The 144,179-nt window shown below is 42.6% G+C and overlaps 1 protein-coding gene across 3 annotated transcripts; it reads left to right on the forward strand.

The window, feature by feature from the left end:
- Positions 1 to 5,887: 5,887 nt before the first annotated feature.
- On the forward strand, positions 5,888 to 108,860 carry tie1 (tyrosine kinase with immunoglobulin-like and EGF-like domains 1). 3 transcript variants are annotated; one of them, XM_072273531.1, is made up of 24 exons: positions 5,888 to 6,214; positions 31,913 to 32,206; positions 36,713 to 36,823; positions 37,568 to 37,723; positions 41,341 to 41,472; positions 45,284 to 45,424; positions 58,058 to 58,186; positions 59,756 to 59,901; positions 65,237 to 65,381; positions 67,679 to 67,840; positions 69,719 to 69,856; positions 73,481 to 73,768; positions 77,249 to 77,527; positions 78,981 to 79,283; positions 82,178 to 82,368; positions 85,346 to 85,556; positions 87,456 to 87,566; positions 89,806 to 89,996; positions 94,600 to 94,713; positions 100,667 to 100,737; positions 103,719 to 103,759; positions 104,370 to 104,466; positions 105,994 to 106,093; positions 107,841 to 108,860. In XM_072273531.1, the coding sequence occupies exons 1-24, from the start codon at positions 6,151 to 6,153 to the stop codon at positions 107,910 to 107,912; spliced, it is 3,687 nt and encodes a 1,228-aa protein (XP_072129632.1). In that variant the 5' UTR covers positions 5,888 to 6,150; the 3' UTR covers positions 107,913 to 108,860. The 3 variants fall into 3 exon arrangements, with proteins under 3 accessions (XP_072129632.1, XP_072129634.1, XP_072129635.1); XM_072273533.1 differs by lacking the exon at positions 78,981 to 79,283; XM_072273534.1 differs by lacking the exons at positions 77,249 to 77,527; positions 78,981 to 79,283.
- The last annotated feature ends 35,319 nt before the right edge of the window (positions 108,861 to 144,179 follow it).

A 144,179-nucleotide genomic window follows, 5' to 3' on the forward strand; every position in this document is an offset into this window, starting at 1 on the left:
TATGTTTGATATATTTCTTTTCATAACTTATTGTAAGTTTTTTGATCCTGTGCATTGGAGCCTCCATACCAAATGGTGATGTAATCAGCCAGAATGCTCTCCATGATACATCAGCAGAAATTCGCTACAGTCTTCGGTGACATACCAAATCTCCTCAAACTCATGATGAAGTATAGCTGCTGGTGTGCCTCCCTTATGGTTGCATCAGTATGGTTGGCCCAAGATAGATCCTCTGAGATGTTGGCGCCCAGGAAATTGCAACTGCTCACTCTTTCCATTATTGGCCCCTTGATGAGGACTGACGTGTTCACCTGACTTGCACTTTCATGAAGTCCATCATCAGTTTATTGGTCTTACTGACATTGATTGTAAGGTTGATATTGCAACACTACTCAACTAGCTGATCGATCTCACTCCTGTACATCACCTTGTCACCATCTACATAATTTGTATTATACATTTATGCCAATTGATTGGATTGTTGTCAAATCGGTCTGTATGTGCTTACTATTGTCATACGTACTGAGATACAGTGGAAAGCTTTGGGTTTCATGTCATCCAGGCAGATCATTCCAAACTTAAGTATATCAAGATAGTACAAAAGGAAAAAACAATAATAGAAAGGAGAACACTGTGTTTCAGTTACAGAGAAAGTTCAGTTAGACCAACAAGTGTCAAGACTAGATAGACTGAGATATCAAGAGCACATCTTCATCATATCAGAGGTCCAATCAAGGGTCTAGCATGGATGTACAGTAGATTCCAATTTTAAACAAGCTCATTAGACCACCTTGGTACTCCATCCCACCACTACCCCCTCACCTTTTTCCAGAGATGAACTAAGTGATGGTAAACTGCAGGTGTGAACTGAGCTCTAGTCTCACACATGCTGGTGAACATTGCCCTGACAGCAATAAGCAATGCTTTCATATTCACGCCACCCCTGTGGCCACCAGTCTTATCAAAATTCACCAATTGCATAGTGAGAAGGATTTTAAATACAGTTGAGAGTATGAAGCAATCATGACTGATCTTGAACTCTAGCTATCTGAAGGCATCACCCACCTACCAAGAGCCAGGCTCATTTTCATGATAAGAGAGACATCTTATCATTGGTTACATTACCTTGGTTCCTCATGGATCATCAAAAAAGCACCCAATTTGATTAATGGTTGATTATGATCCATCTCTCCACGGCTTTGTCTTTCAAAACATCTGGTCGGTCTCCAATAAACAGAAACAAGTGGATTTTGTTCATTGGGTTGAGAAAGTTTAAGGTTTGGGAAGAGTTGGCACAATATTGTGGCAGTTAGGGATGCTGCCTTAGTGCCAGTGACCCAGAGTTGATCCTGACCTCAGGAACTACCCCGGCAAAATTTGCACCTTGTTTCGGTGACAACATGGGTTTCCTCGGGCTGTTCCAGTTTTCCCCACATCCCAAAGATGTTCTAGTAGTTAGTTTAATTAACCTTAGTGAGGGGTGGGCAACAGGAGACTGGCCAGTGGATTAATGGCTATGTGATAGAAAATAGGTGCAAGGAAATAAGTGGGGGGAGTGGGACGTGTGCGATTGACTTGAAGGGCAGAATGATCTCTTTCTCTAGAGTAAGAAATTGAAAATAATAAATAAAAGATTACACTGTAAACACTTTAATATAACTTTGTATAAGGCTGTTTAACACATTTGTATAACACATGCTGCTATACAGGTATATGTATTTATGCACAGTTTATTCCACATCTGTACCTTAACCTCTAACTCTATTTTTATTAATTCCACTTCAGCTCACTGCTCCACAAGGTTTACTCATCTTTGTACTGAACTGAGGCTGTGGCCTGCATCTAATTGCTTCTGAGTGGGCTGTGGACTCATTTTTGTGATCTGCAATTCTAAATGCCATTTGCTTGCTTTTATGTTCACACAATCTGTTATCTTTCCTCTCTGCACACTGGGTGTTTGGTGACCTGCTTTTGTTTTAATGGGTTCTACTTGGGTTTCTTTGTTTTGTGGCTGCCTGTAAGGAGACAAATCTCAAAATTGTATGAAGTATAATATGTACTTTGAAGGGAGTTAGGAAGGGATTTGAGAAACAGGGCCGCGAAGGTAGTAATCTCCAGATTACTGCCTGTGCCATGTGACAGTGAGTATAGGAATAGAATGAGGTGGAGGATAAATGTGTGGCTGAGGGATTGGAGCAGAGGGCAGGGATTCAGATTTCTGTATCATTGGGACCTCTTTTGGGGTAGGTGTGACCTGCACAAACAGGACGGGTTGCACTTGAATCCCGGGGGGACCAATATCCTGGCGGGGAGGTCAGCTACTGGGGAGAGTTTAAACTAGAATTGTTGGGGGGGTGGGAACCGAACCGAAGAGGCTGGGGAAGAGACGGTTGGCTCACAAGTAGAGAAAGCTTGGAGGCAGTGTGTGAGGGAGGATAGGCAGGTGATAGAGAAGGGACGCACTCAGATGGACGGTTTGAGATTTGTCTATTTTAACACAAGGAGTATTGTGAACAAAGTGGATGAGCTTAGAGCGTGGAACAGTACTTGGAGCTATGATGTGGTGGCTATTACAGAGACTTGGATGGCTCAGGGACAGGAATGGTTACTTCGAATGCCAGGTTTTAGATGTTTCAGAAATGACAGGGAGGGAGGCAAAAGAGGTGGGGGTGTGGCACTGTCAATCAGAGATAGTGTCACGGCTGCAGAAAAGATGGATGCCATGGAGGGATTGTCTATGGAGTCTCTGTTGGTGGAGGTTAGGAACAGGAAGGGGTCAATAACTCTACTGGGTGTTTTTTATAGGCCATCCAATAGTAACAAGGATATCGAGGAGCAGATAGGGAAACAGATCCTGGAAAGGTGTAATAATAACAGAGTTGTCATGATGGGAGATTTTAATTTCCCAAATATAGATTGGCATCTCCCTAGAGCAAGGGGTTTAGATGGGGTGGAGTTTGTTAGGTGTGTTCAGGAAGGTTTCCTGACACAATATGTAGATAAGCATACAAGAGAAGAGACTGTATTTGATTTGGTGTTGAGAAATGAACCTGGTCAGGTGCCAGATCTCTCAGCGGGAGAGGATTTTGGATATAGTGATCATAATTCCATCTCCTTTACAATAGCATTGGAGAGAGGTAGGAACAGACAAGTTAGAAAAGCATTTAATTGGAGTAAGTGGAATTATGAGGCTATCAGGCAGGAACTTAAATTGGGAACAGATGTTCTCAGGAAAAGTATGGAAGAAATGTGGCAAATGTTCAGGGGATATTTGTGTGGAGTTCTGCATAGGTACATTCCGATGAGACAGGGAAGTTATGGTAGGGTACAGGAACTGTGTTGTACAAAGGCTGTAGTAAATCTAGTCAAGAAGAAAAGAAAAGCTTACGAAAGGTTCAGAGAGCTAGGTAATGTTAGAGATCCAGAAGATTATAAGGCTACCAGGAAGGAGTTTAAGAAGGAAATTAGGAGAGCCAGAAGAGGCTATGAGAAGGCCTTGGCAGGCAGGATTAAGGAAAACCCCAAGACATTCTACAAGTATGTGAAGAGCAAGAGGATAAAACGTAAAAGAATAGGACCTATCAAGTATGACAGTGGGAAAGTGCGCATGGAACCGGAGGAAATAGCAGAGGTACTTAATGAATACTTCACTTCAGTATTCACTATGGAAAAGGATCTTGGTAATTGTATTAATGACTTGCAGTGGACTGAAAAGCTTGAGCATTTAGATATTAAGAAAGAGGATGTGCTGGAGCTTTTGGAAGGCATCAAGTTGGATAAGTCGCCGGGACCGGATGAGATGTACCTCAGGCTACTGTGGGAAGTGAGGGAGGAGATTGCTGAGCCTCTAGAGATGATCTTTGCATCATCAATGGGGACGGGAGAGTTTCCGGGGGATTGGAGGATTGCGGATGTTGTTCCCTTATTGAAGAAAGGGAGTAGAGATAGCCCAGGAAATTATAGACCAGTAAGTCTTACTTCAGTGGCTGGTAAGTTGGTGGAGAAGATCCTGAGAGGCAGGATTTATGAACATTTGGAGAGGTATAATATGATTAGGAATAGTCATCATGGCTTTGTCAAGGGCAGGTCATGCCTTTCGAGCCTAATTGAATTTCTTGAGGATGTCACCAAACACATTGATGAAGGAAGAGCAGTAGATGTAGTGTATATGGATTTCAGCAGGGTATTTGATAATGTACCCCATGCAAGGCTTATTGAGAAAGTAAGGAGGCATGGGATCCAAGCAGACCTTGCTTTGTCTCACAGAAGGCAAAGAGTGGTTGTAGATTGGTCGTATTCTGCATGGAGGTCGGAGACCAGTGGTGTGCCTCAGGGATCTGTTCTGGGACCCTTACTCTTCATGATTTTTATAAAAGAGCTGGATGAGGAAGTGGAGGGATGGGTTAGTAAGTTTGCTGATGACACGAAGGTTGGGGGTGTTGTGGATAATGTGGAGGGCTGTTAGAGGTTGCAGCGGAACATTGATAGGATGCAAAACTGGGCCCAGAAGTGGCAGACGGAGTTCAACCCAGATAAGTATAGCAAATACGGTGGCAGAATACAGTATTAATGGTAAGACTCTTGGCAGTGTGGAGGATCAGAGGGATCTTGGGGTCTGAGTCCATAGGACACTCAAAGCAGCTGCGCAGGTTGACTCTGTGGTTAAGAAAGCATACGGTATATTGGCCTCCATCAATCGTGGAATTGAATTTAGGAGCCAAAAGATAATGTTACAGATGTATAGGACCCTGGTCAGACCCACTTGTGCTCGGTTCTGGTCGCCTCATTACAGGAAGGATGTGAAAACTATAGAAAGGGTGCAGAGGAGACTTTCAAGGATGTTGCTTTGATTGGGGAGCATGCCTTATGAAAACAGGTTGAGTGAACTTGGCCTTTTCTCTTTGGAGCGACGGAGGATGAGAGGTGACCTGATAGAGGTGTATAAGATGATGAGAGGCATTGATCATGTGGATAGTCAGAGGCTTTTTCCCAGGGCTGAAATGGTTGCCACAAGAGGGCAGAGGTTTAAGGTGCTGGGGAGTAGGTACAGAGGAGATGTCAGAGTTCAGTTTTTTACGCAGAGAGTGGTGAGTGCGTGGAATGGGCTGCTGGCAACGGTGGCGGAGGCAGGTACAATAGGGTCTTTTAAGAGACTTTTGGATAGGTACCTGGAGCTTAGAAAAATAGAGGGATATGGGTAAGCCTAGTAATTTCTAAGGTAGGGACATGTTCAGCACAACTTTGTGCGCCAAAGGGCCTGTATTGTGCTTTTAGGTTTTCCATGTTTCTCAATGTTGAAATCGAATTCACATTAACCACTTCCACTAGCAGCTGGATCCACTGAGTGAAAAAGATTACCCTCAGTTTCCCCTTAAATAGTTGACCTTTCACCCTTAACCCATGACATCTAGTTCAAGTCTCACCCAACCTCCGTGGGAAAAGCCTGCTTATATTCAATGTTACTTAAATGCTATTCAAGAGTAATAAGGTGAAAATCCTGATGCATTTCAAAGTGTTTGTGTTTTGCCGGGTACCATGGTATCGGGGAGACAGCGGTAGCCGGTTTTCAAATAATGTCCTGCCGCTGTGGTTGGGCAAGTTAAAAACAATGTGGAAAAGGAATGCTCTATGGCCAGCGCAACATCCCGCCTTTAATTTCTTGTATTGAGGTGTTATTATTAGACCAATAATTCCGGTTGATGTGTAATTTTAAATAGATGTCACATTAAAATTGAGTAATGACTAGGCAATGAGGTGTTTTTTTGGCTGTGAAACAATTGTGGAGTTGGGGAGTGGGTATTCCAGTGATGTTCCGGGCGGATCTAATGTGATAACAACTCCTGTTCTCGTGAATCACCCCGATTCATTAGTACAAGTGACGCTTTTCCTCTCTGTGCTCTCAGTTCAGAAACTTCGGCGAAGAGAAGCAAAGGGGACAAAGAAAAAAATAACTTCCAAAATGGAAATAAATCTCATTGCTGGAGATATCAATCCAAAAGAGACTCGTTTTAACTAGTCTTAATTAAAGTAACTACTTCAAGGCGAGATTCTTGGGCGGAGAGAGGAAAACTCGGCAAACGGTATTTTTGCTGGAATCACTAGGATTTTTCCATCAGGATTTGATTCAAAACGCCTGGATATTCTTTCGGCATGTTACAACGCAAAATGATTTTGTTCCATCTCTACAGGTTGGCACTTTCTTTTCACATAACGGGTAAGTCTTCCAAAGAGTAAAAATATTAGTTTCAATGTTTTTGATGTATTTCAAGCAAAATTATTTTATCGCATTTTTTGTAAGTAAAGACGGGCTAGCTTTAAAGTTCCGGTGGACGGGTTAAAAGCCGTCGGGTCTCTTGTTCGAGACTCCCGCTATTTGGAGATTAAATATTGCAACAGGTCTGCATAAAGCTGCTACTGCGCGCACAGTCGTCTACCAGATTATAGCTGCGGAAAACTGAAGGTGCAAAGTTTTAGAGGGACGTTATTAGGAAGTATTTCTTCTAGAGAAAACAAAATAGGAGGCTGTGCCTGCGAGTTTTGTTTATTTTAACTGTTAGTTCAGTAATTATAAAGTATATTTTTAAAGACGGCCAGAACACAGGTACTGTACCACAGAGAGATGCCCCCTCTATAGGTGACTACTCAGTGGTGCAGGCACAGTAGGAAGTGTGCTCGCGGGCAATTTTTGTTTCCTAATCTGGCTGTGTGAAGTCTGTCCTGAAGTACATAAACCACTGGAATAACGTTGGCACGCTTTGACCACTAAATTAATTGAGTATGCCTGCTAATTAAGGTCATTCACAGCAAATCTGACCAAAGGGTCCACTAAGAGAAAATAAATTAGGAAGCAATTAGTAATAAAAAAAATGCTCCCCGTTGACAACTAAGCAATCGGGATTTTGCTGGAAACACCACTACATTGACAACTACATTGGTGCTGCTTCATGCACCCGTGCTAAACTCGTCAATTTCATCAACTTTGCCTCCAACTTCCAACCTGCCCTTAAATTCACCTGGTCCATTTCTGACACCTCTCTCCCTTTTCTTGATCTCTCTGTCTCCATCTCTGAAGACAAACTGTTGACCAACATTTTTTATAAATCTATCAGTTCCCACAATTATCTTGACCATATCTCTTCCCACTTCTGTAAAAATGTTGTTCCTTTTTCTCAGTTCTCTCATCTTTGCCGCATCTGTTCCTGTGTGGTTTTCCTTTCCAGGACATGAGAAATGTCCTCCTTCCACAAAGGACCGGATTTCCCTTCAAACACCATTGATGCTGCCCTAACCCGTATCTCTCCACTTTTTGGACATCCACATGCACTCCATCTTCCCGCTGCCTTAACAGCAATAGAGTTCCCCTTGTCCATTACCTACCATCCACAAGCCTCATGATTCTCTGCAACTTCTGCCAGCTCCAAAGGGATCCTACCACCAGACATATCTTTATCTCCACCCATCTCTCCGCTTTCCACAAGGATTGCCCCCTCCCTGATTCCCTTGTCCATTTGTCCATCTCACTAATCTCCCTCCCAGCACTTATCCCTGCAAATGGCCAAAGAGCTACACCTGCCCATTCACCTCTCCCTTAGCTCCGTTCAGGACCCCACACAGTCCTTCTAGGTGAGGTCAAACTTCACCCGCAAATCAGCCGGAGTCATCTATTGCGCCCAGTGTGGCCTCCTCTACTTTGGTGAGACCTGTCATAAATTGGGGACCACTTTGTTGAGCACCTCTGCTCATCCACCAAAAGTGGAACTTCCCAGTGTCCAAACATTTTAATTCCAATTCCCATTCCCATTCTGACATGTGGGCCCATAGACCCCTCTTGTGCCACACAAAAATTAATGAATCAGGTTATCATAAAAACATTTGTATCCTATTTAAGATGCTGACATTTCCAAAGGTTACATCAAAGCTGAAGGGTTGGTGATTCCAGCCATTTGCCATTCTATATTACATCATGTCCTCCACACATTTGGCATTACGGCAGTTTGGAAGATCGAACTTGAAGGCAGAATAGAGGGTTAAAGACAGAATTATTAACGGTGTGAGGAACAGAGGGATCTTGGGGTCCACAGCCAAGATCCCTCCAAATTGCATCTCAAGTTGATAAAGTGGTTATAAGGAGATATGGTCTCTTCATATGGCACATCATCAGTCAGAGGATCGAGTTCAAGAACTATGAGGTAATGTTGCAGCTTTATAAAACTCTGGTTAGACTACACTTGAAGTATTGTGTTCAGTTCTGGTGGCCTCATCATAGGAAAGATGTGGAAGCTTTAGAGGGGAAATTTACTAGGATGCTGCCTGGATTAGACCAGATATCTTTTTTACATTAATTGAACGAGCTAGGGTTTCTTTCTGGAGTGAAAGATGATGAGATGTGACATGATAGAGGTGTACAAGATGATAAGGGGTACAGATACAGTGGACATCCAGTGCCTTTCTCCCAGGGCAGAAATGGCTTGTACGAGGGGGCATAAATCTAAGGATTTCAAGTGTAGGTTTTTTTTTACACAGAGAATGCGAGGTGTATGGTACATGCTGCCAGGGGTGATGGTAGAGGCTGATACATTCAGGACATTGAAAAGACTCTTAGCAATGGATGAAAGAAAAATGAAGGGGTATGTGGATTAGATAGATCTTTAAAGGCTTGGCACAACTTCATGGGCTGACAGACATATACTGTGCAGTTATGTTCTATGTTCTACCACCCAAAAGGATTTTCAGACTTTGCTTTTTAGGTCTTGGGAGTTACGTTATCTGCTGAATATTCTGAGCCATGTCAATGAATTGATCTGCAACAATGCTTGAATACAAAAGCCCTCAAAACACTCGTTAAAAATGTTTTTCAAAACTTTTCCCTGAAGCTCTTCAGTACTGTAGACCACACTATAATAGTCCAACAGTATGCTATTTCTGTGTGTCTGCCTCTGAGCAATTCCTTCCACATTATTCAGTTACTTATATTGATATTTTGATAATAACTCAATTATATAGTGTAACACACAAAATATTGGAGGAACTCTGCAGGTCAGGCAGCATCTATGGAAATAAATAAACAGTTGGCAATTCAGCTTGAGACCCTTCAGGACTGGAAAGGAAGGGGGAAGATGCCAGAATAAAAAGGTGGGGGGTGTGGAAGACGATAGCTAGAAGGTGATGGGTGCAAGCAGGCGGGTTAGAAAGATAAAGGACTGGAGAAGAAGGAATCTGGTAGGAGAGGAGAGTGGACCATAGGAGAAAGGGAAGGAGGTGAGGACCCAGAGATAAGTTAACAAATTTCATGACACATGCTGGTGATAATAAACCTGATTCTGACGAATCCATGGAATTCTTTGTCACAAAGGGTAGTAGAGGTAAAATCATTGTATGTACTTAAGGCAGGGATTAATAAGTTCTTGACTGGTAATATAATTAAGAGTATAGGGGGAAGGTAGAAGAATGCGGTTTGAAAAAAAAATCAGCCTGATTGAATGAGAGAGCTGACTCCCTGGCAGAATTCCTCTCCTATATCTTACGGTCTCATTGAGTATAGCAGTGTGAGCACTTGAGTTGAGTATAATGCTCTCCAAAGGAGTTGGGTCAATTCCCTTATTGGAGAACCGCTGTGTGTGACTTTGTTTAATGTGGAGAGGCCGATGTATGGCCGGCCATCACACGGTCCTTGACAGTGTCAAGGTCAAAGTTCAATGGCATGGAATGCAACCCTTCGCCGCTGAAGCCTTCTTCTGCCTTCACTGCCATTGTGATGTGTCATCATCTTCTACCTACAACCAATAGACTTTAAGGCCATCCAACAACATGACATGAATATCTTGTAGATCAAATTGCATGGAGTAAATTTAATGGGATGAATAGTCTAATCCTGCTCTTTTACTGTGTGTCCTTAATTTGATCCTGGAACTTCACCCACTGCAGTGTCTGCCTGATAAAGTATTGACAGGACAAATGATGTTAGCTCTGTGGCACTTTAAGTATGGAACATTGTTTTCACTTTGTGTACAGATGAATGCTGATAAATTTAAAAGGAATATGGTCCATTGTGGGGTGCCAAATATTTTTGAGAACTAAAAGAAATATACACTTCCCTTTGTAATTAGTGTTCACAATTTTTGTCATATAATCCAAATCAATGTTTAAAGTGTCCGTTTTGCTATTGTCTCATGCTTAAATTTGGTAACCTTTTTAGAATCATTGAGCACTACTGTGTAGAAACAGGCCCTTCAGCCCTTCTATTCCATGCCGAATTTAGACATGATGAAATAGTGAAGCAGACTCGATGGGCCAAGTGGCCTAATTCTGCTCCTATATCTTATAGTCTTATCTGGCTTTCTTGACAGTCACATTATTCCCTCACATTATTTATGTCTTATTTAAATCTGATAGATGTGATTTATCCCAGAAATATCAAATCACTCAGCATAAAAAAAATCTCCCTTGACCCACTGAATCTGTGCTGACCATCAAATATCTAGCTACACTAATTCCACGTTAATCCCATTTTATTGTCCCAAATTCCCATCAACTCTACCCATACTCTCTCACTCACTTGGGGCAATCTCCCAATTAACCTACCAATCCACATGTATTTGGAATGTAGGTGGAAACTGGGGCACCCGGAGGGGGAGAGGTCAAACTCAACACAGCCAACAACAAAGGTCAGGATTGAATCTGGGTTGCTAGAGCTGTAGGGCAGCAAATCTACTTACAAGTATTGCAACACCAGCCAGGTACCCTCCTTCCCTAGCCAACAGCTTACCAATGTAAAACAAACAAAAAAATCAGTTTCCAGGTAATTCTGGGCAAGTGAGATCCAGAGGAAGTGTTTGACGTAAGTAAATTGAGAATATTTAAAAGGTACTCAGAGAGCTACATGAATAGCTAAGGCTCAGAGGGATATGAGCCTAATGTGGGCAAACGGGACTAGCTTAGAAGGGTCAGGATGGACCATTTGGGCCAAAGGGCCTGTTCTCTCTTCCCGCCATTACAGACATTTACACCACACGCTGCATCTGTAAAGCAAACAGCATTATGAAGGACCCCACACACCCCTCATACAAACTCTTCTCCCTCCTACCATCTGGCAAAAGGCACCAAAGCATTCGGGCTCTCACGACCAGACTATGTAACAGTTTCTTCCCCCAAGCCATCAGACTCCTCAATACCCGGAGCCTGGACTGACACCAACCGACTGCCCTCTACTGTGCATATTGTCTTGTTTATTATTTATTGTAATGCCTGCACTGTTTTGTGCACTTTATGCAGTCCTGGGTAGGTCTGTAGTCTAGAGTAGTTTTTGTGTTATTTTACATAGTTCAGTGTAGTTTTTGTATTGTTTCATGAAGCACCATGGTCCTGAAAAACGTTGTCTCATTTTTACTGTGTACTGTACCAGCAGTTAAGGTTGAAATGGCAATAAAAAGTGACTTGACTTGTATGAGTCTACACATCCAGTTGCTGGTATTCTTACACCATAATGAATTTCACTTTCCCCTTACAAATGTTTTAAGTGGTCGGGACTTCTAAATTAGATAGGTGACCAAGGGGTGGCCTTATAAAGTTTTGAGGGGCAGAATCTTTACCTCAGGGCAGGGGAGACCAGAACCAGAGGACATGGGTTTAAAGTAATAGGGGAGAAATTTAAAAGAGATCTGAGAGGCAGGTTTTTCACACACAGATGAGGGTGAATATCTGGAATGAGCTGTTGGTTGAGATGGGGGAGGCAGGTACAATTACAACCTTTAAAAGATATTTGGATAGGATAGGGGGATATGAGCCTAATGCAGGCAAATTGGATTAGTGTAGATAGGCATCACAGTTGGCATGAACAAGCTGGGTCAAAAGGGCACATCTCTGTGCTATATGGTTCTATAATAGCTATTGAAGTCTCATGTACCCCTTCATCCTTCTGCTTCCTATCATAATTTACAAGGATGTTGCCTGGTTTGGGGAGCATGCCTTACAAGAATAGGTTGATTGAACTCGGCCTTTTCTCCTTGGAGCGACAGAGGATGAGAGGTTTCCTGATAAAGGTGTACAAGATAATCAGAGGCATTGATCGCGTGGATAGTCAGAGGCTTTTCCCCAGGGCTGAAGTGGCTAGCACGAGAGGGCACAGTTTTAAGATGCTTGGAAGTAGGTACAGAGGAGATGTCAGGGGTAAGTTTTTTTTACACAGTGCGGGATGAGAGCATGGAATAGGCTGCCAGCGACAGTGGTGGAGGCGGAAACGATAGGGTCTTTTAAGAGACTGCTGGAACGGTACATGGAGCTTAGAAAAATAGAGGGCTATGGTTAACCCTAGGTAATTTCCGTAAGACAAAGGAGCAGAAATCGTCCATTCGGCCCATCGAGTCTGCTCCGCCATTTTATCATGAGCTGATCCATTCTCCCATTTAGTCCCACTCCCCCGCCTTCTCACCATAACCTTTAATGCCCTAATTTCTAAGGTAAGGACATGTTCGGCACAGCTTTTTGGGCTGAAGGGCCTGTATTGTGCTGTAGGTTTTCTGTGTTACTATAATGACTTCTCTCACCATAATTTATTGGCTCCTATTCCACTGACCACTCCCTATCAATCTGGCCTTGAATATCCATAGGATCAACCTTTTATGCTCGCTCTTGTCATTTTTGTTGGTCCCATATTGAAAAGCCAACTTTTTTGCACTACAGCATTGAAAAACCATCATTTCATATTGTTTGCCTGAATTATCCTGAAGTAAGGGAGTTCTTAAAGGGGGCTACTGGGAGCCCATGTAAATGTGCAAATAACAAATTAACAGGGGAACTCAGTGGGTCAGGCACCATTTGCAGAGGGAAGTGGTATGCCGGCTCTTCCCTCAAGGTCAAGACACTTCACCTGGGGTGGTTTCTCCACGGCTGCTGCCCGACTCACTGAGTTACTCAGCAGTTCGCTTTTTGCTCCAGGTTCAAGGATCCGTAGTCTCTTGTAGCTCTGTGTATGTACCTAGGACGAGTGTGGGATGAGGGTGAACAGAATACTCGTTCAGCCAACACCAAATCAATCTCTCCTTTTCACAACTACTGTCCTCCCTTGGGAAATGGGCCCCAACCCTAGGATTTACCTAGGAATCGGAAGTGTGAAATTAAAATTCCCTGCTCGTGGAAGTTCAGGTGGAGTCCGCAGTTTGGTACTTACAAAACATGTGAAGCCTGAAGCCAAATATCCAGTGACTCCGGCAAGTTCAGTGATTGTTTCTGTCGATGCAAACTGATTATGAGGCATCTTTTGCTTGTCCCAAACTGTGACGGAGGGCAAAAGAGAAGCAGAAAGAAGTAACTAGGCCAGAGCTAACTCACAATAGATATCTTATTCTGGGCAGAATGGAAAGAGAGAACAAAAAACACCAGAAAATGTTGGAAATCAAGATGAGAACAAAGCACAAACAAGAGAAATGCATGTAACTAGGAGTAGGATCAGGTCATCACCCCATCAAGGTTGCTTTGCCATTCAGCATGGTCATCACTAACCTAAACAGGTCAGGCAACATCTGTGGAAAGCAAACCAGTGTTAATGTTTCAGGTCAGAAAGTCTTACGTGGGTTTTGAAGTTGAAATGATAACCCTGGGTCTCCTTCCATTGGTGCTGCCAGACTTGCCGAGTACTGTATCTCCAGCATTTTCTGTTCTTTTATGATTCCAGCATCTGCAGTTTTGATTCTTTTTTCTTTGAAGAGGAAGGGAAGAAAAATGTGTACTCTTCCCCACCAACTTTGGAAGGGAGAAGAAGTGGCTGGAGGGTTGAGGGCAATGTGAGTGACAGCAGAGCCAGAGGGAGGGTAAAATGTAGGACTGAGTGGGTAATGCAGTATATAATGGAACAGTCATGATTAGCATTGGAAAGGAAAAAGTTAATCGGAAGATGGTTTGAAGGGACTACAAGGGGCCTGACTGATGGCTAGATAAATTGGAAGAAGATCCTCCGAGTTCATGCTTACTCCACTGTAAGAATGGTTTTACATTGTTTTAGCATAGAACAAACATCAACAAAGTTGACTTTAAGTTTTTAGGTCCAGTCCTTTATTCACAGTGACACTGAAAGACAATGAGACAGTAGACAATGGGACAGGATGTGTTCCTCCAACTGTGTGTTCAATCATAGCATTAGTGACCTGAGGGTCACAGACTTTCCAACAAACATAAACAGAGAAAGTCTGCAGATGCTGGAAATCAAAGGAAACACTCAAAATTCTGGAGTAACTCAGCAGGTCAAGTGGCATTCTTCAGGACTGGAATGGAAGGGGGAAGACGCCAGAGTAAAAAGGTAGGGGAAGGGGTAGGAAGCTAGCTGGAAGGTGATAGGTGAAGCCAAGTGGATGGGAAAGGTAAAGGGGTGGAGAAGAAAGAATCTAATGGGAAAGAAGAGTGGGCCATAGGAGAAAGGATAGGAGGAGGGGACCTAAGTGATAGGCAGGTGAGAAGAGGTAAAGGACTGGAGTGGAGAATAGAAGAGGAGGGAGGGGGAGGGAATTTTTTTTACTTGGACAAGAAATCAATATTCATGCCATATGAGGCTACCCAGATGGAATATAAGCAGTTGCTTCTTCACCCTGAGGGTGGCCTCATCTTGGCACAAGAGGAGGCCATGGACTGACATGTCAGAATGGGGATGGGAATCGGAATTAAAATGTTTGGCCACTAGGAAACTCTGCTTTTGGCAGATGGAGCAGAGGTGCCAATTTATGACGGGTCTCACCAGTGTAGAGGGGGACACATTGGGAGCACCAGACACAATAGACAACCCCAGCAGATACGCAGGTGAAGTGTTGCCTCACCTGGAAGGGCTGCGTGGGCCCCTGAATGGAGGTGAAGGAAGAGGTGAAAGGGCAGGTGAGGCACTTTGGATGCTTGCAGGGGTAAGTGCTGGGTGGGGGGGGGTAGAATTAGTGGAGAGGGACGAATCGACAAGAGAATTACAGAGGGAGTGATCCCTATGGATACCGGAGAGGCAGTGGAGGTAAAGATATGTTCAGTGGTAGGATCCCTATGGAGATGTAGAAGTTGTAGATGATATATTGGTAGATAAGCACAAGAACTCTTTATCACCTTTAAGGCTGCAGGATAATGGGGTGAGTCTGGATGCTTGGGAAGTGGAGGAGACGCAGATGAGGACGGCATCAATGGAGGAAGGGAAACACTGTCCTTTGAAGAAGGAGAACATGTCTGATGTCCTGAAAAGTAAGGCCACAGCCTGGGAACAGATGCAGCTGAGGCAAAGGAACAGAATAAAGGAAATAACATTTTTACAGGAGACAGGGTGGGGAAAAGATCTAGTGAGGACAACTGTGAGAATCGGTAGGTTTATAAAAGATATTGGTTGACAGATTGTCTCCAGAGATGGAGACTGAAAGTTAGAGAAAGAGGAGAAAGTTGTCAGAAATTAACCAAGTGAATTTAAGGGCAGAATGGACGTTAGAGGCAAAATTGATAAACTTGACCTTAGGTCCAGTGCAGTTGTCAGTGTAGCGGAGGAAGATTTGGGGAGTACTACCGCGAAGGGCTTTGAACATGGACTGTTCTACATAGCCAACAAGGAGGCAGGCATAGCTGGGACAATGTGGGTGACCATGGACACCAGTCTGGAGAAAGTGGGAGTGGCCGAAGGATAAACAGTTGAGGGTGAGGGTCAATTCTGCCAGACAGAGGACGGGGTTGGCGGAGGGGAATTTGGTGTTTCTTTTGTTAAGAAAGGAGCAGAGAACTTTGAGGCCTTCTTGATGAGGGATAAAACTGTATAGAGACTGAACATCCATGCTGAAAATGTGGCGGTCAGGCTCAGTGAACTTAAAGTTACTGAGGAGATCAAGAGCATGAGAGGTGTCACAGATGTAGGTGGGAAGGAACTGAACCAAGGGGGATAGAATGGAATCGAGGTATGAAGACACGATTTCAGTTGTGTAGGAGCAAGCAGAGACAATGGGCCTACCCAGACAGTCTGGTTTATGGATCTTGGGTAGGAGGTAGAAGTGAGCAGTGCGGAGTAAGGGAACTATGAGTTTGGTAGCAGTGGTTGGGAGTTCTCCAGAGTTGATGAGGTCGGCGATAGTGTTGGAGACAGTTTTCTGATGGTACAAAGTGAGGTCCTCTTCAAGGGGTAGTTATGAGGAGGTGTCTGAGAGTTGCCACCTGGCCTCAGTAGGGGAGAGATCAGTGTAGCACAGCAATACATCCTTTGTCTGTGGGTTTCATGATAAGCTCAGGACTGTGCAGAGAGTGGAGGACAATGATCCAAAGGGGGCAAGGTTCAAGGAGGAGGGAGGAGTACTGAAGTCAAGACGCTTGATGTAGTGTCTGCAATTCGAGATGAAAAGATCCAGAGCAGAATATCCAAGAGGAGGAGGAGGGATGAAGATGGGGAAAAGGCATCATCAGTGCAACGTGTGGAATCCTTGCCAAAGAAGTAGGCTTGGAGACGGAGGCAACAGAAGAAGAGCTCAACATTGTGGCGGGTGTGGAACTCAGTGATGTGCAGGCGAAGGGGACAAAGGAAAGATGCTTGTTGAGGACAAAATGTTCTGCCTCAGAAAGGGGAAGTTTGGAGGGAATGGTGAAGGATATTCTTCACGGTTCCCTCATGGAACGTATTGGAATTTGTTGTTTTACAGCAGCAGTACAATACAATACACATAACCGCTATAAATGACAAAAGAAATGTATTTAAAATTTTTAAATTAAGTAGTGCAAAAAGAGACCAAAAATAGTGAAATAGTGTTCATGGGTTGGTTTATTGGCCATTCAGAAATCTGATGGCGGAGAGAAAGAAGCTGTTCGTAAAACACTGACTATGAGCTTTGAAGCTCCTGTACCATCTCTTTGATGGTGGTATTATGAAGAGAACATGTCCTGGGTCAACATGTTCTGAGAGCAAAGCAAAACCTGAAGCAATCCCAAACACAAGCGAATCTATAGATGCTGGAAATCGTAAGCAACACCCCCGAAATGCTGGAGGAACTCAGCAGGCCAGGTAGCATGTGTGAGAAGGAGTAAACGGGTAACGTTTCAGGCCAAGACCCCTCTTTTCCATAGATGCTGCCAGGCCTGCTGCGTTCCTCCAGCAATTTGTGTCTGAAGCAATTAAGGGCAGTAACCATAATGCAACATGAACCCTAATGGAACCGAGATGTAAGGGATCATCAAGTATAACTCACTGAAACCTCACAAGGATCTGTTGCTGGGAACTGCTGTAACCGAGCCATTCCACAGTAGCATTGCTTTCCACTCAACAGACTGTCAGCGGCAGGACTCCTGTGCTGTGCTATGTTGGAGGACTCCATCTGGGGCCAGCAGGGCAATACCAGCCTCTACAGAGCTCCCCAGTTGTCAGGCAGTGAAAATCAACATGCTGAATCTAGACCAAATTAAATCCAGTTTAAGAATATAAGAAATAGGAGCAGGAGTAGGCCATCTGGCCCATGAAGTCTGCTCTGCCATTCAATAAGATCGTGGTTGATCTGGTCATGGACTCATCTCCACCTGCCTGCCTTTTCCCGATAACCCTTGATTACCCTACAATGCAAAAATCTATCCAACCTTGTCTTAAATATATTTACTGAGGTAGCCTCCACTGCTTCGTTGGGCAGAGTATGCCACACGATTCACCACTCTGGGAAAAGCAGTTCCCCCTCATCTCCATCCTAAATCTACTTCCCCAAATCTTGAGGCTATGTCCCCTAGTTCTAGTCTCAACAACCAGTGGGAACAGCTTTCCTGCCTCTACCTTATCTATTCCTTTTGTAATTTTATATGTTAAGTAAAGCAAATCCATAGGAATGAATGGAAGAAATCGGGTACTGAGACAAAAGTTGTATTTAATTTAATTCAATGGATTTAAGTGCTTAAAATTGTTTTTAGTATTTAATATTGTCACATTTTTTAATCAAGCTTTAGCTTTCTGTCTATATTTTTAATTTGTAACACATTCAGAGTCAAAGATACTGATGTTGTGAGCAACGTTGGACCCTGTATCTAAGGAAAGATGTACCAGCCCTGGAGAATGTTCACAAAAATGATTCCGGAAAAAGCAAGGCTTAAAATATAAGAAGCATGTGATGCCTCTAAGCCTGTACTTGATGGAGTATGAGGAGGAATCTTGTTGAAACCTACTAACTTCTGAAAGGTCTTGATATAGTGGACATAAAGAGGATGGTTCCATTTTTGGAAGTCTAAGACCATAGGTCATAACCTCAGAATAAAGGGATATCCCTTTAGAACTGAGGTGAGGAGGAATTTGTTCAACCAGAGATTGGTGAATCTATGGAATATGTTGCCACCGACAGCTCTAGAAGCCACATCTTTTAAGGTAGAGATTGATAGGTTCTTATTTAGTAAGGAGGTTAAGTGTCATAGGGAGAAGCCAGGCTAATGAGTTTGAGGGAAAAAAAGTCATCCACAATTGAATGGCAGAACAGACTGGGAGAGTTGAATAGCCTATTTCTACTGCTTCATGTTATGGTCTTGGAATTTCAACGGTTGCTTTGATAATCCACTGGATTTCAAAGTCATGCTGCCTGTGTAGATGGCCACATGCACTGGGAAGATTCTGGCGTGCTGTGCACTGCTGCCCTAGGCCAAATCAATAAACCGAGAGCCAGCGTCCCAGCAGACAGCATGGTCCATGGCATAGATGATCAGTGAATGACAGTTCTGCCCCCAACACTTGAATATGACACCTGGTTATGTATTAAAACTAAAACATAAATTGCTCGAAACACTCAGCAAGTAGGCAGCATCTGTGATGACAGGAACAAGATTAACATTTCAAGTTAATGACCATTCTTTAGGGCTAGAAAGGTAGAGTTGGTAAGAATGAAGGGAATATTGATATATTGGAAACCAAAGTTATCTGGGACTGCACTTGGTGCTGGCAGTGAGAGAAAAAGAAAAGGAAAAGAATGCTTCAGAACCATGAGAGGTGGTGCACAGCAGTTCAGAGTTCAATGATTGAAGTATGTATACTTTATACAGCCTTGAGATATGTCTCCTTACAGGCAGCCACCAGGAAAAGAAACCCAATAGACCCCATTTTTCTTAAAAAGACAGTCAAACATCCAGTGTGCAGAAAAAAAAGCAAATCATGCAAACAATAAAAATAAGCAAATTTGCTGGAAATCAGAAGAATAGTGAAAGCTGGAAACACCCAGGAGATCATGCAGCATCTGTGAAGAGTAATTGAGTTGCTATTGCAGTTAGTTAACCAGAAATACCTTTCCCTTGCCATATTTTATTGCTTTACACTCATGGGTATTCATCCCTCTGCTTACAAGCTCCTACTCTTTGGAACTTCTTCCCTCACCCTCTTGGTCTCTCATGCCAACAATTTTCCTCTGAGCCACCCCTCCGCAACCGCCCCTTGATCAAACTTCTGTTGCATACCTTGTCTGTCTCAGTTATCTCAGTATCAGCTTTTATTAAAGAACTTGCATAAATGTTAATAGAATCTAAATGCATCAATGACATCTACAGTTCAAATCCATACCAAATGCACAGGAAACATGGGGGAATCATGATAAGTTACGCAGTTATGACAAACTCAGAATCTTATGAATTTTAAAACTCGCACATCTGGGTTTTGAACTGAGTATTTGCAAAATAAATTGAAAAGAGTTGTTATCCCTGCTGGGAATTGAGCAGAACGTGACATTCAAATCGAGCACCTTTTTATATATTATTTTTGAGATTGGACATGGTTGGTTATTATTTATTATCCCACTGTCCTGGATAATGTGGTGGTGAGCTACCTTCTTAAACTTTTGCTTGTGAAAGCACTCACCCAGTGCTCTTGTGCAGCAAGCTCAAGGAGATAGACCCAGCAATGGCAAATGACCAATAACATATCTGCAGGTCAAGATGTAGATGGCAGTATGCAGCAAGCTCCAGGGGTCATACCCAGCAATAGCAAGTGACCAAAAACATATCTCCAGGTCAGGATGATATCTGACTTGGACAGCAGTCTGTAAGTTGTTCCCATGCACCCGCAGTCCTTGTCCTATTTGATCACAGGGTTTGTGCATCTGGGCAGGACTATCGCGTAGCCTGGGTGAGTAATTGCAGTGAATTTTGTGGACGATAAACATGGTAACAACTTGTAGAGGAGAGAATGAATGTATAGGTTGTGGATGGGTTGCCAGTCAAGCAGGTTACTTTGTCCTGGATGAAGTTGGGAGCAGTTGGAACTGTGCTCATGCAGCCAATTGCAAAGTGTTCCATCAGACTCTTAACCTGTCTTGCGCTTGTTGGAAAGACTTTAGAACATCAAGAAATGAGTAATTTGAAATGGATTATCCAGCCTCTGACCTACATTTATGGTTAAGTGGCTGGTCCATCCAGGTTTCTGGACAATGCTGATCCACAGGTATTAATGGTGTGGAATTCCAGTAGTGATGACAGCGTGTATCTAGGTTAGAGATTTCCATTGCCTGGCACTCTTTTGGAGCCAATGCTACTTTTCACTTCCCAGGTCATAAGCTCATCACAATATCTATAAATGGCAGTCAAAATTGTGGATGAGCTGATTAGTAAGCATGCAGACTACATGAAAGTTCCATCATAGGCACTAGCTTCCCCACCATGAAGGACATCTTCAGGAGGCAGCGTCCATCGTTAGAGATCCTCACCATCTGCGATACGCCCTCCTCCCATTGCTTCATTCAGAAAGAGATATGGTAGTCTGAAGACTCATGATAAATGTTTTAGGAACAGCTTCTTCCCTTCTGCCATGAGATTTCAAAATTGGCCAATACCTTGTGATTCACATTCTGTCTTATCTAGTTTAGTAACTTGTAGTTTTTTTTTCTTGCACTGTACTGCTACAACTTACAGTACATAAACCTGATTCTGATTGTAAAAATGAGTGAACTGTGGATAGTTGGAAAGATTGTCAAAGGACTGAGCAGAATATAGATCAGTTGGAAAAAAATGGCTAGAGAACTGGCAAATGCTTTTTAACCCAGACGAGTTAGGGAACTAGGCTGAGGAATGGCAATTGGAATTAAACACACATAACTGTGAGATGATGAGGGGTGATCTTACACAAATGCTTACAATTATGAGAGACTTAGGTAGAGTAGACGGCAACAGTCTTTTCCCCACAATAGGGGAGTCCAAAACTAGGGGACGTGCATTTTAGTGTGTGAGAGGAGAGATTTAAATAGGGCCTGAGAAGAAACTTTTTCATGCAGTGACCATAAGATGTAGCAGCAAAATTAAGCCATTCAGCCCCTTGAGTCTGCTTTGCCATTCCACTGTGGCTGACTTATTTTCTGTTTAACCCCATTCTCTCACCTTCTCCCCATAACCTTTGACACCCATACTAATTAAGAAACTATTAACCACCACTTTACATACCACCAATGATTTGGCCTCCACAGGCACCTGTGGCAATAATTCCACAAATTCACCACCCTCTGGCTAAAGAAGTTCCCCTCATTGCTGTTCTAAAGGGACATCCTTCTATTTTGACTGTGTTCTCTGGTCCTAAACTCCACCAATATAGGCATCATCCTCTCTATTTCTATTCTATCTAGGCCTTTCAATATTTGACAGGTTTCAGTGAGATTCCCCTGATACTTCTAAGCTTCAGCAAGAGCAGGCCCAGGGCTATCAAACTCTCTACATACGCTAACCCTGTCATTCCCAGGATCATTCTTGTGAATCTTCTCCTGTTTCAGCTCATGCTGTCTTAGATAGAGTTCAAAACTGCTCACAATCCTCCAAGTATGGTCTGACCAATGCCTCTGATTTCTGATATTTTTAGTTTTCTCCTGTTGTAAAATCGGTCTATGCTTTTATTCTTTCTACCAAAGTATGTGATCATACACTTCCCCACACTGTATTTCATCTGCTATTTCTTTACCCATTCGAATCTGTCTAAGTCCTTCTGCAGACTCCTTGCTTCCTCAGCACTACCCGTCCCTCTTCGTATCACCCCCAAATTTGGCCACAAAGCCATCAATCCCATCATCCATATCATTGACACTTATGTGAAAAGACGTGGTCCCAACATCGACCACCAGTCACCAGCAGCCAACCAGAAAAGGCCCGCCTTTTTTCTTACTCTTTCCCTCCTGCCAGTCAGCCAATCTTTTATCCATGCTACTATCTTTCCTGTTATTTCCTCAAAGAATTCCAACATATTTGTCAGACAAATTCCCCTAAAGAAACCATGTTGACTTCAGACTATTTTTTTATCATGTGCTTCCAAGTACCCCAGAACCTCATCCTCAATAATGGACTCCAACATTTTCTCAATCACTGAGGTCATTCTAACTGACCTAAGGTGTCCTGTCTTTTGCCTCCCTCCCTCCCTCCCTCCCTCCCTCCTTCAAGAGTGGAATGACATTTTTACACTTTTCACCTCACTGACAATCAACCTCAGGGATGTGTGCTTAGTCCACTACTCTACTCTCTCTACACCTGTGATTGTGTAGTAAGGCACAGCTCAAACACCACCCATATATTTGCTGATGATACAACCATTGCTGGCAGATTCTCAGATGGTGACAAGAGGGTGTACAGGAGCGAGCTATATCAGCTGTTGAGTGATGTCACAGAAGCAACCTTGCACTCATCAGTAACACCAAAGAACTGATTGTGGACGTCAGAAAGGGTAAGATGAGGGAACACACATCAGTCCTCAGAGAGGGATCAGAAGAGGAGAGAGTGAGATTTGGCACGTCACCAAAAACACTTGCAAATTTCTACAGATGTACTGTGGAGAGCGTTCTAACTGGCTGCATCTGACACAGGATCGAAGTAAGCTGTAGAGAGTAGTAAAATTAGCCAGATCCATTATGGGCACTGGCCTCCATAGTATCCAGGTCAGCTTCAAGGAGCAGTGCCTCAGAAAGGCTGCGTCCATCATTAAGGACATCCACCATGCAGGACATGCCTTCTTCTCATTGCTCTCATCAGAAAGAGGTACAGAAGCCTGAAGGCATGCTCAATGATTCAGGAGCAGGTTCTTCCCCTCTGCTATCCGATTTCTGAATGTATTGCATTGTACTGCTGCCACAAAGTTAACAAATTTCACAACATATACCTGTGATATTAAACCTGATTCTGATTTTCCATTTGTCTGGAACCATTCCAGAATCTAGTGATTCTTGACAGGTCACTACTAACGCCCTCACAGTGTCTTCAGCTCCCTCTTTCAGAACCCTGGGTATAGTCCATCTTGTCTAGGTCATTTACCTACCTTCAGACCACTCAGCTTCCCAAGCACCTTCTCCTTAGTAATAGCAGCTACACTCATCTTTGCTCCCCAGCATGCTTGGACTTATTGAAATCTCTTGAATTTCTTGAATCTTCTTGATTAATTAAGTTTAATTATTAAGTTGAATTATTAATTATTTAAGCTATTTCTTTCTTTCCCATTACTACCAGTTTAGTGTCATTTTCCGGCACTGATAAATACTTGTATAGGTATATGGATGTGTTGGGCTGAGAGGGATATGGACCAAAGCCAAGGAATTGGGACTAACTGGATAAGCACCATGGATTTGCTGGACTAAATGACCTATAGCCATGCAGTATTGCTCTATGGAATTGGAAATTCTGGAAATTCATCCAAAAAATGAAGGATAGATCTGTATGGAAAACCATGGTCACCAAAGTCCGTATCGGATATGGTACCTAGACAGACAGATTACTCTATGACTCTAAGTGTGAGGTGTTGGACGTTGGGAAGTCAGATATACAGTAAGAGGAAGATACACAGGACATGATAGAACCATCGGGGGCATTGATGTACTTGGGGATCTTAGGAAACAAATCCATAGGTCCCTGAAAATGGCAACACCAGGATGGCAAAGAAGGCATACACCATATTTGCCTTCATCAGTCAGATGTTAAGCATAAAAGTTGGGATGTTATGATATAGCTGCATAAAACTTAGGTGAAGCCACATTATCAGTTTCGGTTGCCATGCTACAAGAAGATTGTGGAGGATTTGGATGAGGTGCATAAGAGGGTCACCAGGATTACTGAGCGTTAGCTATAAGGAAAGGTTGGACAAACTTGGATTGATTTTGCTGGAGCATCAAAGACTTCTGGGTGAGCTGATAGAAATTTATAAAATTATAAGAGGCAGAGATGAAGTTGACAGCCAGTATCTTGTTCCCAGGTCCAGAATATCTAATTCTTAAGGGTATGTATTTAAAGTGAGAGGAAAAACATTTAAGAGTTTTACAAGGCAAGTCTTTTTTTGCACGGAGTGGCAGGTATCTGGAATATACTCTGGGGAGCTGGTCGAAGCAGATATGATAGTTTTATTTAAGAGGCATTGAGATAGGAACATGATCAGGCAGGGGATGGAGGGTGTGGACCATGAATCAGTAGATAGGATTTGTTTTAATTGTCTTATGTCAGTACAGATTTGTAGATCAAAGGGCCAATTTCATCCCCAGTAAAGCCCTTCCCTCCACTGAGCTCATCTACACAGAGCGTTGTCTTTGGAGAGCAGCATCCATCATGAGGAACCCCCTCACCACCCAGATTATGGGCTCTTGTCCTGCTGCCATCAGGGAGAAGGTACACGAGCCTCAGGACTCTCACTGCCAGGTTCAGGAACAGTTATTACTCCTCAACCATCAGGCTTTTGAACCAGTGGGGATAACTTCATTCAACTTTACTTGCCAATAGCTGATGTGCAAAAAACAAGAAGAAAACGCAAAAAAAAAGTAATAATAATAAATAAATGAGCAATTAAAATCTAAGAATGAGATGAAGACTTCTTGAAAGTGAGTCCATAGATTGTGGGAACAGTTCAGTGTTGGGGTGAGTGACATTGAGGTCTTCCCTATGGTAGTAGCAAGAAGAGCAGGGCCTTGGATGGTGGGGATCCTTGATGTTGGATGCTGCTTTCCTGTGACAGCACGCCGTGTAGATGTGCTCAATGGTGGAGAGGGCATTACCTCTGATAGACTGGGCTGTATCCACTAACTTCTGAAAAGTTAACACCAAGAAATTTATAGTTGTTGACACTCTGCACCTCTGAGTCCGCAGTGTGGACTGGCTGGTGGACCTCCGGTTTCCTCCTTTTGAAGCCAATAATCATCTCCTTGGCGTTGCTAGCGTTGACTGAGAGATTGTTGTTGTGTCATCACTCAGGCAGATTTTCACTCTCCCTCCTATATGCTGACTTGTCACTACCTTTAATTCAGCCAACAACAGTGGTGTCATCAGCAAACTTAAATATGATAGTGGAGCTGTGCTCAGTTCACAGTCATAAGTGTAAAGTGAGTTGACCAGGGGGGCTAATCACACAGCCTTGTGGTGCAACTGTGCTGGTGATGATTGAGGAGGAGATGTTGTTGCCAATCCGAACTGACTGAGATCTGTAAGTGAGGAAATTGAAGATCCAGTTGCACAGGGAGGTATTCAGGCCCAGATCTTGGAACTAACTGATTAGTTTAGAGGTAATAATAGTACTGAATGATGAGCTGTAGTCAGTGAAGAGCATACTGATGTATGCAGCTTCACTGTCCCGATGTTCCAGGTTTGAATGAAGTGCCAATGAAATGGCATCTGCCACTGAGCTTTTGTGATGGTAGGCATATTGGAGTGCATCCAAGTTGCTTCTCAGGCAGGAGTTGATACATTTCATCACCAACTTCTCAAACACTTCATCACAGTGGATGCAAGTACTACTGGATGATAATCATTGAAGCAGGTCACCACATTCTTCTTGGACATCGATATAATTGAAGCCTGCTTGAAGCAGATGGATACCACAGACTGCCGAAGCGTGGGGTTAAAGATCTCAGTGATCGCTCCAGCCAGTTGATCAGCACAGGTATTTAATACTTGACCAGGTATCCCATCTGGGCTGAAATCTTTCCATGGGTCCACCCTTCCGAAGGATGCTCCTACGTTGGCCTCAGAGGCTGACATCATGGGGTCATTGGGGGCCATGGGGGATCAAGAAGACGCCTCCATGTGCGAACATAAAGGGCATTAAGCTCATCTGTGAGCGAAACCTTGTTGTTTCAGGTTTGGTTCAGAATTGCCACTTTGCATGTGCAATGACTTTCTGGAGGTCATACCTAAACCTCTTGTATTTTGCTTGATCGCCAGACCTGAACACCACTGATCTGGCTCCTGGAAGATTTCTGATCTCATGGCTTCTGGTTGGGGAAGATTCTGAATGATCTTGTGCCAACACACTCATCTACAACTTTTTTTTATAAACTCTGTGACAACAGTGGTGTACTCATTCTGATCTTCTGACGAGTTCTTGAACATGACATAGTTCACTAACTCAAATTACAGTGCAATATATAAATTAAATTATAAAAGAAATACATATATAAAAAATAAGTAGTGCAAAAATAGAGCAAACAATAATGAGGTGGTGTTCATGGGTTCATGAACTGTTTGGAAATCAGATAGGGGAGAGGAAGAAGCTGTTCCTAAAATGTTGAGTATATGCTTTCTGGCTCCTGCACCTCCTCTCTGATGGCAGCAATGAGAAGAAGGTATGTCCTGGGTGGTGGGGGCCTTCATGATGGATGCCCATTGCCGTCAGTTTTACCAAGGCACCGTGATGTCACACTCAAACGACACCTTGATTTAAGAGTTGTCACTCTCACTTCACCTTTAGAATGTACATCTTTAATATAGTGTATATTTGTACCAAGGTTATGATAAGATCTGGAGCCAAATGGTGCTGGCAGAACCCAGTTCATAACCACAGCTGCTTGATAGCACTGTCTTAATGACTTACGTAACTATGCTGGTGATAGAGAGTAAACTGATCAGGTGTCAATTAATTGGATTGTTCCTGAGAATAGCACAGAGCTGGGATATATTTCACATTGACAGGGTTATAATTGTACAGGGACATCTGGGATGGTGGCATAGCTGGTTCTAATTGCAGGTCTTCTGCACTACAGTTGAGAATACGTCCAGCTCCAAAACCTTTCTATATCTAGTGCTCTCAGCCATGGCTTGATCTCACCTTGGCTCATAGGAATCTCAGGAGAAAGCTGAGATGAATTATCAAATAGGCATTTCCAGCTCCTCTTTAGCCTCTACTACCGTTTTGGAATGAGGATATTCTTGGAGCTTCTTCCTCCCTTTTGGAAGTTTAATTGTCCACCAGCTTTCCTGCCTAAAGACCTATGATCTAATCTGATGGTTGTGAAATTGCTTCACTCTATCCATTTCATGCTTTATATGTTTCAAGTTGTTCTGTATTGCAGCTAGGCTGATATGTGTGTCTATCGGGATGGACGACGGTGGTTTGCCTCCATCAATTCTCCGCGCAGCAGTCTCATCCACCGACAGGAGATTCTGTTGATTGATCGAAGTGAAAACAGGCAAATTCCCATTAATTCCACAAATGGCCCTGCGCTGATTCTGGAAGTTTGATGCACATGTCGAGACCGTCGCTTCCCTTGGCTTCTCCTAATTTTTAAATAGCATTTTCATTCCCATCATTTTTAAAATATTTACCATGATAATCCTAACGAGTACTTCCACACATTTTCTGCATTTCCGGCTTATTTGTAAATAGAATGAGGAATCTGCTGGGTCATGAGACTTCACTTTGTAATGGCCGTCGTTACGGTTGCTGACAGTGATGGTCCATAGCAACTCACAGATGCCAGTTTTGAGCTGTCTGATCTTTTCTATCCCTGTTAGCAAAATTATAGCACCCACATTACAAAGAGGAGGCTGTCCTCCATGTGGAGATGGGACTTTATCACACATATATCCCTTGTATTGGTTCACTCACCATCTGCTGACTGCACCAGAAGCAGTCAGACAGCAATGACCTTCAGAACACAGATGGGATCTGTGGTGGTGATATCAAGCCACTGTAAGTGAATTGAATTGACTTTATCTCTTGACATGAGTAAAAATCTTTACGTTACATCTCCGTCTAAATGTGCAATTTATAGTAATAAATAGTATGTATTACAGGACAGTCAATGTAGCATAGCAATATAATTGTATCAGCGTGAATTAATCAGTCTGATGGCCTGGTGGAAGAAGCTGTCCCGGACCCTGTTGGTCCTGGCTTTTATGCTGCGGTACCGTTTCCCAGATGATAGCAGCTGGAACGGTTTGTGGTTGGGGTGGCTCGGGTCCCCAATGATCCTTCGGGCCCTTTTCATGCACCCGTCGCTGTAAACATCCTGAATAGTGGGAAGTTCACATTGACAGATGCACCGGGCTGTCCGCACCACTCTCTGCAGAGTCCTGCGTTTAAGGGAAGTACAGTTCCCTTACCAGGCAGTGATGCAGCCAGTCAGGATGCTCTCAATTGTGCCCCTGTAGAAAGTCCTTAGGATTTGGGGGCCCATACCAAACTTCCTCAACCGTCTGAGATGAAAGAGACGCTGTTGTGCCTTTTTCACCACACAGCCGGTATGTACGGACCACGTGAGATCCTTGGTGATGTGTACACCGTGGAACATTGCGGCTCCCCCACCAAGAGTGCATACTGTTGCCCTGGGTATTCTCAGTGTTATTCCACATCTAGGCGCATTCATTACTCAAGGAAGGATGATTGGTGGTAATCAGGAAGAGGCTTCCTTGTCAGTATTTGATCTGATGCCTTGAAATACCATGGAACCTGGAGACATTGTTTAGGATTCCAAGGGGGCTTCTCTTCACCCTACTACAGTGCCTTCCCTTCTCATTGCTGTGTTTTGCCAGTGAAACAGGAGGTAGCCTAAGATAATGCCAAAGATTCCTTAAGGTACGATTCCTATGTCAGACTGCTGCTTAACTATTCAAACGAGATACCGTTCCCCAACGTTTACAAGGAGAACTGGGCTGAGAACAACGTGATCTTATTTAAATTCAGTGTCTAGATTGGTGGAGGGTAGTCTCTAAGGTTCAAAGGTTAATTTATTATCAAAGTATACAATTCTGGAGAAGAGGAATTTCAGATAACCATAAAATTAAGAAAGGAAAGAAAGGAAGCACAGTCAACCACCCTAATCGCTCCTCCCCGCACAACAAAAAGAAAACTCAACAGGCACGTTGACCCCCACCCCCATACCCCTCCCCCACACACAAAAAAACAAGAAAGATCAGACAAAAAAAACACAGAATATTAAAAAAAAACTATAAGACTGAAAAAAGCTCTAAAGTCCAAATCCACATACAAAATGCAGAAAACATTCTCCAGGCACAGCAGCAGCCTCTGCCCTCTCCAATAGTGGAGTGATTTCCCCAGCAATCAAAAGGCATTCTCTCCTCTCCGACAGCAGAGCAATCCTCCAGCATTTTGCGTGTGTTGCTTGGATTTCCAGCATCTGCAGATTTTCTCTCGCTTGTGATTGGATACCTACATTTTAATTGTGTTTCCAGTGTGCATAGCTCCTTATAGTATTAGAACAGTGCTTATAGCTACATATTATATAGTATTTTATGGGTAAAATGTGGAATTATGATATTGTAGCCATTAGTCAGATTTGCTTGCAGAAGGGGCAGGACTGGCAGATCAGTGTTCTGGAAACCTGTTGCTCTAGGTATGATAGCAAGAGGGATTAAAGGAGGAGGGGTGAGGTTACTAGTCAGGGAAAACGTCACGGCAGTGCTCCGTTAGGACAGACTGAAAAACTCGTCTAGTGAGGTATTATGGGTGTAAGTGAGGACTAAGAAAGGGATGTCCACATGAATGGGATATTATTGTAGACCACCCAACAGTCTGCAGGATTTAGAGGAGCAAATTTGTAGAGAGATCACAGACTGTTGTGAGGAGGTAAGGTTTGTAATAGTAGGTCATTTTAACTTTCCACATATTGACTGAGATCCGCTTACAGTAAAAGGGCTGGATGGGATAGAGTTTGCCAAGTGTGTCCAGGAAAGCTTCCTGAATCAATACATGGAGGTCCCAATAAGAGAGAGTGCGATTTCCCTTTTGGGAATAAGACAGGGCACGTGACAGAAGTTTGTGTAGGGGAACACTTTGCATCTAGTGATCATACTGATATTAGCTTCAAGATAATTATGGAGAAGGATGGGCCTGATCATTGGGTTGAGATCCTAAATTGAAGAAAGGCCCATTTTGATGATATGAAATGCGATCTGGCAAGGGTGGACCGGGACAGGTTGTTTTCTGACAAAGACGTACAGTACTTGATAAGTGGGAGGCTTTCAAAAATGAAATTTTGAGAGTACATGGTTTGCTTGTTTATGTCAGAATAAAGGGCAAGGAGAATGGGTTTAGGGAACCTTAAGAAAAACAAGATGCATAGCAGGTATATGCAGGAAGGAGCATATAAGGAACTTGAGGAGTATAAGAAATGGAAGAGTACACTTATGAAGGAGATCAGGAGGATTAAAAGAAGGTGTGAGGTTGTTCTAGTAGACAAGATGAAGGAGAATCCCTAGGGCTTTACTGAGGTACTAAGAGCAAAAAAGATAGCAAGGGCCTGACAAGGTGTTCTCTTGCACCCTGTGGGAGGCTAAAAATTGAAGGAGCTCTAGCGGAGATATTTAAGATGTCCTTAGTGCTGGTTGAGGCGTTGGAGGATTGGGAGATAGCTAATGTTGTTTCATTATTCAAATAAATCCTTAAGAATAAGTGAGGAAATTATAGGCCAGTGAACCTGACGTTAGTAGTAGGTAAGTTATTAAAAGGTATTCTAAAGGACCTGGTGTATAAGTTTTTGGATAGACAGGGACTGAATAGGGATTATCAACATAACTTTGTGTAAATTGTGTCTAACCAATCTTACAGAGTTTTTCGAGGAAATTACCAGGAAAGTGGATGAAGGCAAAGCAGTGGATGTTGTCTACAGGGATTTTATCAAGGCCTTTGACAAGGTGCTGCATGGAACGTTGGTCAAAAGGTCAAAAACCTGTGACTGGTGGAGTGCTGCAGAGATAGGTGCTAGGTCCGTTGTTGTTTGTGATCTGGATGAAAACGTAGAAAACTGGATCAGCAAATTTGCAGATGGCACCAAGATTGGGGGTGTAGTGAACAGTGAGGAAGACTATCAAAGCTTGCAGCAGGATCTGGAACAACTGGAAAAATGAGCTAAAAAATGGCAGGTAGAATTTAATGCAGACAAGTTTGAGGCGTCGCACTTTGGGAGGACCCATCAGGGTGGGTCTTGCATGGTGAGCAGTAGGACACTAAGAAATGCAGTAGAACAGAGGGATCTGGAAATACAGAGCCGTGATTCCTTGAAAGTGATGTCACAACTAGATAACATCATAAAGAAATCTCTTGACACTTTGGCTTTCATTAATCAATGTACTGAGTTGGGATGTTATGTTGAAATTGTACAAGACATTGGTGAGGCCTAATTTGAAGTATTGCATGCAGTTCTACAGGAAAGATATCAATAAGATTGAAAGAGTGCAGAGAAAATTTAGAAAATCATTGCCCAATCTTGAGGACCTGAGTTGTAGGTTAGAACTTTGTTCCCTAGATTGTAGGAGAATGAAGGGAGATTTGATAGAGGTGTTCAAAATAATAAGGGGATTACTGTGGATAGTGTAAACATAAACTGGCTTTTTTCCACTGAGGTTGGGTGTGATTAGAACTAGAGGTCATGGGGTAAGGGTGAAAGGTGAACTGCTTAAGGGGGAACTTCCTCACTCAGAAACAGGGGAGCGTGTAGAATGAGCTGCCAGTGGAAGTGGGGAATTAGATTACGATTTCAGAATTTAAGAGAAATTTAGATAGGAGGGGTATGAAGGGCTATGGTCCAACTGCAGATTGGGATAGGTAAATTACGAGTTTGGCATGGCCTAGATGGGCTAGAAGGTCTGTTCTGTGCTGTAGAGTTCTATGACTCTGTTCAAAGGTACATTTATATCAGAGTGTGTGTATACAGTATAGGATCTGAAATTCCAAAGAACTTTGGGGTGAATTTCAGATTCTAAAATTATTCTGTTCTGTGTTTTTTTTTCCTTCGTTCAGGAGCAATTTTGGACGTCTACCTAATCACCGACCTCAATTCTAAGAATGAGTTTCCCCTCTCTTGTGTGTCTGGTGAGCGTCACTCAGATGGATTGGAACTTAAAATGGAAAAGGATAGTTCGATAATTAAAGTGACTCAAAACAAGTTTCACTATAACCGAGACCCGAAGAAGCACAATCGTATTCTGGGGAGATGCTTCTGTAAGGAATGGGAACAGATGGGCATCTACTACTGTGAAGCAAGACGACAAATGGAGAAAACACATGTTGTGACAATTATTAACAGCGTTAAAGGTAGTCTTTACAATCGCTGACATGACAAAAACAGGGGTGATATTAATCTTGTTGCTGGAGCCAATATGCTGCACCATTGTTTTGCATTCGGCATGAGTGCATGAGTACGTGACTGTCTCGTTGGGCTCCGAGAGGAGTTCAGCATCCAACAAGGCCCCTTGGCCTATCAACCATCCAGCACCTAGATACTCTAATCCTAGATTAATCCCAGTTTTTAAATCAATTTACCTTCTCATCAACTCCCACCAGATTCTACCATTTGCCTGCACACTCAGGGGCTATTTAGCTTTTCCATCTGTACCTCACTGGAACATGAGAGAAACCTGGAACATCCTGGAGGAAACACACACAGTCTTAGGAAGAATATGCATGCTCCACACAGACAGTACCCGAGGTCAGGGTTCAACCCTGGTTTCTGCACTGTCAGCCAGTGGCTCGACCACCAGACGGCCTAGTTAGTTAAGTGCTGTGAACCAGGGATGAATTTGCTGACAACCACCTTCAATTTTAGTTTTCTTGCCAGAACCTTCAATTTCACCACAGAGCGGAAATGAGTTAGACACCAAAATCGCTCATGAAAATCACAGCCTAAAATTGAGATTTGTCTGGAGGGTCACTCAACAAATGTAATAACATGATGATTGCTTCATGCTTAACATCTGAAATTCAATTTCATTGCAGATATTAGAATTCTTTAATAGCAAGCTGCCTATCCATTTCCTCCCTGCTCTGTACCCCCTCCCACAACCAGTTTCCCCCACAGTAATTTAATGACCTCATACAGCTTGACAAAATAAAACATTGAACCATAAGGAAGCTGTCTGATTGGCATCCAGTAATTGGTAAATGGGTTGTTATTTTCATATGTACCAAGAAAGATTGAAAAACTTTGTTTTGCATGCCATCCAGGCAGACGTATATACATCGAGGCATTATAAAGGCAAAAGCAATAACAATGCAGAATGTAGCAATACCTGTTGCTGTTACAGAGAAACTGTAGTTCAGGTGGACAAGTTAACTGCAAGCCCCAAGACTTGGCTGAATGAGAGAGCAAGAATTCACGTTTATCATATTAGAGGCCCATACAACAGTCCATAACAGAGACAGAAGTTGTCCTTTAGCATGGTAGGGCATTTTTCTTTCAGCCTTCTGTATCTTCTGCCCAAAGGGGAAGGGAGAAGAGAAAATAACTGGGGTGGGAGATGTCTCTGCTTCTGCCCAATGAGGGGGAGGAGAGGGAATGACTGGGATGGGAGGTGTCTTTGACTGTTGGTTACTTTCCCAAGGCAGCAGGAAGCACAGACAGAATAAACTAGATTGCATTTAAGCAGACTGGTATTTAACTCACAAAGCCTTTGTGGCAGTATTTCAGAATCACAGAATGATTACATATGAAAAGCTATCAATGTCGTACCAGCTCTTTGTATGAGAAATCCTACTAATTCTATTTCTCTAACCCCTTCACAAGGCCTGAGAAACCTATTTTTTTCCAGATTTTAATCCAGCTCTCTTTTGAATGCTGCTAATGAATCTGCCCGCTACAAACCCTGGCAAAACCCTCCACTCGACACCATAACCATCTCATGTATGAGGAGAAACCTCAACCTCTTCAGAATTCTGCTGCAGGAGCAGAATTAGGCCATTTGGCCCATCGAGTCTGCTCTGCCATTTCCTCATGGGTGGCAACTGGGAGATCCTGTCTGTTGTGGCGGACGGAGCGGAGGTGCTCGATGAAGCGGTCCCCCAATCTGCATCGGGTCTCACTGATGTAGAGGAGGCCACACCGGGAGCACTGGATGCAATAAATGACCCCAACAGGCTCACAAGTGAAGTGTTGCCTCACCTGGAAGGACTGTTTGGGGCCCTGAATGGTGGCAAGGGAGGAGGTTTAGGGACAGGTAGAGCACTTACAGGGATAAGTGCCGGGTGGGAGATCCATGGAGAGGGATGTATGGACCAGGAGTCGCGGAGGGAACGATCCCTGCAGAAAGTGGAGCTGGGTAGAGAGGGAAAGATGTGCTTAGTGGTGGGGTCCTGTTGAAGGTGTCAGAAGTTGCGAAGGATAATGTGCTGGATCCAGAGGCCGGTGGGGTGGTAGTTGAGGACAAGGGGAACTCTGTCCCTGTTGTGGTGACGGGAGGATGGGGTGAGGGCCGAAGTGCGGGAAATGGAGGAGATGCGAGTGAGGGCATCATTGATGACGGCAGAAGGGAAACCACAAAGAAAGAGGACATTTGAGATGTCCTGGAACAGAAAGCCTCATCCTGGGAGCATCCCGGTTGCCACCCACTTCAACTCTGCTTCACATTCCCATTCAAATATGTCCATACATGGCCTCCTGTACTGCCATGATGAGGCTAAACTCAGGTTGGAGGAGCAACACCTCATATACCGTCTAGGTAGTCTCCAGCCCCTTGGTATGAACATAGAATTCTCCAACTTCCGGTAATTCCCTCCCCCTCCCTTCCCCCATCCCAGTTTTACTCTGCCCCCTCCTCCAGCTGCCTAACACCTCCCTCACGGTTCCGCCTCCTTCTACCACCCATTGTGATTTCCCCTATTCCTTCTTCACCTTTCCTGCCTATCCCCTCCCCCACCCCTTGATCTTTCCCCTTACTGGTTTTTCACCGGGCACCTACCAGCCTTCTCCTTCCCACCCTCCCCCCACCTTCTTTATAGGGCCCCTGCCCCCTCCCTCTTCAGTCCTGACGAAGGGTCTCGGCCCGAAACGTTGACTGTTCATTTCCACGGATGCTGCCCAACCTGAGTTCCTCCAGCGTGTTGTGTGTTGTTCCAACCCTGTATTCCATCTGCCATTTCTTTGTCTATTCTCCTAATCTAAGTCCTTCTGTAGCCTCTCTACTTTCACAAAACTACCTGCCCCTCTACCTATCTTCGTATCATCTGCAAACTTTGCGAAAAAAGCCATCAATTCCATCATCCAAATCACTGACTTACAATATAAAAAGAATTGGTCCGAACCAGACCTCTGTGGAACACTAAAGTCACCAGCCCCCAGCCAGAAAAGGCTCCCTTCATTCCCACTCTTTGCCTCCAGCCAATCAGCCACTGTTTTATCCATGCTGGAGTCTTTCCTGTAATACCATGGGCTTGTATCTTGTTAAGCAGCCTGAGGTGTGGCACCTTGTCAAGTTCTTCTACATCTGCTTTGTTCCAGTTCCCAGCAGAGCAATCCCATCAGTCTCAGTCTTTCCTTGCACTCCTGCCTTATTTTGCCTCATATGCTATAAAGCTGCTCTTTCATTTTCCTGCCACATGCCCCCATTAAGGGGTCATTTACAGTGGACATATCTTTGGGATATGCAAAGAAACATGAACAACCATAATAAACATAATCAAAGAGAGAATGTGCAAACTCCATAGAGACAGTACCAAAGGTCAGGATCATATGTCACTAGAACGGTGAGGAGGCAGCACTATAATACTTTCAGATTTTGTTGAACAACTTCATCAGAACCAAATTTCATAAGCAAACCGAGGACATCACTAACTACGTTTGGTAAAAGATTAACCAATATAACCAGCAGAGCCTGTGTTTGCAAACTTCTGCACTTCTTTTGCTAGGTGTACCAGTGTGTGGTAACTCCCTACCCCCATGTCTAGTTAGCTCTGTAACTCTATCACAAAATGTTGCTGTGTTCATTTCTCCCTCACCTTCATTGCTAATATGCCAGTGTTTGGTAATTCCACCATGAGGTAGGTCATTGTTTGGTAAACTGTCTAATGACTGTTGCTAGGTTTCTTTGACTTCATGAGGTGTGTCTGGGAATTTCCTAAGCCCATTTGTAGGTGTGCCAATGCTTAATATTTTCCTAAATTCTACAAATCATCTGTCCATTGCAGGTAATCCCCAAGCCTCCCTCACTAATGGTGTCTATATTTGCTAACTCCTTCTCCTCCTCAAGTTGTTTTACATTTTGTAACTACCCCTCTCATTCTTTGAATGTGTCAGTATTTGGAAGCTTCTGAAATTTCCCTACCTGACAACATCTTCAATACCATTGTGGTCGCTCTTCTACTCCAAGCTTCATGATCTATATTTGGTTCTCATTAAACACCTATTCAAATTAAAAATCTTCACTTTTCAAGTTCCTCAATAGACTAACCACCCCCACAAAGCCTGTTATCTTCTTCAGTGCTCGAACCAAAATACTTCCTTCCCTTTCAAGCTCTTGATCTTTCCCAGAGTCCTTCATCAATGGCCTTTCCTTCGAACATTATGGCCCTAAACTGTAGAATGCACTTCTTAACCTCTGTATCTCTCCTTCCTCTTTTTGAGGCTGCCTCTAGAACCCATCTTTTCAACAAGCTTTTTGTCTGATTCAATGTTATTTCATTCTGTGACTGTGCCAGATTTGATATTGCTCCATTGAAATATCTTGGTAGATTTTGTAGTGTTAAAACATATATGAAATGAAACTTGTTATTCTCTAAACTTTCCACTCGTTACTTTGGTATTAAAGTTGTTTTGCTCTGACTTTCCAGCTGATTTCTACCCTAACAGACTCACAACCACAGTGAACAGGGGCGAAACTGCTTTCCTTCAAGTGCAGAAGCAGAATTTGTTAAACGAGGATGTCATGTTGAAATGCAATGGTGAGTGACTTGAACCTTCCTGTTTGCTTCATTGTCGGACTTTCCTGCAGGAGTGAGTGCCCTGCTGAAGGTGTTGGAAGGAGCTCAGCTTGATGTCTGCACGAGGGGCGTGCCTGTGTGGAGTTTGGATGGTAATTATGAATGCAGTAATGAGGCATGACATGTCAACATGTAGCATGCGATAGGTGTTGCATTCTTGAGAGTAGGCACTGGTTTATCAATCTCTTTTAGAACAATTAAAAGAGATTGTCTCTTATTACTGGTGATATGTACCACCCAATATAGTAGAAAGAGAGCTACAGGAATCTTAGCAATGTACACAAAATGCTGGAGGAACGCAGCTGGTTGGGCAGTGTCTATAGAGGGGAATAAAGAGTCGGCGTCTTGGGCCGAGACCCTTCATCGGGACTGGAAGGGGGAAGAAGCCTGAATAAGGAGGTGGGGGAAGGGGAAGGAGTACAAGCTGGCAGGTGGCAGGTGATAGGTGAAAGCAGTGAGGGAGAAAGTGGGTGGATGGGTGCGGTGGGTGGAGTGACGTGAAAAGCTGGGAGGTGATCAATGGAAAAGGTAAAGGGCTGAAAGAGGAATTGGAGTCAACCTTAGATTTCTAATTTCAGCCGATTCCTGCATTTCTAAATAATTGTACATTTGCCTTTCTGATTCTGTCTCCTTGTTCCTATTTACATTTTTCTTGATGAAATTCTGGAGCAATGTCTCACAGTGTGTGACATCTTGTTTTCTTAGGTAGCTACGTGAGTACAATCCACACCAATGAAATAAAAAATGGGACTGTTCCCTTGGAGTTTGAAAATGCGAGTTCATCTCACACCTGTGTTTATAGCACAACAGTACTCAGTGGCAATATTCTACAAGGTGCCTTCTTCAGACTTATAGTCCGAGGTAAGTTTCTTCTTGAATTTGGCAAACGGTAGCGTATTTGGTCCAGTAGCCCTATCGAAACTAGACAGACAATCAAGAAACATGAGCTCAAATCTCAACAGGGCAACAGAGGAATTTAAAATAAGTTAATTAAATAAACTCTAGAATTTAAAAACCATAATTGTCATCTATAAAAACTCATCTGGGCTACCAGTTCCTATAAACTTTAGCTTATTCGTGACACCAGACCCAGAGCAAAATGGTTTATTTTTTACCTGCCCTAAAGACAGTTTGGATTGCCATTAAGTTCATGGGAGATTTGGGATGGTCGGTAAACGCTGGCCTCTTGGTGATGCCCAAATGTTATAATTGAATAAATTAGTATATTTCATAAAGATAGGAGTTTTATGTAAATGATGGACGAGACCATGTGAGGTACCTATCCCTAGGCTTGCTATTTCTTTCATAGTACAAGAAAACTGAATTTAACATTTTAAATAAAATCATGTTTAATAAAAGCTAATTGCTTAAACAGTTTTCCTTTGATTAAGTTGGATAAAATCTGATTTTTAATAATTTTAAAGTTGAAAAAACGATTAATATAGTAATGCCAATACAGTATTGCACTCCCTTTAAGGTCTCCTTTAGTTGAATATTGCAGAAGTTCCGTGTAATGCTGATAGCCTCATGGTGGTTGGTGAAATTAACAACAGGACTGTTCACAGGTTTTTCATACTTTCAACGACAGAGGCTGCTAGAGGCTGGAGAAACAGTTGGAGTATGAGCAAAGCTGTGGATCTACCCACGACAATGCACAGGTCTCAACCTGATATGTTGACTGTCCATTTTCCTCCGAAGATGCTGCCTGAACCCCTGATTTCTCCAATAGTTTTTTTTTCCCTGCACTTCCACTCAGTTGCCACTTTATTAGGTACACCAATACACCTGCTCATTAATGCAAATATCTAATCAGCCAATCACGCAGCAGCAATTCTGTACTTAAATGCATGTAGACATGGTCAAGAGATTCGGTTGTTGTTCAGACTAGACATCAGAATGGGGAAGAATGGTGATAGCAGTGACTTTGACCATGGAATGATTGGAACCAGATGAGGTGCTTTAAGTAGCTCCAAAACTGCTGATCTCCTGGGATTTTCATGCACAGTAGACTGTAGAGTTTACAGAGAATGGTGTGAAAGATAATTTAAATGCCCTTTATAATTTATTAAACTGCATACAGTTTCCGTATTTTTTTATTTTATATATTGAGACAGTGTGGTATCAGCCCTTCTGGCCCTTTGGATCCATGCCACCAGGCAATCCCCAATTTAATCCTAGCCTAATCATGAGGCAATTTACAATGACAAATCAACTGGTATGTCTTTGGACTGTAGGAGGACACTGGAGCACAAACTCCTTACAGGCAGTGATGGGAATTGAACCCGGTCACCTGTGCTGTAACCTGTTGTGCTAACCACTACACTACCATGCTGCCCCCATAATTATTTACAACGTAGTTCTTTATATTTGTTAAAAAACTGTTTTCAGCCAATAAAGACTGGGTTGCTCACAGGTCCAGGAATGATTGTGATTAAAAGTTTTTATATTTTTGGGTTCAACTGTATTAACAAAAGTGCTCCATTTATATATTTTTCAAGGAGTTTTTCAAAACAGCCGCAGGAAAAGAAGTCATTGTTGCACATACCTTTTCAAGCCCTGTATAAAGTTTATATAATATAGTAATAAGACTGCGGAGAGTTCGAGTCACAAAGCCACAAGAGCATGGAATCAGGCTCTTTGTTCCATTAAATCCACACCAATCATTAACAGCTCATTTTACTCTAATCCTATCTTAATCTCACTTTTTTTAAAAATCTTTCACACACTTACCTGTAGTTTTCGGTGGTTTTGTTTTCCTGCATCATGAGCCCCAAGCCTTGTCACATCAACCCCAAATGCAAGATAATCCCTCAGATTCAGACTTTGCTTGGTTTCTTCTCAGTCATCCAATCTATGATAGGTCTCATATTTCCATATATCCCAGAGGGCCATTTGCTCCATGGAGTCCATTGGAGCATACCTATCAGTCCCTTTCTCACAGTTATTTCCTAATTACCTGTCCTCTCCCACATGCTGAACAATGTGTTCTCTATAATGCTGGCTAATATTGCAGCAATAGGTAAACAAGTGACAAAATCTGCAAAGTCAACAGGTTAACTGTCAATAGATGCTGCATTAGTAGTCTACATCTGATAGTTTAAAATAATTGTCCATAACAGAATATTTGCATTTTTTCCTTTCATTTATATTTCAGATCATTTGTTTTTAACTTGCTTTTTGGTCCATCTACACTCAGCTATTAAAATAAGTTTATGAAAAGAAAAACAGATTTAACTAATCAAAACATTGTAACTAGCAGCATAGATAAGATCATCAAACTTTAAACCCTGTATGCTTAACCTATATGTCTTCCAAGTCATACAACAAGCCATTTAAGCCAAGGATCAATCTTAATTAATCTTTGTTGCGCACCGTCAGTCATAACTATTTCCTTCCTTGGGTTGACCAAACCTGAGCATGAAATGTGAAGAGGAATGAAACAAATATTTTTGTCTGACTGCATGGAAGTGCACACAGGAAGTTTGGAGATACAAGGGACTGCAGATGGGCAGAATCTGGAGCTGCACACAATCTGCCTGAGGAACTCAGAGGGCCAAACAACATCTGTGGGGCGTGGGGGAAGGAACTGTCAAAGTTTCAGGTCAGAACTCTGCATCAGGATTCACACAGAAAGCTTACTAGTTGGGAACCACAGGTCTAGAATGAATGAGGAGTTCAAAGATTAGTAAAACTTAATATTGGAGGAATTGGTGGAACTGAAAGCTGAAAAATTCCCAGGACATGATGATCTTTATACTAGCCTTTGAGGAGCTGGGTTGAGGTAATACAGACACTAGTTGTCATCTTCCAAAATTATTTTGATTCTAGAATGGTTCCCATAAATTTAAAGGTAACAACAGCAGGGAAGGTGGGAGAAAATACAAACTTATAGACCAATCAGTAGCCATCAGTAGTAGGGAAATGCTGGAATCTATTATGAAGGAAATGGTGAAAGGATTTGTAGAATATAATGATAGGAATGAGGAGAGTTAACAGATTTGTGAAAGGAAAATCAAATCTGACTTGCCTGAATGTAGTAACGAGCAGTACAGCTGAGTTTAAACCAATTTATGTGGGGTTCTTTTGGAATTTTGGGGAAATTTTAGTAATTACACGAGATTATTAAGCAAAGTTGGAGGACAGAGTATTGAGATTAGGATACTGGTGTAGATAAGTGATTAATTTCCCAGACAGAAAACAGAGTAAACATAAATGGGTCATTTGTAAATTAGAAGGTTGTGAATAAGGGGGCACTGTATGGATTTTTACTGGGGTCATATCTGTTCCCATCCTATGTAAGTATTTGTATGAGAGGAATTATGTGTAATACATCTAAAATTGTTAATGATATGAAGCTCAGTGGCAGTGTGGGCTGTGACCTATCACTGGGAGAAATAACTGAAGAAAGTTACATGAACATTAACCCGTTATTGGACACTGATCTAATATTGTACTAACATCTTCATGTTATGTTACAGCCTGTCCTGATAAGAAATGGGGCACATCATGTGATAAAACCTGCCCTGATTGTCTGAATGGCGGGATCTGTCACGAAGGTACTGGGGAATGTATCTGTGGACCAGGCTACACAGGAGAAAATTGTCAGTTTGGTAAGAAAACAGATGATTACTATCGAGCAATACTCTTATTTCACAAATCAGGCATCCATGTGGAACTGAATTACCAACTTTTGTATCACACCATTCTTCGAATGAAATTTATGTACTATATATATATCCGTTAGTCTTATGAGACCATGGATTTGCACCTTGGAAGGTTTCCAGGGCGCAGGCCTGGGCAAGGTTGTATGGAAGACCGGCAGATGCCCATACTGCAAGTCTCCCCTCTCCACGACACCGACGTCGTCCAAGGGAAGGGCACTAGGGCCAATACAGCTTGGCACCGGTGTCGTCACAGAGCAATGTGTGGCTAGGTGCTTTGCTCAAGGACACAACACGCTGCCTCAGCCAAGGCTCGAACTAGCGATCTTCAGATCACTAGATGAACGCCTTAACCACTTGGCCACGCTTTATGGTGATTTAATTAACTTGAAGCTCAGACCCTGACACCCACAGAGTAACAAAAGTAGCAGCATAACAAAAGCTGTGCTTTGGAACCATCTGGGATGGGAGCTCCAATGACCAGGATCGAAAATGCTGCAGACCGCTGTAGGCTCAGCCAGCCCCATCGAGATCATCTTCAAAAGCCAGTACCTCAGGGAGACAGCATCTATTACTGAGAACCCTCACCATCCAGGACATGATTTCTTCTGACTGCTGCCGCCAGGAAGGAGGTAGAGGAGCCTGATGATGCACACCTGCCATTTTAGGAACAGCTGCTTCTCCTTCACCATAAGGTTTCTGATTTCTCCATGAACCCGTGAACATTATTTGCTCTCTTTTCGCACTACTTATTAATTTGTCTATTTAAAATGATAACTTGTAATTTTTTTTATGTATTGCACTGTACTGCAGCCACAAAACAACAAACCTCACGACATATGTCAGTGATAATAAACCTGATTCAGATTCATCTAAAGCAGCATTGTCCAGCAGAATTCATTCACTAACCATGGGTATGGCTATTTCAAGGTTCAAAGTAAAATTTATTATCAGAGTACATGCTGTACATGTCACCCTGACATTCTTTATCCTGCGGGCATACTTCTATAGAACAGTAACTTTAAACAGGATCAATGAACAACAAAATGTGCAAATGCAAATATAAACATGTAGCAATAAATAATGAGAGAATGAAATAATAAGATAAAGAGTCCTTCAAGTGAGATCATTGATTGTGGGACCACCAGAAATAGAATGAGTGTAGGTTATCCTCTTTTGTTAAAGAGTCTGATGGCAAATCTCACATGCTATTTTAGGTAAATTGACTCACCCTTACCTGTGGCTATTTTAACCACAGGTGCTCTGCTGATTTCAGTAGAAACTTCCCTGCACACTGTATGTGTATCATTCAGCAAATATCTATCACCATTCAATAAGCGAAGAATGTAAAGAACTTCAGATGAATAAAAAGAATTGCTGACCGTTTTTGTCATACAATTTTCTCTTATGTAAAGCTGCATTCAAACACCATAAAAATGTATTGGGATCTCATGGCCAGTGATGCCTGTTAGTTGTATGGTATTTATTAATCAGAAATGCTATTTTGCACACTGGGATTTCCAGATCATTACCTGTGACTATCAACTAATATCTTGCTTAACACAGAACTAAAATGTAAAATCATGAAGTTTAAAGTTTACAAGTTTAAAACTTTCATTAACTCTGCAGTTCAAATTATAATAATCACATCAACACAATATTACACAAAACTTGTTTAGTAAGCATGCACTCAGTGGCTGTTTTATTAGATACCTCCTATACCAATAAAGTGCTACTGAGTGTATGTTCATGGTTTTCTGCTGCTGTAGCCCATCCACTTCAAGGCTTGACATGTTTTGTGTTCGGAGATGGTCTTTTGTGCACCAATGTTATATTGTGTGATTATTTGAGTTACTGTCACCTTCCTGTCAGTTAGAACTAGTTTGGCCATTTTCCTCTAACCTCTCTCATTACTAGGCATTCTCACCCACAGAACCGCAACTCACTGGTTGTGTTGTTTTGGTTTTGTTTTTCACACCATTCTCTGTAAACTCTAGATCAGGGGATCCCAACCTGGGCTCCACAGAGCCCTTGCCTAATGGAATTGGACCATGGCATAAAAAAAGGTTAGGAACCCCTGCTCTAGATACTATTGTGCATGAAAATCCCAGGAGATCAGTTTTTTGAGGTGAGCAAATCATTCCACGGTCAAAGTCACTTTGATCATATTTCTTCCCCATTCTGATGTTTGGTCTGAACAACAAGTGAACCTCTTGACCATACCTGCATGCTTTTATGCATTGAGTTGCTGCCACATGATTGGCTGATTAGATATTTGCATTAACGAGCAAGTACCCAATAGTAGTTTAGGTTTAATGAATAAGAGATGGGTCACATAAGCAAAGTTTCAAAGGGCAAGATGGAGGATGGGAGAGAAATCAGAATTAGAATCAGGTTTTTTATCACAGGCACATGTCATGAAATCTGTTATTTTATAGTGGCAGTACAGTGCAATACATAAAATATATTATAAATTAAAATAATAAATATATACTGTTTTAAAAGATTAAACAAGTAGTGCAAAATGAGAGCAAAAATAAAAAGGTAGTGTTCAAGGGTTTATTGTCTGTTCAAACATCTGATTGCTAAGGGGAAGAAGCTGTTCCTAAACTGTTGAATGTATGTCTTCAGGTTCCTGGACCACTCCTCTGATAGTGAGGAGAAGAGGGCATGTCCTGGGTCATAGGGATCGTTGATGATGGATGCTGCCTCAGATCAAATAGGTATTTAGGTTCCGGAAAGGAACAGGGCAAGCCTGGGGTGGGGGGCTATTTGGCTTGATAGGGATGGGGTGGTATGGGTGCAGATGAATATGGATCTGAGTGCCTGTGACAGAAATGTCTCCAGCTTCTTGGAAACTGCTGTTAAAAGGAGAGGGTGGATTGACAGAGAGGAATGTATAAGAACATGGTTGTTAATATGCAAAAGGAGTTATGTTATCCTTGCTATGCAGAATGTATTTGTAAGATGAAGGAGAATGGTAATGACAGATGATGTCTCTAAGTATGATCTAAGGAGAAATAAGCCAATTTGTGGTCAAGAACAGCTAAATGCGCACTTTGCAAATTTGGGTGGAATGAACAGAGGTGACAGTGAGAGATGGAGAAGTGAGAGCTAAGAGAGAAGGCAAGGGGTGGTGCATTACGGTTTGATTGGCTTGACAGCATCAAAGGTGGAGATAACAGAGCAAATTAACATTTGTGGTTGCATTAGGACAAAAAAACTTAGAACATTACACCACAGTACATGCCCTAAGGCCCACAATGTTGTGCCAATCTTTTAAACTCCTCTAACAGCAATCTATCCTGTCCTTTCCACACATAAACCTCTATTTTTCTATTATCCATGTCCCTAAGAGTTTAATGGCCCTAATGTACCTGCCTCTACCACTACCCCAGGAAGCGTGTTCTACTCATCCATCACTTTGTGTAAAAATAAATAAATAAAATAAAAATAAAAACTTACCTCTGACATCTCTCCTATACTTCTCTCCAATCACCTTCAAATTATGTCCCCTCATATTAGCCATTTCTGCCCTGGGAAAAAGTCTTTGGCTCTCCACTTGATCTATGCCTCATCTCTATCAAGCCAAACCTTATCCATCTTCATTCCAAAGAGAAAAACCCTAGCTCACCCAAACTATCTTCCTAAAATGCCATCTAATCCAGAATTTGGAATTGTGATTGATCTTATAAAAGCTCATCTTGTGCGCTGGACTAAAGATGGTCAGATTCTCAGCAGTCCACTGTTTTTGTTTTAGTCTGCGAAGAAGGAAAATTTGGTCGCAATTGCCAAGAGGAGTGTACACCTCAAAAGCGCTGCAGTGGTTACAGGTTCTGTCTGCCCGATCCCTATGGCTGCTCTTGTGCTGCAGGTTGGCACGGGAAGAAATGCAATGAAGGTAGGTGCAGAAAATAATGTTCACTTTACCAAAGTGCCTTGAAGATTGTTATGCAGTGGAAGAAAGAAATATGATACTGAAGTGCTAAATTTCAGGTCAAGAAAACTGGGAGGGTGAAGTCTCAGGATTGTATAAAGCTGTAACAAACAAAATCTTTGCCTGATTGATCCAATGTATGATCCAAAGTTAAGCATGCACTCAAGGCATTGATGACAGCGATAAGCAAACAAAGAACCCTACCTGGCACCTTTCAGATTATTGTGGGGGGCTTCAATCAGGCTTGCTCAAAGAAATCTCTGGCCAATTATCATTCACATACCATCTGCAGCACCAAGGGTCCCCACAGACCTGACCACTACTATACTACGATAAGGAATGCCTACCGTTCCATGTCCAGGCCTCGTTGCAGAAAATTTGATAACTTAGCTGTCCTCCTACCTGCATGCAGGCAGAGGCTAAAGAGCAAGAGCCCCAGAAGTAAGGACAATGAAGAGGTGGTCACAGGAGGCAGAGGAGCAGCTACGGGATTGCTTCAAGTCAGTTGACAGGACCATGTGCACAGACTCGTCAGAGGAGCTGTATGAAGATGCCACAGCTGTCACAGACTTTGTAAACTCAGTCATGGATGAGTGTCTCTCCACAAAATCATTTAGAGTCTTTCCCAAACAGAAAAACTGGATGAACCAAGTGATATAGAACATAGAATAGTACAGCACAGTACAGGCCCTTCAGCCCACAATGTTGTGCTGACCCTTAAACCCTGCCTCCCATATAAACCCCCAACTTAAATTCCTCTATATACCTGTCTGGTAGTTTCTTAAATTTCACTAGTGTATCTACCTCCGTCACTGACTCAGGCAGTGCATTCTATGCACCAACCACTCTCTGAGTGAAAAACCTTCCTCTAATATCCCCCTTGAACTTCCCCCCCACCTTACCTTAAATCCATGTCCTCTTGTATTGAGCAGTGGTGCCCTGGGGAAGAGGTGCTGGCTGTCCACTCTATCTATTCCTCTTAATATCTTGTACACCTCTGTCATGTCTCCTCTCATCCTCCTCCTTCCCAAGGAGTAAAGCCCTAGCTCCCTTAATCTCTGATCATAATGCATACTCTCTAAACCAGGCAGCATTCTGGTAAATCTCCTCTGTATCCTTTCCAATGCTTCCACATCCTTCCTATAGTGAGGCAACCAGAACTGTGTCCACTTGGAGTATGGCCTAACCAGAGGGCGAGATCAATGGCATTCAGGTCTGGCAACTAAATAAAGTACAAGAGATCCAGGTATAACCTCCAGAAAGCCATCTCACATGTGAAGTGGCAATTCCATATGAAACTGGAATCACAGATAATGTTCGACAACTGTGGTAAGGCTTTAATGCTATCACCTCCTACAAAGTAAAACTAAGCAGCATGTAGTCTGAGACATCAAGGTTTTGCTCTTAGATGAGCTCGGTGCCTTGTGTTCAAGATTTAAGATTGTTTAATGTCCTTGTGTTCAAGATTTAAGATTGTTTAATGTCCTTTCCTGCACACGAATAAAGGAGAACTTGGAGTACTGTAACACAGGTCTGTGTCCAAAGCCCCCTGCTTTATTCCCTGTATACCCATGACTGTGTCGACACCCACAGTTCCAATTTGCTAATTAAATTTGCTGACGACACTACACTGATAATCTCAAATAATAATGAGGCAGCCTACAAAGAAGAAATCATCACCCTGACACAGTGATGTCAAGAAAACGACCTCTCCCTCAATGTCGCAAAAACAAAGGAGTTGGTTGTGGTCTACAGGAAGAATGGAGACAGATTAACCCCCATTGACATCAATGCGTCTGGGGTTGAGAGAGTGAACAGCTTTAAGTTCCTTGGCATAAACATCACTGAGGATCTCACATGGTCTGTACATACCGGCTGTCCGGTGAAAAAGGCACAACAGCGCCTCTTTCACCTCAGATGGCTGAAGAAATTTGGTATGGGCCCCCAAATCCTAAGGACTTTCTATGGGGGCACAATTGAGAGCATCCTGACTGGCTGCATCAGTTCCTAGTAAGGGAACTGTACTTCCCTCAATCGCAGGACTCTGCAGAGAGTGGTGTGGACAGCCCAGAGCATCTGTAGATGTGAACTTCCCACTATTCAGGACATTTACAAAGACAGGTGTGTAAAAATGGCCCAAAGGATCATTGGAGACCCGAATCACCCCAACCACAAACTGTTCCAGCTGCTACCATCTGGGAAACGGTACCGCAGCATAAAAGCCAGAACCAACAGGCTCCGGGACAGCTTCTTCCACCAGGACATCTGGCTGCCACAACTGTATTTCTGTTATACTGATTGTCCTGTTATACGTACTATTTATTATAAAGTAGTATGAATTGCACTTTTAGACAGAGATGTAACAAAAATTTTTACTCCTTGTGTATGTGAAGGATGTAAGTAATAAAGTCAATTCAATTCAATTGTTACTCCAGATGAATAACAATAATAATAAAATCTACAATAAATATAAAAGATAGCTGATATACATAAATTGATTGTATGCCCATAAAGTAATGTTAGGCTGCACATAAGGTGGCTTGCTGCAAATAATAAAACAGTGGAAGAGGTGCTGATCAGTCTTACTGCTTGGGGAAAGTCACTGTTTCTGAGTCTGGTGGTCCTGGCGTGGATGCTACTTAGCTTCCTCCTCGATGGAGTAGGTCAAGCGGTCCATGAGCAGGGCGTGTGTTATCCTTCGTGATGTTACTGGCAGTTTTCCAGCACCTTGACGACAGGTAGGCTGATGCCAGAGATGTGCTATAGAGCCTTCCTGTCTGCCGCAGTGCAGTTTCCTTACCAGGTAGTGGTGCTTGTCAGGATGCTCTCTGCTGCGTATCTGTAGAATGATGGGAGTACGGATGTGCTCTTTTTAGCCTCCTCAGAAAGCAGAGGCATTGGTTAGCCTTGTTGACTGTGTAGTTTGTGTTCTGGGACTCTAAGAGGTGTGTGATGTTCACTCTCGGGAGATTGAAACTGCTTACGGTTTCCACTGCTGTGCCACCAATGTAAAGGGGGGAGCATGTAAGTGTTGCGAGTTCTCTTGAAGTCTATAACCTTCCCCTTTGTCTTGCTGACCTTAAGGAAAAGCTTATTTACTTGCCACCAGGCCTCACTTTGGCCAATACAACATGGAAACATCTTTACAGACTCCTACAGCCCCTGGTGACCCTGTAATTTCAGGCTGATGTGAGAACATCCTTCACAAGGGTGAACCCATGGAATGTGCCTGGCTCAGATGGATTGCCTGACTGGGTACCCTGAAGACAGAGGCTGACCAACTGGCTGGAGTGTTCACTGATATCTTTAACCTCTTTGAACACTTAAGAAAGAAACCAGGAGGACTAAAAGAAGGCATGAGGTTGCTCTAGCAGACAGAGTGAAGGAGAATACTGAAGGATTCTGCAGATATGTTAAGAGCAAAAGGATTGAAAGCTCAGAATAGTAATCCATGTGTGGAGCCAAACAGATGGGGGGGGGGGGGGTCTTAAATGAATTTTTTGCATTTCTATTACTCGGCAGACCGATACAGTCTATAGAAGTGAGGTAAGATGACATCAACTTCATGGACTCTATACAGATTACAGAGGAGGAGGTGTTTGCTACCCTGAGGTAAATCAGGGTGGATAAATCCCCAGGACCTGACAAGGTGTTCTCTCGGTACCTACAGGAGGCAAGTGCAGAAATTGCCAGGACCCTAGCAGAGATATTTAAAGTATACTTAGCAACAGGAGAGGTGCCGGAAGATTGGAGGATAGCTAATGCCGTTCCACTGTTTTACAAAAAGCTCTAAGCATATACCAGGAAATTATAAGCTGGTGAGTTTGACATCAGTTATGAGAAAGTTACTGAAGTGCTTTCTTAGGAGCCGGATACATAAGTATTTAGGTAGACATGGACTGACTAAGGATTGTCAGCATAGCTTTGAGCATGTTAGGTCAAATCTAACCAACCATTTTTTTTTTTGAAAAGCCAAGTTTTTCAAGGAAGTTACCAGAAAGAGGATGGAGGCAAGGCAGTGGATGTTGTCTACATGGACTTTAGTAATGCATTTGACAAGGTCCTGAGGAGGCTGGTCAAGAAGATTCAGTTGCTCGGCATTCAGGATGAGGAAATAAATTGGATTAGACATTAGCTCCAACAAGTTGACAAGTGGAAGGCGAGACACGAGAAACTGCTGCTACTGGACTCTGGATCAGAAAACAAACCTCTGGAGGAGCTCAGCGGATCAGGCAATGTCTGTGAAGAGAAATAGGCAGTCACTATGCACTTGGGAGTGTTGTGGATAGTCTGGAGGGTTGTCAAAGGTTACAGCATGACATCGATAGGATGCAGAACTGGGCTGAGAAGTGGCAGATGGACTTCATCCCAGATAAGTGTGAAGTGGTTCATTTTGGTAGGTCAAATTTTAAGACAGAATATAGTATTAATAGTGAGACTCTTGCCAGTGTGGAGGATCAGCGAGATCTTGGGGTCTGTGTCCACAGGACACTCAAAGCTGCTGCACAGGTTGACAGTGTTGTTAAGAAGGCGTATGGTGTGTTGGCATTCATCAACCATGGGATTGAGTTCACGAGCCGTAAGGTAATGTTACAGCTACATAGGACCTTAGTTAGACCCTACTTGGAGTACTGTGTTCAGTTCTGGTCACATCATTACAGGAAGAATGTGGATACTATAGAGAAAGTGCAGAGGAGGTTTACAAGGATGTTGCCTGGCTTGGAGAGCATGTCTTACGAGAATAGGTTGAGTGAACTTGGCCTTTTCTCCTTGGAGCGATGGAGGATGAGAGGTGACCTGATAGAGGTGTATAAGATGATGAGAGGCACTGATCATGTGGCTGTTTCCCAGAGCTGAAATGGCTAACATGAGTGGGGGGGCATAGCTTTAAGGTGCTTGAAGGTAGATGGAAGGGGATGTCAGAGGTAAGTTTTTCACATGGAGAGTGGTGGGTGCGTGGAATGCACTGCCAGCAAAGGTGGTACAAGCTGATATAATAGGGTCTTTTAAGAGATTCATAGATAGGTACATGGAGCTTAAAAAAATAGAGGGCTATGTGCTAGGGAAATTCTAGACATTTTCTGGAGTAGGTTACATAGATGGCACAACATTGTGGGCTGAAGGATCTGTTATGTGCTGTAGATTTCTGTGTTTCTATGATATTTTATGCTGACATCCTTCACCTGGACTACAAGCTAGAGGGAAGATGGCAAGTATAGGTGGTGAGGAGGCAGGGTGATCCAAGAGCTGGCAAGTGGTAGGCAGATCCATGTGAGGAGGAAAGATAGATGAAGGAGAGAAGAGTGGAAAGAGTGACAGAGTCTGGGGTGTAGTAGACGGAGGCAACAAAGGGCTGCGAATAATGAAATCTGATGGGAAAGAAAGTTGGGGAATGAAACCAACTAAGGGAAGTGGGATGGGCAGATGGGCACAGCAGTGGGGAGAGAGGCCCAGTGAAAGGACTGTGGCTCATGGACAGATGGAGTGGGTGAAAGGGGGGATCCAGGTGCTAGTAGGAGGGTGAGTGAAGGAGGAATTTGGTAGATCAGGAGGAGAGAGAAAGGGGACAGAGTGGCTAAAATTGGAGGGGCCGTGATGAGGGCAGGAGGTTAGGCATGCTTCAGCTTGCCTTGTTGTTTAGACATAGTCCATAAGACATAGGAGCAGAATTAGACCAATCAGCCTATTGAGTCTTCTCGACCGTTTGATAATGACTGTTTTATTTTCCCTCTCAACCCTAATTTCCTACCTCCCCCCCCCCATCCTGTAACTTTTGTTGCCCTTGCTAATTAAGAAACTATCAAAGTCCACTTTAAATATACCCAATGACTTGGCCTCCACAGCCACCTGCAGAAATGAATTCCTCAGATTCACCATCCTCTGGCTCAAGAAAGTTCACTTCATCTCCGTTCGACAGAGGCATCCTATGTTCTGAGGCTGTGCCCTCTGATTCTAGGCTCCCCCACTATTGAAAACATCAGTATTTGATGGGCTTCAGTGAGATCCCTCTCTCCCCACTCCCCGGTTTGTGCCAAGTGCAGGTGAAGCATTCACTGGCCGATCAGACTACTTTTTCCCTTTGAACTGTGGGTCTACCTGTTCCGCAGGGCACACGAACAAAGGCCAAGTAAGTTCCGACTCAAAATAGAGCTTTGTCCTTGCATCGAGTGTGGAACTTCTGATCTAATACCTGACTGTGGTACAAATGCTAATATTCTTATTTGCATAGATGCAAAATGAATCGGCAAGGTACATTTGCCCAAATCCTTTGGAAAGGAACCATGTCTGCAGAGGAGAGTGTAGTGAAAGCCAAACTTTCATTCATTAGGAGTTTGATAAGAATAATAGTAACATATCATATCAGGAAAAGAGCAAAATGCTGCCTGGTATTCAAGCCAACTTTTTGCATAAAGTTAGCTATCAAGTGTTGGCACCTTATGTGTGTAACCTCTCCAAAGCTGTCTGGTCAGTCTAGTTTGAAAACCTGTTTATTCAGCCTCAGTGAATGTTAAATGCCAAGAATGTCGATTAGTTTTTCAAATGAGAAACTAAACTGGGGCTACATCTGTTCTCTCAGGTGGATATTAAAGATCCCATCACTGTTTTCAAGAGTCATCACTGGTGCTCTGGCCAATATTCATCCCTCAATCAGTATTCAAGACTGTGTATTGTCATTCTTAGTGCATGACTGTAAAGGAGAACAAAAGGATTGTTACTCTGGATCTGATGCAACACAATGAGCATTAAAATTTATTAAAAAAAACAAAAAAAATACAGGTATAAAAGCAATCCAATAAAACATAATGAACAAGGAATTGTTTCAGTGTGGCCATATATACATAAGGTGTGTGTGTGTGTGTATGTATACACATATATACACACACACACACACACACACACACACACAGTTGATAGTGCGATCTTTCAAGTTGAGATAATGTTCTCCAAAGGGTGCAGGGTGGATATGTGTAAGTGGTGGCTGTGATTGGTGGTTGATAATAATGGACATAAGGAGGAAGGCAGCAAAAAGGAAATTATATAGACCAGTTAGCCCGACCTCAGTGGTTGGGAAGATGTTGGAGTCAATTGTTAAGGATGAGGTTATGGGGTACTTGGTGACACAGGACAAGATAGGACAAAGTCGACATGATTTCCTGAAGGGACAATCTTGCCTGATTAACCTGTTGGAATTCTTTGAGGAGCTTACAAGTAGGATAGATAAAGGGTATGCAGTAGATGTTGTATATTTGGACTCTCAGAAGGCCTTTGACAAGGTACCACACATAAGGCTGCTTATCAAGTTAAGAGCCCATGGTATTATAGGAAAGTTACTAACATGGTGAGAGTTTTGGCTGATTGGTAGGAGGCAGAGATTGGTAATAAAAGGATCCTTGTCTGGTTGGCTGCTAGTGACTAGTGGTGTTCCGCAGGGGTTGGTGTTGAGACTGCTTTTTATGCTGTATATCAATGATTTAGATGATGGAATAGATGGCTTTGTTGCCAAGTTTTCAGATGATACAAAGATTGGTAGAGGGGCAGGTAGTGTTGCAGAAACAGGTAGGCTGCAGAAGATTGGACAGATTGGGAGAATGGGCAAGAAAGTGGCAAATGAAATATAATGTTGGAAAATGCATGGTCATACACTTTGGTAGTAGAAATAAATGTGCAGACTATTTCCTAAACGGGGAGAAAATCCAAAAATCTTGGAGTCCTTGTGTGGTGCACCCGAAAGGTTAACTTGCAGGTTCAGTCAGTGGTGAGGAAGGCAAATTCCATGTTAGCATTTATTTCAAGAGGTCTTGAATACAAGAGCAAGGATGTGATGCTGAGGCTTTATAATGCACCCATGTTTCTCATTGTGGGTTGTCTAGGACAAGAGGGCACAGCCTCAGGGTAGAGGGGTGTCCACTTAAAACAGATGCAGAGAAATTTCTTTAGCTAGGTGATGGTGAACTTGTGGAATTTGTTACCACGTGCAGCTGTGGAGGCCAAGTTTTTTGGGTGTACTTAAGGCAGATAGTGACAGGTTCCTGATTGGACACAGCATCAAAGGTTACGGGGAGAAGGCCGGGAAATGGGGTTGAGGAAGGGAAAAAATAGATCAGCCATGATTGAATGGCAGAGTGGATTCAATGGCCTAATTCTGCTCTTATGTCTCACAGTCTTATAAGGTTAGCTTATATACGTAGTCTGACTGTATGTATATAAGATGATTCTTGGTCCACAAGTGTCTGTGTATAAGGTGACTCTGACAGGAAATGATGAAGTGACAAAATTTGACTTGGCAAGAGGAACTCTTCCAGATAGTTGCAGGGCATTTGTTTAAATGCGGGTCATTATCACATTGTTGTTTGTGGGAGATAGCTATGGGCATATTAGTCCATGCACTTCCTTATACTGTGGATTCTGGTATTGGGACACATTGGGACCAGCACATTTTGGCCCAATTAGCCAGTTCAAAGGTATAAAAAAGACAAAATACCATTTAACTAAGTAACAATTTGTGTATTTACATGAAATACATGAGAAATTAGAACACTACCAATATCTCTACAGTACTTTAAAACTGTGTATTTGTTTCAAATAGTTAGCGACAGAGGACTTCATCTGCTGTGTTCTTTTGATTGACTTTAAATGAATAAAATCAGTGCAAGCACCTAGTGCAGATAATGGACCACCTTCATACAATGCTTTAGACAACTGCATCCTCCAAATCTTCATTTTCATTGTACATTCAAAATTATTGTCGATACCTTCATAACTCCTAACTTACTGAAATAGTGAATTTGTTTCATTTTCACTCCTGGCTATTTCCACCATCTCCAAGCCTGAATGCTTGAAACAACAGTGAGCAAAACAGTTCTGAGTTGTTTTACTGTTTATTTCTCTCCAAGTAAAATCACTGCTTTTTGAACACAAAGAGACACTATTTAAAATCTGATCACTCTGAGCACAGTGTAGTGTACAACGGCCATGCAAATGCATGTGACTGACACTAGTTAGAAACTACGAACAAGAGAAAATCTGCAGATGTTGGAAATCCAAGCAACGTACACAAAGGGTCTTGGCCGAAACATCAACAGTACTATTTTCCATTGATGCTGCCTGGCCTGCTGAGTTCCTCCAGCATTTTGTGTGTATTGCTAGTTAGAAACTGTTTGACAACATTCTCCTGCCCTATTTAAGGAGCATTGTGCCCCAAATTAACAAAGGGAATCCTGGTAGTTTCTCAATTTAGTTTTTGGTCTTTAAAGTTCAAAGTCAATTTGTTATCAATGTACGTATATGTCACCGTGTACAACCCTGAGATTTGTTTTCTTGCGGGTGTACTCAATAAATCCAATAAGCATAATAGAGTCAACTTTAAGAATTGTCCCAAATAAACAGCCGGCCCTATTAACTGATGGCCCAGTTAACCGGAATCCATTACAATAGTGACCAGCAATTGGCTGTGAAGAGCAACACTCACAACACCCTGGAGGAACTCAGCAGGTTGGGCAACATTCGTGGAAAAGATCAGTCGGCATTTCGGGCCCGAACCCTTCGTCAGGACCGAAGAGGGAAGGGGCAGAGGCCCTATAAAGAAGGTGGGGGGAGGGTAGGTTCCTGGTGAAAAACCAGTAGGGGAAATGATAAAGGGGTGGGGGAGGGAAAGCAGGGAGGTGATAGGCAGGAAAGGTGAAGAAGGAATAGGGGAAAGCATAATAGGTAGTGGAAGGAGGCGGAACCATGAGGGAGATGATAGGCAGTTGGGGGAGGGGGCAGAGTGAAACTGGGATGGGGAAGGGAGGAGGAGGGAATTACCGGAAGTTGGAGAATTCAGTGTTCATACCAAGGGGCTGGAGACTACCCAGATGGTATATGAGGTGTTGTTCTTCCAGCCTGAGCTTAGCCTCATCATGGCAGTAGAGGAGGTCATGTATGGACATATCCGAATGGGAATGTGAAGCAGAGTTGAAGTGGGTGGCTACTGGGAGATCCTGTCTGTTGTGGCGGACGGAGCGGAGACGTTCGACGAAACGGTCCCCCAATCTGCGTCGGGTTTCACCGATGTAGAGGAGGCCGCACCGGGAGCACCGGATGCAATAGATGACCCCAACAGACTCACAAGTGAAGTGTTGCCTCACCTGGAAAGTGGCAAGAGAGGAGGTGTAGGGACAGGTGTAGTACTTGCGCTTACAGGGATAAGTACCGGGTGGGAGATCTGTGGGGAGGGACGTGTGGACCAGGGAGTCGCGGAGGGAAGGATCCCTGCGGAAAGCGGAGAAGGATGGGGAGGGAAAGATGTGCTTGGTGGTGGGGTTCCCAGCACCCGCAGATTATTTTGTGTTACGAACTGGCTGTGAAAAGCTTAGTGATGTCCTGAGGGTTTAATAAGAGCTGCTATTCATATACAAGTCTTCCTGAGAAGATGGAGCGAGGAGGTCTTATCCTGCATATCAAGCACATCAGTGAACTTGAAAGCATTAATCATGCAACAATGATAGGATTTCCCTTAATATACCTAAGCACCAATGTTCACTGGCCACTGGAATGGAAATGTTCAAGATAGTGTTTGTACAGCGGTTCCCTCTGGCACAAACTCAAACAGAACAGAAAAGAAAAACTTCATTTTTGCAATGACAACTGCACTATTTGAGTCTAGACAAAGAGTCTCAACCTGCCCACTGCTTTCCAGCAGCATTTTTGTTTCCTGCACTGTGCAGGAGTCTGGAAGGTGTCCCAGATTTCAATTCAGCTGAGAGACGCACAACACTGCAGATGTTAGAGCAATGAGAAATCTGCTGCAGGAACTCAGTAGATCAAGCAGCATCTGCGCAGGGAAATGATTTGATCAAGTTTCAAATCAAACCCTGCAAACGGATATTGAATTCAGTCCTAATGACGGGTCTCGGCCCGAAACACTGACTGTTAGTTCCCCTCTGGCTGACTTGCTCCATTATTTTAGGTGTTGTTTATTTAATTCAGGTACTCCTTTTTTTTAATTCAGTTGTTTACTGCAAGAAGGAATTAGATTATGAGGACACTCAGTCCTCATTTATTGTCATTTAGAACTGCATGCTTAAAAAATGATACAATGTTCCTCCAGTGATATCACAAAAAAACAGGACAAGCCGAAGACTAACACTGACAAGACCACATAATTATAACATATAGTTACAACAGTGCAAAACAATACCATAATTTGATGAAGAGCAGACCATGGGCACGGTAAAAAAAAGTCTCAAGTCTCGATCGACTCCGATAGTCCCCGATAGCAGGCGGCAAAAAGGGAGAAACTCTCCCTGCCACAATCCTCCAAGCACTGACAACTGCTGATGCCTGGAAGCACCCGACAGCCAACTCTGAGTCCGCCCGAAAACTTCGAGCCTCCGACCAGCCTCCCGAGCACCACCCTCTGTTGAGCACCTTCGACCTCGCCCTGGTCGCTGAAACAGGCAATTAGAATTATTAACTGTACAGGTTTAAAGTCAAAATAAATATATTATTGAGGCACGTGCATGTCACCATGTAGTACCCTGTTATCCATTTTCTTGCAGGTATTTACAGGAAAATTAAAAAATGCAATAGTATTTATGAAAATTATACATAAAGACTGACAAATAACCAATGTGCAGAAGAAAGCGAATTGTGCAAATTAAAAATTTTTTAAATAGTTTCAATATTTCCATTTAATATCAAAAAAATGTATGCAATATACAACCTGAAATTCTTGTTCTTCACAGGCATTCATGAAAACAGGAGAGTGCCCCAAAGAATTAGAGTAACACCGTTAGAACCCCAAAGCCCCCTACTTCTCCCCACCCACACATACAAGCAACAGTAAAGCAACAACCCTCCCCCAACCCCAATTACTTCAGCAAAAAAAGCATCAACACCCTCCACCCACCAAGCAAGCAATAGCAAAGCCCCCAAGAGAGAATATGATCAGCAGTACAACAAAAACTAATTGTTTACCTGACAATTCGCAGTGAGAGGGGAGGCTTAACAAAACAACTCGCTGATTTGTGATGAGAGAGTCAATCGCATCGCTTCCACCCCCCCCCCCCCCACCACCCGAGTTCTCCGACTCGAGAATCGGTAACAAACTCTTCCGCACCAACGTGAGAGAGAGAGAGAAAGAAAGAGAAATAACGGTGAGAACATGAATATGTAGAATGCTGGAAAGTGAGGCTGTCTGTTTCATGAAAGGAAGTTCCCTGGGCAAACATTGGGTATGAAGTGCATTTAGCATTTCATCTGTGATCCCAGCAGCAGAGCAGAGGGTCAGGTGTGATTCCTGGTCATTTCTGGTTTCCCGGGTGCAGTGTGCAGTTATAGAAACAACTAATACACAAAGTGTTGGTGATAGATCACTGCAAAATGATCTGCCAAAGGCACCTGTAGTTTAGACCATAAAATCATAGAGTCATAGAGTGCTGCGGCTCAGGAGCTATCCTTTGGCCCATCTAGTCCATGCTGAATTATTATTCTAAAGCAATCCTATTTATACACTTGTAGCTGCACTAAGTGAATATGACTGTTATCTTTAATGGCAAAGAGGTTGTGATCTAAGATGTTCTTTTTTGGCTTGACCTAATTAAAGTATGTTCTCAGTTTGTAGCCCAAACACCTATGGACCTGAATGTAGGCTGAAATGTCAGTGTCAGAATGGAGCAGAATGTGATCGATTCCGTGGGTGTAAATGCACAGCCGGATGGCGCGGCCTAAACTGTGAGAAATCAGGTATCAGACATTGTGTGCAATACGCGTGTAAAGGTGCTTAGAAAGGCATGTGTGTGTGCGCGCATGCGCATGAGTGCTTGCATGTGCTTTTCTTGGAATGCGCATATGTATGTACTTTCTTTGAAAAAGTGGTTGTTTGTTCCAGAGAGCACTGCATCTTTAAAAAATGATTTTCTTTTCACTTCAATTTGAGATTATCAACAAGCATGCAATATATATATGTGTGTGTGTGCAAGATTTAAATAACCTTGATTCAAAGTTCAAAGTAAATTTATTATCAAAGTACATATATATCATCATATACTACCTTGAGATTGATTTTCTTGCAGGCATTCAAAGTAGAATCAAGAAATACAAAAGAATCAATGAAAAACTACACATAAACAATGACTGACAAACAACCAAAGTGCAAAAGACATTGATTCATCACCCATTAGTGTTCACTATTCCATGATTTACTCAATAGTATTGAAATAAAATTTTGTTAATGGGCGAGAAGTCCTTCTGAAAATTTCCATTCCTGGCCTGGCTTTAGGTTTGGTTAAAATAGCTCTAGACTAACAATTCAGTGGAGTGTGTGCCAAAATCCCAGCTCAACTGCAGTTTGACAAGATTCAAATCTTACAATTTTTAAATCTAGAAAGAGAAGTCAGAGTTATCAGTAAAAGTGACAAAATGCCCAACAGATTTACCTGTGTCCATTAGGTGGAGCCTGTATGGTGTGGTCCCCAGAGTGTCACTGTTCGTTCTTAACTGCCTTTGGGGTGGCATTCTGGAAATACTCAACAGGTCAGGCAGCAGAATTGATGCCAGACCTGAAACGCTAACTGTTTCTCTTTTCTACGGATGCGGCCTGACCTGATGAGTTTTTTTCCTGCATTTCTTGTTTTTATTTCAGGCTTCTGGCATCATCAGTACCTTTCTGAAATTCATTGGCAAGCAGCTAAATTTATTTATATATTTGTTTATTTATTGAGATACAGCACGGAACAGGCCCTTCTGGCCCTTCGAGCTGTGCCACACAACAATCCCCCAATTTAATCCGAGCCTAATCACGGGACAGCTTACAATGACCAATTAACCTGTCCACCGGTATGTCTTTGGACTGTGGTTGGAAACCGGAACGCTTGGAGGAGGGCCACACTGATGTGGGGAAAGCGTTCAAGCTCCTGACAGGCAGTGGCGGGTATTGAACTCAGATTGCCTGTACTGTAAACCATTGTGCTAACCTTTATGCTACTGTATAGTGTCGAGTCTCTCTGTGATTCTGACAGAAGGTCCACCACACCCATCATCTTCTCTGAACACTTCGAACTGAGTGGAAGGTTAAATGGCAGTTTTGCCAGCTAAGCCCATGTTCCCACAACAAGTACAAGGAGAAATGCCAAAAAGTAAATGATCTTGTTCCTGGAGCGGTCAGGATTTTGGAAATGCTCGAAACATTGACAGTGATGACTTCCATATATTAGCTTGTGCACTTGGTAGAATTTTCACTACCTGATAAGTAAACTGTGATCTATTTAGAGATATTTAGTAATATTTGGCTGGTTTTTTGTTTTCCCTTTGAAGATCACATTCCTAAGATACTGGACACATTTACCGAAGTTGAATTGAACCTCAAGTCAAGTCCCATAATGAGATGTTCTGCTTCAGCTATACCATTACCCATCAATGGAGAAATACAGATCCGTAAGCCAACCAATGTAATTCTAAAGGTGAGTTTTCTAAGAAGCAGTTCTCTCGTTTGTAGACGTTGCAAGCCCGAGTTAAAGATTAAAGAGACGTTAGCTTTATTTGTCACATGTACATTGAAACATACAGTAAAATGAGTCATTTACATCAACGATCAGTGCAGTGCGAGAATGCGCTGAGGAAATGTCATCATGCTTCCAGCGCCAACGTAGCATGCTCGCGTTTTACTAAGTCGTACGTCTTTAAAATATGGGAGGTCACCAGAGCACCTAGAGGAAATGAACACACATCACCGATGCTGGCCCTGTAAAGATTTACACCACTGTCCACCCAAGAATAGCTCAGGAGATTGTTGCCACATTTTTTAAACAAATAAAATCAACAACTTATTGATTATTTTTTTCAAAACTAATAAGAATTCTTACAATCACAATATGACAGAGAATTGCACTGAATTTCACAAACCCTTCAGTCCTGTATCTGTGTGTTACTGATAACGCCTCACACGTATCTCTTCTCACCGCACTTCATTGCTCATTATCAACACATCCAGAGGAGTGTGAGCCATGCACTCAGTGGTCAGATATTGAAGGATAAGGGCTACAGGAAGATCTTGAGGAAAGACTGTACTCCATGCAAACAGCAGATACAAGGAAGAGGCCTGTGATCTGTATAGACAACAGCATGACCTTTGGAGGGAAGTCTTTCAGAACTGGATATACTAACTTTTCATAGGTCCAAACAGTAGAAGTAAAAGCAAAGGTAGTCGAAGTCATCACCATCATGATGTGCCATGTCATAAAATACAGGCAATCATGGTCTCATGGCCATGATTGCTCTTGGCAAATTTTTCTGCAGAAGTGGCTTGCCATTGCCTTCTTCTGGGTAGTGTCTTTACAAGATGGCTGACCTCAGCCATTTTCAATGCTCTTCAGAGATTGTCAGTAGAGCATAACCAGGACTTGTGATATGAACCAGTTGCTCATATGAGTTGAAGTAAGATTAAGGTTAATTAATGGTTTTTGAGATTTTTTCAAAATCACCAAAGTTGGGCATTACAGAATGAAAACAAACACTTTGGTCCAATGAGTTCCCTCTGATCATCAACCAAACATTTATACTAATTCTACACGAATCCTTTTCTTTATTCTCCCCACATTCTCATCAACTGCCCCAGATTCTACTATTTATCTGCACGGTGGAGGCAGCTCATAGTGTCCAATTAACCTACTACTCTGCACCTCCTTAGGATGTGGAAGGAAACCAGACTACCCGGAGGAAACTACGAGGTCACAGGAGTGCAAGCAAACTCTCTCTTTTGAACCCAGGTCTCTGGTGCTTTGGTAGCTGTGCCTCTCGGCCACCCAATTCTTTTCAGGAAGACTAATGTGCTTTACTGCTATAGAAATACCTTTAAAGTAGTTTCCCAAGGGTCCTGTATAACTGAAGTCAGAAATAGGCATGAAGAAGCTGGGGTAAAATAAATGCAAGGGAATACTCTGCTGGCTTTATGGTAAGACTCGCTGAAGAAACAACAGTTTGATTTCAGGGGCAAACTGCTTATCGAATTACCTATTATGATAATCACACCTCCCATTTCGTTCATACACCTATCACAATGTTGTGCTGCTACGTCCGAGAAAGGCTACGTATGATTGGATTTGGAATAAGAGTAGGGAATTCTTGTCTGGTCCAGCCAATATCTATTCCTCAATATCCCATTATTGTATGTTGGTGGCAAATCACTTCTGGAAACTCCCAAAGTTCAAAGTAAATTTATTATATATACGTCACCATGTACTACCTTGTGATCCATTTTCCTGCGGGCATTCACTGTAGAACAAAGGAATACTGCAGAATCAACAACAAACTACACATAAGCAAAGACAGACAACCCAATGTGCAAACAAAGACAAACTTTATACACACATATACACATACACACAGCACCTTGTGAAAGTATTCAGCCCCCCACAAAAAAAATATCTTTGCCCTTAAAGAATTTGCAAAACATCACTAGAAGATACTGTAAAGATGCGGAAGAAGGTCTTGTGATCGGATGAGACTAAGGTGAACTTTTTGGCTTCATGACTAAGTGTGGCATAAATCTAATACTTTGCATCAGCCAGGTAACATCATCCTTGCTGTAAGGAATGGTAGAGGTAACATCAGGCTCTGGGGGTGCCTTTCAGCAGCAGGCACTGGAAATCTGGTCAGGATTGATGGGAAGATGAATGCAATTAGGTGCAGGGAAATCCTGGATAAAACCCTACTAGTCTCTGCAAGAAAGCTTAAACTGTGGAAGAAGTTCGTTCTTCGGTAGAACAATGACCCAAAGCACATTGCCAGAGCAGCCATGGAGTGGCATTAAATGAAGAAAATTAATGGCCTTCAATGGCCCAGTCAGAGTCCTGACCTTAACCCGATCAAACATCTTTGGCAAGACCTCCAGATTGCTGTCCACTGCTGCTTCCCCACTAACTTGGCACAACGTGAGTAATTCTAGGAGGAATGGGAAAATCTTAATGTGATGGAACATTAAGATGCAAAGCTAATAGGGACTTTTCCAAAAAGACTACTGGCTGTAATAGCTGTGAGAGATGGCTCAACTAAGTAGTGAGCAAAGGTGGGGGAGTGAGGGGAATGCTTTTGAACTGCTGCAATTTCAGATTTAAAATTTTTAGTTTTTCATGCTTTACAGTTTTCCCTGGTTTTGGGGCTCAACTGTGTGGGGGGAAAAATGAGAATGTGATTCAGAAATAAAAATTCTCAGTTAAATTGATCAAAATCCTTGGTCGTAATACTCATTTATGTGAACAAAGGTTTGGGGGTGGGAGGGGGGGCTGAATACTTTTACAAGGTACTGTAAGTAAATAATGCTGAAAATGAGTTGTAGAGTCCTTGAAAGTGAGCCCATGGGTTGTGGAATCAGTTCAGAGTTGAGGTGAGTGAAGTTACTCACTGTGGTTCAGGAAGCTGATGTTTGTAGGGTAATGACTGTCCCTGAGCCCGGCAGTGTGGGATGCAAGGGTCCTGTGTCACCTTCCCAAAGGCAGTGGTGAGAAGAGAGCATGGCATGCATGGTGTTGGTCCTTTACAATGGATCCTGCTTTTCGGTGGCAGTGCTGCTTGTAGTTGTGCTCAATGGTGTCTCTCCCTTTACCTTTCTTTCCCCTGCCCCCAATTCATCCTTTTGCCTTGTTTTCTCTCGTTTCTTAATTACTGTCCTCTCATTTTCTCTCCTCCTCTGCCCTTTCCCCTCTCCTCCCTTCTCCATCTCTCTCCTTCTCTCCTCTGGCTCATTCCCTCTCTCTCCAAAACACTGGAAAGTAGTTGGTGAATCAAATAAGCAAAGGTGCCTTATTAAACGAAAGAAAGACATACAGTGCGGGATTGTATCCTTACTGTGGCTTACTTGTAAAGTGGCAAACTGATTCCACTCAGTTCTACACTGAAACATAGAGTTCAACCTATATAAATAATAGCACAATCTCTTTGCTCTGCTAAGAACATAAGAACAGACAGAAATACAGAAGCAGGAGAAGGCCATTCAGCCCGCGTGGCCGGTTTTCTGTCCACTAAAATTATGGCTGATATCTTACCTCACTATTGCTTTCCTGCACAACCTCATGTCCTTTATTTCCCTGAAGTTACATGTCTGTTTTAGTTCAGTCTAAAAATCGGTTACTCGCAATAAAAAAAAGTTTGTAGATTCTGCTGGACCTGATGAGTAGTCATTTTAAAACCTTTATTTCCTTAATATTCAAAAATCTATTGATAAACACTGTACTTAATATCCTCAGCAACTGGATATCACTGACTGTTGGGTACAGAATTTCAAAGATTCATTGTACGCTGACTGAATTATTTTTGTTCTATCTTAATTCAGTAGCACGACTCAAGTCACACTCCCCACAACACCGAACCATCTTTGTTTTCTGTCAGAGCCAGACATGACTCCAGGCCAGTATATTACCCCAGTTCTACAGTATGTACTCTAATCTTCTATGAAGAAGGTGTAGGCTGTTTAAATGGTTTTGGCAAGGACTAGATAGGCTGAAGGACCTGTTTCTGTGCTGTACTTCTTGATACCCTTTGACTTTGGGTTTGCCACCCTACTGAAAGCCTTCTGAAAGTCCAAATCAGCACACCCACTGGTTCCCTTTCTGACAACACACATCAAAGTTGCTGGTGAATGCAGCAGGCCAGGCAGCATCTCTAGGAAGAGGTACAGTCAACGTTTCAGGCCGAGACCCTTCGTCAGGACTTTCTGAGTTCTGTTCTATACAATCTCGGGTATCTCTACAAATTTTTTAACATGTAATTTCCCTCTCGTCATTACATCCTAACTCTGCCAAGTCCCTTTTTTCTACGTGCCTTGCTACCTATTCCTGAACAACTGATTCAGGAGTTTACCTATGCTGGCATCAGGCGAAGTGATCTGTATTTCTCAGAATTCTCTCTCCCTCTTTTTTTATATAGTAACATGACATTTGCTGTCTTGTGACCTGTGAGAGCCATTTTAGAATCTATGGAATTTTAAAAGATGACAGCTGGTGCATTCTCTACCTGCGCAGCCATTTTGTTCAAAACCTCACTGACAGTGATGTAGCCTGTTAGAATACTGTCCACAGCATATCTGTAGAAACTTGTGAATGTCTTTGGTGACATACCTAATCTCTCAAACTCCTCATGTAATATGCCGCTGTTATGCCTTCTTTGTAGCTGCACCGATGTTAGGTCCAGATTAATTTCTCAGTTGTTTGGGTAAGATTCCCCTCCAGAAAAAAAATCCCCACCGTTGATTTATTGCATTTTGCCATCCCTGCTTCTTTAAAGAAACTGCAATCTTTAAATAAGACCTCGCCTTCCTGGCCCTGCATCAGACAGCTTGCCTCCGATTGTATCCCAAGCTTTCTCTGGGTCTGCAGTGTGTGATCAATAACTTACCCAAGTTCACCATCATGTGGTATAAACACCATATACTGTGGTAAGGTCCAGAGAGGGAACCTGCCTGACAGTTTTCTCTTTATCCCTAAGAAAAAGTATTTTAGCCTGTTCAAGGCATTTTCCTGCATCAATCCAGGAAACACTGCAATAGGGAATGAACATGCATGTCTTTACTCAATGCTGTGTTTCCTCAAACAAAGTAAATTGATAAAAATCCAAATTTCCCCTTGTTTATTGAATGTTATGAACTGGACAATCTATTCTCATTGCATTAAAAACCTTTCCACTGGTATTTTGTACAAAAGGGATTAATTATTGTTTGGAATTCGGTATACGATAAAGTCAGTACGTTATCCAGTCGTCAAATATCAGAACTGACTTGAAGTGTCATTTGTGTTTTCATCTCAGGCAATGAAATCGATCATGCAAGGGAACCTAACTACTTCAGAATTCAAATTGCCGCAGGTCAGTCTACAGGATGAAGGTGTATGGGAGTGTGGGGTCAACACATCTACTGGCACTGACTCCAGGAAGTTCAAAGTCATCGTAAAAGGTAGGAGTTCCCAAAGGTTTAAACCTTTGGGCCTTGATATTCAGCTTTTTGCTGATGTGCAAGGTGGTGTAACATGTAATTACAGTTTATATAGCAACATTACCATAAACCTGACACTGCAAAACCAGGTCAAACCAACAGCGTCTCTAAGTGCCGCTGGTCTGTAAGCTACAAAAGAACAGAGAATCCTGTGATTTAGTGTTCCAGGTAGATCCAGTTAGGGAAAGGCACAGCACAACAGGGGCTACTGACTACAATGAGGGGGTGACCCGGTACACAGCACTAATATTAGAGAACCAGCAATCAGGGTTTAATTCCCTTCACTGTCTGTAAGGTAATTGTATGTTGAGGCTCCTCCTACATTCCAGGGACATATGGGTTAGTAAGTTCGATGGTTATGGTGTAGTAATTAGGTGTCGCAGCTTTGAAGGTCCGAAAGGACCTGTTACCATGCTCTGTCTCTAAATAAATTAAAAACAACAATCTATGCTAGTATATTAACCCCAGTGTCAAAACTCCAACTCAAATCTTTATCTGCAGCTTTCTAAAGTTTAAATATAACATATCTACTTGTTCTCCCATGTCTGATGTATCAAACATGATTTAATTTTCATATAATCATTTTGGCTCTGCCCAATCCTACTATTAATTTCCAGGTACCCTGCTACCCCCTTACTTAACTAAAGATTTTTGCAATTTCCCTACTGCTAATGTTAGGCTAAGCCATTTGTGGTTCCCCTTTTGCGCCCTGCTTCCTCCCTTAAACAGTGGGGTAAATCAATCATCCAGTTTATGGAACCATACTAGCAAATACAGAATTCTGAAATACAATTGTATCCTTTAAAGTTCAAAAGAAAGGTTCAAAGGTTCATTTTATTGTCAAAGTATCGTGTACAATACAACTCTGATATCCGTCTTCCCCAGATAGCCATGGAGTAGAGAAAAACCACAAAAGTCATTGAAAGAAAAGACATCAACATTAGCTCCATCGCAATCTTTCCACAATCTTTGGATACCCATCATGGGGTTTCATTGCCTTCAGTCCCATCAATTTCTACTATTCTTAAAACTAATACTAATTCCTTTATTTATTATGACACAGTACGAGACCACTCAGTCTGTTAAATCCTTGCCAGCTCTGAATAAAGCAACTCCATCATTCACATCTCCCTCTTTAGTTTCCTATAGTTATGCTACGCTGTTCCCTTTCACATGCCCAACAACTTCCTTTTAACTTTTTATTTTGCCAATTGCTTACACTGAAGAGCAACTTACAGTAGCCAGTTAGGTTTTGGGGACCAGGGTGAAATCCGGGGTATCCAGCAGAGCAATGATTGCAGACAATCGTGAGTAGAAGGTGCAAACTCCACACAGATTACATCTGAAGTCATGATCAAATGTGAGAACTGTTATTCTCCACTCTCTTCATAAGGATTTCTTTACCTTCTAATGTGAAGTCAGAAAGAAAATATTTGTTTAATTTCTCTAAAATGTTATTTCCCTCTTTCTAAGTAACCCACCATGCATTTGGCTAATATTTTTCTACATATCCATCGAATGATTTATAATCTGCTTTAATATTTCTTGATTGACTGTCCTCATATTCTGCTTTCCCCTGTCCTTTATCAATTTCTTTATTCTAATTTGTTAAACTCTGGGAATTTCACAATCCACAAACCTGCTGCCTTTTTTTGACAATGTTACAAGTCATTTCCTTTATCTAATGCTATCTTTAATTTCTGTTGCTCACCCACAGCTGGAACACTTTTGTTTCGTAATCAACAGCAACCAACGTACACTTCCTACTTTCACATGTTGCTTGAATTAGAATTTCAAGATGGTCTACATTTTCTTTAAGTAATGCCACAAAATGCTGAAGGAACTCAGCAGGCCAGGCAGCATCTGTTGAAAAAAATAAACAGTCGACGTATCGGGCCAAGACCCTTTATCAGGACCCGTGAAGTTCGGACACATTCCTCCTGCATTTTATATGTTTGCTTAGGATTTCCAGCATCTGCTGATTTTCTTGTGTTTGTGATACATTTTCTTTAATCTTACTATAATATTCCAATGACTCTTCCTTAAAGAATCTCTTACTATTATTATTAGTTAATTCTTTATCAGTGCGTAACAGTAGATCCAAAGTCACCTACTACCATATTGGTTGCTCATACGAATCTCAAAATCCATCTCCTATAAAAATAGTCACATTTCACTCTTTATTTTCCTCTAGCCCTGCTAGAGTCAGCTATTGGTCTCTTTCTTATTTCATGAACAAGTAACAATTGTTGTTTCAGTTCCTCCTACTCCAGTAAATATCCCAAGTATCTTGGAAAAGAAGAGCAGGCAACTAAAGGTGAATCCAAATATTGAAAACTTCACTGGAGATGGACCAGTGAAATCAGTTAAACTCCTTTACAAGCCAAATGACAGTCGGACACAGTGGTCTACAATAGTAGGTGAGTTACTTTAAAGGAGTCAGTATGAACTGAAAACTGCCGGGGATAAAAGACTGTGTAAATCATTGGTGAATTTAAGTGAAGAAATCGTTAATTTTGGAAATTGAATTGATTAACCATATGCCAGGGCATTAGCAGATAAAATGTTTGACAAGAACACCCTCTAGTGGACTGCTGGCAATTTTGGTAACAAGGAATCAGTGAAGACTACTTGACCCTTTGAGATCGCTTCACTATTCACTGAGATCTTATGTAATCAAAAATTACCTGTTTAAGATTAATGGTTGTCATTACATAGCTGTTATTTGTGAAATACAGTTCCAAATATTTAATACTGTGTGTTTCAGTGTTTCCTAATGTCACTGATGTGAGTTCTGATGAAAGATCTTCAGCCTGAAGTATTAACTCTGGTCCTCATGCACAAGTGCAGCCTGACTTGCTGACTATTTATGGCATTTTCTGTTATTATCTTATGTCACTTATGTAAAGCTTGGCTCCAGTTGTTTTAGACAAAGCACGGAGTCCAAGTGTCTCCAAAATAAATAATGCTTTTCCTATCCTCTTGTTTCCCCTCAAGTATATTTTGCAGCAAGTTCTGCTATTTTATGCTGCTGAATTAAATATTCTAATCACTGTACTGGTAAAAATGAGAAGACTCACAGATCCAGACAAAGATTGACATAGGTGTAGGGAACATGGCCTTGACAAGAGGGAAACACTATGTCTGCAAAATTAAGACAGGGCAGGACAGTTGGAGAGTCTAGTAGGCTATAAAACTCTGCCAGTGTCTGGATTCTTCGCCCTGTCAGTGCAGGTCACCGTGCAGACAATGGCTCTCTCTCTCTCTGGCTATCCATCCCATAGGATGACGATGGTTCCTTTCAGTCAGTTAGTGGGGTTTAGGATACCCCACTCCTCAGAAAGGAACAACGTGTGCATGAATGGATTTTAGGTGAGTAGGGGGTTGCACAGGTCCAGACCCACCCTCTCGACATCCCCTCCCAGATCCAGCGGCATGGTGGGGTCCAAGACAGCTGGGGGAAGTTCTGTGGCAGTGAATGGCCAGACCAAGCTTCGATGCAAGGGATGCCCTTTCCCCGCTTCGTGTCACGTGTTTGCTAGATGGCCGTTGACCCGACAAGAGGGTTCATCCGCCCTTTGACAAGTCTTGGTTTTCGTCCTGCAGGGTGTCTAGCCACCCTCCTCACCAGGCAAGCCTGGTGGGGGAGTCGGTTTAGTCTCCAACCACCCGACCATGTGACAGGTAGTACTAGGTTACATGGTACCAGTAGCACTCAGACGAGTGACCTGGCCTGCAGACAATGGCAAGCCTCTCGTGTACTGCTATTTATCCAGCACATTTCCACCTTTCTCTTTCTATTCCTGAAAGGGAATTGTCTTTAGGGAACCCGATGATATCGTCATTGGAGTTGTGAAAAACCTGCCTATTTGGTATACTTTAATCATAATTAGAAGTATTATTTGTATGCTCTCTGTATGCTGGAAAACTTGGGGATGCTATGGACAGTTCATTGGAAACAAGAAATAACGAATTATGACAACTAAGTTAGCAGATCCCTTCAGTCTTCTTAAATGGCACTGTTGTAGTTTAACTAATACAAAGTGAATTATACCTGGGTTAAAATTGAGAAATACACACAAAATGCTGGGAGAACTCAACAGATCAGGCAGCATCTGTGGAGGGAAATAACAGATGTGACAGACAGACTCGATGAGCCAAATGGCCTAATTCTGCTCCTATGTCCTAGAGTCGTATGCTGCCTGAGTTCCTCCAGAATCTGTATGTGTTGTTCAATATTTTCAGCATCTGCAGTCTCTCATAAGTCTAAGATTGAGAAATATTTTATTTTATTTCAGTTGATACTAATGAACCAATCACTGTAATGAATTTGAAGCCTTCAACGCGTTACCTAGTTCGGGTACAGCTCACCCGCCCAGGAGAAGGAGGAGAGGGCCCCCCAGGTCCTGATGCCATCTTGGAAACGGATTGCCCAGGTAGTTACATATAGAGTCTTATCTGAATGGAGCCTGTTGCTAATACACCTTCAACAAAATTGGATAGTGTCACAAATGTATATAGCTAGGGTACCTAAGCCTTTTGCACAGTACTGCCATAGTTTTGGGTTTGGATTGTACTGCTGCCGCCAAAAAAAAAAAAAAAAATTTCTTGACATGTGAGTGATGATAAACCTGATTCCGATAGGGGTCTCTATTGTGGACTGAGAGTCGGAAAAGGCCAATGAATGGGGAACCATGTTGGGTAAAGGGGAAGAGAGAGGGGAGGGAGCATGAAGCACCAGAGAGACATTCTGTAATGACCAATAAATCAATTGTTTGGAATCAAATGACCTTGCCTGGTATATCAGGGCTGGGTGTGTCTGCACCCGCTCCACCCCCACTTTCCCCTGGCACTCCTTCTCTGCCACCTGTCCCACATGCCTCCCACGGCACTCCACTCGCACCATTCATCAGAACATAAGAAATAGGAGCAAGAGTAGGCCATCCAGCCCATTGGGCCTGCCCCGCCATTCAATAAGATCATTGCTGATCTGTCCGTAAACTCAGCTCCATATACCTGCCTTTTCCCCATAAGCCTAAATTCCCCTACTATGTAAAAATCTATCTAACTGTTTCTTAAGTATATTTAGTGAAGAAGCATCAGCTGCTTCCCTGGACAGGGATTTCCACAGATTCACCACTCTCTGGGAAAAACAGTTTCTCCTCATCTCTGTCCTAAATCTTCTCCCCTGAATTTTGAGGCAATGTCCCCTAGTTCTAGTCTCATCTACCAATGGAAACAACTTTTCTACTTCTATTTTATCTATCCCTTTCAAAATTTTGTATGTTTCTATAAGATCCCCTCTCATTCTTCTGAATTCCGAAGAGTATAGTCCCAGGCGACTCAATCTCTCCTCATAGGTTAACCCCTTCATCTCTGGAATCAACCTGGTGAACCTCCTCTGCAAAGCCAGTATATCCTTCCTCAAGTATGGAGACCAGAACTGCACACAGTACTCCAGGTACCTCACCAGTACCCTGTGTAGTTGCAGCGTGACCTCCCTGCTCTTGAATTCAATCCCTCTAACAATGAAGGGCAACACTCCGTTTGCCTTCTTAATAACCTGTTGTACCTGCAAGCCAACTTTTTGTGATTCATGCACAAGCACTCCCAAGTCCCTCTGCACAACAGCATGCTGCAATTTTTCACCATTTAAATAATAATCTGCTCTTCTATTATTCCTTCCAAAGATCTCGCATTTACCAACATTGTATTCTATCTGCCAGACCTTGGCCCACTCACTTAACCTATCTATATCCCTCTGCAGACTCTCCACATCCTCTGTACAATTTGCTTTTCCACTCAGTTTAGTGTCATCAGCAAATTTTGCAATGCTGCACTCAGTCCCCTCTTCCAAATCATCAATGTAAATGATAAACACTGCAGGCCCAGCACCGACCCCTGCGGCACCCCACTCACCACTGACTGCCAATCGGAGAAACACCCATTTATACCAACTCTCTGCCTTCTATTGGTTAACCAATCCACTATCCATGCCAATACACTTCCTCCGACTCCATGCATCTGTATCTTATTTATAAGTCTCTTGTGCAGCACCTTATCGAACGCCTTCAGGAAATCCAAGTATACAACATCCACCTGTTCCCCTCTATCCACTGCACTCATTATGTCCTCAAAGAACTCCAGTAAGTTTGTCAAACAAGACCTGCCCCTTCTGAATCCATGCTGCATCTGTCTAATGGAATCACTTCTTTCTAAATGTTCTGCTATTTCTCCCTTAATGACAGCTTTAAGCATTTTCCCGACTACAGATGTTAAGCTAACTGGCCTATAGTTGCACGTCTTTTGCCTACATCCTTTTTTAAAAAGTGGTGTGACATTTGCTGTCTTCCAGTCTGCCAGAACCTGCCCAGAGTCTAGAGAATTTTGGTAAATGATTACTAATGCATCTACTATAACTTCCACCAATTCCCTCAGCACCCTGGGATGCATCCCATCAGGACCAGGGACTTGTCTACCTTCAGGCCCTCTAGTTTGCTCATCACTATCTCTTTAGTGACAGTGATTTTATCGAGGTCCTCACCTCCCATTTTGTCCATAACATCATTCTTTGGCATATTGAACCAAGGTGCCTATCTAAGCTAGTCCCATTTGCCTGCATTTGGCATATTTGCATCATCCTTTGCTCCCGGTAGATTTACAAACTCACGCTCCACTCCATGTTGACAAATACAGTCCTGTGCAACAGTCTAAGGCATCCTAGCTATTTATATGTGTCTAAGAATTTTGCACAGTACTCTAATGCTACATAACGTGCATGTTTTCTACAGAGGTAATGCTGTATTTCTAATTTGGTGAAACCATGCCTACTTTTCCTGAGGATGTTCTTGCTTATTGCAAACATCATTTTTCTAATTTTATATTATAAGAACTGAACCAATGGAAAAAGAATTAAACCACAAAACCCCTTGAGTCTGCTCTGACAATCAATAATGATCTTGGGTTCAGAAGCACTTTGCACCCCAATCCATGTTATACTCGACTCCTTTCTAGACTATGACTATCTTAGAGTCATAAACTTAAAGGCATGGAAACAGACCCACCAGCCCCATTCACCCATGCTGACCAAGGTGCCTACCTAAGCTAGTCCCATTTGCCTGCGTTTGGCCCATATCCCTCCAAATCTTTGCTACCAAGTGCCTGTCCAAATATCTTTCAAACATTGTACCCACCTTTACCACTCATTCCAGCAGCTTATTCAACTACCTTCTACACTTTGAGTGGAAAATTACACCTCAGGTCAACTTTAAGTAACTCCCCTGTCACCTTAACCCTGTAGTTTTAGACATCCCTACCATGGAAAATGATTCAAACTGTCCATCTTTTTATTCTCCCTCGTGAGTTTTGTAAACTCCTCTCAGGAAAAAGGATCCAGTGCTTTCCTGACATACATGATGAATAAATTCCTCTTCATCTTTGTTCTGAAGGAATGTCCCTCTATTCTGAGGCTGTGTCCTCTGGTCCTAGACCTGCTCACAATAGGAAACATCCTCGCCATGTCCATTCTATCCAGGCCCTTCAACATTCAATAAGTTTCAATGAGATTCTCTCTCATTCTTCTAAACTCCAGCAAGTTCAGGCCCAGGGCCCTCAAACACTCCTCATATGTTAGCCTTTCATTCCCAGGATTGTCCTCATGACCTTTCTCTGGACCCTCTCCAACGCCAGCATGTCCTTTCTTAGATAAGGGTCCCAACACTGCTCACAACTATTACCTGACCAATGCCTTGAACCTTTGAACCAATGCCTTATAAACTTCAGCATTGAACCCAATATTCTTAGTATGGTCTCATCTTGGCTTGAATATATTTCATGACAGCCTTTATGGAATCCTAAAGGATCATGATCTTATCTCTGACTTAAAGAGTTGACAACTCCCACCCCCTTTGAAACAATGACCCCTAATTCTAGATGTATCCTGATGGGGAAATATTCTCTCCCCAGCTACTCCATCCATTCCCTTCAGAAGCCTTATATTTCAATATCACACTTTCCACTGTGCATATTTCATCCGAATGAACTACTAATTCTTCCTTCAGAACCCACAGTGGTGGCAAAGATTGACCGGGTCTTGACCAAGAAGAGAGATACCATCTCCGTCAGCTGGAATATTTCCAAAGGTCATGGGAATGGAAGTGGATTCATCGTCCGAGTGACTGACCTTGAGAATTCTGTTAAGAGGGAGGTTCGAGTGGAGTCCTTCTCAGTGCGATCCACGGAGATCAGAAATCTGGAGCCTGGACACAGCTATGAGGTGGATGTCATTGTATTCTACTGTGGTAGCCTTGGGCCCCCATCAGAGCCGGTTCTAGTAAAAGTGGATGCAGGTAATTTGGAATTGTTCTTAGATCTTCCTTACAAGTTAACAGAAAATAAAGTGAAGATATTTCTGGCTATTTTTTTCTACCAGAAGGAGAAAGGACTGAAGATGTCATTCATTTGTTGACCATGTTAATGTATTTCTTCTTTTAATGTTGTGTTATTTCATTAATGAAGTTGAGGGTCCTTGGTGTTTGGAGGGCTGCCCTCCAGGCCCAATGAGGCGGTGCTGCCCTGTTACGTCCCTGAAACCAATTAACCTACTCACCCTAAACGTACATCTTTGGACTGTGGGAGGAAACCACAGCACCTGGAGGAAACCCATGCGGTCATGGGAAGAACGTACAAACTCCTTGCAGTGAGCGGTGGGAACTTGACCCCAGGTCATTGGTGCTGTAAGGCACTACACCACCAGAATGCCACTGTGCTGCTAGGGTATATTACCTAGTGTCTGCACCAAGTGCTCCAAAGCAGAATTATCTCAGCTAAATGCAGAGAAAAGATGGCATGGGAGTCGAGTGGAGCCATGGGATCACATGGAGGGGATGGGCACACTCATTACTGATTGCTGCCTAATACTCTCATCCCCCCACCCCCCACAATCCCAACCGCCCTGTATTCTAGCCCACTTTCGCAGCAGCTTCTTCCGACACTACTGCAGCTGTCAGTGGAAAGGTCCTTTAGACTTTCCAAGCAGACTGCGTGACGGAAACTTGGCAGCCGCTAACTCTACATGCACTCCAGACAGGAACTGCACAACTGCCAGGTATCTGTGTGTGCAAAAAGAGTCGTTATTTTATCCAACTTTGCTGACATGTTCAGGAAATCTCAGTGAAACCGAGCATCATGGTACAGGTCTAGTGACCGACCTGAAAGAGACTGAACAATTTCTAGACAAGTCATCTTAACCTGGCCACAGAAGCATAACTGCCATCTGGTCATTACTCGTTGAATTAAATTGTCAATGATTCTTGTATAGTGCAGGCCACTCTAAAGATTAAAGATTAACTTTATTTATGACATGTACATTGAAATGTGTCATTTGCATCAAGTCAAATCAGCGAGGTTTGTAGAAGCACCCAGGGGAAACTGGAGCACCCAGAGGAAACCCATCTGGTCATGGGAAGAGTGTACAAACTCCTTACAGACCTTAAATTCTAACAAGAAACGAAGCGGCAACAATTCAATTTTGCTCTCATTGGTCAGCAAACAGAAAAGCCTCTCATCCTCTCATTAGGAGCAGATTTGAACCCTCTGAACCCGTTTCCAACTTTCCTACTTATGTTGAAAATTTAACTATGATCTATGCTCAGTCTTTCTTAAACAGTCACCTATCTCTGTGTATTAGCCTTAATTCAGCGCTTAGCTGATGAACTTGCCAAGTCAGTTGGAACAAAGACTTAAATTCAGGTCCAGAATACATGATTAGTCAATCTTTGGCAGCCTTGATGATGGGTCTTGGCCGGAAATATTGGCTCTTTACTCCACCTCAGATGTTGTGTGTGTTACTTTTGATCTTAGGAAGTTCTTTGAGATTGAGAATGAGTTGGTTCCATTCCAGTTTTATGGGTTCTGGCACATAAAAGTCTGATGAGACCTATGTGAGGCTCAGGGCTGCGCCGCAGGTGGGTAGAAGTTGTTTGATACGGGCAGGCAGATAGATCTGGAGGCATAGAAGCAAGAGTACAGTTAGGCAGTACGGAAAGAGATACTTTGCACCTACATGTTCATAACGACCAAGATGCCCATCTATAGTCATCCCATTTTTCTACATTTGGACCATATTCCTTTAAGCTTTTCCTGTCCAAATTTAAATGTTAATGTGTCTACCCCAGCCACTTTCTCTGGCAGCTCGTTCCACATACACATCATCATCTGTGTGTAGAAGTTGCCCTGGGGTCATCTTTAAGTCTTTTCCCTTTCTTCCTAAACCTATGTCCTCTAGTTTTTGGTTCCTGCTCCTTAGGGAAAAAGGGCTTTGTGTATTCATCCTATTGAGGTCCTTCATGATTGATTATAAATGATAAACAGCAGCAGGAGATGTTATGTGCTGCATCAGTGCTGATCTGATGCTGAGCAAAAATCCCCTACTCCTGACTTGACATCCTCCCTGTTGCCCATGTCAGACTGGATGCTCCCTCACTGTTGTCCTGATGCTGGCCTGGATGCTCCCTCACTGCTGTCCTGGTGTTGGCCCAGGCACTCCCTCACCACTGTCCTGGTGTTGGCCCAGGTGCTCCCTCACCGCTGTCCTGGTGTTGGCCCAGGTGCTCCCTCACCACTATCCTGGTGTTGGCCCAGGTGCTCCCTCACTGCTGTCCTGGTGTTGGCCCAGGTGCTCCCTCACTGCTGTCCTGGTGTTGGCCCAGGTGCTCCCTCACTGCTGTCCTGGTGTTGGCCCAGGTGCTCCCTCACTGCTGTCCTGGTGTTGGCCCAGGTGCTCCCTCACTGCTGTCCTGATGTTGGCCCAGGTGCTCCCTCACTGCTGTCCTGGTGTTGGCCCAGGTGCTCCCTCACCGCTGTCCTGGTGGTGGTCCAGGTGCTCCCTCACCACTGTCCTGGTGTTGGCCCAGGTGCTCCCTCACTTCTGCCCTGATGTTGGCCCAGGTGCTCCCTCACTGCTGTCCTGATGTTGGTCCAGGTGCTCCCTCACTGCTGTCCTGGTGTTGGCCCAGGTGCTCCCTCACTGCTGTCCTGATGTTGGCCCAGGTGCTCCCTCACTGCTGCCCTGATGTTGGTCCAGGCGCTCCCTCACTGCTGTCCTGATGCTGGCCTGGATGCTCCCTCACCACTGTCCTGATGTTGGCCCAGATGCTCCCTCACTGCTGTCCTCATGTTGGCCCAGGTGCTCCCTCACTGCTGCCCTGATGTTGGTCCAGGCGCACCCTCACTGCTGTCCTGATGCTGGCCTGGATGCTCCCTCACCACTGTCCTGATGTTGGCCCAGATGCTCCCTCACTGCTGTCCTCATGTTGGCCCAGGTGCTCCCTCACTGCCGTTCTGATGTTGACCCAGGCACTCCCTTAACGCTGTCCTGATGTTTGACCAGATGCTCCCTCACTGCTGCCCTGATGTTGGCTTGGATGCTCCCTCACTGCTGCCCTGATGCCAGCCTGAGTGCTCTTGCGGGGCAATCCTGAGCACTCCGGTGGCCCTGCCCTAGGCACTTTCTCAATGCTTTTGTCCAGTTCCTTCCCAGTCGTGATGAATGGTTCAAAATATTCCCCTCCATAGATGCTGCCTAACTTGCAGAGTTTCTCCGGCGTTTTCTATCCTTTGTGTATGATACATTTGACAATTTTCCAATTTCCTCAAGGTACATCAAAAGAATACCTTACATAGAGCTGCAGAGGCTTAAATATCTAACCAATGGAACGCCCCAATCTTGGTTCAGTATGAGAGTACTCCATTCTGTTTTACGTACTCTGGCTGTGCCCGGTTTGACAGTCAGAGGTACATAATTGAAACTGTTGGTTCTGTCTGTGCAGGTCCTCCATCTCCCAGACAGCTCCAGGCCACTCCCTTGTCCCTGACCAGCATAAGCTTGAAGTGGCAGCCACCTCTCAACACTAAGGAAATAAACAAATATACCATTGAGTACCAGCAGATGGAACCGCCCAGTGAGCCCAGATGGATTGATACAGCAGCTAGAAATGAGACCATTCAGGATCTGAGTCCAAGCACACTGTATCAGTTCCGCGTCCGTGCCCAGTCTAAAGTTGCAGGTGAATGGAGTGCTCCCATCACGTGCTGGACATTCAGTGACTGTAAGTGTACAGATTTCTCACCTTTGGCATTCTCACTTTATGAACCCCTTTGTGTTTTATTTTAGGTAATTTTCACATTCTGTTAAGAAAATTAAATTTGTTGCAGTCTGTCTTGAAAGCCAGCAATCACTCCAAAAAAAAAAAGATAGGTGGGTTGGGATTAAGGCCTGAACCCTTGAGTTCTCAAAAATTTTAAGGAGGTCTCTTTACAAAGGAATCAGTATCAAGATTATTAGCACTGATGCATGTCATGGAATTTCTTGTATTGTGGCAGCAGTGCAGAGCAATAGACAAAAGGAAAAATACTATAAGCTACAATAAAAATTAGATAAAAATAAATAAGTAGTGTTAAAAGAGAGGTAGTGCTTTTTGTCCATTCAGAAATCTGATGGCGGAGGGGAAGAAGCTGTTCCTGAAATGTTAAATGTGTGTCTTCATTCTCCTGTATCTCCTCGCTGATGGTAGTAATGAGAAGAGAGCATGTCCTGGATAGTGAGGGTACTTAATGATTGATGCTGCCTTCTCGAGGCAATGCCTTTTGAAAACGTTCTCAATGGTGGGGAAGCTAGTGCCCATAATGGAACGGGGAAGGCCGCGTTTGTGTTTCTTCCAAAGGGGACAAAGCATCCATTCCACCACAATCAACTGCCCACAACCCTCCAGGTCATTCTCTGCCTTGTAACTGGTAGCCAGACCCAGCTGGGTCTCTAGTGGTATGAATATCCACACTGGTATAATAACTCCCTCTGTGCAAGATGCTCTTTGGTACCATTTTGTGCTTGTTGCTGGCAGAAATTGGACAATAAAGTCCAAAGTACAACCAGGGTCTTTAATTCACATAAAACAAGGAGAACGCTCAATACCAAGTCCCCAATTTGTCTGGCTCTCTTCCTGCGCCTGTGTGATTGCTCCCTGAATTGGTTGTGCTGGAGATAAGTTCTGTTCATCAGAGTGCTCACAAGAGCTTTTCACTTCAGAGATAATTCCATGTTTTGCCTTTTTAATAGCCTATGCCTAGGTCACTCTCAAGCTGAGATCATTAACACCAGGGAAATCATAGGTTCATAACATCAACACCACCTACAGATCCCTCTCCATGTTGCATTAACCTGACTAGGAATTATATTGCTATTTCTCACTATCATTGCATCCAAGTCATCCAAAAGCCTTACCATTCCCCTCCCCAAAACCCCTGTTGGTGTGCTTTCTTGGAGCAGACTCAGTGGGTTGAATGGGCTAATTCTGCTTCTATGTCTTATGATCTTCCACCGGAAGGACTGAAGTAGTTTACCTTCCATACTCCCAGACAATCAGAGATGCACAATAAATGCTGGCCTCGTCACTGAGACCCACGTCCCAAGATTACTGGAGCAACATCCCTGGAGTCTAGGGAAGCCTAAAGGAGTCCTTGGGAAATGAAACAAATCATTGTTTTCTTTATTTTGAAATCCAGCAATTCCTCCAGCACCTTATGATGTTAAGGTATCAAACATTACCGACACATCTGCGGTGATCTCCTGGGTGGTACCTCCAAAGCATGCCATCTCCTCTGTGGTTATAAAGTGTAAAGTCTATGGGGCCACAACATCTCCTGAAGTGACAACGATCAATTTGGCGGAGACGCCAACCTCAGAGCACGTCTTGCGTGGGTTGCGGCCCGAAACCCCCTACCTAGTGGAGGTTGTAGCCATGAACAATATGGGTGAAAGCCACCCAAACCCAATGAAAGAGCTTCGCACTGCAGCAACTCCACCAGGTAAGAGATTTAAAGACTCAACTGATTATGGTCTGCATCTAAATTCATATAGACACTTACCTACACAGTATGCAGGGTAATGAATCACTTGCAACAAATAATGCAAGGCAGAAACCATACTAATAGCATTCAAATGGTGCATGTATTAAAGGGCATCAGATTAAACTTTGCTTTCATCTCCAACACTTTGAACTTCTGGAGTGATTCTGGAGTAGTAGAGCTACTGCCTTACATGTTCAGCAACCCAGGTTCTTTCCTCTAGTGCTTTCTGTGCGTAGCTTGCATGTTCTTCCTTTGACTCCATGGGTTTCCTCCAGGTGCTCCTGTTTTGTCCTACATTGATTGGGAGGAGATTTGATAGAGGTTTACAAATTTATAAGCGGTATAGATAGGGTAAATGTAAGCAGGCTTTTTCCACTGAGGTTATGCGGAGCTACTACCAGAGGTCATGGGTTAAAGGTGAAAGGTGAAAAGTTTAAGGGGAACATGAGGGGAAACTTCTTCATTCAGAGAGTTGTGAGAGTGGAGAATGAGCTACCAGCACAGATGGTACATGCAAGCTCAATTTCAAGGTATAAGACAAGTTTGAATAGGTATATGGATGGTAGGGGTATGGAGGCTATGGTCCCGGTACAGGTTGATGGGAGTAGGCAGCTTAAATGGTTCGGCATGGACTAGATGGGCCTAATAGCCTGTTTCTGTGCTGTACTTTTCTATGACTCTATCCCAAGGGTGTGCTGGTTAGTCAAGTGATATTGGCCACTGTAAGTCACCCCTTGGCTATAGGTGAGTGACAGAACCTGATGGGAATTGAAGAAGATGTGAAGAGAAAAGATTACAGGGGAAATTATTTTGTGAGTGAGATTGCTTTGTGAGCCGGCATAAACTTGATGGGCTGTAATGACTTCTGTCTACATCATAAGGAAATGTGGGAAAAGAAACATTAGACAGAAGGTTAAATTTGACATCAGGATGGAAAGAGAAGAATCACATGAAATTGTGTGTAGTTTTTCATTGATTCTATTATATTTGTTTGCTCTACTGTTAATGGCTGTTAGAAAATAAGCCTCAATGTAGAATATTGTAACTCTGATAATAAATTTACTTTGAACTTTGAACTTGGTCAAAGAGATTTTATAAGACACCATAAGACATAGGAGCAGAATTTGGCCCATTTGGCCTATCGAGTCTACTCCACTATTCAATAATGGCTAATCATTTTTTCCCCTCCTCAGTTCCACTTCCCATCCTTCTCCCCCTAACCTTTGATGCCATGTCCAATCAAGAACCTGTCAATCTCTGCCTTAAATGCACCTAACAACCTGGACTCCACAGCTGCCTGTGGTAACAAATTCCACAAACTCACCACCTTCTGGCTAAAGAAACTTCTCCACATCTCTGTTTTAAATGAACGTCCCTCTATCCTGAGGCTATGCCCTCTTGTCCTAGATTCCCTCACCATGGGAAACATCCTTGCCACACCTACTCTGTTTAGGCCTTTCAAAATTCAAAAGGTTTCAATGAGATCCCCCTTCATCCTTCTAAGTTCCCAATGAGTACAAACTCACAGCCATCAAACATTCCTTGTATGATAACCCTTTCATTCTTGGAATCATCCTTGTGAACGTCCTCTGAACCCTCTCCAATGCCAGCACATCTTTTCTCAGATGAGGAGCCCAAAACTGTTCACAATACTCAAGGTGAGACCTCACTAGTGCGTTATAATGCCACAGCCTCATGTATTCTGGGCCTTTTGAAATGAATGCTAACATTGCATTTGCCTTTCTCACCACCAACTCAATCTGCAAATTAACCTTTTGAGTGTTCTGCACAAGGACTTCCAGGTCCCTTGTGGAGGTTTTAAGGAGTGTCTTAAAGGAAAAGAGTGAAGTAAAGGGGCAGAAATGATTGGGAAGTGATTCCAGAATTGCAGAATCTTAAAATTGGTAGAAAGACATAGCCACTAATGGTGGGATGAAGCAATTTGTATTGTACAAGAGGCCAGAATTAAATGAGTACCACATTCCCAGAGAGTGGTAGGGCTGGAGGATGCTATATATAAATATAGGATGTTATAACATCCTCCAGCTCTACCATTCACTGGGAATCTGATATTCCTTTAAAACTTGGGGCTGCAGAGGGATTTTACCTCAAGATCAAGAATTTTAAACTTGAGGTAAGAGTTTTGAAGGATTGACTGTTATCTATTTGCATTTATTGGATGGGGATTCAGTGCAGGTCAGCCAACATATCGATAGTGATTGAATGAACTTTCTTGAGAGTAGAAATTCAGCCTATTGACAAATCCTTAAGACAACATAATTGAAAAATAATATGAAATAAGAAAGAAAGAAGGAAACAAAAGAAAAAGAAAATCAGGCAAAGAATTTAGGGCATTGGAAACGCTGGCTATATCTGCTAGTTGTGGTGACTAAAAGGGTGAATGGAAATTGTGTGTGGGAGGACTTCAGATCATTGGTAGATGTCGGTCAGCTGACTCAACATTGAATGAGAGCAATTTGCACTCAGGCTAACTTCCAGGATCTCATCTAAGTTTAAATCCCATTGTGTTTAATGAATAGCAGTCTGGGCAAGACTAAAATTACAAGATCTGTTCCCATTGCAGAGCCTTCAGAACTGATCTTCATTGAAGGTTCACACTGGTTTTCTAGAGACTGCTTTTATATAGCACAATCAGTCCCAACCCAGATTTTCACAAGTAATGCAATGCCTTAACCCTAGCAGTTGTTTTTTTTTGTATTGGCTTTGGACATTGTTTGAGTGGTTCTCTTAGTTCCAGGTCGCTAAGGATACCTGCGGGCTAAGAAAAAGATCATTCTAAGAAACTGAAAAGATGACTGCTTTCTCACATTGAATGTTTTCCTTTACCCCAGCTACGTCAAGTGTGTTTCGAAGAACGGAACCTTTGGAAAAACCCCATAGAAGTGACCAGCAGCTCTTAATGGCCATTGTGGCCTCAGTATCTGTCACCTGTATGACCATCCTCTTGGCGCTCCTGGGCCTCTTCTGCATACGGAAAACTCTATTTCACCGACGTCGGACCTTCACTTACCAGTCTGGATCAGTAAGTACTTAAGTCAGGCTACAAAACTCATCCAGGGTATTCCAATGGCATCTCCAAACTTGCAACCTCTACTACCAGTATGGATAAGAACATTACATTTCTGGGGACACTATCTGGAATTTCCACACCTCCTGACTTGGAAGTAGATCTCTAGTGCTTCTTCAATGCCTGGTCTAAATCCTGGAACTCCATCTCCATCAGTAATGTGGAAGCACTTCCACCAAAATGTTGACATGGTGACACAGCCTCAGCACTGGGAATCCAGACTGGATCCTGAACTTGACTGCTGCCCATGTGAGGTTTGCACGCTCTGCCCATGACCATTTGTGTTTCGGACTGGTGTTAACATTTCCTCCCACATCCCTGTGCTGATGAGTTCATTGGTTACCATACATTGCCCCTTAGTATAGCTAAGAAGCAACAGTACCAAAACAGCATTAATGTGCACAAGAGTGAGAATAAATTGCAGACCCATAGAGATTAGAAAAGGGAGACTAGGATTAATGAGATTGTTCTGTTTGGAGCTTGCATGGGCACGATGGACTGAATAGGCTGATTTTAAATGCCATAATGAGAAGAGTTGATGCAGTTCAAGAAAGTGGTTAACGCCATCTTCTCACTGGTAAATAAGGATGGGAACCAAATACTAGTTGCCCACAAAATAAATATAATAATATGATTTTCTATCTTTTTAATTTATGTATTATTTTACAAAATCTTGATACGTTGCTGCTTATACTTCTCACCTGCTTTGCAGTTGAGCATTTCAATCAATTACTTATGTGAGGATTGCTAAACATATGATTTCTAACACAAGAGTCTTAACTCTACCAGTTTTGATTGGTCTTTTACTGGTCCAATTCAATGGGTCATAAAGTGACAATTCAACACATTGTAGGCTCATTTCACCTTTACTTTCTCACTCTTATTTTTTCTCTACATGCTCTTTCATGTCACTCAGATGTTTAAAAGGAGCACATCAGGGGGAAAGGATCTGCTTCAAAATGGCAGGTAATCCTTCCCGCTCTTTGACTTCCTTTACATTTCCTTCCTGTCCTGTTAACTTGGTTTCTCTCTTTTTGGAATCAGCTCTGCACTCTGTTTTCCTACATCTTTGTTAACCATCAGTCTTGATTTCATGAGTTAAACAGAGGAAAATTGAACAAGGGTAAATGTTTGCTGAACAGAATATCTGTTGGTCCCTAATCTTTTTTTTTTCCTGTCTGCCTCTATCAGGGGTTCACAAGATCACAAGACAAAGGAGCAGAAGTAGGCCATTCGGCCCATCAAGTCTGCTCCGCAGCTCCCCCATGAGCTAAACTATTCACCCATCTAGTCCCAGCCTGCGGTCCACAAGCCCTTTGCATAATAGGTCCATGGCATAAAAAAGGTTGGGAACCCCTAGTCTATAGGTTCTTGTAACCCCAAATACTGCATTTCAATACACTGCAGGCAGTGCAGAGGAGATTTGCCAGGATGCTCTCTGGATTGAAGGACTTCAAGTATTGGGAGAGATTTGATAGGTTGAGCTTGTTGTCCCTGGAGCAGAGAAGGTTGAGGGGTGGTCCAATAGAGGGTTACAAAATAATAAGAGGCGTAACTAGTGTAGATAAGCAGAATGCTTTTTGCTTGGCAGTGCACAGGCACTGGAGAATGTGTGGCCACACTTGCAGACTGCTCCCAACACATCACTGGGTGTGTTGGTTTTTAACACAGATGATGTATTTCACTCAACACACATAAAAATTACTGGTGAACGCAGCAGGCCAGGCAGCATCTATTGGAAGAGGTACAATCAACGTTTCGAAGGGTCTCGGCCCGAAACGTCGACTGTACCTTTTCCTATAGGTGCTGCCTGGCCTGCTGCGTTCACCAGCAACTTTTATGTGTGTTGCTAAAATTTTATGTGTGTTGCTTGAAATTCCAGCATCTGCAGATTTCCTCGTGTTGATGTATTTCACTGCATGTGATAAATAAATCTGAATTTTCAAAAACAGATGAAAGTAAATAGGAGCCAAAATGGGTCACCAGGAACCTAAAAGCCGCCCAACAATTCAAAATGATTATGACTGATCACTGCTGGCCTCAACTCTTCTGTGCCAGTTTCCTGTAACCCTTAATACTTTCATCTTTCAAATATTTATCTACCTCGATGTTCATTAAATCTGATTTCCAAAGATTCACTACCATCTGAGAGAAGAGTTTTCCACACATCCTCGTTTTAAATAAACAGCCCCTTACCTTGTAGTTCAGTCCCCTTGTTTGCAACCTCCACACTGGTGAAAACATCTCAACGTTAACTCTGTCGAGCCTCTCTGGGATCTTATATATTTGAATAAGTCTACCCTCATTCGTATATAAACTGCAGGAAGTACAGACCTATACCCTCTAGTTTGACTTGAAAGGACAACCCTCTCGTTCTTTTGCTCTCTCCACCCCTCCACCCCTCCACCTCCTTTCTGTGCTATTTTAAACACCTTTGCTTTCTCATTTTTCAAGATGAAGGGACATCTACTTAAATCAGTAACTCTCTTTCTCTCGCAATATACAAATCCTGAGCTGATCAGCAACTCAGGTATTTTCTGTTTTTATTTCAGATTTCCAGCATCTGCAGATTTTTTAAAGCTCTTAATATATTTGATGGAAATGGGATAGTTTTCATTTGAAATTATTTTCATATTTGGAATTGGAGTTGGTTCATTATTGTCACATACACCAAGGAACATTAAAAAGCTTGTCCTGCATACTGTTCATACAGATCAAATCATTACATAGTACACTGAATTAGAACAAGATAAGTATAGGATGTTTAATCATGACAGAATAATACCCATGACAGAATAATACCCAGGACAGAAAATGTAGTTTCTGAACCATGTTTGTCTCTGCCTGGATATGGTGTTATAGCCTGCTTTAGCCAAAGAACCTCATAAAGTCTACACTGAGGTAACCAGTTGTTTTGTATGTTTGTTCTAAGGGTGAAGAGACTGTCCTTCAGTTTAACTCTGGAACTCTGACGCTCACACGTCGACCAAAACCCCAGCCTGAGCCCCTCACCTACCCCATCTTAGAATGGGATGACATTAAATTTGAGGATGTTATTGGAGAAGGAAATTTTGGACAAGTGATCAAAGCCTTAATTAAAAAAGATGGGCTGAAGATGAATGCTGCGATCAAAATGTTAAAAGGTATCTATTTAATGTACAAAATCAGCATGTATTGTTTTGAGTTTCTACTCAGTTGGCTTTTGTTGATGGCGATTCCAATTTTCAGGTCTAACTAGCTGAATTTTAAGATAGCTGTGGAATTCTGAGCAAATATAGCATTCAACTCACTCAGGTCTTCACTATCCACTCTTATTTTAACAGTCCACACTCCTGGAGTGAATTAATCATTTTTAGAGTCAGTGTAATTAATGGTCCTATGAGGAGCATTTAAAAGGGATCTTTAATTACAATGGTAACAGTAGGCATACTTTCAAAAGGTTTTGAGTAAAACTGTGTTAAGGGATTAGCTGCAACAGACCTGGAAAAATGATACTATATCTTTAAATAATTACCAAATAATGACGTGTTTAGTAATTTAAAATTCAGTTCCTCTAAAGTGGTAAATTAGAATTGAATTAAAATATTTGTTTTAATATAATAACCTATTTTAGTTGTATTAATCAAAATGGACCAAGTTAATTCTAAAGTGTATCACAGAATATTTTAAGGCAATTTTTTTGTGTTGGATTCTCTTGAGAAGTGACAGCAGTTTCCATGTGAATGTGCCTCTGCAACGAATAGAATCAGATATCCCGAATTTAACTGACAGGTCCACAATCATAAATTGCTGACTGTGCAATGACATTGGATTCCTAAGTACCAAATTCCTGAAGTTTCTGAGCAGTTTAGTCCATCCTGGTGGCCATGCGCCACTCCCATTGAATTCAATGAAGGAGAGTTTTATTTTCTATTATGGTAGGCTGTTCCAAGAGAGAAAAATAAGTTACAAATCATTTGCAGTTTAATGAATTGATTTAACTGTATTTGATAATCAAAAAACAGAGTATTTAAGTTCTAGAGTTATGAAAATTGGAAACTTTCAGCAGGGCAAGCATCATCTGTTATGAGAAAAACAGAAGTTATCTAGTCAGGGTCATCGACCTTTCATCAGAATCAGATGGTCTGGATGAGAATGCAGGGAGAATATGTTTCAGGGAAAAAGTAGTTTAGGAATGGGATTGGTGGGACTGCTGTCTGAGTTGGCATAGATTTGATGAGACAAATCATTGCCTTCTGCCTCATAAGGAAAATATGGAAATTAATGAAATTACTGAGGTTATCCCAGCTCTTGTTTTTCATTGTGAAATCAGATTCAGGTTTAATATCACTGGCATACATTATGAAATTTATTTTTGCAGCAGCAGTACAATGCAATACATAATAATAGAGAAAAAATGTTAACTACAGTAAATTATGTATGATTTAGTATATAAGTTAAATTAAATAAGTAGTGCAAAAATAGAAATAGATAGTAGTGAGGTTCAATGTCCATTCAAAAGTTGGATGGCAGAGGAGAAGCTGTTCCTGAATTGTTGAGTGTGTGCCTTCATGCTTCTGTACCTCCTTCCTAATGGTAGCAATAAGAACAAGAAGAGCAAGGCATGACCTGGGTGATTGGGGTCCTTAATGTTGGACACCGCCTCTTTGAGGCATCGCTCCTTGGAAATGTCCTGGATACTGCTGAGGCTATTCCCCGTGATGGAGCTAAGCTTCCAACTCTCTGAAGCTTACTTCAATCCTGTGCATTAGCCCCCACCATCCCCCTCCACCACCATACCAGAGAGTGATGCAGCCAATTGGAATGCTCTCCACAGTACATTAGATAAACCTTTTGCAGGCTTCTTGACTGTGTGCTTTTGAATAATGATTGTGGTTTATTTCCTTGGTTGCTGAATGGTGAAAGGTTTATGTGAAGTACCTTGTTCTGTAACTATGCACAAGTATACTTTCTTCATGGTTATTGCTAAAGCACCTGTAAGCAGCTACTATTGGATGTCATTGTAAAATATATGTAACGTTATTCTATTGTAACTTGCACAGAATTTGCCTCTGAGAATGATCACAGGGACTTTGCGGGAGAGTTGGAGGTTCTGTGTAAACTTGGACATCATCCCAACATCATTAATCTACTGGGGGCCTGTGAGAACAGAGGTAGGAATTCAAAAACTGCCAAAGTTGCTTCGTAAAGTAAAAGTAAAGTGAGTACAGGACTCAGCACTATGAAGGGATTCTAGCTAATTATTCCAGCTCTGTAATTTCAAATAAAAACTAAAATTTTTGAAAACAGAAGCAGAAAATGCTGGAAACACACAGAAGACCAGTCAGCATCTATGGGGAGAGGGTTAATGTTTCAGGTCACCATTTTGGTGAAAGCTAAACAACACTTGAAATATTAACTCTCTTCATCTGAGGAGTTTCCCATAGCAGCCTTTATGCTGATTAAATACAGAAAGTGTATCTCACAAGATTCTACAGTTATATACATTCTACAGAATATACATAGAAATATCCAATTCAACAGCTTTTTGGGTTACAGGAGACTTCAACTGTGCAAATCTAACTCTATGTAAATTTCCCCCGTAAATTTTTAAAGAATTTTTCAAGACAGTAAAGATAAGTTCATGTACTTTATTAACAATGTAATACAGTAAATGTTCCATTTATTTATTTTTGGAATTGAGTTTGGGTGAATATTTGATGAAATGAAAGATTTGCTCGCTGGAGTTTAGAAGAATAAAGGTGGAGGGGGGGTGGAGATCTCATTGAAACCTACCAAATATTGAAAGGCCTAAATAGAGTGGAGTGAGTGTAGAGATGATGTTTCCTATAGTGTGGGAGTAAAGGACCAAAGGGCACAGCCTCAGAATAAAGGAACATCTATTTATAACAGAGATGAAGAGGAATTTCTTTAGCCAGAGCATGGTGATTCTGGGGATGGCTGTGGAGACAGGTCATTAGGCATATTTAAAGCAGAGGTTGATGGGATCTTGATTTGTCAGGGTGTTACAAGTTATGGGGAGAAGGCAGGAGAATGGGGTTGAGAGGGATAATAAATTATCCATGACAGAATAGCAGAGTAGATTCGATGGGCTGCATGGTCTAATTCTGCTCCTGTGCCATATGGTCTAAGCTATAGAAATTGTATGTAGACTAATATGTGGGTTACTGAAGAAAACAGATGTTTTTAACTTAGAGACATTGGCAGGAACAGAACCCTTACCTAACGTGGGGACTGCCTGTACTTCCTGAAACCCCATTGGATACTGTGGTAGTGTGTGGGCAGCAAGGAAATTCTCTCTCTTGTGCTTGTTACTCTCATCACCCAAGATAATTATCCTCTTTGATAACTGCTGCATTGGCCACATACCCAATCATTTAGTTCAATTCTATTTGACTTGACAGGGATCCTACTGGAGCTCAGAATGAGTATCAGGTGCTTTAAAATAAAAGGTTTATATTGTTGAAAGAGTAGCTTTGAAATTTATAGAATTTACTCTTTAGGTTGATGAATGAATAGGATGAGGGGTTAATTAAGAGTTAAGAAGAGTTAAGGGGTTAATTTCAAAAGAGATGTGAGGGGCAAGTTTTTTTTTTACACAGAGTGGAAGGTGCCTGGAATGCACTGCCTGGGGTGGTGGTAGAGGCAGAGACATTAGAGACTTTTAAGTAACTTTCAGGTAGGCACGTGAATGTGAGGAAAATGGAAGGATATAGACGTTGTGTAGATAGAAAGGATTAGTTCAGTTGCCCATTTGGTTACTAATTTAATTGGTTCAGCACAGCATTATGGGCCAAAGGGTCTGTTCCTGTGCCATACTGTTCTATGTTCTAAGGCGTGCAGGAGTTACTAGGTCAAAAGTTGGGTATCGGGTTGAAGATCAAGACACAAGATTCAAGATTGTCCATTGTCATTCTGCTGTACACAAGTGTGAAGAACAAAGTGATTGTTACTCCAGATCTGATGCAACGTGAAAAAAACACAATAAGCATCAGAACACAATAAATATAAATACAAAAGCAATTCTATAAAACTCAGTGCACAAGTAACTGAGTATGGCCATACTCTGTTGTCATTTAATGTTAAATTGGATAGATATATGGACAGGAAAGGAATGGAGGGTTGTGGGCTGAGTGCAAGTCGGTGGGACTACGTGAGAGTAAGAGTTCGGTGCGGACTAGAAGGGCCTAGATGGCCTGTTTCCATGCTGTAATTGTTATATGGTTATATACTTATATAGATAAGATCAGCTTACAGTATATACATAAGGAGAGATCAAGGATTTTGCAAAATAAAAACTAAAATAAGGATATCGTAAAGCATCTAGCTATCTATCAAAAGGAGTTATCAGGTTCAAGTATAATCATTTAACTGCATCTCTTGTATGAGCAGGTTACCTGTACATTGCTATTGAATATGCCCCTTATGGAAATCTGTTGGACTTCTTACGAAAGAGCAGAGTTTTGGAGACAGATCCAGTGTTTGCAAGAGAGCACGGAACTGCGTCAACGCTGACCTCTCAGCAGCTGCTCCAGTTTGCATCTGATGTCACGAAAGGAATGCAGTATCTGAGTGAGAAGCAGGTGAGGAAAAGCTTTGAGGGGGGTGCAGAGGAAATCTGAGCTTGGTAGAGTTAGCGTTTTGCACACTATGGGTGTTATTTGCTGCAGACCTGCGTACATCTGAGAATCATGAACTGCACCAAGAATGAGCTTGCATACACACCTGTTGTACATGGGAAATATGAAAATTGGCAAATCATGGAATACTCACTGGATAGGAGATTGTCTGATACATAGCACCATGGTCCAGCCAGTGCTTTCTTTTTGCCTGGTCAGCATTTCAGTTATGAATAAATAAAACACAGTATTTCCGTCCATTCCCTATATCTTTTTTTTGGCTCTTAAATTCAAAAATCAATCAGTCTCAGTTTGATTCTACTCCAAAACCAAGCATCCAAACCTCCAGAGTAAATGTATGAATGAGGGTCATGTGTGGGCCATTTGGCCCCTCAGTCTTGTTCTGCCAATTAATAAAGACATAGTTGATCTGATTGTAACTTCGACTCCATATCCGTGTCCACCTTGGGTAACATTTCATTCCTTTGAGTATCAAGACTCTATCTACAGTACTGTGCAAAAATCTTAGACACATATACTATATGTGGCTAGGGTACCTAAGACTGTCGCACAGTACAGTGTTTGGGCTAAAATCGGAAGGTTGTTGGGAAACGGAAATATGAGTACTTAGCTTTTTATTAGCTCAGCAGTAGTAAGTTTTATTTGGTAACTGGAAAGACTTAGCCTAAGACTTTTACACAGTACTGTATGCAAAGACTTTGGTTCCAGTTGGTTTTTGAGGGAGAGAGCTCCACAGACCAAATTCTAAAGGTTTACAAACATCTAGGTGAAGTAATTTCTCTCCTCTTCCCACTTATAGATGGCTGCCTCCTGCCCGTGCTCCCCAATCCCAAACACGCCAGGTAGAGCAACAATCCCTCATCCAGAGTTGTGCAAGGCAGCCCACATTTCAATCAGCGGGTGAGAGTTAGTCATGCACTCTGGCTCGCATGTTTGAAAAGGGAGTAGAAGACTTTATGAGACAAGTAGAAGCATATCCCCACCCAGTTCCTCCCCAGTAATTGTTTAGAATATATGGAGACATTTGTGTTATGTGGGTGTCTATAAGGAGCCAAATTTAAATTCCTCCACATGCCTCTATTGGAGCCATCCAATTTATATACTTTGCATGACGTTGTATAGCATGTGCTTGCTTTCTATAGGTTTACATACATCTATATGATTAGATACTATGTTCTGGATAAGTGGTCCATGTGCACCAGTATTATGTGCAGAAGCTATTTGGGTGTGCTTGTGAATGCCTGCAGTTAACTACAAAGTCTGGTCTTTGCATATTGAGTTGATGTAGGTTTGAAAATGTGAGCATGTGTTTAAAAGCAAAGTGGATAGAGCATTGCCATTAGCTGATTTATTATCTGTCATGATAGACCACCGGATGAAAAAGACTTTGCTGTGTTGGGCATGTAACCATGGGTTTGTAGTTTGCTGTGTGAAGGGGCATAGAAAATACTGGAAATACTCAGCATATCAGACAGCAACTATAAAGAAAGTTAATACATCAATAACCTTCTGCCACAACCAGATAAAATTAGAGCTTACAAGTTCTATGCAAGTCTAAAGGCACAAAAGATAGGAGATGAAAATGAATAAATATAAACGGCACAGGAGACTGATTGAAGGGGCACTAATATCAAAAGGTGATTGGCTGGTGGAATGGAAGATGAGGACAAAAGTGAACGCGATCACAAAAGAGGAAAAGGATTATGATGGGAAGACCCAAGGGAAGCAGATGACTATGGCTCTGCAGAATGACTCATTCAGCCTGCAAGTTTAATGCTGAGCTTTTGCTTGAATTGGCCATTTTAATCCTTGTTCATTAACTGCTCTTTCAAAGTTCAAAATAAATTTATTATCAAAGTACATTCATGTCACCATATACAATCCTGATATTCATTTTCTTGCAGACATTTACAGTAAATCCAAGAAACAAAATAGATTTAATGAAAGACTGCGCCCAACAAGACAAACAACCCATGTGCAAAAGACAACAAACTGTACAAATACAAAATTTTTAAAAAAATAAAACAATAATAGTAAATAAATAAACAATAAGTATCAAAGAGTCCTTGAAAGTGAGTCCATAGTTTGTGGGAACCATACAGTGATGGAGCAAATGAAGTTATCCCCAGTGGTTCAAGAGCGTGATGGTTGAGGGGTAATAACTGTTCCAGAACCTGGTGGTGTGAGTCCTCAGGCCCTGTATCTTCTTCCTGATGGCTGCATGGTCTGGGTGGTGATGGTTCTTGGACATAGATGCTGCTTCCCTGTGACAGTGCTCCGTGTAGATGTGCTTAATGGTCAGAAGGGCTTTATCGGCAATGGACTGGGCCATGTCCAAAACTTTGTGTAGGATTTTCCATTCCAGGCCGTGATACAGCTGGTCAGTATACTCTCCACCAGAGATCTATTAAAGTTTGTCAAAGTGTTAGATGACATGCCCAATCTTCACAAATGTCGAAGAAAGTAGAAGTGATGCCGTGCTTTATTCATAACGGCACTTGCATGCTGGACCCAGTACAAGTCCTCTGAAGTTATAACACCGAGGAATTTAAAGTTATTGACCTTCTCCACCTCTGATTCCCCAATAAGGACTGGCTCATAGACCTCCAGTTTCCTCCTCCCAAATAATCAGCTCCTGAGTCTTGCTGACGTTGACTGAGAGGTTGTTGTTGTGGCACCACTCAGGCAGATTTTGAGTCAAGCTCCCTATATGCTGATTCATCACCACCTTTGATTTGGCCAGTGACAGTGGTGAAAGCAAACTTGAATGTGGCATGGGAGTTGTGCTTGGTCTCATGGTCATAAGAGCAAAGCGACTAGAGTATAAAGCTAAGCACACAGCCTTGTGAGGCATCTGTGCGGATGGAGATTGTGGAGGAGATGCCATTCTAAACTGACTGGGGTCTGCAAGTGAATAAATCGACGATCCAATTGCACAAGGAGGTATTGAGGCCAAGATATTGAAGCTTATTGATTAGTTTTGAGGGGATGATAGTATTGAATGCTGAGCTATGGTCAATAAACTGCATCCTGATGTATGCCTCTTTGACCATAAGATATAGTATAGGAGCAGAATTAGGCCATTTGGCCCATCAAATCTGTCCTGCCATTTCATCATGGCTGAACTAACTTTCCTCTCAGCCCCAATCACCTGCTTTCTCCCCATATTGCTTCATGCCCTGACCAATCAAGAATCCATAACCTGTGCCTTAAATAGACGTAAAGACAACTGCTTGTGGCAAAGAATTCCACAGGATCACCACTCTCTGGCTAAAGAAACTCCTCCTCATCTCTGCTCTAAAAGGCTGCTCTCCTACTCTGAGATTGTGTCCTCTGGTCTTAGACTCTCCTACCACAGGAAACATCCTTTCCATATCTACTCTATCAAGGCCTTTCACAATTTGATAGGTTTCAATGAGGTCACCCATCATTCTTCTGAATTCTAGTGAATACAGGACCAGAGCCACCAAACGCTCTTCATATGACAAGCCATTCAATCCTGGAAGTATTTTCTTTGCTATCCAGATAATCCAGGATTAAGCGAATAGCCAATGAAATGGCATTTGTTGTGAATCTGTTGTGCTTGTTGGCAAATTGGAGTGGATCTGAGTCACTTCTCAGGGAGGAGATAATATATTTCATCACCAACCTCTCAAAGCACTTTATCAAGGTGGATGTAAGTGCTACTGGAAAATGGTCATTGAGGCAAGTTACCATATTCTTCTTAGGCACCAGTATAATCGAAACCTGCTTGATGCAGGTGGATACTTCAGGCTGCTGAAGAGAGAGGTTAAAGATAACGGTGAACCCTCCAGCCTGTTGATCAGCACAGGTCTTCAGTAGTAAGCCAGGTATCCCATCGGTGCCGGATGTTTTCCGTGGGTTCACTTTGAAAGAGTTTCACTTGGTAAAAGGTAATAGCGTTCAAGCCCTGCCATAGCTGGTGAGCATCCCTCAGTGATTCAAGTTTGGTCCGGAGTTGCCACTTTGCATGTGAGATGGCTTTCCAGTGATTGTACCTGGACCTTTTGTATCTTGGTCACCAGACCTAAACGTGACTGATCTGGCCCTTAGCAGATTCTGCATTTCCTGGTTCATTCAGGCTTCTGGTTGGAGAAGATTGATGATTTTGTGGACACAAACTTGTCTATGACTGCTTTTATAAAGTCCGTGACAACTGTGGTATATTCATTTAAATCCTCTGATGAACCCTTGAACACAGTACAGTCCACTGACTCAAAGCAAACCTGTAGCCACTACTCTGCCTTGCGTAACCACATCTTTGTTTTCCTTACCCCTGGAGCCTTGCACTTTAGCCTCTGCTCGTACACATAGGAGAAGGACAGCCAAGTGATCAGATTTCTCAAAAAGCGGTCTAGGCATGGAATGGTAGGCAATCCTCATTGTAGTATAGTAGTGGCTGAGTGTGTTGGGACCTTGGTGCTGCAGTTTATTTCATTCCTGAGTTTTGACCCACTGTGATTTGAATTTCGAAGCCTGTATGTTGCTTCCGATTTCAAGTTTGATGCATGTCTTTTTTTCCCAGTTCATTCACAGGGATCTTGCAGCCAGAAATGTTCTCGTGGGAGAAAACCTGGTGGCTAAAATCGCAGACTTTGGGCTGTCCCGAGGAGAAGAGGTGTATGTAAAAAAGACCATGGTAAGATGAAGTGAGATGTGCTTATTTTTCTCTCACTATAGTATATGATTCTACTATCTTTAATTAACAACATTCTCAAAGCTGACGCTTCAAAGATCTTCTGAAGGAAGCTGCATTGAGATGATTTGTGCTTGTTCTTGTCAGCCAGGTGATAATGTTAGGAAAGCAAATAAAAGTAGAGAACTCTGTTGCTTTTCTGGTAAACATTGTTCCCTCAACCAGAACACTAACTAGCAATATATTTCTCTGACAATAATTTTGAGTTCTTGCTATTTAAGATGACTGCATAACATTAGTTTCATAATTTCCTATTCCTTTTTATGGTTAAAACAGGTGTAAAACACAAAACATAGAACAGTACAGCACAGGAACAGGCCATCCACAGGTGACCTGTGCCTTTTCCTATTTTCTTCCATTCTCATGAAGAGTGTTGGAGTGGGGAGTTCAACTAGTTCATCAATATTAATTGCATATTGATGTTCATCTGATAAACAAGGTTTTATAGAATTTAATATTAATGTTTCAAAACATTATTAACATCTGTATTACATTGGTCGATATTTTACTAAACTTGAAGCAATGAGATTGTAAAACATAACACCGTATTAGATTATGAGAACACTCAGTCCTCTTTTATTGTCATTTAGAAATGCATACATGCATTAAGAAATGACGCAATGTTTCTCTGGAGTGATACCACAGAAAACAGGACAAACCAAAGACTAACACTGACAGAACCACATAATTATAACATATAGTTACAACAGTGCAAAGCAATACCATAATTTGATGAAGAACAAACCATGGGCATGGTAAAAAAAAAGTCTCAAAAGTCCCTGAGTCAATTGACTCCCGAGTCCCCGATAGCAGGCGGCAAAAGGGAGAAACTCCCTGCCATAAACCTCCAGGCACCGTCAACTTGCCGATACCTTGGAAGCAGCCGACCACAGCCGACACTGAGTCCATCCATCCGAAACCTTCGAGACTCCGACCAGACCCTCCGTTACAGCCTCCGGAGCGCCATCCTCTGCCGAGCACCGTCGACCTATCCCCAGCTGCTGAAACAAGCAAAAGCTGAGGATTCGGGACCTTCTGCTCTGGAGATTCCGGTTACCACACAGTAGCAGCGGCAGTGAAGCAGGCATTTCAGAAGTTTTCCAGATGTTCCTCCGTACTCTCACATCTGTCTCCATCAAATCAGGATTGTGCACGGTCGCCTACTTGACAGATAACAGATATTCATCACCGGAGAGGCCGCGCGCACTGCCGTCACACCACCATCTTCTCACATTAAATGGGATTTTAAAATTGAATTTCTCTCCATTATTGTGCTAAAGATTACAGTGATAAAAGCAAATATATTTTAATCCCAAGTGTTGTTGCATGAATGAAGTCACCGGAGAAAAGTACTGATAGTTTTGAAGTAACCTCTTTATTTGACAAAACAAGATACAGTGGGGATCATATTAAGACACCTTCAGTGGAAAGGTCAGGCTGGCCTAACATGGGGCTTGATATTTTATGTGCCAAACATCAAGGGACGATTTCATATTTACAACACATCCACAATGCTTTCTTTGAAACTACACACAATCTTCACACCTCCCGATTTGCATCGACACCACAGACATCTAGATGAATTTTAATCAGCATTGTCTGGTCTGTGATTCAAGGCTTTTAGGAACCCATTGTTCAGAGCTGCATTTTAAATTAAATCTACAATCTGTAAGTATTTTCAGATAAGAAGATTGGTGACTGAAATCATTTGCTAGATGTGCTAAACCCAAAAATCACTCTAACAGTTCCTCTTCTTGGTCCTCCTGGACAAAAATTAATTTGTAACAAGAAAGACCAACCTTAAGCAGGATCTACCCAAACAGGGCAGCAAAACTGCCCTGCCTCACAATTCCTCCCAATTACTTTATGTGCATCTACATCTACTCTGTCATTCCTAACTGCCACCTACAAAATGCTAAGCAGAGAGTTTGTTCCAGAAATTTGAGCAACAGTCTTTAGATATGCGGCCTCATTTGTATGCCTATTGGCTCTTGCCCGGCAGGCCGATTGCAGCTTATTACATTCCTTGCCTTCACTCCTTCATTCTCTGGCCACTAAAACTCTCTCTTTCCAGGGGCACCAGCATGGTAAGTGCAACAGGCTCATAGGCTCTCTCATCAATACACAAGAAGGAGCTGGGGCAGTGTCCATTTGAATTACTGCGAGGACCTTCTTCCCAGTGGCACCCCCTTCCAAACTGTCCAGTCGATTACTGGACCCAGCCGCCGAAAGGGCCAGGCTCATTTGTATTCACTCCCCATCCAGGCTGGGGGTGATTGCCTTCAGATATCATGTGCAATCTTTCTCAGTCTGCCATTCTATCAAAGTTGTGGAACCTGCTGTCTCTGCTTTCACCTAATTCCTCCCCATCTATTTCCCCTAATATCTGTTCTATTCTGTGCTATTCAACTAATCATAAACCTTCAGCAACCGGCCTTCATTACAGAGTACCATCGCCATCACACTTCAGCAAGCTGTTCACAGGTTTCTGTCATGCTCTTGGTGTCTTCTGCCTTCACTTTTCCTGCAGGTATGTTTTCATCAGCTGCGGTCAGCTCTGGTGAGGCCGGCTGGTGTTTGTCTCTGAGGTTCTCTGTAATTACATGGTTATTGGGGACACTTGATCCCCAGCTCTGACTGGGGTGGGGAGGGGAGCAACAAGAAGGTACAGTTTAACCTGCGTCCAGTGTTTCCACTGGCTGCCTCGCCAAATCTCCACACAGACACAAGTGTCACTTGTTAAAAGTACCATCTGTTGTCCTATCCATCTGGGAGCAAACCATGCCCTTTCAGGCAGCACCCTCACCAGAATTTATTCAGCTGTGGGAGGACTATCTCCCTTCCCTCTGGCTCTCTCTGATCGGCAATGCGCTGCTGTTGTTTTGCTCGGTCCTTTAACATTTTACGTTGGTTACAAAGTTGTTTCACATACTGTGTCATTCTGTCCCTATAATGCACTGCCTGAGTCAGTGGTGGAGGCAGATACACTAGTGAAGTTTAAGAGACTACTAGACAGGTATATGGAGGAATTTAAGGTGGGGGCTGATATGGGAGGCAGGGTTTGAGGGTCGGCACAACATTGGGGCCAAAGGGCCTGTACTGTGCTGTACTACTCTATGTTCTATAAGTCCGGGCTCACTACAACCCAGAATTGCCCCAAAAGGTAATCACATTGTTCATCCCAGTTCCACTACCTGAGCTGAGCAACCCTCTGGCAGTGCTCCTAAAGCTAATTCTTCATCTGTTTCCTTCACCACAGCCCTTCAAGTCCATGGCTTCCTGTCTATGTACCTCCGACACCCGTCTATAAAAACTTCCTCTGCTTCCCCTTTCAGAAGTGCTTCCTTCACACCGATATCTTCCTCCTGCTCTACTTCCATCTGGCACTTGTGTGCCTCCCCCCCCCCCCCCCGTTAGGATGGAGCTTGTGGAATTCATTCCAGCATCCGTATCTATCGTTACTGACTTGTGAACAGCTGTCAGTGCAGCTACGCTGGCTATGTTGTGCCCTCTGTCCGTTGTACATGTTTGCTGCCCCTGACTTGTCCATATTGTTTCTCCCTTTTCAGATTCTATAATGGCCCCTGCTTCCTTTAGTATGTTAGTTCAAGGACAGTACCCTCATTATTTGGATAGACCCAGAAATACACTGGAAGCTGCACCCCATCAATTTCAAGTATCTACGATTCACTTATTTCTGCTTTCACCATTATTCCTCCTACATCCTTAATATAAATAGCCTGTCCAGTTTTTGGGTAGGGTAGGTCAGTTATCGGTACCAATGCCAATGTCAACTAACATATCGCATTACCGGCCCCCTAACAATGCTGTTGTGTACATCCACGGTTCATCAGCGCTGGCAGTGGGGGCCACTGTCACATCTTTTTCTGACCAAGAAGTCGTCTTCACCTGCTCCGTGATCTAATCAGTAGTCAGATTGATCAGACTGGGCACCGATGGGGTTTTTCTTTCCTTGTTTTTGGACACTGCCTCCAACCATGCCCCGATAGGCCACAGCTGTAGCATATCAGCTCCTTTATCCTCCCACGTTTATTCCAGCAATTCCTTGCTACATGCCCCGGCTGCTGGCACACAAAGCAAACCCTCTGTGATATCACAGCAACAGCATCTTCTATAGCCACTTTACTATTTCTCTTGCACATCCTTTGTTCTATCTCACTGGCCCATGAAACTATCACAGAGTAGGTCAAACCCACTGCTATCGCTAAATCCAAAACTTCCTAGTGGGCTGAGCTCAAGCCTTCCTTTGGCATTTTCAGGAAGACTGGGATGTCCCTCCCTGGATTACCTAACCCTCAATACTCCTCATATGCCCGATATTTACATTCTGGATAATCCATAGCTATCTCATCAGCTCTTTGAATCACTGCCATTATCGTTCCCCAGTTGCTCTCCCCCCCCCCCCACCAAGTCACTGGCTCACTTCCCCTTTAAGAGAGAGATATCTTTCTTTATTGCTGGTGTTCCCAGTAGTTGCCTGTGTATCATCATGCACCCCTTGGCCCATCCTGTCCCACATATTCCTCGGGCACTTTGCTTTTATCAACACATTTATATCTTTAGGGTGCATCTGGTGAATTTCAACCATTTCCTCGAGCTTGGGCCAGAATTCCGAATTCCCACATGCAACTTTAAGTGAGGGCAACTCTGACAAATGCTCTATTTCTCCCCGGGGGTGAAGGGCTTATGAACAGTCTTAATTGGCATCAGTGGCTGGCTTGGATCATCAGGATCCCCGACCTGACGTTGCCTGAACTCAGTAGGTGCCATCGTGACAGATATATCTGAGTAAATCCTCTCCCTGAAGTGTCTCCACACTAATTCCCACACTACGCAAAATATAAATGAACCAGTTAAACAGCACATACTTAGAACCGCAGAGTAGGTATTCTGTAATCTGCCACTTTTGTACGCCTGAACTCATGATGCCTGTTGTAATCCCTTGCTTCCAACTGTTGCACCAGGGGCACACACACTTGCAAAATGTATATGCTAAAATGCAGCCCTCGCAATGAGTGTACACGCCCCAATAATCATCCTCTGCAACTGGTGGCTCTGTCTCACCAATTTTTGTCGCAAAGTTTTGTCTCTTACATAAAAGCACATGCATGTGCACGCACTACTTTGATATCTACCATTTCAGCTGTCTGTGTTCATGAAACCTCGCATTCCCATGTACCGCCAACCTGAACAGACAAGTTTGAGTGTTCATTTTAAAAATACTCACCCACTTAAACTGCTAAGATTGCAGGCCACACGATGGGTTGTGACACCAAATTTTGTTGCATGAATAAAGTCTCCAGAGAAAAGTACTGATTAGCTTTGAAGCAGCCTGTTTATTTGACAAAACAAGATACTGTAGGCATCATACTGAGGCACTTTCAGTAGAAAAGTCTGGCTGGCCTAACGTGGGGCTCGATATTTTACGTGCTAGACATCAAAGTACGATTTCATACTTACAATGCATCCACAATACTTTGAAACTATACACAGACGTCACACCTCCCAATTTGCACTGACACCACAGACATCTAAATGTACTTTAATCAGCATTGTCTGGTCTGTGATTCAAGGCTTTTAGAAAACTGTTGTTCAGAGCTGTATTTTAAATTAAATCTACAATCTATATTCCAATTTCAAGTTTGGTTTCTGAAGTTATTTGCTAGATGTGCTAAACCCAAAAATCACTCTAACACCAAGTAAGAAACATATTTTCCTAAAATTGAACGTGCAAAATGGTGGAGCAATATAAGTACTTTTTTCAAATGCAATGTTTTTATGTAATATTTTTCTAATCAGTATTTTGCACTGGACCCGTACTTTCTCTAATGAACCTTATTCAGGACTTAATATTTTCCTTCTGCTAATCGTTTAGGGGCGGCTTCCAGTACGCTGGATGGCAATTGAGTCCTTGAACTACAGTGTCTATACAACAAAAAGCGATGTGTGAGTAATCAACCATTAGAGCATGGAGTTTTGCTCATTTTAATACATCACTCATTAATGTTTCCATGTATCCTTTGTGTTTATGGACGTTTTTCAATGGAGCATAGGAGAATGAGGGTGATTATACTGAGGTATATGAAATCATGAAGGGCATAAATGAGGTCAATACAGACAGTCTTTTTTTGCCCAGCTTTGTGGAATTAAGAATTATAGGATCTCTCTCTCTCTCTCTCTCTCTGGCTATCCATCCCATAGGATGATGATGGTTCCTTTCAGTCAGTTAGTGGGGTTTGAGGATACCCGACTCCTCAGAAAGGAACAGTATGTGCGTGAGTGGATTTTAGGTGAGTAGGGGGTTGCACAGGTCCAGACCCACCCTCTCGACATCCCCTCCCGGATCCAGCGGCATGGTGGGGTCCAAGACGGCTGGGGGAAGTTCTGTTGCAGTGAATGGCCAGACCAAGCTTCAATGCAAGGGATGCCCTTTCCGCGCTTCACGGCACGTGTTTGCTAGATGCTGTTGACCCTACGAGAGGGTTCATCCGCCCTTTGCAGGTCTTGTTTTTCATCCTGCAGGGTGTCTAGCCACCTTCCTCACCAGGCAAGCCCGGTGGGGGAGCCAGTTTAGTCACCGACCACCCGACCGTGCGACAGGTAGTACTGGGTTACATGGTACCAGTAGCACTCAGACGAGTGACCTGGATATAACTTCAAGGGTAAGGGATAGGTTTAATATTGACCAGAGGGACAACATTTTTACCCAGATGGTGTTCAGTATCTGGAATGAGTTGCCAAAAGGATGTGGATGGGGCATGTACACTAACAACACTTAAGAGCATAGACCATAAGATATAGAAGCAGAATTAGGCCATTTAGATGGATAAGGGCCAAATGCAAGTTAGCTTAGAGGGAATCTTGGTAGGCATGGACCTTGTTGGCCAAAGGTCCTATTTCCGCAGTGGGCTGAACTCAGTGATATCCTCTGTGCCCTCAGTGCTATAAGAATGAGAAGGTAAGACAAGAGTCACAAAGATTCTAAATTCATCCTATTTCAAGATTTTCTCTTGTTGTCATTGTCTAATTCAAAGTTGAAAGTGCGTTTATTATCAAAGTGTATATATGTCACCATATGCCATCCTGAGATCCACACTCTTGCAGGCATTCACAAAGAAATACAATAGAATCAATGAAAAACTACACACAACGACTGACAAACAATCAATGTGCAAAAGAAGGCAAACTATGCAAATACAAAAAAAAAGGATAATACTGAGAACATGAGTTGTAGAGTCCTTGAGAAAGAGAGTCCTTAGGTTGTGGAGTTATTTTGGAGCTGGGGTAAATGAACTTATGCGGGTTCAAGAGTCTGATGGTGGAAGGGTAATAACTGTTTCTGAACCTGGTGGTGTGGGACCTAAGGTTCCTGTACCTCCTTCCCGATGCCAACTGCAAGAAGAGAGCGTGGGGGCTTTGATGATGGGTGCTGCTTTCTTGTGACAGTGCTTCCTGCAGATGTGCCTATTTTCCATTAATATATGGAGTGATGAATTCCCCTCACCCAGGGCATCACTTAAATTTAGTTTCACGTTTCAGCAGTATACAGCTCTCGTTACATGCACATGCAGTTCAACTCTTTGAGTGATTATGCAGAAAGTTTGAAGTTAATAACTCATCCCCTTCTACCTTAGGCCACGAATTTATCAATCACCCCTGATGAGTTATTAACTGATGAGCTATTAACCTTAAACTTTCTGTATAATCACTCAAAGAGTTGACCTGTATGTGCCTGTAACGAGAGCTGTATAACTCATGTCCTTCTACCTTAAGCCACGAACTTATCAATCACCCTTGCTGTGGGCACTTTCTGCAGGTCCAAGATCCGTATGCTTCACAACCGCTGGACTAGGTGTGTAAATGTAGGAGGGGACTATGTTGAAAAATAAATGTGCTAGGTTTTCTAAAATTGACTCCTTCTACCTTAGGTCACAAACTTATCAATCACCCCTTGTATGTATAAAGAAGGATTGACACACTTCGGTGATTAAATGCTGACAATGCAGTGTACTTTTCGGTCCTGTGGAGCAGCTTCTGTATTTTCAGGGAAATGCTTGTCAGCTCGCCAATGCTTTCAGTTGGAACGATACAATTAAAATTAACTTTCATCAGGAAGCAGCTTGCCTTCATTCAACCGCAGTGGTGTGAGGTCCAGATACTCAAAAAAAAAAGTTCTGTTGCTTTGTGTTCAGATTTTTTTTAATTGGAGAGAACATGTGAGACAAGTTGTGCAGAGATTTTTAAAAAATAACTACAGGTCGACCTTCACTAATCCAGCACCATTGGGACCTGATTGGGGCCGGATTAGTGAAAATGCTGAATTACAGAAGGATCACAGTGCCAGATTATCGAAGGAACTGGATTACAGGTAGTCGGATTAGTGAAGGTCCACCTGTAGTAGTGTTCAGTTTGGAGATCCCCAACACATTAACTGCTCAAGTAAAGGTTGGAAACCGAGAGACTAGGGAAGGATGAGCCAAGAATAAAGAGAGAGGATGTTCATGCATAAGGTGTGACGGCTGCAGGAGTGAAGGCATTGCTACCACCCTGCCATCACCCTGCTGACTCACGTCATTTGAGGAGTGGTAACCCTGTTCTTCAAATGTCCATGCACATTTTTATCACTTCAGGCTTGTCCCCGCATGGACCATGCACAGTTCTTTACTTGAATTGTCAGATTAGTACTCCATTGTCACTGTCTGTACATTGAATGTTTCACACTCAATGCCATCACTAAATGGTAAACATTCAGATTAGCTCACTGTGTAATGAGTGCCTAGCTTGAACATGGACCTCTCCCCCCGAGGCCCCAATTACCATGTGCAGCTCTAGGTTTGTTACTAATTATGATCACACACTGCTCAAATTATGTTTTCTCTCAATCAATTAGAAAATGATTTACATGTAGATTTTTTTCTATCCTTTAGCTGGTCATTTGGAGTGCTGTTGTGGGAGATTGTCAGCCTTGGTAAGTAACAGCAGCAATGACTTTCTGTAGTCTCCAGGCTATTTAATTTCTGTTCATTTTTGTGTGTTCCTTCAGAATCTCATCTTTTCCAGTGCCTCAGTCTGTGTTCCCTTCTCAATATCATCCCGCTGATTTTTAAATGATTGGTGCAATGGGTTCCCAAATTCCTATTTAAACTGGTTGAATTTACATAGTGAAAAGTGCACTAATGTTCTCAGGATTGCTGATCCAGTAACGCAAGTCCAGGAAAACCTGATCTGGTCTGGTCTCAGAAACCAAATTTGCGCTCAGTTAGTTCTTGGGTGGAAGACTGCCTGGGATTATTGATACGGCAAGTCAACCTGGAGAAGCAACAGTTGTCACCAGCACCCTCCCATGAATCACTTATGAGGTGAAGCAAACTGCAGCAATAAAAATGACCCATTCTCAAAATAATTTTGAAATGAGTTGAAACATAGCAGTTACACTGGAAAAGTCTCTCTCTTCCTCCTTCAAGCTTGATGGTAGCCTGTATGATAGACCTTGATCTTCCACATTAATTTCTTAACGTTACCAAGATCTACCCTGCTTCTATATTTATTTTGCATTAATTGCCTTCTGATTATTGCAGGGGGAACGCCATACTGTGGAATGACATGTGCTGAACTCTATGAGAAATTACCTCAAGGCTTCCGAATGGAGAAACCCCTCAACTGTGATGATGAAGTGTGAGTGATTGCCCACATAGGCTGTCATATGGTCGGCTGGCAGTGAGAGGGAATGAGCGACACGCTCATTACACTGGCACTAGTGTTCTTCTCATCCGATCTTTTAACATCATAATGTTATCCCTTCACTTTACTTTTGTTTTTCACATTAATGAGTATTTCATTCTATGTGCTGAAAATCTTGCAATATCTCTCATTCTGAGCAAAGCTTTAAAGTAATTCATCAGTCTAATGGATTCCTGTGAGAGTTTCCAGATATGTGTGTTTGTATTTGTACTCCTACACTCCTACACTCAGTGGCCACTTTATTTCAGTACAGAAGTGAAATCTGTGGTGGTCTCCTGCTGCTGTAGCCCATCTACATCAAAGTTCGACATGTTGTGCATTCAGAGATGCTCTTCTGCACACCACTGTTGTAACACGTGGTTATTTGAATTAATGTTGCCCTCCTGTCAGCTTGAACCATTCTGGCCATTTCCCTCTGATCTCTCTCATCAATAAGGCATTTTTGCCCACAAAACTGCTACTCACTATTTGTTTTTTGAACCATTCTCTGAACACTATAGAAACTGTTGTGTGTGAAAAATCCCAGGAGGTCAGCAGTTTCTGAGATACTCAAGCCACCCCATCTGGCACCATCAATTCCACAGTCAAAATCACTTAAATCACATTTCTTCCCCATTCTAGTTTGGTCTGAAGGACAACGGAGCCTCTTGATCATGTCTGTTTGCATTTCTGCATTGAGTTGCTGCCACATGATTGGCTGATAAGATATTCACATCAATGAGCAAATGTACTTAATAAAGTGGCCACTGAGTGTCTTTTATATGCAGGGGAAGATCCAGGGAGAGGCTAAATACTGCTTAGCTATTCAATCATAATTATGTAGAATTCATAACAATCAGCTGCGCATAATGGTGTGCATTGTTTCTAGTGGCATTTCCTCATTTTGGGGGAAATTTACATTTTGACAAAACATTTTATTACTACTTGTGAGGTTTAATTCTCCTTTACTTCCAGTAAACTCAAACTCTGTTGAATTAAGCTGCTCCCTCTTTTCTCCAGCACCTTTCGATAGGAAATTCTTTATCAAATCAAAGCGCAATGTTTCTGACTTTACATGATCTACAAAGAGCTGAAAGTTAACTACAGGCAACTCATACGTTATGGTTCGGGACAGAGGCTGCATTCCTAGAAAATGTTCCGTACTGTAATTTTCTGACACATGAAATTGTGTCATCTGTGCATGCTTCAAGAAACGCACATTGCAAAAAAAAAACATGCTTATTTATCTCCACATTTTTCATGAGGGTGAATCTTAACCTATACCTCAAATTTTTGGGTTTTGATTGGTGAATTCTATAACAGAAAATGTCTGTTACCATAATGTAGACATCACTGTAAACAGGAACATTTGTTTTCTTATTGCTGTACTTTTACAGGGGGGAATCAGAAGCATTATTTTTTTTTTAATTTCAGGAGTTATTGGTTAAAGTTTTCATCTCTCTTTATCTAAAATCCCATTAGCTATGAATTCATGAGACAGTGCTGGAGAGATCGGCCCCATGAAAGACCAACCTTTGCTCAGATATCAGTGCAGTTGAACCGAATGCTCGAAGCAAGAAAGGTAATTTGCCCAAAGTGAAACCAAATGGAAAGTAATTGCGAATATTAACTATGTGTCAGAACCTATGAGCCCAAAACAGCTGGTGTTGATACAATAATCCTTGCCCTGAGCCTGAATGACACCTGCTGTGGACTATAAACCAGCTGATGTAGATCCAGAATGTTTGCTAGATCTATTTGTACAAACAGTGTTGTGAAGAAAAGCCTCAACTGAATTAAACACCTCTTTGGGTTTCTCCGAAATAAGACCTGGGAGTTTTATTTAAAACATCATTTCTTTCCCGGGTATTTTTCAGGGGAACATTATTGATGAATCTTTAGAGGATTTTGCAAACATGGCAGCTGCAGAGATTTGCAGCCTCTGTGGTGGTGCAACTTGTTCAGAGGCTGGGGAGGATGTGGGTAACGGTTCTACACAGTAATTTTTTACTTTACGTCGGCGATAGGATTGGGACTGGGCATGGGGGAAATGAGCAGTACAATAGTGAAGAATTAATTTTGGAATTTACATTTGGTTCCTATCCAACTAGTTGAGATACCTTCTAATTCATCAGACTTCTGAATGGACAATGAACCCATGAACACTACCTTGCTATTTCATGAAATATGCCAGTGATATTAAACCTGATTCTGAATTAATAACAGCCTGATGCAAAACAGAATTGACAATTCAGACCCTGCCCTCAGGGATGGTGTGATCCTACTCAAACAGCATATGCTTTGCTCAGATTTAATTCCGAACCAGCTATTTCCCTTATACTTGTGTAATGGATGGTTTGGTTTCCTCAGTGGTAAAATAAGGAAGTTTTTTTTTAAGGCTTATATAAATAGCAAAGTCAGGTCACTCTTAAAAAAAAAAGAGGCTTGACGTGAACTGACCAAGAAATCTTTAATATTAGCTGACTAAACTCATCTTAATAAGGGAGGTGGCAGGAACATGTATCAGGGCATTGAATACAGCAGTTGGGATGTTATGTTGAAGTTGTGTAAGACAATGGTGCTGCTGAATTTAGAGGATTGCATGCAGTTTTGGTCACCAATTTACAGGAAAGATGTCAATAAGATTGAATGAGTGCATAGTGCATTGAAAATCTACTTGAGGATCTGAGCTATAGGGAAAGGTTGAATAGGTTAGGACTTTAGTTCTTGGAGCATAGGAGAATGAGGATATATCTTACAAAATTATGAGGGGTATAGGTAGGGTGAATTCATGCAGGCGTTTCCCCTCAGGTTGGGTGCGACTAGAAATAGCGGTCATATATTTAGGGTTAAAAACAAAATATTTGAGGGGAATCTGAAGGGAAGCATCTTCACTCATTGGGTGGTGTGAGTGTGGAATGAGCTACCAGCAGAAGTGGTTGATGTGGGTTCAGTTGTTACATTTAAGAGAAGTTTGGATAGGTACATCTATGGAAGGTTTTTAAGGGATATGGTCTGGGTGCAGGTAGATGGCACTAGGCATAAGATCGGGTTAGCATGGACCAGATGGTCCGAAGGGCCTGTTTCCATGCTCTATGACTCTATAACATACCATTCGTTTACCTTTTGTGGCTGTCAGGTGAAGACAATTTCACTGGTGGCCAGTGGTGCTTCCCACTGCCAAATAATGCACTGTTATCCACTGTTATTTGGGCTTCAGAACAATCCCCAGCAATTAAGCAGTGTCTTACAAAGGCAAGGGAAGTTAGTTAGTGAAGACAAAAGAAAATGCCTTTAATGATTATTTCAACCTGTTAATCTCTCCCCAGGCTTACGTGAACACAGCTTTGTTTGAAAACTTCACATATGCTGGAATCGATGCCACAGCGGAAGAAGTGTGACACTGGACTTGTAGAAACATCCACAGTACCCAGGATGCTGTAGATCCAGTACTGTTGCCAAGGGATCAAGTTTCGATGACTCTGCTACCTATCCCAAGATGCTGACTGCTTGCACTATGAGCCAAAACAAAACAAAACGCAGAATAACCTATGAAACAAGTTGATTCCTCGGCATTGTAAAGCACGTTTGGGAATTGAGCATAATCCCATGGCAGAGTGGAATACTGCATCTAACCCCGGTGATGGAGTGATGAACTTCCTGTCATCTCGTGTGGTATGACCAGCACGGAGATTCACTTGGAAATCAGCTGCGGAAATATCCTTGACAATGGGATGATTCTCAAGGTCCATACTCCTTGCAACATGGCAATGAGAGCTGACTTAATTGAAACTGGAAATGGGATTTTTCATTTGGAACATGTTCTAGTGGAGCAACACTGTCATCTCATTTGGTTTGTGACTGGACACGTAGATGGACTGGAAACATATACTATTTCTTACATAAGCCCTGTACAAGTATATTGTCTATGTATATTGTCCACATGTATGTTTGTGTGCATACATAATTTCAGTCAACAGCTATTGTAGCGGATGATTCTGGATCAGACTTCTTGGGTACGTGTTTGAAAGTAGATTGTTTGATTCATGAGCAAACTTGACAGCAGACATTTGACTGAGAACGGTGACAGCGGTCAGAGATTGCTTGCCCACGTGACTCCATTCACCAGTGAATGTGCCATGAGTTCCAGGAAGCCCGTTCTGTGGTTCGTTCAAGCCTATTTCAAGATTTTCCATATCCCGGACAGGTTTCGCTGGACTTTGAAACTGACACACTGTAAATATTACTTAAAGGTGACATAACCCCTTGCAAAGTTCAGACACTGCTTTCACACTTTAATCTAAACAGAATTATTTTACCTGATGGTCAATAAATTCATTTATGCAATCGCCAAGAATAACGTGAGTGGGTCAATCATCACCTATCTTATTTATCCCTGATTTGAACCCATTTTATCTCAGATTCATTTCAAGCACTAATTCCCAGGAATGACCAATTGGTGCCACATAATTGCAACATTGTGAATTTATGTGACACCTCTTATTGGGTCACATTGGTCTGTTAGCAAGGCAAAGGGAAATTGGGACAGATAACCTTCTAATCAGGAGAGCGATTGCGATTTTAAAGACAGAGTTTTGCGACAGTTTCTCTGAGTTGAAGAGTGACTAATCAGCAAGAGACAATGCTGATAGCAAGAGCTATCTTTTAGTCAGGTCTGCATTCAAGATTTAAAAGCTGTGCTGCACACCGGTTTTGTCAGAGTTGGACAATCTACGGCAGGGAGTGTATTAGAGAGCTACCTTTAATCAGGACAGTGATTGAGATTTTTTAAAGGCAGAGCTTTGCAGCAAATTACGAAAAAGAACTTTGACCAGCCGACTTTTGGGATTGATTGGCAACAGCAAACGAGAGGAAGGCAATGGCAAGCGCTGGGGCCATTGTCTGAGTGGACAGAGTGAATGAGAGTGGTCATCTTGAGGCTTTAGCTCTTCAAGACTTCAGCAAAGAGAGGCTACAGTGAGGGAAAGAGAGGCTACAGTCAGAGAAAGCAATAGAAAAGCTATAGGTTAAGTTTTTTTCCTTCTCTTCTTTATATCTGCTGAACTAGGACAGTAGAGATACCAGGCTGGATAGTTGAATGATCCTCTTGCAGGACCAGTGTCCCGGATGACTACAAATGCAAGAACTGCACCAGCTGCAGCTCCTAACAAACCACGTTAAGGAGTTGGAGCTGAAACTGGATGAACTCTGGATCATTCAGGAGGCTGAGGGGGTGATAGATATGACATATAAAGGGGTAGTTACACCCGAGGTGCAGGACACAGGATACTGGGTGACAATCAGAAAGGGGAAAGGGGTTAAGGAGCCAGTGCAGAGTACCCCTGTGGCCATCCCCTTCGACAACAGGTATATCACTTTGGATACTGTTAGGTGGGGTGAGCTAACAGAGGAAAGTCATTGTTGTCGGGTCTCTGGCACTGAATCTGGCTCTGTGACTCAGAAAGGAAAGGAGTAGAAGAGGCACACTGTGGTGATAGGGGAATTGTTAGGTGAATGGACAGGAGGTTCTGTGGGTAAGAACGAGATTCCCGGATGGTATGTTGCCTCCTGGGTGCCAGGTCCTGGGATATCTCAGATCAGGTCCTCAGCATTCTTAAGTGGGATGGAGAACAGCCAGAAGTCGTGGTCCAAGTAGGTACCAATGACATGGGTAGGACAAGTGACGAGGTTCTGCATAAAGAGTTCAGGGAGTTGGGTGCTAATTTAAAGGGCAGGACCTCCAGGTTTGTGATCTCAGGATTGCTACCCATGCCACGTGCGAGTGAAGCCAAAACTAGGAAGATTATACAGTTCAATACATGGCTAAGGAGTTAGTGTAGGAGAGAAGGTGTACAATTTTTGGATCATTGGGCTCTCTTCCAGGAAAGGTGGGACCCATACAGAAGGGATGGTTTGCATCTGAACTGGAGGGGAACTAATATCCTAAATTGGGACCGCACGACCCAATTTACATCGGTGGTGTGCAAGTGGAACAGGTCAAAAGCTTTAAGTTCCTCGGGGTCAATATCACAAATGACCTGACTTGGTCCAACCAAGCAGAGTTCACTGCCAAGAAGGCCCACCAGCGCCTTTACTTCCTGAGAAAACTAAAGAAATTTGGCCTGTCCCCTAAAACTCTCACTAATTTTTATAGATGCACTGTAGAAAGCATTCTTCTAGGGTGCATCACAACCTGGTATGGAAGTTGTCCTGTCCAAGACCGGAAGAAGCTGCAGAAGATCATGAACACGGCGCAGTACATCACACAAACCAATCTTCCATCCTTGGACTCACTTTACACCGCACACTGTCAGAGCAGTGCTGCCAGGATAATCAAGGACACGACCCACCCAGCCAACACACTTTTCGTCCCTCTTCCCTCTGGGAGAAGGCTCACGAACTTGAAGACTCGTACGGCCAGATTTAGGAACAGCTTCTTTCCAACTGTGATAAGACCGCTGAACGGATCCTGACCCGGATCTGGGCCGTTCCCTCCAAATATCCGGACCTGCCTCTCGGTTTTTTTGCACTACCTTACTTTCCATTTTTCTATTTTCTATTTATGATTCATAATTTAAATTGTTAATATTTACTAATTTTTACTATTTTTAATATTTAATATTTGTAATCCAGGGAGCGGGAAGCGCAGAATCAAATATCGCTGTGATGATTGTATGTTCTAGTATCAATTGTTTGGCGACAATAATGTATAAAGTATAGTAATGCTGCACAGTGGGGTTTAAACTGGGGTTGCAGGGGGGTGGGAACCAGAGTGGTAGAACAGTTAGTGGTGAACTTGTGGAGGCAGATGTTGGTAAGACCTCAGACATAATTAGGAATCAAAAGGTTGAGCACAGTTTCGACTAGTGTCCTGAGCCGTGTATACTTCGGTGCAAGAAGTATCATAGGAAAAGTGGATGATAGGGCTGAAGATGAGGTAGCTGGTTTACAAACAAAGGCAATATGTAGTGAAGAGAGGATGCTGATAGGGTAAAATTGCAGTCAACAGGATGAGTTGCAACACAAAAGGTGGGCAAAATCAAAAAGGATGAATACAGGACTGAAGGTGTTATATTTGAATCCACGCAGTATACAGAATAACGTAAGTGAACTTGTAGCACAGTTGCCAATTGGCAGGTATGATGTTGTAGGCATTACTGAATCATGCCTGAAAAGTTATAGCTGGAAGCTTAATTTCCGAGAACACACATTGTATTGAAAGGGCAGACTGGAAGCAAAGAGAGTGGTATTGCTCTGTTGGTAAAAAAAAAATGAAATCAAGTCACTAGAAGGAGGTGACATTGGGTAAGAAGGTGTTGAATCATTGTGGATAGAGTTAAGGAACTACATGAGTAAAAAGACCCTGATGGGAGTTGTATACAGGCTCCTAAACAGTAGTAAGGATATGGTCAACAAATTATAACAGGAGATAGAAAATGCATGCCAAAAGGGCAATATTACAATAGTCATGAGAGATTTCAATATGCAGGTGGATTGGGAAAATCAGGTCCTGGATTACAGGAGGGTGAATTTCTAGAGTGCCTATGATATGACTTCTTAAAGCATGGTTGAGGCCACTAGGGGATCAGATATTCAAGATTGGGTGTTGTGCAATAAACCAGAATTTATTAGAGAGCTCAAGGTAAAAGAACCCTGAGGAGAAAGTGATCATGATCTGACTGAATCCACCATGAAATTTGAGAAGGAAAAACTGAAGTCAGATGTATCAGTATTACAGAGAAGTAAAGGGAATTACAGAGGCATGAGAGAGGAGCTGGCTAGAATCGTTTGGAAAAGAACACTGGCAGAGATGATGGCCGGAAGCAATTTGGAAGGCACAGGATATATACATCCCAAGAGGAAGAAGTATTCTAAAGGCAAGATGACATAACCATGTCTAACAAGAGAAGTCAAAGCCAGCATAAAGACCAAAGGGAGGGCATGTAGTAGAGTGACAATTAGTGGAAGTTAGACGATTAGGAGGATTTTAAAAACCAGCAGAAGGCAACTAAAAAAGTCATTAAGAAGTTAAAGATGGGATATGAAAGTCACATAGCCAATAATATTGAAGAGGATACCAAGAGTTTTTTCAAATACAGAAAGTGTTAAAGGGAGGTGAGAGTGGATATTGGACCGCTGGAAAATGATGCTGGAGAGTTAATAATAAGGACAAAGAAATGGCAGATGTACTGAATAAATATTTTGCATCAGTCTTCACTGTGGAAGACACTAGCAGTATGATGGGAGTTCCAGGTGTCAGAGGTCATGAAGTGTGTGAAGTTGACATCAATAGAGAGAGAGAGTTCTTTGGAAACTGAAAGGTCTGAAGGTAGATAAGTCACCTGGACCAGATAGTGTACCCCCCAGGGTTCTGAAAGAGGAGGCTGAAGAGATTATGGAGGTATTAGTAATGATTATTCATGATGAGGCCACACTTTGGTTGCAAGAACAGCACCTTGTAATCTGTTTGGGGAGCATCCAACCTGATGGCATGAACATCGATTTCTCAAATTTCCAGTAATGACCCCCACCAACCCCACCCCCATTTGCCATTTCCCATCCCCTTCCCCCCCCTCACCTTATCTGCTTGCCCACCCATCTCCTCCCCCCTTTTTCTTTCTTCCATGGCCTTCTGTTTCTTTCACCAATCAACTTCCCAGCTCTTTACTTCATCCCGCCCCCCACTTCCAGGTTTCACCTATCACCTGATGTTTCTGTCTACCCCCTCCCCCCACCTTTTAAATCTACTCCTCAGCTTTATTTCTCCAGTCCTGCCGAAGGGTTTCGGCCCGAAATGTCGACTGTACTTTTTTCTACAGATGCTACCTGACCTGTGTTCCTCCAGCATGCTGTGTATGTTACTCAGATTTCCAGCATTTGCAGATTTTCTCTTGTTTCTGATTAGATTTTGAAATGGTTCTGGAAGACTGGAAAATTGCAAATGTCACTCCACTCTTCAAGAAGGGAGAGAGGCAGAAGAAAGGGAACTATAAGCCGGTTAGTCTGACAGTGATTGGGAAGATGTTGGAGTCAATTATATAAGGATGAGGTCTCATGATAAAATACTGAGACCTGGAGGCATTTGATAAAATAGGCTATAGTCAGCGTGGTTTCCTCAAGGGAAAGTCTTGCCTGACAAATCTGGTGGAGTTCTTTGAAGATATAGCAAGCAGGATAGACAAAGGAGAATCGGTTGATGTGTACTTGGATGCAGAAGGCCTTTGACAAGGTGCCACTCATGAGGCTGCTTAACAAGCTAGGAGCCCATGGTGTTACAGGAAAGATTGTAGTATGGATAAAGCAGTGGCTGATTGGCAGGAGGCAAAGAGTGGGAATAAAGGGAGCCTTTTCTGATTGGCTGCCAATGATAATAGTATTCCACAGGGGTCGGTGTTGGGATCGATTCTTTTTACATTATATGTCAATGATTTGGAGGATGACTTTGTTGCAAAGTTTGCAGACTATGTGAAGATAGGTGGACGGGCAGATAGTTTTGAGGAAGTAGAGAGGCTACAGAAGGACCTACACAGATTAGGAGAATTGACAAAGAAGTGGCAGATGGAATACTGTTTCAGGAAGTGTTATGGTTGTGCATTTTGGGAAATGAAATGAAAGGGTTAACTATGTTCTAAATGCAGAGAAAGTACAAAAAACTGAGCTACAATGGGATTTGGGAGTCCTTGTGCAGGATTCCTTAAAGGTTAATTTGCAGGTTGAGTTGATGGTGAGGAAGGCAAATGCAATGTTAGCATTCATTTCAAGAGGACTACAATATAAAAGCAAGGATGTAATGTTGAGACTTTATAAAGCATTGGTGAGATCTCACTTGGAATATTGTGAGCAAGTTTGGGCCCCTTATCTTAGAAAGTGTGTGTTGAAATTGAATGGGGTGGTTTGAGTATCTCAGAAACTGCTGTTCTCCAGGGATTTTCATGCACAACAGTCTCTAGAGTTTACAGAGAATGGTGTGAAAAACAATTTTAAAGAATCCAGTGAGTGGAAGTTCAGCTTCAGTTATGTAGGGCAGTAATATAACCTCACCCAGAGTGGTGGTACAGTGTTGGTCCCCTTATTTAAGGAAGAATGTTGAAGCACTGAAATCAGTTAAAATAAGGCTTACTAAAATGAATATCTGGATTGATTGTTTGCCTTATGAGGAGAGGTTAGACAAGCAAATATGGATGATAGAAAAATGGAGGGCTATGTGCGAGGGAAGGGTTAGATTGATCTTAGAGTAGTTTAAAAGGTCGGCACAACATCGTGGGCCGAAAGGCCTGTATTGTGCTGTAATGTTCGATGTTCAAACTTACATCCTCTGGAGCTTAGGAGAGTAGAAGAAGTCTTAATTGAAACATAAGGTCTACAGCCTCAATATATAGAAGAAATTTCCTCTTGTGAGACATTTTCTCAATTTAGGCAGCCATTTCATTCTCTCAGAATGTTGTGAGACTTTGAAGCTCTGTTCTTCAAAGGGTAGTGGAAGCAAAGACTGAATGTTGTTGAGGCCAAGATTCAAGGTTTTTAGATAAGCAAAGGCTGGTAGGGGTGACGAGTACCATGGATAAATGAGAATGTAGAGTTGAGATTAGAGTTCAATTAGCCACAAACTTATTTAATGGTAGAATAGGCTCGAAGGGCTGAGTGGCCTATTCCTGATCCTAACTTGGATGTTTGTATGTTCATCTGCAGATAATATAAATGTTCAGATTGATAGCAAATAATATTAATGTCACTAAAGTGGCAGGTAACTCCAGCAGGAGATTCTAACTAATTGTACCACTGTCACCCAGTCCCCCATGATCCTGGGAGAGGCTTTTACCAGTGATTTAAAAACCCAGCTAAACCTGCCACATGAATGTAATGACTGCAAGAGAGAATCAGATTTTGGTCATCCTGTGGCAAGTGCCTCTGTTAATGATACACCAAAGTCATTCTATCATCTTCTAGGCACAAGTCAGAAAAGTGAGGAATTAATTGGCACTAATAAGTGCATCTTCAGCTCCAGGAAGCTTCTTACGATCGAGGACAATGCAGCCTACTTGATAGTAGCCCACCCACCACACTAAATGTTCATTCTCTCCAGCACTAACAAACAGTGTGCAGCATCTAAAAAATGCAAGCAATCACTAACATAGACTACTCCCACTTCCCAAGCCCTCAAGCTCCACCACCAAAAAGCTCAAGGGCAGCAGACACATGGGAACATCACCATCTACTCTCCAAGTTGAACACCATCCTGACTTGGAATTTGACCTTCATTGTCACCTGGTGTAAGTCTGGATCTCTAAGTCTGTTGAAGGCACTCCCAATTGTACAATGGGAGTACAATAGAAGGTCTACAGTACTTCGAGTTTAGTACCACCTTCTTAAGGGTATTTAGAATGGACAGTCAGTGCCGGCTTCACCAGTAATTAATGCATCTCACAATGTAAACAAATCTCTCCTAATGGACTGTGTTCCTTCATCCCTGGTACAGATGTGATCTCTCAGTATATTATATTAAAAGAGGTGGGGGCATGGCACTGTTGATCAGAGGTAGTGTCACGGCTGCAGAAAAGGAGGAAGTCATGGAGGGGTTGTCTACGGAGTCTCTGTGGGTGGAGGTCAGGAACAGGAAAGGGTCAATAACTCTACTGGGTTCATTTTGTAGACCACCCAATAGTAACAGGGACATCGAGGAGCAGATAGGGAGACGGATTCTGGAAAGGAATAGCAGGGTTGTTGTGGTGGGAGATTTTCATTTCCCAAATATTGATTGGCATCTCCCTAGAGAGAGGGGTTTAGATGGGGTGGTGTTTGTTAGGTGTGTTCTGGAAGGTTTCTTTACACAATATGTAGATAAGCCTACAAGAGGAGAGTCTGTACTTGATCTGGTATTGGGAAATGAACCTGGTCAGGTGTCGGATCACTTAGTGGGAGAGCATTTTGGAGATAGTGATCACAATTCTATCTCCTTTATCATAGCATTGGAGAGGGATAGGAACAGACAAGTTACAGAAACATTTAATTGGAGTAAGGGGAACTATGAGACTATCAGGCAGAAACTTGGAAGCATGAATTGGAAATAGATGTTCACAGGAAAACACACGGAAGAAATGTGGCAAATGTTCAGGGGATATTTGTGTGGGGTTCTGAATAGGTACGTTCCAATGAGACATGGAAAGGATGGTAGGGTACAAGATCCATGGTGCACAAAGGCTGTTGTAAATCTAGTCAAAAAGAAAAGAAGAGCTTATGAAAGGTTCAAAGAACTAGGTAATGATATGAATCTAGAAGATTATAAGGAGCTTAAGAATGAAGTTAGGAGAGCCCGAAGGGGCCATGAGAAGGCCTTGGCGGACAGGATTAAGGAAAACCCAAGGCATTCTACAAGTATGTGAAGAGCAAGAGGATAAGAGGTGAGAGAATAGGACCAATCAAGTGTGACAATGGAAAAGTGTATATGGAACCGAGGAAATTGCGAAGGAACTTACTGAATACTTCAGTATTCATTACAGAATAGGATCTTGGCGATTGCAGGGATGACTTGCAGTGGACTGAAAAGCTTGAGAATGTAGATATTAAGAAAGAGGATGTGCTGGAGCTTTTGGAAAGCATCAAGTTGGATAAGTCACCGGGACCAGACAGGATGTACCCCAGGCTACTGTGGGAAGTGAGGGAGGAGATTGCTAAGCCTCTGGCAGTGATCTTTGCATCCTCAATGAGGACGGGAGAGGTTCCAGAGGATTGGAGGGTTGTGAATGTTGGTACCTTATTCAAGAAAGTGAGTAGGGATAGCCCAGGAAATTATAGGCTAGTCAGTGGTTGGTAAGTTGATGGAGAAGATCCTGAGAGGCAGGATTTATGAACATTTAGAGAGGCATAATATGATTAGGAGTTGTCAGCATGGCTTTGTCAAAGGCAGGTCATGCCCTACCAACCTGATTGAGTTTTTTGAAGATGTGACTAAGCACATTAATGAGGTAGAGCCGTAGATGAAGTGAATATGGATTTTAGCAAGGCATTTGATAAGGTACCCCATGCCAGGCTTATTGAGAAAGTAAGGAGGCATGGGATCCAAGGGACATTGCCTTGTGGATCCAGAACTGGCTTGCCCACAGAAGGCAAAGAGTGGCTGTGGACGGATCATATTCTGCATGGAGGCCGGTGACCAGTTGTGTGCCTCAGGGATCTGTTCTGGAACCCCTACCCTTTGTGATTTTTATAAATGACCTGGATGAGGAAGTGGAGAGATGAGTTAGTAAATTTGCTGGTGACACAAAGGTTGGGGGTGTTGTGGATAGTATGGAGAGCTGTCAGAGGTTACAGCGGGACATTGATAGGATGCAAAACTGGGCTGAGAAGTGGCAGATGGGGTTCAATCCAGAGAAAAGTGAGGTGGTTCATTTTGCTAGGTCAAATATGATGGCAGAATATAGTATTAATGGTAAGAATCTTGGCAGTGTGGAGGATCAGAGGGATCTTGGGGTCCAAGCCCATAGGACACTCATAGCTGCTACGCAGGTTGACTCTGTGGTTAAGAAGGCGTACGGTGCATTGGCCTTCATCAATCATGGGATTGAGCTTAAGAGCTGAGAGGTAATGTTGCAGCTATATAGGACCCTGGTCAGACCCCACTTGGAGTACTGTGCTCAATTCTGGTCACCTCACTACAGGAAGGACGTGGAAACCATGGAAAAGGTGCAGAGGAGATTTATAAGGATGTTGTCTGGATTGGGGAGCATGCCTTATGAGAATCAGTTGAGTGAACTCAGCCTTTTCTCCTTGGAGCGATGGAGGATGAGAGGTGACTTGACAGAGGTGTACAAGATAATGAGAGGCATTGATCATGTGGATAGTCAGAGGCTTTTCCCCAGGGCTGAAATGGCTAGCACGAGAGAGCATAGTTTTAAGGTGCTTAGAAGTAGGTACAGGGGCGATGTCAGGGGTAAGTTTTTTACGCAGAGAGTGGTGAGTGCGTGGAATGGGCTGCCAGTGACGGTGGTGGAGGCGGGAATGATAGGGTCTTTTAAGAGACTCCTGGATGGCTACATGGAGCTTAGAAAAATAGAGGGCTATAGGTAAACAACAGGAATTCTGCAGATGCCGGAAATTCAAGCAACACACATAAAAGTTGCTGGTGAACGCAGCAGGTCAGGCAGCATCTCTAGGAAGAGGTGCAGTCGACGTTTCAGGCCGAGACCCTTCGTCAGGACTAACTGAAGGAAGAGTGAGTAAGGGATTTGAAAGTTGGAGGGGGAGGGGGAGATCCAAAATGATAGGAGAAGACAGGAGGGGGAGGGATGGAGCCAAGAGCTGGACAGGTGATAGGCAAAAGGGATACGAGAGGATCATGGGACAGGAGGTCCGGGAAGAAGGACAAGGTGGGGAGGGGGGGGACCCAGAGGATGGGCAAGGGGTATATTCAGAGGGACAGAGGGAGAAAAAGGAGAGTGAGAGAAAGAATGTGTGTATAAAAATAAGTAACAGATGGGGTACGAGGGGGAGGTGGGGCATTAAAGATGAAGCCACACTCAGGTTGGAGGAACAACACCTTATATCCCGTCTGGGTAGCCTCCAACCTGATGGCATGAACATCGACTTCTCTAACTTCCACTAATGCCCCACCACCCCCCCCCGTACCCCATCTGTTACTTATTTTTATACACACATTCTTTCTCTCACTCTCCTTTTTCTCCCTCTGTCCCTCTGAATATACCCCTTGCCCATCCTCTGGGTCCCCCCCCCCCATCTTTCTTCCCGGACCTCCTGTCCCATGATCCTCTCGTATCCCTTTTGCCTATCACCTGTCCAGCTCTTGGCTCCATCCCTCCCCCTCCTGTCTTCTCCTATCATTTTGGATCTCCCCCTCTCCCTCCAACTTTCAAATCCCTTACTCACTCTTCCTTCAGTTAGTCCTGACGAAGGGTCTCGGCCTGAAACGTCAACTGCACCTCTTCCTAGAGATGCTGCCTGGCCTGCTGCGTTCACCAGCAACTTTGATGTGTGGGGCTATAGGTAAGCCTAGTAATTTCTAAGGTAGGGACATGTTCGTCACAGCTTTGTGGGCCGAAGGGCCTATATTGTGCTGTAAGTTTTCTATGTTTCTATATGCTGATCATCGCTTGGCATTTTCTCTCTCTCATCTTGGCTGCTAATTTGTTCTAGTTTCCTATCCATGTAAAGGCAACTAATATTGTTACCATAAAGTTATTTCTACTTCCAGTTAACAAAAAGGGAGGTGCAATTTAACCATGTATAATCTCATCAAGAAGTAATCTATGGATTGTAATTAGAAATAACTGATGCACAATGTTAAAGGACAGAATAAGAAGTAAGAACTGGAGAGAATTGTAATGGGTGATTAAGTTCCTCCCCTCTCCTTCAAGATGAATTGTCAACACCAAGTTGCAGTTCAAATTACGAGATTCATGGTCTGCTTCCTAATGGCTTCCTTCCTCCAGTTGTTGAGCTGTGGGGCCTTTTCCACTAACACTTTATCTTAGCCTAGTTGCTGATAAGCATCAACTCCATACTTACTTTTTAAAGGGACAGACACTTCAGAATTCCAAGTAACACCAAGAATACTTGAGAGAATTACGCCCAATTTGCCTTTCCATAAAATAGTACAGCATTTTTCTCTTCACAGATTATACTTTATACTTTATTGTCGCCAAACAATTGATACTAGAACGTACAATCATCACAGCGATATTTGATTCTGCGCATCCCACTCCCTGGATTACAAATTGATAGTAAATATTAAAAATTTAAATTATAAATCATAGATAGAAAATAGAAAAATGGAAAGTAAGGTAGTGCAAAAAAACCGAGAGGCAGGTCCGGATATTTGGAGGGTACGGCCCAGATCCGGGTCAGGATCCGTTCAGCAGTCTTATCACAGTTGGAAAGAAGCTGTTCCCAAATCTGGCCATATGAGTCTTCAAGCTCCTGAGCCTTCTCCCGGAAGGAAAAGGGATAAAAAGTGTGTTGGCTGGGTGGGTCGTGTCCTTGATTATCCTGGCAGCACTGCTCCAACAGCGTGCTGTGTAAAGTGAGTCCAAGGATGGAAGATTAGTTTGTGTGATGTTCTGCACTGTGTTCGCGATCTCCTGCAGCTTCTTCCGGTCTTGGACAGGACAACTTCCATACCAGGTTGTGATGCACCCTAGAAGAATGCTTTCTACAGTGCATCTATAAAAATTAGTGAGAGTTTTAGGGGACAGGCCAAATTTCTTTAGTTTCCTCAGGAAGTAAAGGCGCTGGTGGGCCTTCTTGTCAGTGGACTCTGCTTGGTTGGACCAAGTCAGGTCATTTGTGATATTGACCCCGAGGAACTTAAAGCTTTTGACCTGTTCCACTTGCGCACCACCGATGTAAATTGGGTCGTGCGGTTCGCTACTCCTTCTGAAGTCAACAACCAATTCCTTCATCTTGCTGACGTTGAGGAATAGGTTATTGTCTTTGCACCACGCCACTAGGTTCTTAATTTCCTCTCCGTACTCAAACTCATCATTACCCGAGATACAGCCTACAATTGTGATGTCATCAGCAAACTTATATATTGAGTTCTATGGAAATTTGGCTGCACAATCATGGGTGTACAGTGATTATACAGGTATGTTTCCCAGAGGACAGTGTTTATTGGCAAGACCAGCCAATTATAGAGAGGAAATTTCTTTACTCAAATATTGGTTGATATCTAGAACAGTCCTGGTGAAGGTTTTCATCCTAAAATGTCGACTCTTTACGCTTTTCCATAGGTGCTGCCTGGCCTGTTGATTTCCTCCACCATTTTGTGTGTGTTGCCTTGGATTTCCAGCATCTGCAGACCTTCTCGTGTTTATGATATCTAGAACTCACTGCTAGAGGGGGTGGTGAACTCAGAAACCATTAGTAGGACAGGCTCAGGGCTCAATCCATCAGGGAGGCTAGCCTCCCTCCATGGACTCTGCCAAAGCTTCTCGCTGTCTCGGTAAAGCAACCATTGTAATCAAAAACTGCACACACAGCATTCTCTTTCCTCTTCCCCCCTCCCTACCTCCCCCACCCCCCACACTGGGCAGAAGATGCAAAAGTCTGAAAGTACATACCATCCTGCTCAAGGACAGATTGTAACCCAATATTATAAGACCACGGAGCAGCCCCATAGTATGATAAGATGGATTCTTGACCTCACAATCTACCTCACTATGACCACTCATCCCATTGTCGACCTGTATTTCACTTTCTCTGTAATTATAACACTTTATTCTGCATCCCTTTTGTTTCACCTTGAACATGTCAATGCACCAAAGGATTGGCACTGGAAAGGATGAGCAATTTCAAGTTCATGGGTATCAACATCCCCAAAAATCTATGCAGAGCCCAACAGAATGATACAATTACAAAGAAGGCATGTCTTCAGCTATATTTCGTTAGGAGTTTGAAGATTTTGTATGTTACCAAAGACACTCGGCAATTTCTACAGATGTACTGTAGAGAGTGTTCTAACTGTTTCTGTCACTGCCTGGTATGGAGGGGCCACTTCACAGGACTGGAAAAAGCCACAGAGGGTTGCAAACTCAGCCAGCTCCATCATGGGCACCAGGTTTCCCTGCATCAAAGACATCGTCAAAGGGCAATGCCTCAAAAAGGCAGCATCCATCATTAAGGAGCCCCATCATCAAGGATATGACATCTTCTGATTGCTACAATGAGAGAGGAGGTTCAGGAACGTGAGGAGACACACTCAAGGTTTTAGGAACAGATTCTTCCCCCTCTGCTATCAGATTTCTGAATTGACAATAAACCAACCCATGAACACTGCTTCAACATTTTTTTTAGCGTTTTGCACTGCTTATTTAGGGGCTCGGCGAAGCGGTCTTCTGGCGGGTGGAGCATAGATGCTCAGCAAAACGGTCTCGTCTTATGCTCCGTCCACCAGAAAAAGCAGGATCTCCCATTGGCTACCCATTTTAATACCATTCCAACATGTCAGTCCATGGCCTCCTCCACTGTCACAATGAGGCCACACTCAGGTTGGAGGACCAACATCTTGTATTCCATCTGGGTAGCCTCCAAACTGATGGCATGAACATCGATTTCTCAAACTTCTGGTAATGCCCCCCACCCTTCACCATTTCCCATTCCCATTCCCCTCTCTCATCTTATCTCCTTATCTGCCTAACGCCTCCCTCTGGTGCTCCTCCTCCTTTTCTTTCTTCCATGGCCTTCTGTCCTCTCCTATCAGATTCCCCCTTCTCCAGTCCTGTATCTCTTTCACCAATCAACTTCCCAGCCCTTAACTTCACCCCTCCCCCTCCCCTTCCCTGTTTCACCTATCACCTTGTGGTTCTTCCTCCCCTCCCTGCACTTTCTTACTCTGACTCCTCATCTTTTTTTCCAGTCTTGATGAAGAGTCTTGGCCCAAAATATTGACTGTACTCTTTTCTATAGCTGCTGCCTGACCTGCTGAGTTCCTCCAAGTTTCCCTTCGTTTATTTGGGCTGCTTAATTGGGGCTGAAGATTGTTGCCAAACACTTTCGAATTAGTGTCTGACCGTGAGACACTACGCCATGCTTAGTGTGAACAGTTTTTAAACAGTGTCAGTTTTCTGTGCTTGTGTTCAAACAAAAAAGAAGTAAGCAGTAAGGCAATTCTGAACTGTTTTGCTTGCTGCAGAGACGGCCGGGAGTGAAAATGAAATGACTTCACTACTTCAACAAGTTAGGACTATGAAGAATTTGAAGGTATTCTTCCTCTCTCTTCCTCAATGCCTTCAGAAGATAGTACTGAAGTTCTCGGTCTGCAAGTTGTGGATTAGACTGTAGATTCTGGTTGCTTCTTTTTCTGTAGCTATTTTGTGTGACATTGAACCGAGGAAGCCTGCAGATACTGTAATGAATACTGAGCTGAACTGAATATCTACTCTTTTGATTTTGTGTTTTTGCTCATTCTTTCATGTTGCCATTTGCATGATTGGATTTTTTGGTGTGTGGGTGGGGGTTGATATTTTTCTTTGAACTGGTTCCATGGTTTTCTTTGTTTTGTGGCTGTCTCTGGAGATGAATCTCAGGGCTGTATACTGCATACATACCTTGAATCTTTGAATCTTCTTGAATGTTACAATGAAAATGAAGATTTGGAGGATGCAGTCATCAATTGTATTGTACGAAAACAGTCTGTTTTCTACACTAGGTGTCTGCACTGATTTTATTCATTTACAGTCAATCAATAGAACACAGCAGTGTGTACTGGGTTAATTCCTACGTCGATAACAATTAGGAAATAATACACAGTTTTATAGTAATGTAGTAGTAATGATAGTGTTCTAACTTGTTCTCTATTTCATTTAAATACATAATTTGTTACTCAGTTAAATGGTAGTTTGTCTTTTTTATACCCTTTTAGCTACTTCCATGAAACTTCAGCTAACTGGGGAAGCCGCTTAATTGGGCCTAACTGTACGGGTCCTGAGGTGTCCCAATTAACCGGAATCCATTGTATAGATTTGTATTGTAATTCATTATCTTTTAATGCATTGCACTGTACTGCTGCCACTAAATAACAAATTTCTCGACCAATGCTGGTGATATTAAACCTGATTACCTGATTCTGCTTCTAATGAATCGTTCTGTATGAGCGATGTGGAAGACAAGTTCTTCATTGTAGCCTGGTACATACAGTATGTCACTAATAAGCCAATTTACAAATCTTAAATTGGCAAAGCATTGAAGGATATAGACATAACAGGATGAGCGTAGATGGCCAAAAATTCAACATGGACGTTGTGGGTCAAAGGCCCATTTCTGTGCTGTCCAACTCTATGACTCTACAGCAAGTTAATATCAGGTCTAAGTCCGCATTGACCATCAGCAACCCATTTTATCTAACCATATATTACCCACATTTTTTATTCTTCCCATACTCTTACTGATGCTTTGTAGATTCTATCTTTCACACACACACACACACTGTGGACAATTTTGCTTTAGCTAAATAGTCTATCAATGCCATGAACTTGAATGTGAAAGAAAATCCACATAGTCAGATTAAGATTTATTTATTATATGGACATCAAAACATACAGTGAAATATGTCGTTTGCATTAACAATCTACATTTACCGGGGGCAACCTGCAAATGTCACCACATGTTCTGGTACCAATATAGCATTCCCATCAGGCTTGGCGGAACAACACAGAACACGTCAAAACGGAAAATACAGAACCAAGAGGCAACACAACAACAGACCCCATTCCTCTCTCCCAAGCACAAATACTAGTCCTCTAACCCCACAATAGGCTATCTTCAGCCTCCAGCCACGAGTGGGCTCACGGGTTTCCTAGCAGGCTCACAGAGATTCATAGACTCGGGGCTCCTGGCATCGAGCCTCGACGTCTGGATTTCCGATCGACATTCAGGCTTCCATCTTCCATCAGGACCTGCTGATGACCACAGATGAAGAACATGGTTGAGAACTCTGGACTCGTCAATGACAGGGCCCTGAGCATCAGGCCCCGAACTCCTGTCTTGCCAACTTACGTACCTGGGGTGGGGAGTGGGGATGCACCAGCTCTCGTGCCTCCTGCTTGTGTGGAACTCTGATCTCACCAACAATTAACTGAGCTGAGAATTCCCGCATCCGCGTCGCTGGCCTTCAAATGTGGATTGGCGGCTTAGACTCCACCCTACCTCTAATTCCCTAACATCCCTGTCCTTAAACCCTAACTAGACCCCTAACGCCCCTCTCTGTCCCCAAAACCTTCCCTATGAACCCATTGAACCTAACAAGACAACTAAGTCTGAGCTGCAACCTCAACAGAGACTGTAGCTCAACGTCATCTTGACCAAAAGCCAAGAGGTCACAGGGAGAGAATGCAAACTCCACACAACACAGCACGTGAAATGAGGGCTAAACCTTGGTTTCTGCTGCTGTACTGAGCAGTTCTGCTAGCTCTGTTACTGTGTTATCCTTAAGCAGTTGTTTTTAAATACAGCTGGTCTCTCGCATTAACAGACTACTAGATAACAGCACCATCTGCTGCCTCTTTATACAGAAGGTCACGGGCTCACATTACCAATCTGCAATCTTAAGCTACACAAAAATGTTTAAATTGACCTTCTTCCTGCTTGCACTATTATGAAGAATTTCAAAGTACAGAAAGAAATTTAGCTGTTGCACTCTCCTCAAACGTTTTCATTCATCCTCAACTACCGAAACATGTCTCATTCCTGGAACTAGCACATACAGCGTACCAGAGTATGTTATGATCTGACTCTGATTGCTAGACCAGTAAGCTAGCCTAACTGGTCTAGCAGTCAGAGTTAGAACATAGAACACTGAACAAGACAGCACAGAACAGGCCCTCCTGCCCACAATGTTGTGCTGACTTTTTAACCTACTCAAAGATCAGTCTAACCTTCCCATTTTTCTTTCATTCATGTACCTATCAAAGAGTTTCTTAAATGTCCCAAATGTACAGTGTCTGCCTCTACCATCACCTCTGGCAGTTCCACACACCTACCTCTGACATCTAAATGTTCTGAATTATTTAATCAGCAACTCGAATTTGAATGTCAGTGTGGAGCTGCGGAATATTAACTCGTAATTAATCCAATCTGAAATTAATGATATTCTCATTAACAGTATCCCCATGAAATCTTTCTGGTTCATTTATGTGAAATCTAGACACATACTAGTCTGGGTAGTATGTGGCCCCAGACCCACCAATGTTACTGCCTTCTCAGTTCAGAAGCAATTAGGGGTAATAAACACGAGTATTTCTGGCAATATCTACATCCTGGGAACTAATAAGTACATTTACTCACAGTTCAGCGTCAACAGTGGGATGAATAAAGGTTTACCTCTTGCTGCGGACACAGTTCCGGTGGGATTAACCCCCATACCATTATGTCAATATCACTATATCCTGATCTTTTTACCATATGGGTATGGAGCCATTTTTGAACCTTCCATTTACGATTTTCTATACACCCTTCCCCCACTCCACCGTCTCCTGCCAAGCAGAGAGAAGCTGAGTCTGCAGTTACCTTGAATGGTCCCCTCCTGTCCTTGCTTACTGTGTATATCCATAACAGGAAGTGGTCTGATTTTAATATTTCATAATAAAGCTTGATGACAAGCTTTTGGGACCGTCCTAGGAGAGAGGGAGAAAGCAACAGTGGGATGGGTTCCATTACCAGATGGAGCCAAGCAATGTCTTATCCTGCTCCGATGTTATATCAGGCTTCACAATGCCCACCGTTACCACCATCCTCCTCTCCCCCACTCCACACCTAGCTCCCAGTCAACACCACACTGTGATCCTTTCCCAAGTGGGGGACACAAGATTCGTAAAACTGATGTTATTTTAAATCATATGTTCTTTTATAGCAACTCAAAGTTCAAAGTAAATTTGTTATCAATGAACGCACTCTATATGTCACCAAACATTCCCCTTAGATTAATTTTCTGGCAGGCAATCACAAAGAAGTACCATTGAATGAATGAAAACTACCCACAACAAAGACTGAAAAATCTTGCAAATACAAAAAGAAACAATCAATAATAGTAATAAATAAATGATACTGAGAACATGAGTTGTAGAGTCTTTGTAGAGTCCATAAACTGTGTTCAATGATGAGTTTAGTGTTGTGAAGGGTGAAGATGTCCATGCTGGTTCATGAGCTGAATGGTGGAAGTGTTAATAACTGTTCCTGAACCTGATGGTTTGGGATCTCCTTCCTGATGGTGGCAGCGAGAAGAGAGCATGTCCTGGATGGTGGGGACCCTTGATGATGGATGCTGCTTTCTTATGGTGGTGCTCTTTGTAGATGTGCTCAATTGTGAGGAAGGCTTTTCCTGTAATGGACTGGGCTGTATCCACCATTTTTTGCAGGCATTTCCATTCTTGGGCATTGATATTTTCATGCCAGACTGTGATGCAACCAGTCAGGATACTCTCCACTAGGCATCTTTTGAAGTTTGTCAGAGTTGAATTTCATTTACATGCTTTGATAATAAATTACTTTGAACTTTGATTCTTAAACAAAGATTATATTCACAAACGTCAAGGCAATTGTTCAAACTGCTATGATGTCCTAAATGGTGATCAGACTAATGGGGTTTCTTTGCAAAAGATGTACCCAGTCTCCAAATCAGTCATGTTTATAAACTGATTTTTTAACCTTCATAGAGCATGTGTGACTGATTATACATAGGGGCTTGTTATTGCTTTGCAATCCACGTTAACAAATGCTAACTTGTTTGGTTCTGTCTGGCTGTGGCTGTTTACCTAATCCCTTTGTTCTGAGACTGTTGATTTGGGATCAGGATGCTTTCACCAACAGTTGTTTTGAGGTAATTTGCTCTCCCTCCAGTTCTGTGAGTTTTGAGGTTTCTGATTGGGTTAACGTAGGATTGATGGACTGTCAGAGGTGGCAGGAGGTGCTTGGGTAGTCTTGGATCGACTGTGCTCTTCTGCCATTCACACCTATATATCTGCATGTCGTTGATTAAACTAACCTAAGGCTCTTCCTAGATGCTTTCCCTCCATTTTGAGCAGTTGAAGGCAATCATTCCGAAGAGCTGGTAGATTGTTATGGTTTTTCATCAAGGCTTTGAGAACGTCCTTCAAGTTTTTTCCCTGTCTTCTTATAGTTTCCTACGGTGACCGAAGTCAGAGTGGAGTGGTTTCTGGGTGGGAGATCTGACATCAGGTAGGTGTACCATGCAACCTGCCCAGCAGAGACAGATGAGATAGTCACAGTATAGTGGTTAATGCAATGCTATTACAGCTCAGGACGCTGGAGTCTGGAATCCATTTCCAGCACTGTTTGTACGTTCTCCCCGTGACTGCGAAGGTTTCCTCCGGAGGCTCCAGTTTCCTCCCACAGTCCAAAGACATATCAGTTAGTAGGTTAATTAGTCATTGTAAATTGTCCTGTGATTAGGCTAGGGTGAAATAGACGGGTTGCTGAGTAATGTGGTTCATTGGGCTGGAAGGGCCTGTTCCACGCAGTATATCTAAATAAATAAAATAATCATAGGTTATTCCTTGTAGTTTACCAGTCCACTTCTTTTTTGAAGTTTCCTGCTATTTTGCTGCCAGTGTTAATCCTCTCCCTCATTATGATCAAGTTTACAAACCCTGAATTTTCTGCTCTTTTGATCCAGTCTCGTCATATCATCAATTTATGGGTAACAATTATCACAGGCAAAGCTGCCTGCTATCTTGCAGGGAAGGTGATCTTCACTGGCCCAACAGCTACAGACTCCCTCAGTCGGCAAAATGGCAAGGACAAGAAAATCTTAGAAGCTTTAATTGAAGATTAATAGGATTTCAATTATTTTCTTTGATAACGCCAAGCATGTGTGGCATATGGCATCAAGGTTCTAAAGCTATGTTTAAAAATATCGACCTTTACTATTTACATCTAGGATGTTGCCGGGTCTTCAGGAGTTGAGTTACAGGGAAAGATTGAACAGGTTAGGACTTTATTCCTTGGAGCGTAGAAGAATGAGGGGAGATTTGATAGAGGTTTACAAAATTATGAAGAGTATAGACAGAGTAAATGTGAATAGGCTCTTTCCACTTAGATTAGGAGAGATAAATACGAGAGGACATGGCTTTAGGGTGAAAGGGGAAAGGTTTAGGGGGAACTTCTTCACTCAGAGAGTGGTGGGAGTGTGAACGAGCTGCCATTTGACGTGGTAAATGCAGGCTCACTCTTAAGTTTTAAGAATAAATTGGAGAGATACATGGATGGGAGAGGCCTGGAGGGTTATAGATTGGATGCAGCTCAATGGGACTAGCGGAGTAATGTTTTGGCACAGACTAGAAGGGCCGAATGGCCTGTTTTCAGTGCTGTAGTGTTCTATGGTTCTAACTACAGACTCACTTCAGTGAAGGGATGAGGATGTAAGTTATAGCGGGCAAGCAAACCATACAGCTAATCTTACAAATACTGGGATCACCAACCACAATGATCAAAGAATTGTTTTTTTACAAGTACATATAAACATAGATGCACTGATATTGGACAAGGAGTAAAGTGCCCTTTATTCTTGGCACTTTAGAACTATCACTTTATATTTTATATTTTCTTATGTCAGTGCATGAGAATACTTGGTCCATTGAGTCAATGCTATCCCTCAAAGCAATCCCATCAATCTCATTTCCCAGTTATCTATTTTTTCACACATATACATGAACATTCTCCAATTCTGCCGGTGGTAATAAACCTGTTTTTGATTCTGATTCTGATTCTTCAGTCGCTTACCCATAGGGTAATTTACAGAAAATAATTAACTTATAAAATAGTACATGTTGAATCAAGTTTATTGTCACATGCACATGTACAACGAAGTACTGGTACAATGAAACAGTCGGAGCAGCATCACAGGCGCTTTGATTCAAAGCGGTCAAGAAAAAAGCACTAGTGCAAAAAATAAAACACAGTCAGGGTTTTATTGTGACAGAGGAAGAGGGTCTCCATAGTGTTCCACTTCTGAGTTAGGAATAGGGTTCAATTAGGTTCAAGAACCTAATGGTTGCTAAAAGTAAATGTAAATGAACCCGTTGAACTTGGTGGTGTGGGGCTTACTTCAGAATTCTCTAACCGATGGTAACGGTGAGAAAAGGACATTGCCACCCCCATGGTAGGGATAAATGCTGCCTTCCTAAGCCAATGCCTCCTGTAAATCAAAGTTGCTGGTGAACGCAGCAGGCCAGGCAGCATCTCTAGGAAGAGGTACAGTCGATGTTTCGGGCCGAGACCCTTCGTCCTGACGTAAACGTCGACTGTACCTCTTCCTAGAGATGCTGCCTGGCCTGCTGCGTTCACCAGCAACTTTGATGTGTGTTGCTTGAATTTCCGGCATCTGCAGAATTCCTCGTGTTTGCCTCCTGTAAATGTTGACAACGGTTGACAATGCTGACTGTGCCCGTGATGGATTGGCTGCTGTCCACTACTCTCTGCAGCCTCGTGCATTCCTATGCAAAACCCAGGTCACTGTGTATTGAGACAGCTCCACGATCTGCTGAGCCATTACCCTCCGAGCCACTGAGTCACCCTTTCAGATAAGCCTTTGCAGTAATGCCTGGCAGAGGACTGGTTTCAGAGTTGGTCATGGCTGGGTGATCACCACAAGTTCTGCCCAATGAATCTCTGCAGTGGTCTTAATGAGGGTGTGGACCCACTCTGCCCTGCCTCAGGCTTCATTAATTTCCTGTGGATGTGTCTATTCTTACTTCAGGCTTGCAAACGCCTTCTGTTCTAAGTCAGTCTCACGCCAACAGTGGAGAGTGAGAAATGTTTGGTGCGTTGTGAAAATAATGGTTCGCTGTGCAGTAAGGTTCCTGTTTGTGGCATGTGTACACTTAAACACGGTCACCTTTCTCTTTGTGTCAGGTGTAGAGAATTGGACATTTCTCCAGGAAGGTAAGCTGACTGGCAACTTTTTAATTGTTTGAAGGCACAGAGATATCTGCAAGAAATTTGCACCCTAATAGTAAGACACTAAAAATATCTGCCAAAAAGGTTCTGTGCAAACCACAGCAGAGAACTAAATTTGTTACTTGTCTTGGTAATTCAGTTCAGTTCTGCTGTATATCATTTCAAAGTTTAATTGTTGCATAAAGCATTTGAAAAACATAATTTATAGTGAAAATATATGAAAAAATATATTCAATGATACACTAACCTTCAGTCTGACATCTAAAATATAACAATGAAGTTTAAAAAGATAAATATTATCAGGAGAAGATTAAAGTTTAATACTTTAATTATTCTTGATAAAAAAAAGAATATGGAGCTTCAACATATGGTGGCAAATTAAACACTTTTCATCTTTCAACTGAGACACTAAACCAGGATCTCACTCAACTGGTCATATTAGATCCTGAGAGAACATTTCAAATAAAACGTGAGCTTCTACTGATACGTTGCCAATATTTAACCTTCAGACAAGATCACTTCAAAAATAAAGGACTACCAAGTCTTTAACACACATTCCAAACTGTGGGTTTTGTGGTAAATAAATTGATTAGGGTGTTTTCTGCACTGAATATATTCAAAATTATTTAATTGACAGTAAAGTGATTTTGGATATTCTGAGGTCAGGAAATGTACAACAGAAACACAGCTCTTCTTTTTAACTCTAGTAACATCTTAACTAGCAAAGGTTTGTTCTGAATTATTTCAAACTTTACAGACCAATAATCATTACATTTTAAGTAAATTTATTCAAATAATTCAGAATTTGCTTCAATCGCAATGTATGCAGTGCCTCTTTTAGTTCACAAAATGTTGTTTCGGGAAGACAGCAGTAAACCATGCAGATAACTTAGATCCAGAACTATTACTGAAATGTACTTTTAAAGGATTTAATAGAAATTATGAAAATTATTTACTATAATCTACCAATTTTGAGAATAGGAAATTCATTATAATGAGTCTTGTTCTTTAGGACATTAATTCTCTTATTCTGGTTTCTCACCGCATTTCATTAAAGAGAAAAGCAAACATAGGCCTTACATTTTCAGAACTTTTTTTTCCCATTGGGCCTGAGTGTTGAGTTTATGTGTCAATCCTGGATGAATGCCAAACTTTCACCAAAATTTTGGCAACAAAGAAGGGGTTGTTGCATAGTAAATTCTTCACTCTAAATTGCCTTTGGTGTGCAGCTGAGCCATTGGGAATGCAGGGAGAATAGGTCTAAGGGAAAATTAATGGAAGAATAAAATGTTCTGTCAAACAGCGTCAACTCAATGGTTTGAAATGGTGTCCTTGAATGCCGTAAGGAGATCTGAAAATCCTTGCAGAAATTTAGTGAAAAAAAACGGACAGAATATAATAATAGCGCTAACAACAGGAATTCTGCAGATGCTGGAAATTCAAGCAACACACATCAAAGTTGCTGGTGAACGCAGCAGGCCAGGCAGCATCTGTAGGAAGAGGTGCAGTCGATGTTTCAGGCCGAGACCCTTTGTCAGGACTAATTGAAGGAAGAGTGAGTAAGAGTGAGTAAGAGTAATCCCTTACGAAGGGTCTCGGCCTGAAACATCGACTGCACCTCTTCCTACAGATGCTGCCTGGCCTGCTGCGTTCACCAGCAACTTTGATGTGTGTTGATATAATAATAACAGTTGATTTGATCCCATTACGTTCCTCAAAAGCAAATTAAGCTATCTACTTTCCCAGAGAAGTGAATCCCAATTAGGTTCCCCTTTCTTATAACTGACTGTTCCTATGTATTTTGATACTGGCTTAAAATTGTTATTTTCAGATGTGTGATAAAAGGAATGAGTAACCCGTTTTATTGGTTACCCACAGGTATTTCATCACTGTTGTCACAAGATGAAGATCTGAAGTGTTTTACGCGAATGTTAGATGATCTGACATGTTTCTGGGATAACAGCGAAGAAACAAATTTCACTTACAAGTTCTTCTACAGCACTGAGTATATCATCATAATACTACAAAGTCTCACACTGTGTTATTACCCTATAATTACTAAGTAAACTATTATTGATTAGTTTAAGTCCTCAGCTGATCAGTCTTGTCATTAAATGTGCCAGCTCTATCCGGCATCAGGCACACTAAAAGCAAGTAGCACAACACTTTATGGGTGGCACAGTAGCGCAGTGGTTTACGGTACACGAGACATGAGTTCAGTTCCTGTTGCTGCCTGTAAGGAGTTTGTAGGTCCTCCAGGGGTGCCGGTTTCCTCCCACAGTCCAAAGACATACCGGTTGGTAGGTTAATTTGTCATTGTAAATTGTCCTGTGATTCAGCTCAGATTAAACCGGGGGATTGCTGGGTGGCAGGGTTCAAAGGGCTGTATTGTGATATCTGTGTTTTACCTCAATAAATAAACACAGTTGACATTGTGACTTGTTCTTTAGTCACAATGTCTGCATTCTTGGTAGCTGGCATCCTGTTGGGTATTATTGATCGGCTTTGCTGATTGTGTATCCCTCAGATTGTGATTGCTCCAAAGAAAATAGCCAGTATTAATCATCCTTAGTACAGAAGTGAACAATTACAGACTGCTGCAGCAACCTATCTTGAGGGTGGAAACATGATACAAGTGTAACCTCTGTTGGAATTAGGTATTTCAGCCAAGTCTCTGGATGCAAGGGTTTTAGGGGATTAAGTCTCAATGTGTGATTATATCAGAGAAGAAAACTTATCCATTTCACAGGATGGTGGTTATTTATTCAACCCGACAATATTATTATTTTCATATGCTGTATGTTCCAGCACAACTTACAACAATGAGACAAAAAATCACAGCAACAAATAAGAAACTGGAGGAACTCAGCCAGTCAAGGCAGCGTCTGTGGAAAACGTTCAATCAACATTCCAAGTCCTTCTCCCTCCACAGGTGCTGCCTGACTCACTGAGCTCCTCTAACTTCTTGTTTGTTGCTCCAGATTTCAGCACCTGCAATCCCTTGAATGTCACAGGCATTCATCAGATTGCAATCATAATAATCTATTCGTCACTCGGCAGGGGCCAATAAAAAGAAGTGAGGTGTAAGCAAGCGGAGTGGCCATTGTGTGGGTGGACAATGCTAGAGTGGTCAGGCTTAGATGAGAACAGGCTTGGGGAAGCACAGGCAGAGGTTCTAAGTAAGTTCCCCCGCCCCAGTTAGTTCATAGCTAGTGCACTGAGAATGGGTCCAGGGATTGTGATATGTTCCTTGTGTGAGATGTGGGAACTTTGGGAGACATCCTTGTCTTCCATGCAGCTTCTTAGGACCCATGTTAAGGAACTGGAACTGCAGCTGGATGACCTTTGGCTTATACAGGAAATTAAGGAGGGAGGTAGAGACCCCTAAGTTGTGGAGGCAGGTACATACGAGACTGTCAGGAGAGGGAAAGAGAACAGGCAGCCAGTGCAGAGTACGTCTGTGGCCATTCCCCTCAGTAATAAGTATACCACTTTGGATACTGATGGGGGTGGGGAGGAGTGGGGAGAACAACCTACCAGTGGGAAACTGCAACAACCTGATCTCTGGTACTGAGTCTGCCTCTGAGGCCCAGAAGGGAAGGACGCAGAAGAGGAGTGCAGAAGTGATTCGCGATTCCATAAGTAGAGGAACAGACAGCAGGTTCTGTGGATGTGAACGAGAAATCCAGATTTTGTGATGCCTCCCATGTGCCACAGTCAAGGATGTCTCAGATCTGGTCCACAGCATTCTAAAGGGGGAGGGTGAACAGCCAGAAGTCATGGTACATATTGGTACCAACGACATGCATTGAGAAAGGGAGGAGTTCCTGAAGAAAGAATATAGGGAGTTGGGTACAATGGAACTTATTGCCACAGATGGCTGTGCAGGCCAAGTCATTGGGTATATTTAAAGCAGAGATTTTTGATTAGTAATGGTGTCAAAGCTTTTGGGGAGAAGGCAGCAGAATGGGGTTGAGAGGGATAAAATCAGCTATGATGGAATGGCAGAGCAGACTTGATAGGTCAAATGGTCTAATTCTGCAATGTCTTATAGCCTTATCTACTATTCCTTTTAGACTTAATTCACTTGATGCAGAGCAGTATTTTGTTCTGCAACAATTTTTGAATACGATATGGAACCAGGGTATTGGAAAATCCAGCTCATGAAAAACTTGAAAAAACACAGATGATGGAAATCTGAGATAAAAACTAGAAAATGCTGGGAACATTTAGCAGGTCAGACAGCATCCACAGAAAGAGAAGCAGAGTCAATGTCTCAGGTCTGAGATTTTTGTCAGATGTACCAACAAAGGGGCCAGACCTGAAACAGAAAATCCAGGCAATTGACTACAAGATATGCAAGTGTAGGCATCCACACTGAATGTTGCAACAGGTAATTTTGGTTTGGTGTGAATTTTTAAAATGGTTGATTCCATCAAGGCCATTTCATGAAATTAGGGAAGGTATAAAACAGAATGTTGATATACTATCGTCTTTTTCGGTACTATTTCTCAACCACAATAACTTCCACAACGTTGATCCTCAGTGGGTTAGTTTGCTTGCAGCAGTGTGCCCAAGCATGCAAACATTTTGTCTGTGATGTTTCTGTTCTCGGTTTCATCAAGCAGATGGAAAACCATCAGAGGAGGGATACAGTGGGTCGCTTCCCCGAACTAGTGGCAAGATTTTAATTCTGCTATAAATTCCCCTTCCAAGTGTCACTCTGATTTTCCATTTTACAGGGAAAGAATACAGAAGCAATGTTACACAACATCATACAGAGTGCCTGGGAATTCAACAAGACATGTTTGTGCTATTCCAGTAGAGGATATTGTGCTTTTTCAGCCACTTTTCACTGAAGTAATTGAATCATCTTCCAATGAGTCAGAAATCAGTCAATATGTATCAATTGAGTCAGTAGGTAAGTGACAATTTTTCTCATTCTTATCTTTCACTCACAAGCAGAATTTGTGTCTGAAATGACATTAGTGAATTTCCTCTGCAACACAACTCATGTTTAAAAATATTACATTCATGTTATATTTCACTGTTTTGTGGTCCCTTTACAGAGCCTCACACAATGAGCTAACTTCCTTAATTACTGTCCGTTATGTTGCTGGTGTTTAGGGCAGCAAAGAAGGTGGTGTTTATCATGTCAGTAGCTTCCTCTTGCTTTTCCCTACTGCGAGTCATGCAAGTTCCGGGTGGAGACGCTGGAATACCATCGCACTCAGATGTAGAAGGATTCTTCATTGCTGTTTCCTTAACAATTTTACTTTACCATTCAGGGTTGTTAGCTCTGAGCTGAACCCCAAAACCTGGAGGACCGGTGGACCACTCTTTATCTGGCCTCTACCCTTTGACCGGTTTGGCATGGATGACTCTACCAAGAGCCAAAGCACAAGACCCTGAATCCAGCCAACATAGCTCTCCAGGTCATTGTGGCACGTAATCCTCCAAACCACGACAAGGTTGTGGTCCTCTTAGAGGGCAATCAGCCAGATGCGATCCTATTCACCCTTAGAAAACATTAATCTAATGTCATCTTCTCAGGAGTACTTGTGAACTTTAATCACTTCCAATTGCTTAAAAATTGTCTTTCTTCTCTTCACTCAGTTCTCCTAGACCCACCTTCCAATGTCTCAGTCCATTTGAATGGCAATCCACGTGAACTCCGTATTGACTGGGTTCCACCAAAAAATCCTGACATAAATGAATTTCTGATCTATGAAATTAGTTACTGGAAGGATAAGTCCAGCCCTGCTTCTGCAAAGGTGAGGTAGATTCTACAAGGAGAGAACCGATTAATTACAATGTGCTTAAGTCCAAAATTTTTGAAGCATGAACATAGTGAGTGTAACAAAGGCAACAATAATGTTCGTAATCATTGCCAAACAACAATACCTCTGGCTAGCTGAGCACTCCATGTACAATGCAGTCTCCTAGGATGCAACCTCCTGACTTGTCCAGCACCTCTTATGGATGAAGGCAAGGCAGTGGCTACATTGACTTTTGCAATGCCTTTGACAAGCTCCTATATGAGAGGTTGGTCAAGAAGGTTCAGTCACTCAACATTCAAGATGAGGTAATAAACTGGATTAGACATTAGCTTTGCAGGAGAAACCAGAGAGTGATAGTAAATAGTGGAAACTTATCAATCGTGGTGTTCCTCAGGGATCAGTGCTGGGTCCATTATCAACAATCCGGATGATAATGTAGTAAGCTGGATCAGCAAGAGTGGGGTGTAGTGGGCAGCGAGGAAGTCTATCAAAGCTTGCAGTGGGATCTGAACCAGCTGAAAAAGTGGGCTGAAAATGACTGATGGAATATAATGCAGACAAGTTTGAGGTGTGGCACTTTGGGAGACCAAACCAGGGTAGGATTTACATGGTGAGTATTAGGGCACTGAGGAGGGCAGTAGGTCAGAGGGATCTGGGAATACAGACTTAATTCACTCAAGTGCAGGAGAATGAGGGGAGTTTTGATGGAGGTATACAAAATTATGAGAGATATAGATAGGGTAAATGCAAGCAGGCTTTTTCCACTGAGGTTGGGTGAGACTAGCACTAAGGGTCATGGTTTAAGGGTGAAAGGTTAAATGTTTAAGGGGCCCATGAAGGGGAATTATTTCCACTCAGAGGGTGAATGGATGGGAGGGGTATGGAGGGGGGTGGTCTGGGTGCAGGTCGAGGGGACTAGACAGATTAATAGTTTGGCATGGACTAGATGGGCCAAAAGGTCTGTTTCTGTGCTGTGGTATTCCATGACTCTAAGAAAAGGATGAGATACCACAAAATAAGACCAAAGTAAGCCCATCACGGATGGACTAAATATTGGGACCATAAATCCTTTAAAAGCGGGTTGTCAAACTGATTACAATTTGGTTTTCTTTCGAAGATAATTTCTCAACTAATTTTTATACTACTGTAATTATTCTGGCCTTTCTGTTTTCTTCGTTACCTTTGCTCCTTGCTAAATTGCTTTGGAGTGTGAATTAATCTTCATCTCACGGTTACACCTAGCCTCATTTGTTGTGTGTTTCTGTGTAGGCCATCATATATGCGTGTCTGTATTATGCATGTTCATCTGTGTGTGGGTGGGTGGGTGTGGGGTTAATGGTGTAATCATGTAATAATTTATTAGGGGCATTCAAGAGTTCAGTTTCAATCTTGTAGCATGTAATTGGCATCAGCTAAAGCCTAGAATGAAGGTTATGTGCAATATAATACCTTTAAAATACATAGATTCCAATCTGCATCATCTCACCACATGTAATTTTGGAGAATTCATAATTACTCATCAATATTTAATGATTTCAACTGATTCCCTGTAAACTTTGCAACATCCCACAAACATGGTACTCAGACAGAACCTGATTCTTCTTCCACTCCTCCTACCCTCTAAAACCTTTGCCCTGAGAGGGAGCACTTGACTTATGTGAGCTGGGTTCAAGGACATGTTATAACCCCTCCCCCAACAGTGCTAGAATAATAATTGATAAATCCCTTCTTTCAGAGTGTGACTGTCAGTTTCAAAGAGTATCATGATCTTCGGGACCTAAAGGCTGGAATTAGGTACATGGTTCGCCTGCGCACCAAACCCGATGGCATTTCATTTGATGGCTTCTGGAGTGCCTGGTCAGAAACAGTATCAGCTGTAACGCCCTATTCTTCAGGTGATTTTAAACCAAACCACTTTCACTTCCTCACTAAGCATCTACATTATTTATAAGGAATACTGATATTAATAAACTTAATTATAATTGTGTTTTTCTTTTTGCCTTCAAGATAAAATGGATATTATATAAAACTAACTTGTAGAAGAATTACAAATTTTTTTTTAGTTACTTCAAGCCATTTGTCTGTCTGGTGATGGGGAGTTTCTCTTTTCATTGCTTACCAGATGAAATAAGTCTACGCTGTTCAAGCCCTGACCTCCAGTTCATAACCTGCCAATGGAAAGTGAACAAAACTGAAGAGGGCACTCGTTACAGTCTCTACTATCAGACAAGGTAACTCTGCCGTTTAAACATGAAACACTAGCGATCTAGAGCTCCCAATGGGGGATGGAAACGAAGGTTGTGGAATGAGGATGGACTGATGGGTGAAAGACGGGGTGAACTAGAACCCAACATGACAATGGGCATACCAAATTCAATATACAGTATGTCGAGGTAGTTATGATTTTTTCTCATATTTAACAGCGGAATAAAATATGTGGTAGATATATTGTATTGATCAAGAATGGACAAAGTCAAAGTAAAATTTATTATCACCAAGTATGTGTATGTTGTCACATACTACCTTGAAATTCATTTTATTGCAAGCATTTACAGAAAATAAAGAAATACAATAAAATTTATGAAAAACTATACATAAACAAAGAATACAAGCAATCAGTTTGCATAAAAAACTGTGTAAATAAAAATAAAATAATACTGAGAATATCAGTTTCGGAGTTCTTGAAAGTGAGTCTGTAGGTTGTGGGATCAGTTCGGAGTTGTGGTGAGTGAAGCTATCCATGCCAGTTCAGAGCCTGATTTTTTGTATAGTTCCCGAGCCTGGTGGAGTGGAACCTAAGGCTCCTGTACCTCCTGCCTGATGGCTGTAGTGAGAAGAGAGCATGGCCTGGATGGTAGGGAGCTTGATAATGGATGCAGGATTTTTGTGAAAGTGCTCCATGTAAATGTGCTCAAAGATGGGGTGGGCTTTGCGTGTGATGGACTGGACAGTACCATCACTTTCTATAAACTTTTCCATGCACAAATATTCCATTATTCAAGAAGGGGACCGGGATAATCCTGAAAACTATAGATTGGTGAGACTGACATCAATGGTAGGGAAGTTACTGGAGAGAATTCTTAGGGATAGGATTTCTGAGCATTGGGAAAACCATGGCCTCATCAGAGAGAACTAGCATGGCTTTGTGTGGGGCAAGTTGTGTCTTGCAAACTTGATTGAAGTTTTTGATAAGGTGTCAAGGGTGATGATGGAGGTAGAGATGTGGATATAGTTTACATGGAGTTTACATGGATGTTAGTTTTGACACGGTCCCTCATGACAGCCTCATCCAGAGGATTAACATGCAGAGGGTTCATGATGACTTTAGGTTCAGAACTGGCTTGCCAATAGAGGAATGAGGGTCGAGGTCAATGGGACCTGTGATTAGTGGTGCTCTTCCGAGATCTGTACCAGGATCACTGCTGTGTGTGTGGTGTATAAAAATGACCTAGATGAAGATGTAGATGGGTAGGTCAATAAGTTTGCAGATGATAATAAAATTGGTGGTGTTTTGGATAGCGGAGAAGCCTGGCAAAGAATACAATGAAATATACATCAGTTACAGATGGGGTGGATCAGGGAAAAATAGCAGATGGAGTTTAACTCAGCCAATTTTGAAGTGTTGCACCTTGGTAGGTCAAATGCAAAGAGACATATACTATTAAGGGTAAGATCCTTAACCGTGTTGATGAGCAGAGGGATCTCGTGATCCAAGTTCATAGCTCCCTGAAAGTGGCTGCACAGGTTGATAGGGTGGTTAAGAAGGATATGGCATGTCTTGCCTTTATTAGTTGAGGCACTGAATTCAAAAGGCAGGAAGTTATAGTTGCAGCTTTATAAAACTCCAGTTAGGCAGCCTCTGGAGTACTGAATGCAGTTCAGGTCATCCCATTATGGAAAAGATGCCGATACTTTGGAGAGGGTGCAGAAGAGGTTTACCAGGATATTTCCTGGATTAGAGGGCCTGTGCTATAATGAGAGGTTGGACAAACTTTGTTCGTTTTCTCTGGAGCAGTGCAGGCTGCAGGAAAATCTGATAGAGGTTTACAAGATTATGAGAGGCATAGATAGAGTGGACAGAGAGTATCGTTTTCCCAGGTTGAAATGTCTAATACCAGTGGGCATGCCCATAAGGTGAGAAGGAATAATTTCAAAAGAGATGTGAGGGGCAATTTTTTATACACACAGAGCGGTGGGTGCCTAGAATGCACTGCCCCAGGTGGGGGCAGAAACAATAGAGACTTTAAGAGACATTTAGACAGGCACATGAATGGAAGGATATGTACATAATATAGGCAGAACAGATTAGTTTAGTTAGCCATTTGATTAATAATTTCATTTATTCAGCACAATACTGTGCACCAAAGGGCCTGTTCCTGTGCTGTACTGATCCATGTTCTATGGTCTAAATGTCATCATTCTAAGCCAATCGTCCAGAGCTAGATAAAGGTATCGAGCTGGCTCAACGTGTCACAACACAACCCAATCCTGGTGCACAATTCCAAGTCTTGTATTGAGTAACTGGGTGCTAGAAGGATGCCGAAACATGTTTTATCTTGCTCTTGGCTGCCATCTAATAAGATCATTACTCATTTGAACTTGAGTTCAGCGCAACTTTCCTCCTGCTCCCCATAAATGACATCTCTGCTGACTGTGTTCCCCTGAATGTCTTAAAGAAGAAATTTAGATAACCAACTCTATTTATGTTTCATAATGCATGTGGCCCAAATTATCATATTCTCATTATCTCTCTCTCTCACACACACACTCTCTCATTCTCACACTCACTCTCTCTCTCACACTCAAACTCACACTCACATATTAAATGGAACCATTGAACCATTATCCCACATAGTTCTATGTACACCCAATAGGATGGAAACATCCTTTCACCTTTTACCTTATCAAGCCAACCTTTTCAAAAAAATGCACTTGTGTGTCATTACTTAGTGATATTGCATTCTTTTACAGAAAGAAATTTTCTAGTTAGCTTTCTCATACATTTCAAAAGAGCTTGAGAAATTAGAACATCCAGTTAAAATCTTCATCATCTGAACTGGTGACCACAAGTACTGTATACAGGCACATGTAAAGTTGTGTTTTCGGTCACTAACATGGAAAATGTGACAAATGTTCAAGTGATCAAAAACAGAACGCTACATCTTCTCTTCAAACTTAAGAGTACCCCTTTTGATCAGTAGTAAGTGCTACTATGGGCTGAGAATGCATTTTATGCTCAGGTACTTATGGAAAGGACAGATAGGCCTTTGTACGATTATCATGAAATGTCAGAATGCTGAGGAAAGATGAGAAGAATATCAGGAGTATTTTATAGAAGTGGGAATGCAGATTCTGTGTTTTACCACCTAGATAATGGGTTTTATTTCCAGTTACCGATACACACGGCTCATTGTTAGTGATTGGCCTTTCAGTTGCTCAATTGATGACTTGGAAAGATAAAGAGTTTGCAATGTCTCCAATGCTTTGTTTGTACAAATTCCCAAATTAAATAAGTGAATGAGGTGGAGCAGAAGAAGTAACTGGATACCAATTTTCTTACTTGTGTTTTGCCAACATTTCTTGAGCAAAATATTTATTTTTCTGCCAGACCGGAGGTGTGGAAAATATGCAGCAATCAAAGAAACACTACCAGAGGGGATGGCATCACCTACCAGTGCACCATTGCAACATCGGAAGCCAATAAGACAGTCGTTATCATTAATGCATCCTACCCACATCACATACAGACATTTTACAAGAAGCCCTTCAAGACTGAAAATATTGGTAAGTGAGGGAGGATTAGTTACCATAGATACATAGTAGGATATGCACCACACCTGTCTACACCACAAGTAAGTAACGTAGTCCTGAAATGACTCTGCTCTTGTAAACTTTCTCCCATTTCCAGCAAACAGACACGTAGTTGAAAAGGAGTTAAGTGTGCTTCAGGTTCATATACAATGCCTTTTAAGTGAAATGAAAATTTAACTCTGCTGACATCCTTCATGATCTTAGGATGTTCCACACACTTCACAGTGCAGAGTAAAACCTGTAGTAGACAGAGGCAAACGTGAAAGCAGAAAGTAACTTGGTGGGTGGGGGTGGGGGGGCTAAAGGCAGAAGGTCTGGATCTGGCAAAAGAATTTGGTAGCATGTACATTATGCCTCATTCCTCAGAAGATGATTTGCATATGGCTCCATTGATAGCCCAAGCAGTAAAAGGAGTTGAAGCAGGTTTACTGGCACCAGGCAAGATGCTGACAGGTATCTGCGGGGCACAGTAGTAGAGTAACACTATTACAGTGCCAGCTGTAAGATCGGAGTACCGTCTGGGTAGTCTCCAGCCCCTTGGTATGAACATTGAATTCTCCAACTTCCAGTAATTCCCTCCCCGTCCCTTCCCCCATCCCAGTCTCACTCTGCCCCTCCCCCAGCTGCCTATCACCTCCCTCATGGTTCCGCCTCCTTCCACTACCCATTGTGCTTTCCCCTATTCCTGCCTATCCCCTCCCTGCTTCCCCTCCCCCACCCCTTTATCTTTCCCCTTACTGGTTTTTCACCTGGCACCTGCCAGCCTTCTCCTTCCCACCCTCCACCCACCTTCTTTATAGGGCCAACAACAGGAATTCTGCAGATGCTGGAAATTCAAGCAACACACATCAAAGTTGCTGGTGAATGCAGCAGGCCAGGCAGCATCTCTAGGAAGAGGTACAGTCGACGTTTCAGGCCGAGACCCTTTGTCAGGACTAACTGAAGGAAGAGTTAGTAAGAGATTTGAAAGTGGGAGGGGGAGGGGGAGATCCAAAATGATAGGAGAAGACAGGAGGGGGAGGGATGGAGCCAAGAGCTGGACAGGTGATTGGCAAAAGGGATATGAGAGGATCATGGGACAGGAGGTCCGGGGAGAAAGACAAGGGGGGGAAACCCAGAGGATGGGCAAGGGGTATAGTCAGAGGGACAAAAATAAATAACGGATGGGGTACGAGGGGGAGGTGGGGCATTAGATGTTCCTCCAACAACACCTTATATTCCGTCTGGGTACCCTCCAACCTGATGGCATGAACATCGACTTCTCTAACATCCGCTAATGCCCCACCTCCCCCTCGTACCTCATCCGTTATTTATTTATATACACACATTCTTTCTCTCTCTCTCCTTTTTCTCCCTCTGTCCCTCTGACTATACCCCTTGCCCATCCTCTGGGTTCCCCCCCCCTTGTCTTTCTCCCTGGACCTCCTGTCCCATGATCCTCTCATATCCCCTTTGCCAATCACCTGTCCAGCTCTTGGCTCCATCCCTCCCCCTCCTGTCTTCTCCTATCATTTTGGATCTCCCCCTCCCCCTCCCACTTTCAAATCTCTTACTAACTCTTCCTTCAGTTAGTCCTGACGAAGGGTCTCGGCCTGAAACGTTGACTGTACCTCTTCCTAGAGATGCTGCCTGGCCTGCTGCGTTCACCAGCAACTT

This window comes from Mobula birostris, chromosome 12 (genome assembly GCF_030028105.1).
Source record: "Mobula birostris isolate sMobBir1 chromosome 12, sMobBir1.hap1, whole genome shotgun sequence".
Classification (NCBI taxonomy): Eukaryota; Metazoa; Chordata; class Chondrichthyes; order Myliobatiformes; family Myliobatidae; genus Mobula; species Mobula birostris.

Excerpts from the sequence above, each read along its gene's own strand:
- tie1 (XM_072273531.1), top strand. The coding sequence starts at position 6,151 with ATGTTACAACGCAAAATGATTTTGTTCCATCTCTACAGGTTGGCACTT. Across the intron at positions 69,857-73,480 it reads CTTGGAAACGGATTGCCCAG|AACCCACAGTGGTGGCAAAG; the intron begins GTAGTTACATAT and ends TTCTTCCTTCAG. Across the intron at positions 79,284-82,177 it reads CACTGCAGCAACTCCACCAG|CTACGTCAAGTGTGTTTCGA; the intron begins GTAAGAGATTTA and ends CCTTTACCCCAG.